Genomic DNA, 105,764 nt, shown 5'->3' on the forward strand with positions numbered 1-105,764 from the left:
TACCCCAATCACTACTCATTCTTAAATCAAATCAGCTGTTCAAGAAGTGACGTGTCAGTTAAACCAATCAGACTCAGCCACGAGATTCAAGGGCCAATCACAGCCTTACAACTCTGCTTTAAATCTGTTCTCTTCTTGTGCTGTCAGCTGTCGTTTCAGGCAAAGCGCTCGACCCTCCTCCCCCCCTGCCTCCTCCGGTAGTTGTGTTTCTCCGGCTGGCCGCTCCGTTACCTCTTCGGTCCGGTCTCTGGTCTCTTCACCGCCGCCACCAGTGTCTGGGCTCCATCGGGGGGTTATGTTCCTATTTCCTACCCGTTTAAGAAGATTATTTCGATGGAGTCCAATCTCCAAAAGACTTTGTCATTCAATATCATACAGTTGTACAATAAATATCTTTGCATATCTGCAAACGACGTCTCTCCTGATTGAATTGCAAATTGATCTTAATGCCTTAATTAAAGGTGCAATATGTAATATTGTATGTAATACTGGCAGCTAGCGGTTAAAATAGTTACTGCACTACCAATTTAAAATACTGGAGAGTCGTTTCCCCCGCCCCCTCCTGCCCAGACTCGAAGTTCACGGGGATTGCCAGGCTGAGACCGCAGCATTCACAACAATGTTGCTAGACGCTTTTCTCACATAGCCAGACATTACTCCACAGCACAGCGGAGTAGCTAACGGTAGATGCTAGTCTCACATAGCCAGACATTACTCCACAGCACAGCGGAGTAGCTAACGGTAGATGCTAGTCTCACATAGCCAGACATTACTCCACAGCACAGCGGAGTAGCTAACGGTAGATGCTAGTCTCACATAGCCAGACATTACTCCACAGCACAGCAGAGTAGCTAACGGTAGATGCTAGTCTCACATAGCCAGACATTACTCCACAGCACAGCGGAGTAGTTAACGGTAGATGCTAGTCTCACATAGCCAGACATTACTCCACAGCACAGCGGAGTAGCTAACGGTAGATGCTAGTCTCACATAGCCAGACATTACTCCACAGCACAGCGGAGTAGCTAACGTTAGATGCTAGTCTCACATAGCCAGACATTACTCCACAGCACAGCGGAGTAGCTAACGTTAGATGCTAGTCTCACATAGCCAGACATTACTCCACAGCACAGCGGAGTAGCTAACGTTAGATGCTGGCTATATTGACAGTCATAAAAGCCCGTGCTCACGCAGAGCTCTGTAACCAACTGACAGACACACTTTTTCGGCTTAAAATTACAGTATGAACCGCTAAAAACACAACAACCTCACTGTCCTCTCCACACGCCAGTCAGGCACACTTCCTCGGCTTAGAATTACAATACGAAACGCTAAAAATACCACTACCTTGCCGACGGAACACACTTCTTGGCTTAGAATTACGGCAACAATCGCTAAACACACTGCAAACTCACAGTCCTCTCTTTCCGATTTACAGCCCCCCTCTCATGGTTTAAAATAACTCACCGTTGTCGGCTCCAGCCGCTGAACTACACGTTGTAAACAGCCATGGGCTGCTCCCTCCGGTAACGTTAGCAGGGTTAGCATGGCGGCGTTAGCCAGGACCAGTCGGGATCACTTTACTGGCTATGTCTCAATCGTTTTTGCGAGTAACCAACTCGGGTACTCTAGCTATATAATTCAATGTGAGTACACAAATGTTGAAATGACAAAAAATGCCCATCCCTAGTAGCTGTGATAAATTAGCCTGAAGCTAATGCTTACCTGTTCAGGAGAAAATAAGCCAACTCTGCGTCCTTTTGGGCTCTAAGCTGTCTCCATCTTTCAAATACAACTCCAATATTTACCAGGGGGTTGTTACGTCTCTGGTCACGCAACTGTTAGAAACATGCTGTTTTCTTTTTTTATGTCATGTAGAATCTATCTCCGTTGATCCTGTTCGTTTGTTTGCTTCTTTCATGGCTGTACTACCGTTACAGCTGTAGCGCACTGGGTTTACGTTTTTACAGGTATATCTGGCAACCCGGCCTGGCTGTCAAACTGGGCCGTTGATAACAACACACAGATCAAAACATAAACATAAATTCCGTCACGGAATGTAAATTTCAAAAAGAAAAAATACTGACATTAGCATTGTTGTCAGAAAAGATAGTATTTCAGTTTAACATGTTTCCTAAATATCTGATGAGGCCCTGGTGTCATTTTTGGATTTATTACAGTACAAATATTACATATTGGACCTTTAAAAAAATGAGGGAAAATCCAATCTTTAAGGATATATATATATATATATATACTTCTACCACATTGGTATGCAGTATTCGCTCTACTACTGCTGTACTTTAACAGGGATGTATTTACTTGTAGTACCATAATGAAACATGTATCACCTATTTTGTACTACAATATTTAATGATTGTACGAACGATGACCCAGTGAAACTATGGGTAGCTTATGTGTGGGTGATATAAAGTAACGTTTCAATGGTATTTCACAATATATTTGTTATTTGAACCAGTGATTGTGCAAGTGCAAGATTTCTTTAAAGATATGAATGCCCAATGCAATGTTTTGAACATTGGACAGTCTGTGTTACAACTGTTTTGAGTTTTGTGTCTAGAGTTTTGAAAAATGACATCAAGGTTCTGAAATTAGTAGCAAAGTGATTGTAAAAAACTGTAAGCATCTTCAGCAGCAATCACGGCCGTGGTCATCTTCCTCCGGCTGCTTTTCTTCATCCCGGTTGGTGACAAGTTCACCATATCTCTCAGTCTCATTTACAGGTTGTGATAAAGTCTCCACACCTTGACGTTTAAGGAGTAAAAAACTATCCATAGCGTTAGACTCACTTCTCTAATCCCAACGGCTCCAAATATTGAGCTCTTCTTCTTCTTTGTGAATACGTTACTGCGGAAGTAGGCTAAGGTCAAAAGTTCAATGTGTGCTGCACCCTTTGGCCGAATACGATCACCTGTGTTTTTTAGCCTAAAAATAATTGGTTTGTTTTATTAATGTATTTATTCATTTTCCAAATATAAATTATACTATTTACACATTAACGATTTTTTATTTATATATAAATCAACCACAGCAATTTCTTGGGGGTGCTAAGGGGGTGCTATGGCAATCCTAGGGGTAGCTACAGCACCCACTAGCCCCTCCCTGGCGCCGCCGCTGCATCTCCTAATCAGGGGAGATGCTGGATGGGCACCAGGACGCGCTCCAGCACACTGGTAGCGCATCTCCTAATGACTGTGAGATCGAGGAGGGATAACAGAGACAGAGAAGTAGTGAAAAAGATCTGAGTTGGTGCGGGGCTGGACGCTGGTGAAGGACTACAGAAACACACACTCCGGGGGTCCAGGACGGTGCGAGGCTAGACAGGTTGGACGCAAATTTACGAATCCTACTATGGCCATGCCTAGACCCGCCCCTCAATAGCACTTATTGGCCAGGCATCCATGCTTAAAGGTCTCATGACATGGTGCTCTTTGGATGCTTTTATATAGACCTTAGTGGCTTAGCTTTCCTTAGGATGTGCCATTTCTGTGTTTGTAGCTATTGAGGAGGAGAGAGAAGGGGTGGAGGGTGGGGGTGTGGGTCTGGCAGATCGGCGCTCCAGCATTGCGCAGGTGCCCTGACCAGGAAGAGCGGACTGGATAGTATGGGTGCCGCTTGCCCCTTCCCCGTCTCCCACATGGTAAAGACCATAGTCCCTTTCTACAGACTGCTTTAAATTGGATCTTCTATTTTTTGTCCACTATAAGAATGTAGGCTCCATTTTCTGCTAGAAAAAAACTAAATGAAAACCATATAAAGATCATTTTGAAACTAAAACCAACGTTTCTGTGTGTGACTTTGTCACATAAACATTTGTCCCGTGTTCCAACAGGCATTTAACCCATGGCTAGTAGATGTGCAGTATGGATCATATAGCCCTGGGCTTAGGTTTACCCTGGGTTAACAGACTAACAGGCAAGTTATCTCAGGCTACGTTTACACGTGGCCGACTATTTTCATAAATGGACATTTCAACCTCTCCGTTTTCAAAAATAACATTGTGCACAGCTGTCAGTTTTCAGAAAAGTGTTTGTTTACATGTACCCGTGTATATATGCTGTCAATGCCGTCAAGAGCATGCCAAACCTGTAGGTGGCAGTGTAATGAGAAGCTCAAGCCCACGTTAGTCAATCTGAACCCCGAAAAATTTCCACTCTGGCTGGAGTTTTTAGAAAGAATCGTTTTCAGAGGCGAATTCTCCATTTGCGTGTAAACGAAGGGCACAAATGAAGGGAAATGTCTCAGTTTTTCAAAATAACCATGTATGTGTAAACAGGTTACCAGGGTCAACTATATGCACTGTGAAAAGGGCTTTTTTTTAAATGATGGATATTGTATTCAGTTTATTGCTTTTGTTTTTGCATTGATACATTTCTGAACAGAAGTACCATGGATGCGTGTAGAGGAACCATTGATTCCCATTGTCTCCTTCCCTCTGATAGATGTTTACACAGCAGCCCATCTGTTGACATCATTCTAACTCCCATAACCTCATAATACACTCAAATATAAATAGGCTTCCCCTTTAGCTTACACCTTCATTCATAATGTGCTGTACACATTGTCATACTCTAAAAAAAAAAATCAAATTGTCTCATTTATGCAAAAAACAATCCAACCAGGCCAATTCAATGAAAGGAGTGGCTGCTGAAAAATGTTGGCAGTAGGTGTTTGTAAGGCAGCAAAAAGAATAATAGCGTCATAAGATGAAGAGCAAGCTGTGTTGTGCTGGTGTTAAACTTTTCACATCTGGTCCTGGAGGAAACAACATCTGTCATTACTGACATCGACCCTACTGGATATCTAAAAGAGGGAAAAACTGTCCACAGTTAGTTTGAACTCTTTAGCCACTGGCCCACTTTTTCTACTCAGGTCTTATTACAGTTTTATCCTTGAAAAATCTCAGCGGGTAAACTGTTACCAGGTCATGTGTCAGAGAAATTGTTATGACAAATTCACAGTGACTCATTTTTATATCAAGAGTTATTTTCTCTCTACAATAGATCCAGGGAGTGTTCACTTTTAATCACTAGAGACTTGAGCGGCGCTCTGATATTGTCAACAAAGCCATTCTGATCAAACACCTTGAAGGTAGGTGGTACTGACACATCACTTTAATGGTTGATTTCCCTCTGCTCTGAATTAACATATCCATTACACTGTTCAAATCATTGTCATCCACTGTGCTAAAAACAACTGTGTCTTCTTGGTTTTAGCTACCATCCCTTTCGCTCTACACTGCATTAAGGAGCAGAAGGTGTGGTGGACATACAGTATGTAAACAAATGGACAGGGTTTTAGCATGGCAGATGTCTTTGGTGTTTGTGCATTGACATTGAATGGTCAAGTGCAATTTAAGCTTGGTTAAACAGGCCCTACCAGAGCCACTGGGTGAGGAGAGTCACAGATGGCTCACTAACTCTCAGACAGCTGCTGGACATTACATCAACCCAGAGAGTTCCCAGATCATAGCCTGCAAAGCCCTGCATTCTAACGCTGTCCCATAATAGGAAATGACAAAATAAAGCTATTGATGTAATGACCATGGCGCAATAGGATCTACCACTGTTCTCCATCTTCACTCATCAGAAAACCCAAATGGAATCTGCAGATTTGATTTTACAGTTTTCAGCGGTGATCCGAATGAAAATCTGTGGAATTTAGCTGACAGTTTTTCTTTTGTGTTAACATTCAGGTTTTTTTTTTTATTAGTTTAAAACCTGCGGAAAATTCTGTGGAAAACTGAAACTTGGCTCAAACTACTTGTCAACAGTGTTTCAGAGGCAGAAACACCAGACCTTCTTGATCCCCAGAGGATGAATCCTACTGACTTTGGTGAGGTCAGGTTAACTTTTTAATTGGTTTATGATCAAATATCTGCAAAACTAATGACATTCCCATCAGCCCTTAGATGTACTTTTTGTTTAGTGCTTATTAGCAAATGTTGCATGTTTTAGCATGCTAACCCTCTAAACTAATGATGGTGAATCTGGTAAACCTTATACCTGCTTAACACCAGCATGCTGTTGTTAGCATTTAGCTCATCACTGTGTATACAGCCTCAGCTGCTAACGTGGCTGTAAGCTCCTTAACTCTTGTTATAATAGCCAACTAGATGACAGTGGTTAGAGATTCACTGATGATACACCAGATCAACTGTCACCCCAGTCTTTTCTGTCGATCAATCACAGTCGGGGTGGACCCCACTCTGCGACACCCTACTAACGTTTCTTCATCCATCCTGAGATCTTCGTGGGAGCGTTATCTCGCACTCACTGAGAATCTCACATTGGGGAGTGTCAATTTAATTTACTGTCTCATAAAGCGGGGGCCCTTTGAGACTTAAACTGTTATTGCAGGCCATCCAGAGACCCAATAACAGCGGAGTGCTGGGATGGGGAGGGTACCTTCATCCTCTGCACACCTTCACTCCCTTTCAGCCACAGCACTTGATCCTTACCTCCATGCTGTCTGTCTTCACGGGTGAAACTCCACCGTAAACACCAGGCACTGCTTCATCTGATCCGTCTTTATTTCACAGAAAAGACAGGGGCAAGTTTCTCTCTTGTTTTTTTTTTCTTGTTTTTTACCTGCAGAGTTGGCATCTTCACTTTCTGTCTGTCATTTCAAGAAGTCTGGATAATTGAACGTTGGGTCGATCTGGTCGTTGTGCACTTTGGATTTGAATAATGCCACACTGGGACTTCTTCCTAATAGGCTGAAGATGTGTATGGAAATTGTTTCAGTCTTAAATGGCAAGAGGAACCAATTATGAGGCAGATAGGGGATGAATACTAGGTGGAATACCACACATTTGAGCTGATTAATTGAAACTTTGCAGAATTCTCTGCTGGGAAAATGCACTGCTCAGAGCAATAGTATACACCAGGCATCTGTCAAAAAAATTATTCTTTACAAAAATGCTGGTGTCTTTTCTCTGTCAGCCAATGTGTCTGTGTGTGTTTGTAAGCGAGTGAGTGGGAGAGAGTCTGGCAGTCCCACAAAAAGCACCAAATAACCAACCATTAATTTTTTATTCTTGTTAGTAATTATTTTGTTGTGGAAAACACAGCTCTTTCTATTTGTTAAACCAAATGAAACACAAGGAAAGCATTTGCACAAATATGCTTTATATGCACATTGTATACGCACAACCTGAGGACCTATACTGAATGCCATTTGTGCAGCAGTGATGTTTTACGTTTTAACTCCCACTTTCCTCGCTGAGCTCAGTGACGAGGACAGTCTAAGTGCTCCAGACCTCTCGGTCTTTTATAAGATTACAGGGTCCAAAATTAAATAGAGGCATGTGCAAAGGTTGGAAGGCCAGGGAGGAGTCAGCAGGGCCGAGGTAATGTCACTGTGTTTCTGATCTTTATTGGGAGCGACACAGAAATAACCTCCCTCCCTACCTAAAACACACACACACACACACACACACACACACACAAACATGCATTTCCCCTATATTGATTAGTTGGGGGGGGAGAAAGGGTTGAGGTCAGCAGGAATATGTCTGAAATTCGTTCTCTCTGTCTCTCACACTCCATTTATCTCTGTCTGATTCAATGCTCTCCTTCCCCCATCAGGGGGCCATGCTTCATCCATATATCTGCGACTCCCCTCCCCTGACCCGCTCTTACAATCTGCGGTTTCTTTTTGTCGGTCTCTTTGCCCTTCACTTGACATACATAAATCAATCACTCAATCCAATTTGGTTCAGAGCAAAGCCTGATGGATTTGCTTCTGAGCCAGCGTCCTAATAAAGTAACAGTATTCACAGTGTAATTACAATACAAATTAAACGATGTGCTTATAACCATGGATTTGATTTTGCTTCATTTTCAGTTTTCACACACATAGAAAAGGAACAACAAAACACATACAAACAAATAAATAGCAACCAGAAAGAGAAACATTTCCTAGCTCAAGCTCACTGTCAAATGGGGTAAACACAGTAGTTTTCATCCTGGAGACTGGGACCCCCAGAGGAGTGCTAAATTGTTTCAGATGGTTATTGAACAAAATAAAGCACATTTCTTTTTATTTCTTCTCTCAGATAAATGCTGATTGTTTTCACGTGTTTAAAATGCGCCATCCACAGTTAGCACAACAGGACTCCACCAAACAAGGAATGTTTTTTTCATTGCTTTGACACTTTAATGGATTCAGCTCATTCAAATTTAGTCACTCAACAACACTAGCATTATCTGTTTTTAAAAATTGATGCGCATAAACTCAAATCCAAACCTTAAAATTTCAAATGGGTGACAGTTTACAGTGATTCATTTGTCACAAATGCAAGTGATTCACACGTCTTGAGATCTGTGTACAGTAACAAAGATACTGAAAGCCTTTCAATTTCATGACCATCTATAAGAAAAACATCCTTTGGAATGATTTTATTTATTTTTTATATATGCATGAGTTGATCTGATCTCATACAGTATATAAACTGAAGATGTGCTGTTGTGTTTTGTAATAAAAACATGATCTGTGCACTTTTAATCCTATCAATAATAAAAACAAACCTAGGATGAATAGCCGTGGATACAAGAAGGGGCCCATACTGTAGAATGCCAGAGTACAGGGTCCATAATTCTGTACTACGCCCCTGCACAGAGTATTGATATGTCTAATAAAAAGAATTAATTAAAAAAGATCAACACTTCTGGGAGCAACGATAAATGAAACCAATCCAGATGGTGTAAAGCACATGGTGCATCTGTGTGCAGCTGTGTAGAGAATAGCTGGAGTATAGGATGTAACCATATATTTAAGGTTACATTTGTAAACAGGAGATGACACAATATGTAGAAAATGATCTTCTTACTATCTTCTGAGACAGACCCTAATCATCCACTAGCTGAACGATAGTACGGGTTGTAGGTACCAGCCTGTGATTTTGAACAGTGTTTAGAGTTATTTTGCAGTCTTGTAAATGCAACCTGTTTAAAAGGTATTACACATCAAAATGAAACTCCTGTAAGCAACAGCCTCCACAGACCATCTGGATTTTCAGCACCCCTCTGATTTAGGGCCAATCCCTGTACGGTAACATCAGGAAACTGATTCATTAAACAAGCCATGCCCGAATCTTAACGCTTTCCCTCACAGATAGACCTGATAGCTGATCAATAGTTGCCAGACTTCATCAATCAATGTCCCCGCGGCCAACCCGGCAACCTCTCTGGTTCACTTCAGACCCAGCTGCCTCTGCTGCAGGGCTGATTTGTCCTCCAGTGTCTCTGTCATTTGTCTTTAGATTTCCCTTCCATCTGATAGCCCCAGCGCTTTTCAAATGCCCTTTCCACACGTCCTTTCCCCCCTGTCAGTGATATATATGTGTATCTGGTCATCACTGAGGACACTACAAGTGCATGCTCATTTGTACAAAGTAATTTAGTCTCCTTTTAATTTTTTTTCTTTAAAGAAGTTAAACAATTTGCCACTGGGGGTGAGATGATCCCACACAAATACCGACTTGTTTAAGTATGCTTTACTCAATTGTTAAATTTAACTTCATTAAAAGAATGAGAGCGAGTAATTTAATTTGCGAATGTTTTGTTTTTACTGCCATGCAAAAAATGAAGAATTTTACACTTGATGCTTCATTAAACAACTTTTTATTACATGCAGCATAATTTGACTCAGTGCTTTAAACCTTGTAAGATGCACAGAGCAGCTCTGCCTCCTTCTTTTCCACTTATTGGACTGCAGCTGTTTTTTTTGCTTTTTCTATTCCCCATTTTACTCTCATTGCTTCCCTCTACGGGCAATACACATGTGCAGTGAACTGTGACGGGAAAAAATTTACCCTCATTCTCAAATACATGGCCCTTTACACACACAAGCATGAATGCATACTGTGAAGACCAAAAGTCATTATTATGCATGTACGGGCAGCGTCGTGCACACATCAATGTCATTACCAAGCATTTAAAAATTGCTTGTCATGGCTGGATTGAGAGCTAACATGGTCCAGAGTCCTTTTTTGAGCAGCGGCTATGAATTGTTGTAACACATTGATGTCTATCAAGGCCTAGGCTTTTATGACAAGTCATTTCCTACATTTACAGAGCCTAACTATCTCTTTCAGTCTATTTCCATTTCTGACATTTGGCAGACTTTCTCTGCCAGACCGACTCAAAATGTGCTCACTAAGACAACACCATCAGATCCAATGAAGATACATTTTGCTGCAATCCAATTGTCCCAGTAATTTGCTACTTATAAGTGCAACAAAAGCTACACTGCTCATTCATAAAATCTGTTTTTCTGTCTTTTTCTTCTTTTCCTTAAGTCATTGCAGTGAGTCACAGGCTTATGATCATAGGCCCCCAACCACTGATAATCTATATAAAAGATCCACACGTACACAAAGAAGATCAATAACTTATATCTGTGATAACTATGTTGGGGTCTGTTCTGAAAGGTTAATATCTTTATCTACACAGATAGTGTTGATTGGTGAATGACTGAATCCAGCATTCTGTGTACTTTTGGTAAAAACCAATACTTTATTGACTGTCAGTTTGTACACCCTCTGCTGACTAAAAACACAAACTGCAATCTGGCACAAACCAAGTACAAAAAGGCAAGAGAACAACACAAGGAGCCTGTTTGCTGCTGTCTAGCAAAGAAAAAAATGGGAATGTGTTAGACTAAATGAAAAATTTAAAAGTATGACAGTTTCATCACTTTGATGCCTCTCCTCCACACTAAAGCATTTCTGCACAGAGGCTTTAGGTTGACATTTTTACAGCATAGGCCTATCCCTATGTCTATAGAAGTGAAATGTGCAGTGTAAAGGATGGAAAGATGGGATGTTTCATTTCCAGTACACATTTAAATGTGCATAAATCATGACGTCCACTAGACTCACAGAGAGAATCTGTTACAAGAGAGACATAATGTATGGTGTGGATAATGAAGAATTCCTTGTAAAGTCATACATCTCTCTCTCGATATAGAATCTCATATAGATAAAAGGTACAAAATATATCGGGTCACATATTGTCTTCATTCATATATTTCACAGTATCAGTGTATGTCTTGCACTACAGTTTGGATGCTATTAAGCTCCTGCGCATGTAAAATAAAGCAGAGCCTCCCACAGTACAGAATGAAGTGACAAGCCTTGTTTTAGCCACTATTTTAGGATATGCAGTTAACAAGAGAAGAAGAAAGGAACAAAATGGTGGTGTGAAGATGATAAACAAACAAGCTTTATATTGCCAGTGTAAAGGTGCCGATTTTTATTTTATCCAAGAAACTCATGCTTCTGAAACAGATGTATCATTTTGGAGGAGTCAATGGGGAAGAGATGAGAGTGTGGTTTTCATTTGGCAGTGATAGGTCAGCAGGGGTCGCTATACTGCAGAGAAAGTTTAAGGGTCATGTCATCAAGCACCCAATAGATACAGATGGTAGATGGATAATTCTTTTGTAGACATCAATCTCAGCTTTTAATACAGTAATGGATGAAAATATGGATAAATGGCCACCCAAAGACAGAGCAACACATGAATTAGGAAATATATGTAATCGATTGGACCTAATTGACATCTGGAGACATAAACACACAAACCAAAACATATATACTTGGAATAATAAGGATAGATCTCAACAATCCCCTATAGACTTCTGGCTGGTCTCATCAGACATAGAGAATAAGGTGGACTCAGTGATGATAGAACCCGCAGTTTTTACAGCTCATAAGGCTGTAACAATTAATGTCAATACTGGGATGGTTAGACACAATCCTAACAAAGATTACTGGAAATTAAATAAATTACTTTTACAAAATAAAGAATTAAAAAAAGAAACCCAAACAATAATTGACAGATACTGGAGTCAAGCAAAATTACTCAATAATTTGGGAAACTGTTGGGAATTAATGAATTATGAAATTAGGAATTTGGCCTTATCTTTTGGGAAACGGATTGCTAAAGCAAAGAAAGAAAGAGAGTCCCAAATAATTACAAAAGCAATAACATTATCAGAGAAAAAAAGTTTATCCGGATAAGAAATGATTGAGCTATCATCTCTACAACTTGAATTGGACAAAATATACGAGGAGAAGCTTCTTTATCAGATCTAGGAGGAAATGGCTTGAACAAGGTGAAAAATGCACTAAATACTTTTTCAATTTGGAAAAGAGAAACTTTGAGTTGTCTTCCCTGTGTAAACTCAAAATTAATAATCTAATATGCAAAGATGTAAAGGGTATTTCACAATATGTAGCTGATTTCTATCAGAAGTTATATGCTACTGACTGTAAAAATGAAAGAGATATGGATATGTTTCTGGAAGATATGGAAAGGAACATTAAATGCGTTAATGACAGTTTTAAATCAGTTTGCTTCCAGAAGATTAGTTTAACAGAGGTACAAAAATGTATTGACTATCTCAAAGAAAATAAATCTCCTGGGAATGCTGGGTTGATAAGTGAATTTTATAAAGTATTTAATGAGATATTAGCACCTTTTTTAGTGGCTATGTTTGTAGAAGCCATATGAAAAGGAGAATTACCTCCAACTCTTAGAAAAGGTCTTATTAAATTGATTCCTAAACAAAATAAAGATAAACTGAGTATTGAGAATTGGAGACTAATTAGTCTGTTAAATAACAATGCTAAGATATTCACGTTGGTCTTTGCTAAAAGGTTGAAATCAGGATTGAATGATATTATTGATGAAGAACAATCTGGATTCATGCCAGGAAGAAATATTTATACTAACATATGATTAGAATTGGATATGATTGACTATGATGAATATATATTAGACAATAGCTTTATTTTATTAGTAGATTTTTACAAGGCATTTGATACCATAAGTCATAAATTTATGTTTAAAGTTATTAAGTGTCTTGGATTTGGTAACCAATTTTTGAAAGCTGTCAAAACGCTATATAAGGGTTGCAACAGTTCAATTAAGTTAGCTCACGGTACGATTCCTAGATTTGATATTGGTTGTGGCATAAGACAAGGTTGTCCACTTAGCCCCTTCTTATTCCTCCTTGTTACACAAATTATGGCTATACATCTTAAAAAAGGTAATTTCCAAGGTATAGTTTCCTCAGGTAGAGAATTTATAATTATCCCAACTAGCAGATGATACAACATTTTTTCTAGCTAATAGACATGAAGTGATAAAAGCAATTAGTTGTATTAAGGAATTCTCTGATGTGTCAGGTTTAAGAATGAATTTGAGTAAATCTGTTTTACTACCACTTAAGGAATGTGACCTATCCGAAGTAGAGGGAATCCCTGTGAAGAATACAATTACATACCTGGGTGTTTAAAGAATGAAAAACGTCGCAGTAACCTAAATTTCCATCATATAATTGAACAAATAATGAAAAAATTCAATATGTGGTTGATGAGAGATCTTTCTTTGAATGGTAGAGTTTTGTTATCTAAAGCTGAAGGAAGGAATATCCAGCTCTGTCTATGTATCATTATCATTGAACATCCCTTCTGAAATATCCAAAAAATTGGATAAAACCTTTTCAACTTTATTTGGAGAAACAGATGCCATTACTTGAGAAAAGACATCCTGTGCAACATTAGAAGAAATGGTGGTCTAGAAGTATTAAGTTTTGAAACCTTAAATAATACTTTCTACTAACTAACTAATTTGATGGAAGAAAAAGACTATATTTGGAATACTTTCCCTAAATATGTATTTGGTTTAGTTGGTGGAGTAAAATTTCTGTTAACATGTGATTACAAAATTGATAGATTACCTGTAAAGTTATCACATTTTCATAAGCAAGCTCTGCTGGCCTGGAAATTAATTTACAAGCATCATTTTACACCAACCAATTACTACATTTGGAATAACAAGGATATTCAATATAAAAATAAATCTCTGTATTATGGAAATTGGGTTGCTAATGGTATTGTATTGGTAAAACAACTCCTTAATGCTGACGGGCAGTTACTAAAGTATAATGAATTCCTCTCCAAATTCCGGTTAGCAGTCACGCCAAGAGAATATGCAATAGTTGTTGATGCTGTGCCGAGAAGCGTGCTGCAACTTCTTAGAGGTTTAGTAATGTCAGTGATCAATCCGTTTAGTAGTGGTGTATTCCTTTGGGGAGTTGACATTACCAAGAATAAATGTTCAAATAAACACATCAGGAAATGTATACAAGAGGTAACTCTGCCATCAGCAAGATTCTTTTGGGCTTCAATCTATGGAGAAATGAACTGGCAAAAAATCTAGTTAACTGGAGACAAGTTCTGTCTTAATAACAAAGTAAAAGAGGTTTCTGCATAAAATATATCCAGCAAAAAGGACATTAAAGAGACTCAAACTTTATATTGAATATTCTTGCACTTTCTGTGAACTAGAAGAAGAAACAATCTGTCATTTGTTCTTTCACTGTATGTAGAATAATAAGGCAATTATACGGTGGCCCTGAGAGGCCATAGCACGTTGTCTTATTGTTGTTTGCTGTGGCCTCTCAGGGCCATGTATCAGTGATACAGTTGACTTAATATATACTAAACTTTTCTTTTTTACTTTTTAATTTATTTTCTACATATATATGTATTTTATTTTTTTCTTTATATGCACCTCTGGTATTGACTTTTTGTATGTGTACATATGGCGATGTAGCCTATGTTCTTTACTAATAAAAAAATAATAATAATAATAAAAGCTACTTGCCTACATTATACATGTAGCTAAACTATGCGTCATATGTCTAATCAAGTCACATTTTATAGTTGTATAAAAAAACATACTGTGAATTACCTAAGCCTAATTGAAAAAATCGGCAATTTTAAAAAGGAATCCAAAGGAGCATACACTCCAGCTCAATAGATGGCAGAGTGCATCTGTTTGATGAGTGACAAAAACACACGAAGAAGACGCAGAAGCGGAAGAGACGTGGCACATAAACAGAGAGAGGAAGGAATCAGCTAGCTAACTTTACTGATGACAGCTTCTGCAGCCGCTTTCCACGTGAATTTGACAAGGAAGCTTAAATGACAGTCGTTCAACATAATCTGAAACGAACGGGACTTGATTAAAGTTTGTGTGACAGGTAACATGTCATTATTTATCATTTGCGTTGGCACTTCCTTAAATCTTCCAATTTGCTAGCTAGATTAGCTCGCTAACGTTAACGTTACCTCACCTGATAACTTCCAGCGAAGGTAGCAGCTAACGTTAACGTTAGCTCAGATAAATCTTGGGATTGAGCTGTCAAAGGTGTTGTCGCTAACAAGACGTGTTAGTCGGTGTTGAAACATGAAATGTGTACGATAACTTTTAAAAACCACAATATTCTATTTACAGACAGTTACAGCCGAATGTTAAATAAGTACAAATCGCACCAACAGACATCTCGGGTGGGTGCATAACTAGCTAATAAACAAATTATGTGTCATGTTACAGCCTGTCGCAATCGCTGGTGACAATGTAGCAAAGATTTGACTGTTAAAATTGGTGCTCTTATATCTACTAGGGGTAACATTACTAGCCTCGTTTGGGACTGCCCCATCCAATACTTGACATGGCAATTTAGGAAAAGACAACATATATACTATATCATGATGACAAAAATACCTGGAAATACTAACATAGGATAGGAGTAGGCATTATGGCTAAAATCCTCTTATCACCTTTTATATATGTCCGTGCTTATCACAGTCATCAGTCTTATCACGTCATTTTGTGTCGCAACATTGCAACACAATCAGGATTAGGTTAAGTTTTTGGAACGATCAATCAAAAAAGCAAAATAATTGGACAAGAATGGCTGTATTCGGCCAAACCACCAAATGAAATGCCTGTTAAATAAATTACTTCATCGCACAAACAAATACAGTTATTAATGGCATATATACCTTGTTGTATATGGTATGGCAAAGGGTCTTACGATTGACAAATTTACATGGTATATATTGTCATATTGCCCCACCCACTACTGACATATCGACATATGTCCAAGCCACAATTATGTAAAGTACAAAGTGCATGTTTACATTGTGATTTTTTTTATTGCCTTTCTGATTATTTCCCTATCCACATGGTCAATATTTATGATTATCTTCAACATTACTGTCAGAAGAGATGTAAAAACTCTTCTCATGACTTTTTATTCAGAATATGAGGAAAGTGAGGAAGCTTACAAGCAAAACTAAGCCAGTGTGTCTGGGGATATTCCAGGTTGTTGGAAAAAAGGGAAGAGATAAAGTCATGTCAGTATTTGCCTCTAGCCTGTATTAAAGACAACATTAGCCTCAGGATACATACATTCAGTGCAAACCTTTTAATGTCACTTGATTTTGCTTGTAAATGAAGACACATTCTTGTTGCTCCTAGCTTCTGCGCATACTAAACCGGAGGACGGTCTGAACTTTACATAATGATAAGAATATATAGGATCCTCAGTCAGAGGAATTTGTGTTGTATACATCCATAACAAACCTATATTTGTTTGTCTTTCGTCAATGCCGCGCAGGTGGCTATGGGTCTCTGCAAGTGTCCGAAGAGAAAGGTGACCAATTTATTCTGCTTCGAACATCGTGTAAATGTGTGCGAGCATTGCCTGGTCTCCAACCACAACAAGGTCAGTGAGAGAAAAAGTATCACATGATGTTTGTTTGTACTAAACTTGTAATGTCACATTAAAATTCTGTATGTCGACTTGCTGCCCTTCAGTGTATCGTGCAGTCATATTTGCAGTGGCTCCAGGACAGCGATTACAACCCCAACTGTACTCTGTGTAATAATCCTCTGAATGCTCAAGACACCGTCAGGCTGGTCTGCTATGGTAAGATGATCAAGTTTCGGTTTATTATATATATCCCGATTTGATTACATTTCTGATTTGATTCTATATAAATTAGGTTGGGGAAATTTCAATTACAATACCAGTTTTTCTTGGATATCAAAGAGATTCTCAGAGAACTTAATGCTGTAATTGTACAAGCAAGAAACAACCCTCAAATATTTTTTTTAGAATGCACCAGGTTAATGTTTACATTAGGAATCGACCTCCAAAGAGTTTGTTTAAAGTACGTTATACTCATTCATGTTGAAAAGGCATATACTAAATGTCTGGGTTTTCTGAATCCATATCAGATCACTCAAACAAAGATCGATTTTAATTGGATAATCAATTATTTTAACCCAGTCCTAATTGGGTTGCTTTAACGTGAAACTGTTTTTCCTTCCACAGATGTGTTTCACTGGTCCTGTCTTAATAACTTGGCCTCTCGGCTGCCCCTCCATACGGCTCCAGCGGGATACCAGTGTCCCACCTGTCAGGGTCCAGTGTTTCCCCCTTCAAACCTTGCCAGCCCAATTGCTGATGTGCTGAAAGAACAGCTGTCATCTGTTAACTGGGCTAGAGCTGGTTTAGGGCTGCCGCTGGTAAGGGCCCGTTGTTGTTCTATACCTTGTTTGGTGATCTCACAACCATAAGACAGGCTTCCTGAAAACAAATCAAGCAAGAAGAAAGTACACATTCAGATCTCTGCATTTTCTGGTTGTATTTAAAAAGCAAATCATACAGATGTAATGTTCTAAGATGTCTACAAAAATATCATCATCTTTGTCTGACAGATTGAAGAGCCCATTGGGGTGCTTGAGGAGACCACGGCTAATGATGTCACTGATTACACTAACTGGTCAACATTTGATGGTGAGCCTTAATATTTACTTTTCAGCACAGTACAACGTGCACATTTATTAGGGATTTGTTAGGGATGGTTATTACACTGTATTACTTCAGCGGTTTGTTTTTCCACAGCACAAGAACAAAGTAACATTTACCCCAGCCACTCTTACAACACCAGCCTCAGCCCAGCCCCAAATTCTGTCCCACCTCCAGCACAGGAAGACCTTGGAGGTCCTCGTAAAAATGTGGATCCAAATATGCAGGAGCACTCTGTGGTCAACTTTACTACTGCCACTACCTGTGACACAGTTACACTACACACAGGTGAAGCAATGGAGTGCCCTCTAAATCTACTCTCTCCTACTGCTTTTAAAGTACTGCTTGTCTTTCCCTGTGCCCTAATACAGCTAAAATGTTTTAAGATCACTTTTGTGCACATACTGAACATTCACCTTTCTATGTTGAAAGATGAACAATATCCTTTGTCGTTATCCTCCAGCATCGTCGCCAAGAAAGATCTACGACACACGGGACATCGATCACAGCTCTGCCACACGGATTGACTTTGACGATGACAAGTACCGGAGACGGCCAGCGTTAAGTTGGTTTGCTCAAATTCTCAAGTAAGAATCATAATCTGCTGTGAAACTAGAGCTCTCTGTTATTACTTTGTTACTATGAATACATTGCTAAAAATGTCATTGTCATCCCTGATCTTTGAGTTTTATTTTTTTTTTTTTTTAATCTTTTCAGAAATCGCACAGGTGGAAAGCGGACCTCTCTGTCCTGGAAACAGCGGGTCTTCATGCTCCTTGTGGTCGGAGTTCTGGGATTCTTTACGTTGATAATCATCATGGCTAAACTTGGACGTGCCTCTGCTGGCTCTGACCCAAATTTAGATCCTCTTCTTAACCCCAACATCCGCGTGGGGAAAAACTGAAAACAAACATCGTTTCCTTCTTTTCCTTTTGTGTTACACAATATAAGCCTGTGTAGAACAATCTGAAATGGGACTTTCTAATACATGGTTAGCCCAACAGAGGGAGCCGCTTACCCAACTTGAATGGAAAATAGAAAGAGACGCTGCACCTGTGTTAGAATGGAGGCAATCTCTGGCTCCATTCATTTGCATCAGGCAGTAGGGACATGTCAGGGCCCCTTCGAAGACCATAACAAATCTCACAACATTCAGAAGTTTCCTGTGGTTCAAGCAAAGCAACCGGCAAACTCCAAAGGTGACCAAGGCCCGGTGCATATAGACATTTCTACAATTCCAGCTAACATTTGTCAGTGATCTTTGTAAGTTCATTTTTTTTCAAGTTCAGTAGAAACTATTTAAACACTGTTGATGTTGAAAGAACATCTTTAGCTGGCAGAAAAGTCCGAATATATCTGGTCAGCAGCAAAACATTCAATAACGTCTACACGGTTATAATGAAGCGATTTCGCCTTGATTTGATTTGAGTGGCCTTGTGTGTTTCTCCTTTTAGAGAAGATGTGGTCCTCACAACTGGAATCAAATATACCCCACACATGATTAATACATAAGTATTTATGGGTGTTTGCATTACTTCTGAAATTGAGTGCATTGCTTTTAGATTTGTCATACATACTGTATGTAAATTTTTCTGTTTTTGACTGTCTATTAAATGGGGAATACTACAGAATTTCAGTATTATAATGTATATAATTTTTAAAGTCCATAAATCATGACTAGGGATGGCTACCGAATTCAATAGTTTTTAGGCACCGACCAAATTGCCTCTAAAGTATCGAGTATCGAAAAATGCCTTGTCGCTCGATACCCAATTTCAATACCTAATGAGTAAATCTCATCAGCGTCAGTGAGCCAATGAGCACGCAGGATGCTTCTACCGAGATCTAATGCTGGTGATTGGCAGTTTAGCGTTACACGTCATAGAACCGTGCAGGAAAAACTCTGTTACTCAGAGACAGGGCTCACGTAATAGGAGCTGAAAAATAAAGAGATTTGTGCCGTTGTGTGTAATGCAATTTTGGTATCACTGAAAGTATCGTTAATGGAACCGGTATTGAAGTCAAGGTATCAGTATCGGTACCGGTATCAAAGTTTTTTGACTGATACCCAACCCTAATCATGACCATTATCTACTGCTGTGCATAGGCTAAAAAGAGTGAAGACTTTCTGAAATGTCAGTTGTGTTGTGCAGCTTCAATGAAAATGAATGCCATAAAAAAATAATAAAATTACAAAATGCATTAGTGTTACACATTTCAGTGCAGAAGCTCAACCAAAAATGTTATTCCAGCGCCCAGTTTTCATGAAGCCGGTGATGGCCGTAAGCAGCATATTGATGCAATCACAGACCATTGATAAGAGTAAAGAAGATCCCACACAATAGATGCAATGTTATGCTCTTAGTGTACTGTGCTGTAAATTGCTGCACTCCTTTTTCAACATTTGCAGTAAACTGACAATATTCATGAATAATTACTGAAAAACAAAGAACTGGAGGAAAAGCAGTAATAACCACTCTCTTACTCGCGTTTATAGGACCTGACTATGGCAGGACACTGCATACATGTCTGTCTTCAAAATAATAAAAAATGTTTCCATTTAAAGATAGTGCAGTGTGTGCCTTATTTCAACAGGTAAAAGTAAAGGCTTCACTTCTCCGATGCATTAAGCTCAGACCACCTTTAAAAAAACTTGCATGAATCATCACCTGGTGGGATATGCTTCATAATGGCACAGCCCAACCTGCAGGTCAAACTCCATCAAAATGTATATTTTTAGTGTTCAGATTGCAAACATTGTTCAAAGATGCAGTGGTGAAATTCAGAAAGCAAAAGGGGAGAATAAGAAGTGTATTTTTAGTGAAGAAAGCAATACTAAAAATGTATTTTGTGCATTGTGTTGTATCCCAGTTTATTTGACAGAAAAATATCTCATGTCCAAATATTTTTTGAAGGAGAAGTTGGATGTTAGATATTCCCACCTTGTGCGAAACCTCGTGAACTTTAAAGAGGGAAGCCTTTAGATATAACCATAGACTGTTAATAGTTAGTCAATGGATATAACCTAATGAATGAACTCACTGTGGTGCGCAGCCATGACACTGCTCTACAAATAGTTTGCTCACCACTCCCCCTGGTGGTGCGTCCAGCTCAGGACCTCCCTAGTAATGTCGTGTGGAAGTCGGTGAGCTCAGTGATAGGACAGAGACAGGGTCAGGTCTGTGGACGGACTCTGCTCCTTCAGTGGCTTTGAATGGCTGCAATTCTATACTCCGCACCGTTCATTACTGTATAGAATTGTATATTTATGACGATTACATTGATTTCATTTTGTTTGCTTAGAATGGCTATATACTTTGTTTTATAAGGAAATTATGACATTGTCATATTCATTATATTAGAAATGCAATCTTGTTGAATGACATGCATGAGTTAGCTCTCTTTCTTTGTATTTTTATCCAGTCAGTTCAAACCTTACCCCAATGTTCCTTCGCTTTTTTTTCTCCTTTGCATTGTGTTTCTTCCTTGTTTATTATGTCTTTGTGACACATGCACAACTGGCATTTAAAACCTCACAGGTCAATGAATTAATAGCAGTATCCTTAAACCCTTTACTACTTCAGTCGATTTACAATTTAATTTCACATTCACTATGAGAGGTTTGTTTCATTATGGAAGTGCCTCACTATTTATTAGCATGGTATGGTTGTGTGCTGCTGTATGTGTGACGCACTACAGCTATGGGGTGGCTGCGTATTGCTCTGATGTGAAATCTTATATTTGTCACAAAACTGGCAATGTTCATTCACCTAATACAGAGTTGTTAACAAGTACATGTAGAGGCCATATTTCCTCCTCATAATTTTGGAGTTATTTTAATGAAAGTTATAACAATGATTTTCTTGCAAATAATTCCATAGGACACTGGCTGTGTTACAATACTGAGAGCGCAGCATTCATTATTGAGCCTATGATCCTGTATGATGCGACTTTGTCACATGCTGTCCTTGCAAATCCTCGTAATAACCCCCTTTACGTGTGAGTGTTAGTTGCCTCTTCTAACTTTCCATTGGTTTTGCCAAACAGTCACAGCAGTGTGGGTCTGCCATTGATTTTCGGTGGATGCGAGCCATGTTGCGATGATGCAGGGAAAGCTGCCGGCGGCAATGAAGCTACATGCTGTCAAATTACAATGAGGATGACAAATCTGGCACTTGCATGCACCACAAAGCTGTGGTTTGTATTGTCAGATATATTTCTTGACATAAAAAAAATGATTTAAGTTACAAGTGGTTTTATATAACATCACAATGCTACATGATGTGTAATTGCCTTTGCCACTCTATTGGAGTTCAATGTATTTCTCAATAACTCTGAGTTATTTGATTGCCAATTGCACTGACATAATAGGGACATCCTGATCAATAACTTAACACTCTGTAGTTAACGTGTGCAGATATTTCTGTTTCTCTGCTCTGTTCTCAATCATAGGTGGAAACATTGTCTTTGTGATGAACTCTTGATATGTTGAGTGATTTTTTTTCAAAATTCAAAGTTTTATGGTTCTGAGCTCGCCCTTTACACAGAAAGAATTATCATATTAGCAAGCACTAACATAATCTGACTATAGTGAGAAAGTATTTTGTGAATATTTAAAACTTAAGTAATACAAGATGAGGTGACATCTGACACTCACCCATTACCATGCCTCAAGTTACGCAGGCTCACTTCAACAGAAGGGTTTACCTCTGACATGTTTTCCTCTGTTTTGATGCGCCACACTGAATTCATTGCATTCATTACAAGTTGATTAATGAATGCTGGTACAGTCACTCAGTTCCCAGACATTAGACATTAGGACATCCATACATCATTATTTTCTCAGGGCATCTCCAAATAAAAATATCATTTAGATATGCTGAGATTCTCAGGAAAGCCAAACTATAAACTGTAACAGAATGCTTTTTTACATTAATTTTTGTCAGTTTAAGTCGATACTAAACAAAATCCTAAAATATTCTTCAGTCAATTTGATAAAAAAAAAAATGAAAAGAAAGCAACATGTTTTGGTTTTTAACAAAAAGAGTTATGACCAACAAGCACATGCGAATACGGGAAGAAAGTTTGTATTGACCTCTTCTCTTATATATGTACAGTACGTTACTGGTATCTTTAAAATGTTTCAAAGTGATTGTAACCACTCATATACAGAACAGTATAGTGGAGTTTAATAAAATTCACAGTAGCTACGTGCAACAACTGTCTCCTCTCTCATTGGATGGCACAGCAGTATATATTGATGTGTGAGTGTGTTTCACATGTTCTTCCCGGTTTAATTCGACGGCGCATCACTGGGAGAGTCATTGTGTTTCAGTGAACTCCACTGACTGTTTCATTCTTGTGGCTTCTTCGACAACGTAAGTACCGATATGGGCTGCATTGTAGATTAGACAAATATCTGAATTAACTTCAGTGTAACTGCTTTCTGAACAGGAATCAACTTGCATTAGAAACCTAGAACTTGTTTTGGAATTAAATGTTTCATAGCATTTTTTTTTGTAAATTTCCAAAGCTGCGTTTTGCACAAAGAAGTTTGCATTGTACTGTTAAATTGCCTTTTCACTGCATGCAGCACTGCATTAATTCTGTAAATTTAAAATACTTGATGACAGTTCAGATAAATCTGATAAGCGATCATGTTACTGCTACCAATGTTATTGATTGTTTTCCTAATTTACCAGCATAATAGTGTGATTTAAAGTATTAACATGTTTTTATTTTTGTTTGTAAATAGATAGAAAAATAATAGTTACGGCAGAGGGGATCAATATTGTGCCGGTTTCTGAGGACATACTTTCAGCTGCAGCGCCAGTTGATGGAGAAATATTTCAGACCTTTGCATCCTCATCAGGACACAAGAGGCGTCAAGGGTCAAAAGTCTAAAATGTGTGACCGTCAAGAAAAAGGCCACAAGCACGGAAAGACTTCTAACTCAAAATCTCAACCAATGAAGCACCATCACCAAAGTCAAGGCCATCGTCATCGTCAAAAGTTGCAACAGTCCGATGACAACGATAGCCATGAGTAAGTTTGGATTTTCTTTTACACTGTTTATTGTGCTCATGTATAGAGTCTATGCTGAAAATAGTCTAAGATATGTAAACCCTCTGTTTTTATTTTGTTTTAGTTTTCGTCATAAGAATGATTAAAATAGCAGAGAGCAATGTCCTTAGTTTAATTGTTATAGGAGTTTTGAGTCATACATTTGCTCTGCTATTACAAATATTATTATCTTTATCATTAGCTTGTCTCAGGCTTGTATTGTTTTTTTGTTTTTTTTAAAAAGCACCCATTCAACAGCAGAGGACAGCCTTTTCAGTGATCACCCCCCCGACCATCAACAACAGTGTGATAATGACAAGACTCATCACTCTCACCATTACCATCGCAAGCAAAACCATCACCATACTTGTCTTTCAGAAACTCCCCTAAGTTCCTCAACTGGTTCTTCTTCCTCCTCCTCCTCCTCCTCATCCTCTACTTCTTCTGCTTCATCAACACCCTCCTCCTCCTCTTCATCCTCCTCCTCCTCCTCCTCCTCCTCTTCCTTTTCGTCCTCCTCTTCAACATCTTCCTCTAGCCTGTCCTCTGAAGCCAGCAGTGAGTGTTTAGATAAATATCCACTTAAGAAGCCCCAGCATTCACTTTCCTGTAATGACATTTCCAGGAAGAACAAGTACTTTGAAGAAGAAGACGACACAGCCCCTTTAATAGATAAAAGAGGAAATCAAAACAGGCTCTCTGCCAAACAGAAGAAGGAGAAAGGGAAGTCCTCTCACAGTGGCTCCACTCAGGGCACCCTGAAGAAAACACAGAGGACTACAAAAGGTTCCAAGAATGATGGTTTCCGCAAAGCCAAATCAATGGAGGCTCTCACTAGACCCAAAGAAAAAGAATGGCATGGAAATGGAGATGGAAATGAACAAGAGAAGAGAAAAGGCGAAGCCAGGAAGAATTTAACGAAAGAAAAAATGAAGTTCTCGGCCTTCCTTAATGAGATCACTCGCCAGGTGCTCAGCCCGATGAGACTCACCACTCTTGGGGTTACAGATGCTCAAAGACCCTGCAGTCCAGGGCAGGGCTCTGTTAGATCCAGTAAGGCAGACAGCAGCACTGAGAAACACAAACAGCAGCAGAACCAGCATGCCAGTGCAGACTCAATTAGCTCCAGCAAGCACTCCCATAGCAGTAAGCACTCTTCTCACTCTAAAACCATCCACCACCATCAGCGTCACCATTCTGCAGACTCAGCCCATAACATGAACCACAGGCCCAGAAGCTGGTCTCAGACTTCTCAGCATCGTTCCCCTTCTCATAAGCACAACCGCCACCATCACCAAGGAGACCATCACACTTCTAGTCATCATCACCATGGTGACTGCAACAACCCATATTATCGCCATCATCGCAGAGACTACCACAGCACAGCAAGTCATCACCATCACCACAGTCCCGTCCATCATCATGGAGCTCACAATAGCCACACTCATCACCATGGTGACCACCACAACACTTCTCCCCAAAACAAAGACCATGACAACACCTCCCATCACCATCACTATGGAAACCGACATCATGGAGACCAGAGCCCAAATCATGATGGAGAGCACCACAGTGCAGCTCATTATCATCACCATGGCAACCATCATAGCTCTCCTCATGCTCATCATCATGAAGGTCACCACTCCCCAAGACATCACCATGGAGACCATCACAGTTCAGGTCACCACCCCCATAGCAACCACCAAAACATTGAATGTCCTACTACACCAGGTCACCATGGAAACAAGAGCCTAACCAATGACCTTGGAGTCCACTACAGCCCAACAATTCATCATCACCATGGTGACCACCACAGTGAACCTCATCGGCATCACCATGGAGACCATCACAGTCCAGACCATCATCACCATGGCAACCACCACAGTCCAGACCATCCGCATCACCATGGACACCACCACAGTCCAGACCATTCACATCACCATGAAGACCACCACAGTCCAGACCATTCGCATCACCATGGAGACCACCACAGTCCAGACCATTCGCATCACCATGGAGACCACCACAGTCCAGACCACTTGCATCAACATGGAGACCACCACAGTCCAGGCCATTCACATCACCATGGCAACCACCACAGCCCCGACCATCAGCATCACCATGGAGACCACCACAGTCCAGACCATTCGCATCACCATGGAGACCACCACAGTAAACCTCATCTTCATCACCATGGAGACCACCACAGTCTGGACCATTCACATCACCATGGCGACCACCACAGTAAACCTCATCTTCATCACCATGGAGACCACCACAGTCCGGACCATTCACATCACCATGGAGACCACCACAGTGAACCTCATCTTCATCACCATGGAGACCACCACAGTTCAGAACATTCACATCACCATGGAGACCACCACAGTTCAGAACATTCACATCACCATGGAGACCACCACAGTCCGGACCATCAGCATCACCATGGAGACCACCACAGTGAACCTCATCTTCATCACCATGGAGACCACCACAGTCCCGACCATTTGCATCACCATGGAGACCACCATAGAACAGGTCATCACTCTGAATCACATCTCAACCAGCCCTGCTCCAAAAACATTGATCTTGACCATGATGACCTTGATGACCACCATCCTCATTTAAAGGGCCATTCTGCTGGCAGTCCCCCTTTACACAGGAAGCTGGAGTCACCCAGGAACACCAGCAGTCCCTCCTGTCAGGACGAGGAACAGACAAGCTTCACTGGCCCATCATCACATAAAGTATGGCATTTCTCTTGGGGTTAAGCCTGTACTCATTCATAAAATCCCATATTACAGTATGTTCATGAAGTCATTATTGGAAAGCCAATAGTTGCCCGTGTTATACGTGCTTGATTAACTGGTTATATAATAACGTTCCTCTAATTTGCTTGCCTATTGATTTGGGCACCAGTGTGCGTGTCACGGTGGACACTAGATTAGTTATTACAGAACAATAGATTTCTTAATTTATCATCAAGGCCACACACAATCTGTGGATGCAGAATTCAGCATTTTCTGCAGATTTTAAACAAATTAAATAAAACTCAGAATGTTATCACATCTCCACTTCAAGCAGAAAAACAGTCTGCTAAATTCTGCAGACTTTCATTCTGGATTACCGCTGAAAACTTAAAAAAAAAAAAACATATTATAAATAAAAGTCTGCAGGTTCCTTTTGCATCTGCTTATCATGCACAAACTAATGGTAATCAAATTGACATTTCAAATTGATGTTCTTTATTCTTCTTTACATTTTTTTCACTTTATTATTTAGGCATCATCAATATTTCTTGTAAAAGTAATTTTATTTTCTTTCATACAGGAAAAGGCACATGAACTGGGCATGTAAGTGTGATGTTATTCTTTTGGGTTTGTTGCCTAGTAAAAGTCACAGTCCAAGTGATAACCATGACTGTGAAATTGTACATAGATTAATTGGTTGCACACTTAAATGATTTATGGATGTTAATATCATAGAAACGTCTAACCTGTGTAATTTTAAACCCAATGTATTAAATGACAGTAATACAAGAATAGATTAGGAATTATTAAATGAATTCATCAAATGTCTTTTTCTATTGTATTTCTCTTTTGTGTATCCAACCTAATAGGATACTGCAGGAGCATAATGAAGGTCTGCATCAAAGTTTGCTGAAGACAGCAGTGAGGATGGAGTGTTTAGGAGAGGAATTCATGAACAGCCAAAAACTTCTGGAAACAGAGCTTCAGAGGACACGTATGGAGCTTAGCAACCTCACCGAGAGGTTTAGGAGGTAACAAATGCACAGAAAACACTTGGAGTTTATCTCTTCTCACTTCTAATACACAGATCATTGAAGTCATCTCGATTTATTTTCTTCATGAGACAGGTCATTTGTAAAATAGACAAAATCTTTTATCATTTTTAAGACTATGCTATTGTTATGAATATGCTCAAAGACTGTAGGCCAAACACTTGTCTCAGAAAATGAAGCTGCATATAAAAATATGACATCAAATTATTGTTTATGTTTTATTAGGGGAATAGCAATTTGCGCTCTTAAATAGCAAGTTTAGGGTCACACATGTTATACTTAATAGGCTGCTAAATCAAATAATTCCTAAACCAATCACCCACAATTATAAAGTTGGGCTTATGTAACATTCTTTTTTAATGTGCAGTTTGTCAGGAAATGTAACACAATGGTGATATGTGGATACCTGTGTTTGTCAGATAAAAAAAGCAATTGAATGAAATGCACTGCAACTGGGATGTGTTGTTGTACCTGAATGTATTTATCTATGAAATGGAAATATATAAAACTACAGAGATCTGAAAGTGTAATCAATCTAATCAATGTGAACAAGCTCAATCTGCTGGCCCTGATCTGTTATCCTCAAAAAGAAGCTTTGAAATGAGATTTGTTCTGTTTCTGTTTTTACTATATGTCTCATCTCTTGGACCTACAATAGTAGTTTCAACTAATGCATTTCAATCTGTATGAATGCTGCAATATTTATCTATTGTTGATTCTCTCTATTTGTCTATGCCTTATTTCAGACTACACGACCACTGCTCCTCCACGCAACAGACTAATAATCTCCTAGAGCAAAAGCTTCATTCAGTGGTGAGATTGGAAGCATTCCTTTGTGCTTGATCCTAAATTATTAGAAACATGAAAATGGTTACAGAAACATGCTTTGATACATGTAGTGTAGGAGCAGATTTCTGAATAATTAAGGTTGACTGAGCTGTAAAAGTCATTGAAACTCTTGGAAAGGGATATGTGATGTAAATTCCCCTCTTACTGAAAGTGACAACTGTGCTTTCTGTACTTCCTGTGCCAGTGTCAGAGTATGGAAGGAGAACGTGAGAGGTTGAACTGGCGTATTTCAGCGCTGACGGAGCAGCTCGCTGATGCAAAATTTGCCAACAAAGTGGAAACATTTAACGTAAGATCTTTACCTCCCTTCTTTACCTCCCTCTTAAGGTTGGCCAATTTCAATTAGTACAAATTCCTTGTTTGTCTACGCAAACCTGGCCAATAAAGCTGATTCTGAAATTCTAGGCTGGCAGTGGCTTAACAAATGCATTCAGAGGCAGGGGAGGGAAACCGGAGAAGGGCACAGCTTTTATTATTATTGCGTCATTTAATCAATAAACTGATCAATTTGTAACTTCTACTTACTGTAGGTACACAAAACTGAGCTCCATTTTCAGTCAGATGGTGGCATGAATCAGGTGGTTCTTCCCATCACTCCCCCTCCGGCTCAGTTCATGGACAGCCATAACTACGAAAATGCCAAAGCCGGCGGGCAGGAGCAACCTCTGGGGTCAGTTCCAGAAGAGGAGGAATCGGACTGGTCAGAGATGGGAGACGAGACCCCACGATTTATACTGACAGGGTCAAACAGAGGTCCAGTATGGAGACACAGGGAAGTGGACGGGGACAAAGACAGCGAGGGTGAGGAAATTGTCAGAGGACACTCTCCACGCCCAGTGCAGATACCTCATGTCCAGTTCACCATCCACAATGAGAAGCGGTCTGACAGCATGACAGGTGAGGGCACTTACAGGATCCCCACAAGTCTAAACCTGGGCTCTGCCATCCTGATCCGGTCAGCTAGCCTGGAGGAAATCCCTCTGGCACGCCATCACATGCACAAGGAGCTCAGAGGCACGGAGGCCATGATGGACCTCCACCACCAAGGGCACGAAGCAAGCGAGGATTTAGATAATGAGATCATTCATCAATGGAGAACAAGCAACGCCAGAGACGTGGCTATTGGGAGGCCGATAGAAGGCAGGACGTCAGAGGCAGAAAGCAGCCTGGCCGGCCTGCAGTCCGCCGAGCGGATGCCCAACCACTTGACATATGGACCGCAGCCCGGGGAAGGCCAGGGCAGGGCCGAGGCGCGTGGCTGGACAGGAGGGATTCCAGATGAGGTGTTGAAAGGGGAGCGAACCAAGCTGTGACAGAAACGAGTGCACAGTTCACTGTGTCGGAAGTCATAATTTACTTTGTTCTTTATGTACAAGGAAACGTTTTTTTTTGTGGCTCAGTGGTTCAGTCCCTTTATTTAACGTGTGGTTTATGGAGATTTCGAATTCAAACTGTGAGACTTACTGGATTCACTTTGATAGCCTGTCTCTAATTAACCCTTATCGGATAGCACATTGGGCTCCCTGATTTGTTTCTTAATAGGCCTACAAATCTAATAATTGTATTATTATTATTATCGTACATTACCGTTTTAACCAAACCAATTAAACATGAGATCAACACAACCAACATTTGCCAAGTGGAATTGGAGGCAGATTACTAATACATGTATTTAAACACTAACTGTATATTTCTGTACATTGAAATATCCTCTACAGCTTAGATTTGGTTATTTAATGGAACAATGTAAATGTATATTTCCGTTGTATAAATGCAATTATAGGCATTTCCTTTCCTGTTCTTTCATCTCTGTGGTTCAGTCAGGAACACTCTCGTCATAGATTTAACCATTTATTGCAACAAATGGAAATACAGTTATACTTGGTGATGAAGGCTCTGTTCTGATGATACTCCCTGGATCAGCCAAGCCGCATGCTAAGATGACACAGGGAGCACGATGCTGAGAACCCCCCCCTGTACACAAGAGTAGGCCCAATCCAAGACATAGTTATGATGACACCCAAAACCGGGAAGGTGGGGGCTGGGGTGGTGGAGGCAAGCTTTGCCAGCAGCAGCGGTGTGAGGCAGCATTGGAGTAGCAGGAAGCAGGGAGTAATAGGGAGACATTTAAATGGACCGCCTGATGTGAAAATAGCTGTGATTGGTTGTGACTGGCTGGAATGATAATTCAATTAGTGGGCCTATGACTTCCATGTCCTGCATGAACTAACGCAATGCTTAATAATACAAAACGTAGGCTAGTTGTTGTGTTATCAGTTTTCTTTATTGCATGAAACATTATGTATTCATATAAGATGTACTTATTGAGTAGGTAGCCAATTATGCATTGTTGAATGCTATATACTACGTTACATAAACTAAAAACATTACTACAACTTACTAGGCATGTATTATAGAACATAATGTAGCCGGTATACAGTTATGAAATACCTTTAAATGTGTGTATAAGCCAAAATAATTATCCTGTGATTGTGCAAAACATTTATTTCCTCTGCTTGCTATAATTACCCTGCCAAGCGAAAAGCATGCAATTGAACTAGTTTCACAAGCTTGTGTAAACATCATCCATGTAACTCTGTCCATGTTACATCTAATAAACCAAAAGAAACCCTAATTTCAACTGTGTTCATTTGTTTTATTGCTTATCAACTTTCCTTAAAAAGTAATAGATATAGATGAAGATCGATATAGGGAGGATTTGCTATACATTTAGTCACATAGGAAAAGTTCTGGAAAGTTACTGACAGACGGCTTGCCCAGGGACATTGTTAGAAAGAGGGGGAGATACATTGCTGATCTAAACTTGCCAGGTGTTCTGTGAGTTTATTTTTTATGACAAGGCTATATAAAAATAGTTGACTTGACTAGACACTAGTGTTCAGCATGCAGAACTGAAAGTACATTGTTAGCTACATTAGCATTGTGGCTCTATGGATGGCGGTGTCAGTCTGACAGTCGGTCAGTCAGTTTGGGACACCACTTGGATCCAGATTAAAATATCTCAACAACTATTGGGTGATGGATAACCATGAAATTTGTTACATATTCATGTTACCAGTGGTGGAAGAAGTATTAAGATCCTTTACTTAAGTAAAAGTAAGAAATACCACGGTGTAAAAAATACTTTGTTACAAGTCCTGCATTGAAAATGTTACCTAAGTAAAAGTATGTACGTACCATCAGGAAAATATACTTAATGTTTTAAAAGTAAAAGTACTCAATGCAGAAAAATAACTCACATTTTAGAAACTGGAAACGTTCCAGTCAATCAATGAAGTGTTTAATAAGCTAATCATTTCAGCTGGACTTGTAGGCCGTTATATTGTTGGGTAGTTTAATTTATAATAAAACATTGTATTTTATAAACAACATATATTTTGTGTGCAAAAATCTTAATGTATTAAGTAACTAGTAACTAAAGCTGTCAGATTAATGTAGTGGAGTAAAAAGTGCAATACTGTATGTCTCTCTGGAGTAGGAGTAGAAAGCATCATGCAAAGAAAAGACTCAAGTAAAGTACAAGTACCTCAAAATTGTACTGTAAGTACAGTACTTGAGTAAATGTACTTAGTTACATTCCACCACTGCATGTTACTCTCAGGAGGAATTGTATTAACTTTGGTGATCCACTAACTTCTCATTTACAGTAGCACCATCATCAGGTAAAATATTGGGTTGTTGTTTAGGACCAAACACCTGCAAAACTAACATCAGACTCAGCTGTACTTTGTGTTTACTGGTATGATAACACTTTAAATTAGGATTGTAAACATGGTAAGTATGTAACCTGCTTAACATCAGCATGTCACTGTAGCACTGTCAGTGGGAGCGTCCAAGTTCCCAGGGTCCTACGTTCCCCGGCTCAATATCTTCATTAAGGCAACATTTCAAACTGTTATATGTTCTCAGCAATGATTTTTTTCTCTGTAGGTCAAATGTTCAATGTATGTTTTACTGGGTCAATTTGTTGAAATCACCTTCCTACAGCTAAAAGCCTACTGATGTTATACTAAACTCCTCATATTTGCGAACAGTTTTTTTTTTTTTTTTTTTTTAGACATTGATATTTCCTCAGAGGCACAACATATTTTTACCATTCAAACTGTATTTGGAATGTCCATGTCACTTCGTTCTTTTCCAATCTGCACTTACCAATCTCCTACAATGTTAGTTTATATCAAGAGTATAGGGCCCTGGGAACATAGGGATGACCACCATTTGAATAATGATGCGACTTCTTAGCTTAGGGAAAAAACAGTGAAATAACCACAGTCGTTTAAATGTGCTATACAAATAAAATGTCTTGACTAGTCAATGACTATGAATGGGATTTGAAATGAAAGAAGTGATTTGAATCAGCATGGTTTCCACCTCTACTCGCAGTGCTCAGAGTGCTTTGGGAGCTAAAGTAAGCTGCCCTGTTGTGACCCTGGCCTGGATGAGCAGGATGAATATGGAATTATGGATTTGGACCTGTTTGTGGCTTGTATAAAAAGCCAAGGTACCAGGGTTGCAAAAAGCCCCCCTTCCAGCTGTCTTGATTGTTAATCTCAAATTTATTTTAATTTATGTGTGGATTCCAAGTTGTGTTGTGAGGACAAGTGTTACACAGTTATCCATCTCTCTGTCAGGTTCAATTTGTCATTCATGTCCCTCTGTATGAGTGATGGGTGCTCAGCAGACAATGGCCTGGATTCACAGAGCAGTTTAATAGGATAGGTAAGGCATTAGTGGTAAGTAGCTCCCTGCATCCAGGTTTGCCAAATCCAGTGTGCCAAATCCACTGTGTGGCACACTGGACGGTACATAGTGGTCAGTGGAGATAACTGGACTTTTTTCAGCACTTTTTGGCGAGACAAATAAGGTGAACTTTAATACACTAACATCTGTTTAACTGGAGATGCACCACTTGTGAAGCTGTAAAACCTTTTTCCCCAGGATGATGCACTTACCTTTCTTGACTTCTTTCATTTTTGGATAAAAGTTTGCTCTCAGAAAGCTATTATGAATGTGTTGTTAATTGTACTTGCTCTATTTTTTTTCTCATTTCAAAAAAATTAGAAACGTGTCTGACCTGTCCTTCTTCCTCGCAGACAGGGCACAGCATCGGCCCCCGTTCCTCATCGCTCTCCTTCCCCTATTCCCCCGCTAAGACTCGGATTCCCTCGTTGCAACCATGGTGGTGATGAAGATGAAGTTCCCCTTTCAGAAAAGGGTGAAGCTAGCCCAGGGACTGTGGCTCCTCTCCTGGTGTGCCACAGTTGCCGGGGCTATCACCTTCACCCTGGGCTGCATCCTCAAGACGGAGCTCCGCAGGAGGGCAGAGGTACTCAAGTTTTGCATAAGACTTTAAAACTTAGTTCATAATTCCAAAGCTTTGTTGTTTTCGACTATTTTTAATGTATAAGTTATCAACAAATTACAACATCAATAGTGTAATTACTTATAATTTAACTGCAAAAGTGAATGACATGTGATGATGTTTCAGTGTAACTACATAGTAATGTGAGTCGAACTGTGTTCATACTGGGGAGAAAAATAATACGCCTAGTTGCCTTTGGTCTGATTATACTCATGAAAGAGAAAACAGATAACACACTACTTAACTCTAAGTACCAGTAAAGATCTACATTAAGGGGCGGCATATTTGGAAGTTGTACCAATGATACAGTAATAATAATAATGTACTGATTTAGATGTGCCTGATTACTTTTAAACTGTCTGTCGGCACTATCTTTTTGGGAGAAAATTAAATTTGATACTGTCAAATAAATGTCCTTGTTGGAGACCCACCAGAGGTAAAACCTGTGACCCACTTTGGATCCTTACTCATCATTTAATAAACCAGGCAATGTCAGTCTTAATCACCCTAATCCCTGCTCCTGATGGCCGTCATTACAACTATGCATTAATAACAAACCTGCACAGTTTTTATCTTATTTGAACGTATTTTATTCCCACATTTAAATAGTTTGCACAATTCAATTATCTGCAGGCACAAAAACACAATCTTTGCACAACTATGGTATTACAGCTTTCACTGTGTTATTACCGCTATATCAGGTATTCAGCTATAAAAGTACAAAAATGGTCCTTTTTGACCTGTTTTGATTGTTTCATCCCTTGACAGCTGAGGTTATGACAGTATTCTGTTTGCATGGCTATAAAAAAAGTGTAAATGGACATACAAATGAAAAAATAAAAGACACATAACCTACTATAAGGACAATCTCTCCACACCAAGAAGGGCTTTTTAACAATGCAAGCTTAATCAACTATTGTCTTCTTCAAAATTACATTTGACTAAAATCAACCACTTTAGTCACTTTGTACGAGGATTTCTGGACTTGTGCAAAGATCCTCTGCAACAAAACACTGGAATGTAGTTTAACAAAGACTTTAGCACACAATTCAGCGTCTCATATATACTGTATATTATAACCTCACTGTGTTTTCATAACTTTTGGTTTATGTATTTGTTCACATTAGAGAAAGAGAGCGTTTTTGAACAATGTAGTTATGAATCCTTCTAGCAAAATTTGGACTGAGTGAGTGAATGACCTGCAACTGCAGTTACTGTGCTGTAGGTGCCCTTGAGCCAAACAGCTGTGCTTGAAGTGAGCTGCTCAGTGCTCATTAAACTCTAATTCAACTGAGATGAATATATGTGACTGACTGTAATGCTGCTGATGAAATATATTATGCATGCATTTAGGAGATCTCCCCTTTAAAAAATGAAGGTTGAACTCTCAACCATTTTGAAAATTTGAGAGTTCATCAACACACATGTTGTGTGGTCAAACATTGTTGAAACCCACAGAACTTTAACAAAGTCATGCTGAATTAGTCGGATATAATAAAGTGAGGCACAACACAGCTATAATTTACACCTATACATTTATAATTGCAGCCAGGTCTGGGTATTTGATTCATTACCTGCAACATATAGCTTCAGTAGGAACAATTTGCTGATTAAAAACTGGTAGAACTTTAATTATTTGTGAGTGTTTGGAAATTGATGACCAACATATATTTCCAGGTGAATTGTCTGGTAATTTGAGGAAAATAGCCACATTACTTCTGTCAAGTACTAAAGTTTGTAAAACAGCATATTTTCACACGTTTGTTGAAAAATTATGCATAATATTAACAAGGTATGTTGATTCCCTTGCATCCTTACAGCAAACAAATATCATCTTTATTGAGGACATTATTGTGTGACTTACTTACAGGTAATGGATAACTCGGACATACATGTTGTGCCCAATACCCTCATGATTGTTGGTCTGGCCTCCTTGGGTATCAACTACTTTTCTTCAAAGATCTGTCAGGATGCTTTGGATGCCGGACGATTTCCTCGCTGGAAGAAAATGTTAAAGCCCTATTTCGCTGTCTCTTGCTTCTTCACTGTGCTCATGCTGCTCGCTGTCATCATGAGCTTTGCAATGAAGGGCAGTCTGGAGTCCTCTCTGAAGGTTGGCCTGAGGAACGGCATCCGCTTCTACAAGGACACAGACACCCCGGGCCGCTGCTTCCAGAAACAGAACATCGATCGCCTGCAGATGGACTTCCAGTGTTGTGGAAATAATGACTTCAGGGACTGGTTTGAGGTCCAGTGGATAAGCAACCGCTACCTTGATTTCAGCTCTAAGGAAGTCAAAGAGTAAGTTATGCACAATATTATAGAGTGTAGTGGGGTGAGTTTCCTATCTCTGGATATTTGTGAAAAAACATTTGGTTATTATACTGTATCTGTATGTAATCTGAAACATATCTTTCCCTTGTATCATTAGCCGCATCAAGAGCAACGTGGATGGCCGTTACTTGTTAGATGGAGTCCCATTCAGTTGCTGCAACCCCAGCTCTCCACGTCCATGCATCCAGTTTCACCTCACCAACAACTCAGCTCACTATAACTATGACTACCAAACCGAGGAGCTCAACATCTACCTCCGAGGCTGCAGAGAGGCCCTGGTCCACTACTACATGGGCCTGATGAACGCCATTGGGGCTGGAGTACTGTCAGTCTTCCTCTTACAGGTATGTTGTGAAAAGAATTACAGTTAAACTTATTGGGTTTTTAAGCAGAGTTGCTGGTTTTAAAGTGAGCTTTTATGTTGGAGGATAGTTGAGGAATAGCATTAGCTTTTTAGGGATTTGTTATGCTGCCATGGTGTTATAAAACCACACTATTTAACATTGTGTCATGTCTTTACAAGCAAGGGAAAGAATGTGCTGCAACAACCCACCATTCTGCATGTACAGTATACACAAGGCTAGATGCAATTTTATAACTCAAAGATTTTATTTATGAGAATCCTGACTTGATTGAGAGTGAACTTCAATTAATTCCTCATTCATTCATTGGGTCTGATGTGCACAATTTATACAATTTCCATCAATCACCTCTTCCGTTTAGTAGTGTTTGTGGATCCTTGATGATGCTCTTCTGCTCTACATCTAACCTGCTCCCACATCTCTCCACCTTCCTCCCTCCCAGGCCTCTGTGCTGGTGAGCTTGCGGTTCCTGCAGACCTCCATGGAGGCAGTGGCAGGGAATGAAAACACAGAGATTGAGACAGAAGGATACTTGCTGGAGAAACCATTGAAAGAGACCATCATGGAATATGTCGAACCTGTGATGAAGTTCTTCCTGCTTACAAACCAGGTCGAAGAGGGTACTCCTGGAGCCCCAGCTTCAACTTAAACCACAAATAATGTACACTCATGTAAATACTTTTTACACAGAGAAGGCAACTAATGAATGATAATTAATTATTTAAATTTTAAAAATATTAATCACACATTTCTATGAATTTCACAGATTTAGGGATAGTATTTTTCATTGTCAGATGACCATCACAGGTAAAGTAAATGTGTATTATAATACTGTACTTTCCCATTCAAATTTGATACGCCGTTATACCCCGTCTGTAAACCACATACTCAATAACATAAAAAAGATGATTTTTACTGTTTTTGTCAATACCCCTCTTTTTTTTTTATTATTTCTCATTCCTTTTTTCTTTTTCTTTTTTTCTTTATTGTTATATTTGTTAACAGTTTCACAAATTCACAAATTCACTTCACTGCTTTGGAACATGACATGCATTGCTAATTAATTCTCAAGAGTCTGTGTCAAAAGCAGTAACAACAATCACCAATCCGTCATTTGGAAAACAGTAATTCACGAGGCAATGTACAAAAATAATTTTTGATCTTACAAAACAAGGATGTAAAGTTGATTGTAGAGAGACACGAGGCACAATGCTCTGCTGTGCAACAGGACTATTACATAATATAACAGATAAATTATTAAAGTTTGAGGTTACTAATTGCCTTATGGGGTGGATTCACGTATTGCTTCTTTTTTTTTCTAATGACATGCAGACATTATAACATTTCAGATATCATACTCCATAAAAAGTGCTCCAAGTTGCTAATATCTCCCTGCCTCTCTTCTCCCTGTCAGTGAAAGGAATAGGATTATGAAGATTGATATAATCAAAGTCAGTAATGCAGTGAAAGCCATCAAGTGTGTCCTCTGTTCTGACACCTTTGTTAAATCTTTTAATCCCATTTGTTAATACTCAACCTGCTGCCCTTGCATTTAGACACCTGCGTCAGGTGAATGTAAGATGCAGAGTGAACTATGCCAAGGCTTTTTTCTGCTAATGGAAATGTACTGAAAATATATAATATTAGTGATATAACTTCAAACTTGGATGAAGAGTTTGTGTTCTTTACCAATGTCCCTGAGCAGTTCCTTAAATATGCAAGATAAATATTCTACAATCTCTTTGTTACCTAAAACTAAATATTGGTTAATCTCTGCAATCTATTTGTAATATCCACCCATGTGAATAGCTTTATTAAAGGTTGTTTTAAAAACATGACCGTCTTGAATTATTTTCTGGGGATAGGCAGACCTCTTCTGATTTAAAACAAATAGTACACCATAGGTCTAGAATCTGCAATACAGATGTCAGAGCCTTACCATATATTCTTATAGCAAAATCTTCAATTTGTACATCTTCATAGTATCTTGATTTTCTGGTTTTTAACTGGAATTGCTGTTATTTGTGCATTGTCCTGCATTTTATTTTATTTTATTTTTTAAATGTACTGTTTATGCACACCACTAAATGTCCATTATTAGTAGTAGTTATAAACTTGTCGATGGCTATATTAAATAATACAATAAAACAAGTTGAGTAATGCTTAACCATATGGCAGTCAGAGGCATTACATTAATATTACTTTTGTTGTAAAGGTTAGTGTACAGTTTTTGTTGAGACTGTGTCACAGAGGAGTTCATTGTCAATTTTGAGGCTGTAGCTTACAACAACAAAACAACTTTTGCATAATGTTGTAATCGATTGCATGAGAGTTGTATGGCCTTTCTGTCCACCTGGAGGACAAACCAATCAAAAGAATATGATACAACTGTCCACTGGCTTCAAACATTATCATAAAAGCATGAGTCAATGGACTGAAGTTACAGTATTAGTAAAGGTATACTGGAGGACATTTATTCCTCCACCGTGTCTGTTTACTGAAAATTTGATATTCAAATTCATGGTATAACTGGCTGCAAACTATTGTTGGCTATTAGCATAGACAGTATATAAACGGGATATTACCAGAGGCTATTACCCAGGCAACACATGCATAAAATGATCTGCCTGCGTAGCTGCAGACGCGATGACGTTTAGATCACGTGGAGGGACGACGATGCGCGCTTATATGCGACCGACATTAGAATCATTGTCGAGATCACGCCGTTTTGAATCTTGTGTAAAAGCGTTCATTATGCACACAGTCTGTCGGTCATATTTTTTTCAAGTTATCTCCCGACGAACACTTTGGAACACTTTATCTTAGCTATTTTAATGGCTACTTCATTCATGTGTATATCTTAGTTAAAGTGGTGTTTCAATTATTCCAGAGTGACTGTCACAGCCAGTAAAGAGCGGTTCAGAATAAGCGAATCTATTATAGTCACACAATGACTGTTGCAGCTGCCCGTAAGAAAAATTACGAATCCCATTATGGCCACGCCAAGACCCGCCCTACAAAGCAGCTCGATTGGTTGGGGTTAGGCATTTCTTCGAGTGGTTAAGGTTAGGATAGCCGATTGGTCAGAGGATAGGACCTGAACAAATGGGGTTACGTTACCTTGCGTTCTCATGGACGCCTGGCCAATAAATGCTATTGAAGGGCGGGTCTTGGCTTGGCCATAGTGGGATTCGTTGCCCGGAAAGCTAGTTTTAGACAACTGGCTAGCTGCAGAGCCATGTCTTTCTCTATAACTCTGGCTAGCCTTAGCCAGGGCGGAGAATAACCTATATATATATGTCAATGAGAATAACAGCGAATCGTAGATTTGCTAGCTACTGTAACGTTATTTACAAAATTAGCTTTCCAATCCAGTGTGTAATAAGCAAGTGGAGGGAAATTCACCAAAACTGGCAGGTAGGTGGATAACAGAGACATTTTGTTCCTTCATTCGTTATTAACAGTAACGTAACGTTATGTCAGAATGTTGTGCAAAACAAAGTGGAGCTAACGTTAGCTCTAAAGTGACAAAATCACCATCAACTGATGACTGAAGATCACTGTTAACGTTATATCAAAAGTATCGCAGTAACGTTCATGTTTAGCGACAATCTCAATAACGTTAAAGTTACACAGTAGCTAGCTTCCCTTGCCCTAACGAAATTAGTTTAAAGTTAGTGGCGTTGAATAACGTTAGCTAGTTCCCTGGGATATTTCATCTATTGTTTGGGTTTGTTTATGCATTTAACGTTAGGACATGGGTAACGTTAAGTTAGCCTCTCTGTATTTAACGTTAGGCTATTAACGGTTAACGTTATATAAATGCTCGATGTCCTGTTGAAGAACATATAAACGGTGCTGAATAACTGACATGTTAAGGCCAAACGACAAGTCTAGTTCAACAGGGTGAGGTCAACAGTTAGCTAGTCGAATGGGATGTTCTGACGATACAGGGTCTTTTCCAGTCTAATACTACCACATGGTGGCGCTGGTGCATGATGAGACCTGGGCTACATTAGCATGATTACTTGTTTATGAAACATGACTAAAGGGTTAGCTAGTGGTTGAGGTTAATGGATGAAGTGACACGTCAGTGAGGAGCCCCCAAACCCCCAATATTGCTACTGTCTGTCAAGTCATCTATGAAGCAGTTACTAGGTCTTTATTTTAAGGTATGAGACTAATGTTACTCCTTTAATAGTTAGCCACTCTGGTTAGCCAGCTGTACATGGATAACTTTGATTTTAGGAAATAGAAATGGAAAGCGTTGTGTTGACACACTTTTGCATTCCATCCCATCCCACATGTAGATCACAGGAATCCCTCCTGGTCTTATGTCCCACATCAGACAGCTAAGCTTGGGAAGCATGGGTAATGCATTCTGTATAGCTAGATAGGAGGGAGCTGCAGACGTGCTGCCCACGTTGGCATTTGTGCATCTCATACTTTGAGATACTTGGTGTTACATCCGCACATCTGAAAACTACCACAAATGTGGAGTTTCCATGTGAATATATACATCAGCGTTCATTTTTTTTCACTCATCTCCTATGGACTACTTTTCCAGTTTAGGTTTACAGACTTTTTTAGGTTGTTTCTATAATATATGTTGTAATGCACATGAGTTTGTGTTTGGTCATTGTGTTTCAGAGTAGAGATGGAAGGAGATGACAGCAATTTTCCTCCAGATTCATCGGATGATCACTCGCAAAGAGGAAGCGTTGCTTCTTCCGCAACACTTTCCCGTGGTACGGTGCAGCAAATATTAATGTAGCTAATGGAGGATGAAATCGGTTCTAGCATGTATTATTTTTATTTGTAGCAAATTAACTTTAAAGAAAGATAAAATTTGGATGTGGTGTTGTTTCTCTTTGGCTTACTTGTCTTTGCAATTTATTTAATTACTTTTAATCATTTGTGTTTGTTCACACAGCTCAAGATGTGCTTATATACCTCTGTGGTGACAGCGCAGTGCACTTATCAGTAGAAGGGCTTGGCAGTGTCTCTGTGCAGGAGTTGGGCCGCAGTGTTCGTGAGGCTCTCCATATTCCTGAGTCTGCACAGGATGCTTTTGCCTTCTGGCTTTCTTCTCCACTGCTCGGTAAGAACTTTTTCCCCACACTTTTCAAACTCATAAATGCTGCGACTCTTCATCTGGCAATATGTGTATATGTGTGCTTCTTTCTATAAAATAATCAAAAATATTACTCGTAAAATATTAAAGACTATATTATATTTATATCGCCCTGAACAAGCCTAAATGATATAACCATTAAACAGTACACTCCTTGAATGAGGAATTAAATGGTATAAGCAGGTTTAATACAGTATGTATAATTCATGTTTTTAAAGCTATAGTGCTTAGTTTCTGTCGCCCCCATGAGGAATTCTAAGTAATGACAACAAAACTGTTGGCGCGTCCACATGATCCAAGCCTTCCATGACCGCACCCCCCATCCTCCACACAGTTGCTAGTAACCAAGGAGGACACGGAGATTATAAAAACATGGACTTTAACTGTTACGGCTGTTAACAACTGTAACTGTTACAGTAATTATTTAGTTTTAAAAATTATGTCAGTCAATTTTTATGTCAAAAATTAATTGTGTTTACTTTGTGGTTTCGCCGATGGCCATTTACTCTGATTGTACCTCACTTTGACTTTTTCCAGTTTTACAAAAGCAAACGGAGCAGGAAAACGGACGCATTTTACTGTGTAACATTTGCCTCCACCTTACTCCTCAGAATTGCAGTTAAAGCTAAGGCATCAACCATACAAACTGTGTAGGCAGTGGCAGGACTTGCTCTATCGCTTCACTGAGGCCTCAGAGGAAGACATCTCACAAGGTGAGGTCTTTATGTCGCTGTGTTTACATGCATTATGTAACTGCATTATTGTCAGCTTTCTGCAGTAAGCACTTTGTTTTTTTGGAAGTCGTCTGAACAAGAAACCAAGTAAGGTAAACATTAGAGGACTTTGTTTATAAAGTCAGATTTTTGCTGGAGAAACTTGATTTTTATTTGGCCATGTATGTGTACGTAACCTGGTTTTTGACGGAGTTCTTGCAAAAGCACTTGCAAGACACAGCCAGTTTCTTTTTCAGCAGCTGTTCTCTGTAGATTTGTAGCTTACTTACACATTGTTGGTGCTTCCAGGTTTGTTTGGAATGAATAAATAAAAGGAAAGAGAGAGAATGAGGGGGAGTTGGCATGATAAGCAATAAACACCTGTGTCTGAACAAGCAAAAATAAAGGCTGGAGCATGTCAAAAATCAAACAACATGAAGAGAAACCAATCAGAGAAAGAGAACAAGAGATTACACTTGCTGCATTTTAGTGAATATTTCCTCGTAAAATTATGTAACTGAACAGTTACCACATTAGTTTAGACAACATGAGCTATTAATACTGTATAGAGTAGATTATCTTGGCTCTTCAGACCTTTCTACCCTTAAATCTTTCACATCATACAAATTATTTTGAAGCATTTTTAGGATGAGGGATGTTTAGTGAACCTGACTATTGTAGCATTGTCCACAATACATTGACAAATCCTGTTCACATGGGAAAACATAAAGGTTAGATGTTTTTTCTTGTACAATGGTTGCGCTGTTTAAAATAAATTACTAGCCTACCATACAGTGATGGCTATCTCACATTTCATATTGTCACCAAGTAATAAGTTATTTTTCTTTAATTTTAAAGTTAGGTGAAAATATTGTCAAAAAAGTAGTCAAAAATTCTTTTGACTACTGTTTTGATTAACAATTAATTGTAACTTTGCCCAACATGACCTAGATCCAGTTTCTTGAATGTGAAGATGTTTAGTTTTTTGTCATGTGAGATGTTAAATGGATTTTGGATTGATGGTTTGACTTAACAAGCGACTGGGGATTCTGCTGCGAGGTGCATTGCAAAAAACTAAACACAACTGGGACCGCTTACCACTATTCAAACTGTATCACGAATGTATTGCATAATTACTATAATGCTGTTATGTATTTAGTAGATAGGGCTTCCACATGCACCATAGTGTTTGTTTCAACACCCTCACTCCTCCACTCTGGGCGGTGTTGCTGAATCTCATCCAGTGATAATCGGACGAACAGAATGGTCGCCTGAACCCTAATGCATCACTGTCCTCTGTTTTTTCCTCAGATGAACCATGTCTCCAGTACCGTCGGAACGTGTTTTATCCTAAAGCGAAAGAGCTGCAGGTACCATTAACCCTAATTCTCTGCAATAACATTTAATAATCTTAGAGATGACTACATTAATAAGACATTATTATCCATCCCTGTCCAGTCCATGTTTAGTTAATCTGGATCGACGACAGTTTATTTACTGAATAATCGCCGCGACATCTGCAAAACTCTGTGCGTTTCGGGAAACCACAACAAACTTCGAGCTAGCAAGCTACATGCTGAAAAGGACAAGTTTTGAGGACAATTTGGATTGTGCAACAAGGCAAGCCTACTTGGGTCTTTCGGGAAATGATTGTAAAGATGTACAAAGAACGGCGTTCACCGCATTTACTATCAAACTGGGACGTTTTGGGACTGATTGGCGGGGATTGCTATGGACAGAATACACACGATGATACTCTAGTAAGAGCATATGATGTTTAACCATGTATCCAGCTAATGTAAATAGCTCACGTTACTGTATTGTGTGAACAGTTAACTTCATTTAATATTTTCTGTGGCGTTTTCTTTTGCGGGGTGCAAATGTTTTGCAGAGCCACCGTCGCTGCGTCCGGAGCTTAGCGCCCAAGACGATTGTGATTTGTTTCAAGAAATGCAAACAACCCAGAAGGTGTTTTTCTCCAATACAGGAGTGTATGTGTGGAGGGGCCAGACCTTACTCCGCAGCGCTGTGGAGTAAGGTCTGGCAATGCGAGACTAATGTTTAGTTCATCTGACTCAAAAAAAACAAAAAACAAAAAAGCTGAGTGAGCTTTAATGATTTACTGGTAGATTTCTAAAGTTTTCTTTTCTACTCAAAGATGTTGTCCTCAGACTAACTGAGCTAGTTTTCCTGCTACCTGTTGGTTACTTGTCATGGTGTTATTCCTAAACAGATAGATGATGAGGGAGTGCTGAGGCTCCTGTATGAGGAGGCCAGGGACAGAGTTCTCACTGGTCGATACCCCTGCGACCCCGAGCACTGGACGGCTCTCGGAGCCTTGTCTCTTGCTCTTGATGAGGGAACTGCTTTGGACGGGCAACAATTTACTACTACTGTGAGGTATGTTAGAATGGTTGGTTATAGAATTTTTTTTTTTTTACCATATTCTGGACATGGGTTTTAAATGCTTTTCCATTTTTTGATTTCTATAGATGATCGCGTTGTTGACCCTTTAGTTTCTCTGAAAGGAATATTTTCATTGTTTGACATTTTTCGCTTGGATACCACTCAATGTTTTTTTTAACCTTTGGTCCGAGCCAGGCTAGCTGTTTCCCCCTGCTTTCAGTCTTTATGCTAAGACTTTATGCTTCCTATATAACCGACAGACATGAGAGTGGTATCTTCTCGTCTAAGAAAGCTAACAGGTGTATTTCCCAAAATATCCTTTTAACAATTTAGCCTATTTGAAGTAAATGACGGATTATATCTAATGTTCGCATTGAAATATATTATTGAAATTGAAACTCATTTTGAAGAACAGGAATTTATTTAACTGTATAACTGTGGTGTAACCATATGCACATACACTGATGTTAACATTTTCTGGTAAGATAATCTACACACAAAGCATTCTTTTTAACACATGATCCTACTTGACTTTCTGTTCCTGGCTCCAGCACTTGCTTAAATGGACATTTTGTGAAGTTCACAGTTGGTTATAGTTTGCCTCTTTAGAAAATGAAGAAGTATGCACTGGCCCAGCTGTTTATTTTCGCTTCAGCTTAATGTACTAAAAGAGATCGGCACTGTAAAAACCAAACTCATGTCCCTCAACCCACATATTCTAAAGAGCAGCTGGTAGATTGTGCAGTTTCAAGTACTTTAGTACAATCACCGACAACATGTTGCAATTTGATGAAAATCCACAGGCATTGTGAGAAAAGGTCAACAGTGCTTTTTTTTTTTTTTTTTTTTTTTTGAGTGGGCCTTGATTTGTAATATGTTTTTAACACACATAAACACTCATATTGTGCCACAGCAGACCTTTTTAGTTACTTGTTGGTTTTTAAGTGCCAAGTACAAGAATGCACAAAATTACATTTTTGATTGGAGTGGGATGGATACTTCAGAATTATAGTATTATAGGTTTCAGTCACTTTCTATATTTTTTTCTGACCATTAAACTGTGCAAGATGTTCCAAGCTTTCCAAACAATAGAATAAAAGAGAGAAGACACTGAGTTTGTCTCTTACACCTAAATTACATGATTTCTAACAATACAGTTGAATTAAAACCTCAAATTATGATGTGATTGGACTATTGTGGAGGAGAGAAACCCAACTGTAAGCTCGACATCGTCTTGATATGTACTGATGGAATCATGCTTTGTATTATAATTACTGGTTGCAGATTATGTTATATTATATTTTCTTATATTTTATATTATAACATAATCTGCAACCAGTAATTATAATACAATGCATGATTCCATCAGTACATATCAAGACGATGTCGAGCTTACAGTTGGGTTTCTCTCCTCCACAATAGTCCAATCACATCATAATTTGAGGTTTTAATTCAACTGTATTGTTAAAAATCATGTATTTTAGGTGTAAGAGACAAACTCAGTGTCTTCTCTCTTTTATTCTATATATATATATATATATATATATATATATATAGAGACCAGGTTCTTTTCAGAGGATCTCAAGGTAGTCATCAGTTGACGTCTTTTATGACGCTGAAGAACAAGAGCTGTCCCACTTAAGGAGATATATTGTATGTCAGGACGTGAGTGGTAGTAATTGAGAAGAGGTCAAAACTCCAGCATCACTCTACACTGTAAAGAACTTCATTGTGAGACCAACAAGATTCATGTGCCATCATAAAACATATTACAAAGGGCACTTAAATGGGATGAGCATGCAAAGAAAAAAAAGTCAATCGAGTGATTTGAGGAAAAAGAATCTGTAACATTGAATTTTACAACACCTGCAGGAGTGAAGAAAACCGATCATTTAAGGAGAAATGTATAACGGGCACAGCACATTAGCACATGAAAGTATTGATGCAATTGGTTGTCGCAGCATCCTGTTAATCATAAAGACAGAGCAACCGAAGCAAGGGACAACATGAGATTATATCGTAAATGCTAATAAATTAATTGTGAATTTAATATTATTTCCAGCCCGGATTTGCACAGGTAAGATGCACTCAATACATAATACAGACGTCTCTCATCTGCTTTCCACAGAGAGAAGAAGCTGTCTTCGTTTCTGCCGGTACATGTTGTCATGGGGAGTGGAGGTTTGTTCTCCACTCTGAGAGGGAAGTCGAGCCGTCAGACAGGGCTGGAGCAGAACCTCTTGGAGGAATACAGAAAGATCAGCACATTTGCTGGAAACTCTCCGGAGCCCACACAGCTCCTACACCAGTACCTCAACACATGTCACACTCTGCCTTATTATGGGTAAGAATTTCTGAGTTTTACCTCACATAATTCACATACCTCAAATCAAGTTATACATATTAGGTTTTAATTAACATTTACTACATTAACAGGTGCGCCTTCTTTGTTGGGGAGATTGACAAACCAGCGCAAGGGATTCTCCAGAGGGCCAAACGCAAAACTGTCAACGTTGGGATCTGCCTGGAGGGAGTTTATGTGATGGATGTCAAAGAGAAGGTGAGCACTGCATTGTCTTTGGTTAACAGATCGTTAAAACTAGCCTGGTCTTACCAGACTCTCGTACATTTCATTTGTACAGAGAGTCTGGCCACTCTCCATTGACAAGTGTTAACTTCCTTGAAGGCGGGTACTCCTTTGAAGTTTAAAACTATTGCATCTGCCCAGAGCCACTCTGGATCTGCAATAACCAATCGCTAACGTTTGGTCGTGACGTCTGCTTAGCATCGCTAGCGTTCGCCTTAGCTAACTCATATATTCGTGGGGTCCAAAAACCGGGGAATACAGTAAACTTGTGGGGTCTGCACAGCCTTGTGGGGCCCAAAATGCCGGACCCCACAAGGTTAAAGGGCTGTTTGAGGGTTAAGACTTGGTTTTAGGATTAGGGTTAGAATTTGGTTAGGGTTAGGGTGAGTGTCAGGGTTAAGGTTAGGCATTCAGTTGTGATGGTTAAGGTTAGGGTAAGGGGCTAGGGAATGCATTATGTCAATGACGGGTCCCCACAAAGATAGTGAAACAAATGTTTGTGTTTGTGTGTGAGATCATCATGCACACTGCAGGAACTTTTGAAAGCAGTTTTCATTACATGTCATTTAGCTGATGCTTTTATCCAAAGCGACTTCCATTTAAGTGCTTTCAACCTTGAAGCTGCAAACTCCAGACAACAAATAGTAAGTGCAAGTACATTAGCTTTAAATAAGCAAAACTACAAAGAGCCATAAGAAAGTGCAGCTTTAAGAAATATATATAATTATTATTATTTTTGTCTTCCGTGTTTATCCGAAGTGTAGTCGGAAGAGATGTGTTTTTAGCCTTTGGTGAAAGATGCGTAGGCTTTCGGGCCATCCTGATCAATAGGGAGCTCATTCCACCATTTGGGAGCCAGGACAGAAAACCGTCAGGATTTCGTTGAGTGATTGGCTGTCCCTCGCTGTGAGGGGGCAGCAAGCATGTTGCCTGATGCAGAGCGGAGTGGGCGGGTTGGGGTGAAGGGTCTGACCATGTCCTGGATGTAAGCTTGGACTGACAGAGATGGCAAAAGTACTCACTTCTCGTACTCAAGTAGAAGTACAGATACTTGTGTTAAAAAATACTTTGGTAAAAGCAGAAGTACTGATTTAACTTCCTTACTCAAGTAAAAGTAACAAAGTACAGGCTTGGATATTTACTTAAAGTATAAAAGTAAAAGTAGCCTTGCGAATGACCATTTTTTATGCAAAGCTACCTGGACCACATAAATGTTACTAGAGTGCAAGGTGAGAAACTTCAGTAGACATGGAAAAAGGCTCTTTATATGCCATTACCTACATTTTAAATGGATGTCTGCCAATAGACCTAAAACATCACATATATGATTATTGTGACAGAGACTGGGACTCTAGGTTAATAGGATTCTGACTGAGTAGCAAGATATGAATTCAATTGTGATTCTGTGAGAATTCCCAGATCCAGTTTCTCTTTTTTTAATATTTCACTTAACATTTAAAGGAATCTACATGTACCGGTATGTGCGTGTGCTCAAATATGGCTTCTGGAAAGAAAATAAAGGATTAAATATGAATTACTAAACAGACAATTAATTAAAAAGAGTTACGCAGCACATTGGCCAGGAATCATTCTTGATGCCTAAACATCTCTCTCAGATAAGGCCAAAGATGATTGTGAATGTCTTGCTGCTTGTCTGCTGAATCTCTGAGATCTCTCATGTCGCCATCCATACTACTAGTGCTAACGTTACCACCATCATGCTGCAATGATTTGCCGCAAATGAATGCCGCCGAATCTGTTGAGTCGTCTTGTAGTGGTGCGTCAAGTATATTCCCATCCAATTAGATTGAATTCGGTATTGATGACGCGAAAAATAATATCGGTAACTCCAGTGAAATTATTTGAAACTTGTTAGTGAGGACTGGATTAGGATTGTATTTAAAGCTGACCATTCTGGTTTCCAACTTCGTCCCAGGTGTGTCCGTTAAAACACGGACGGAGACAACTTCTCTCTTTTGATGCTTTAATAAGATCAAGCAACGTGCAATCTAGCTAACAGGTGAACACAAACAAATCACTAACTTACTTTACATTTGCAAGAAATATAGACCAATACAACAAAAGGCTTACATTAACTGACAACATAAGTTATACGACTTACAGTTCTCAAGGACGCACACACACGATCGAACCGATTATCCTCCGGACAGCATATAGTGTCTTTTTCTTTTCTCTCATTTGTTTCTCTGTGTGGCACTCACAGTCACTCCTGATAGACGACCTTATGTACAAAACGCAACGTAACGAGACAATTTTCTAAAATGTAAGGAGTATAAAGTACCGATATTCGTGTTAAAATGTAAGGAGTAAAAGTAAAAAGTTGCAACAAAAATAAATAGTAAAGTAAAAATATCTGAAAAATCTACTTGAGTACGGTAACAAAGTATTTGTAATTCGTTACTTCCCATCTCTGGAGGCTGATCCGTTCGTGGCCCTGTATGCAAGTACTAGTGTCTTGAAGTGTATGCGGGCAGCAATCCATCATTCATTTCTTTCTCTTCAGGACAACTAACCTGATTTCTCTGGTTGAACCCATTTTCTTGCAGCATGTGCTGCTTGGCCTGCAATTCAATGAGCTTTCCTGGGACCACAGCTACCCTGAGGAGCAGGGGGACTCGCATATTCTGTGGCTCGAGTTTGATGGAGATGAAGACGGCACTCCTGTTAACAAGTTGCTAAAGATCTACTCAAAACAGGTAGGCAAATTAGATCTTGGAATTAGATTTCATATTCACTAATCCTCTGACGAGATTATATTTAACACCTGTATCTACAGCGTCACCAACCAGCATGTGTACTGTGAACTGTTGAGCATGTTGGGTTGGTTGGCTTTTTGGGTCGCACCTGTCGTGGTTGACAACTCGGCCATCTCTGCTGTAGCTTGAACATCAATTTAAGAGCGTCTTGCTGCTGTGACAGATGTAGTCATTTCATGTGTGTCTCACTTCAAATGTTTTCAACAAGAAGAGAGGGTATACAGCCATCTCTAGGGAGCGCACAGCACCTGGTGTTTATGAGAGCTTCAGGATCGGGTGCATCTGTTTTGCCCATTCGTTCTTAGAGGAGCACAACACTCAATGCTCTAAATACTCCTGTTGAAACCTAAGAGATTTCAAATATTTTTTTGTAGACATGTGTATCATCCTTGTTTAATGACGATGAAGAGATTTTGAGAGAGGGTTACATAATGGTCGAGGCAGTAATACATAATCACACCAGGCCCTAATCCAAGGCTGGCAACGTGACCCTGTTATGTGCCTGTGGTTCACTAATGGACCATCGAAAAGTAAAGTGCAGCTGTATATCATGCATACGTTTAAAGCTCAGACTTAATCATTTGTTTTCTTTTTTTCCTTTTGTCAACCAGGCAGAGCTAATGAGCGGCTTCATTGAGTTCTGTGTGGAGCTGAAGTCTGCGTCTGAGGGAGGGGCTGCCGCCGAAATGGACGGTGAGGTGAGTCTGTCTCAGCAGCCTGCTGGGCCAGACGGCAGCAGCAAGAACGGACGCGGAGGACGGCGCGGGGTGCTGCACAGGCAAAGCAGCGTTCTGTGCAATCGGGTCCATTCACTTAACACTATCAGCTACGTGGACAATGGTGAGTCTAATGGTTACGTTTAGTAGTCCAAGCCTACTGACAATACAATCTCTCTAGAGTGAGAAACTTCCAAGACAATCTCCCCGTAGTAACTTCAATCTGAGTCATTTTTTTCAATATTTTTCCGTTTTGTTGTCTTTCAGGAAAAGAAATCAAACGCTTGAAGCCGAAAAGAGCTGCGTCCTTCTTCACCCGCCAGGTGTCTACGTACTCTGCTGTGCAAGTGACGGAGAGTCTGGAGCAGAGTTAAACCCACTGATCATGCCTCTAATAGACCAAACCTGAACATTTAAAGAAAAGACTTGAAACGATCTTGAGACATTCAACTGATAATATATGAACATGCAAAGGACCAAGCGAGGGATCTAAGTGTGAGTGACAATATTTATCTTTTGAAGTTGTGTATATTAAGACAGTACAGTAATGTGATAAACAAAATGATCTATTAACCCCTATGTTTTCAAGATTTCAATGAAGTGGCTATTCATTAGATAGCCTTACATAAAAAAAAAAAAGCATTCTCCGAGCATCATCTGATGGACATCTTTCATGAAACAAGCCTTAGAGAAATCCTCAGACAACCACTCCAATTGATGACTGTATGATGACCGTTCTGACCTTTCTGCAGCGCTCAGGAGCTGTGTTTACTGGTATTTACTTAAAAATGTTAAACCTCATTAGAGTAGAACCACTGCATTACCTCTTTTTACCCTTATTGGCGGGTTGAACATCAAGAAGAATACATCCCCATATGACATTAAACATTTTGTAAGAGTGACCACAAACCACTCTTTACGGTCATGACAAACACTTTCAGGGGACGATCTGAGGGCGTGTTCTCACTATTCTGCTTTTTCAAACTGCCAGTGCCTTGTTCTCATCAAAGGGGGAACACACTTTAGAGGAGTACTGGTAGAAACGTTTAGCGGTTGGTGTTAACTGATCATAAGGAGTCCGTATGGGAGCACATTGTCCGTGTTTTGGAGGTTTCTTGTAAGTACACGCTTTTAAGAGATACTTAATATTTGCTGGTATTTGGATAATGGTGGAAAGAAAGCCCAGGTGGGACATCGGACATTGCCGATGTTTATTTGTAAAAGCGGGATAGCGTGAATGTAGTCTAAACACTTGTAGAAGCTAAAATGACACATTCACAGTATTGGGTTGTCATTGGGGAGCATGACTTGATTTGCACCAATAAAAGAATCAAATTTGAGTCAAAATCATTCAAACCACACATTAAAGGTACACTCTGGTGGAATTTCTCCCATCTAGCGGTGAAATAGTATTTTGCATTCAGGCGAATAGTGCCCTCTAGCACCTCGCTTTTTCAAATGCGCGTTGCAACTACGGTAGCCGTTATGTACCAAGAAGCTATGACAACATGTCTTCCAATTTTCGCTTTTTTTTTGGCGACGAGGATTCCTTCTCCCGTGGCTCGGCATAAGCATGATCCTCCATTATGAACTAAAGTGCAGTGCAGGCTTTCAAATTTGCCGGGACAGTGACAAGCGCCTCTCACTGATCTCCTTCTCCGTTTCAGCTGGTTTCGGTCCTGTGCCGCTGGCTCTGAACGAAAACACGTTGTGGATTAGCTAGACGGGTACGCTAGTGCTTTATGTCCCTCTCAGCAATTATAGTTTTTCAAAATGGCGGAACAACATGGGAGCCTCCTTGGACTTGCCCGTCCAATGTAAATACGGATAAGAAATTCTTTGCGTATGAAGATAAGTCAGATCGTTGGCAGAGGTCATTTTACACCAATGAGGACATATTTATGAATGAAGACATTGATTTTAGCTAATAACATATTTAAAACACTACACAGTGTACCTTTAAGTTAGTAAAATGAAGAACAAAACTTAACCTAACAAAGGCTCTCGTTTAGCAATTAAAGAAACATTCCTCGCTCTTATTCTTGTCACTGAAAGGTTAGCATGTCACATTCAAGGTCTCACTTCTAATCGGCACCATCAGTACAAGCGACATCCATGCACAGGTCTTGACTTGACTATAACTTGTTTGGTCAGACCGGATTAGCAAAACTGATGCAATACTGTACTTCTGTGACTTCTGAGAGACAAAAAAAGAAGAAGAAAGCTTCCTGTTTAGCTGTTATTAGCACTAGTTTTACATATTGGACTCTGAAATTCAAACTGCAACCTACATGTCCAAGTTTAGGTTAACCATTTGAAATGATTTTGTCCTTGCCAACATTGCAACAATCATGGTTGACACTGTTTAAAAGAGGAACGGGGAACACCATCTTTGTATAAAAATGTTGGTGCCTGTTTTCAGCATTTTTTATGGGCTATTTAGTTTAAAAGTAGGACGGTTTTCTCAAGCCGTTAAGGAACATAACTGCTTCAGTTTATCTGAAAAATTTAATATCACCAAACTGAGGTATGTTTTCACTGGAGAGGACTATGTGCTCTGTGCATATGGCACAGACTAACTGACCAAGAACTTGTGACTGTGCTGTTGAAATCTCAATGTGTACACCAAAGCAAGCCTATCTAAGTTAAGGTTGCATACTGTGCTGCAGCACAGTATGCAACCTTAACGCTCCAGAGACTGACTTCAGGCCCCGTTTACATGTACATGGTTATTTTGAAAAACTGAGACATTTCCCTTCGTTTGTACCCTTCGTTTACACGCAAACGGAGAATTCGCCTCTGAAAACGAGTCTTTCTAAAACCCTCCGGCCAGAGTGGAGACGTTTGCATGTAAACTGAGACAAACGGAGGTTTAGGCAGCCGAGAAAGTGAGGAAGAGAAGATATCGTGGGCTTGAGCTTCTCGTTACACTGCCACCTACAGGTTTGGCATGCTCTTGACGGCATATATACATATACACGGGTACGTGTAAACAAGCACTTTTCTGAAAACTGACAGCTGTGCACAATGTTATTTTTGAAAAACTGAGAGGTTGAAATGTCCATTTATGAAAATAGCCGGCCACGTGTAAACGTAGCATCAGTCTCCACCACATGGCAGAGTCCTCCAGGTGTCTCTTTGAACCTCACTGTATTTAACGAACAGCTCACCTCACTAATGGCCATTTTTTAAAACCTGCCTTTCACTTGAACGTATGTTCCTGATTTGAGATGCGGTGGCCTCATGTATTCTTCCTTATTCTCCTGAGCAAACGGCAGACTGTTCTTACTTTTCTATGCTTTGATTTGTAATATGTCAGCTACCGTCTGTAACCTGACTGCAGCAGTCCAATATATTGTTGCTGTCTTACACTATGCATGTCACATTGTAGAATAGGCATTCCACATCAGACTACACATCACGTCTGCACTATTAATACTAATACACTGTTTTTGTATTGTTTATTAGCTTTTATGAGAGAATATTTGTATTTCATTTTCATATCCTTGTTAGTGTTTGTACCTAAGAATGAAATTAAGAAATAGGTCATTTAAAGCATTATCTTCTCAAGCAATCACTCTGCAGAAGCATTAAGTGCCTTTTTGTTTGTACTGAGTTTGCATCTGAATGACTGTTTTGGTGCCTGGAAACCAGGAATTGACACTTCTTGTTATTGCTATGGTTTAAAAAAAGACTAATTGTGTTTTGTAATATATTTTCCACATTTTCAGCTAAACCATGCATTTATCTTTCCTAGTTGATGTGAGTATATTGATATACTGGATAACTACACTGGGCTGCTGTTGAACAGTATATTGTGGTTCCTCTAAATGGAGTGGTCAGTCTGCCTTCATTAAAATATGTCTGGCATGCTTCTTTTTTTTTTCTTTTTTTTAAATAAACAGATGCAAAGTGGGCCCATTTCTCTGAAAAGATCTGTATGAAAGTGTTTAGTACTTCACCTACCTACAGCCTAAATGAAGCCATACTTCTTTTCATCAGCTGTTACCTTGTAATTTTTATTAGGGCACAATGTTTTATATCTCTACATTTTGACCTGTTCCGCAGTAACTGCTGGAAACTGCTGTTGATGTAATTCCATCAAAGTCATGCTCTCGTAATGTTTGAGGCACTGAAGACAGATTAACCTAGCTTTAAAACCAGTTTCTGTTGCATAGTATTTTCCTTCAAAAACCTTAAGTATGTGAAGGTTGCTGGGATTCTCCCAAAAAAAAATATACTTGAATAATCTGGATAAATAAATAAGCAGTTTACCTGCTTTATAAAATGATTTTGCCTCTCAATAGGAAAATAAACAAGGATTCCCCCAACTTGTTGATGCTTTCCATGGGATTTGAGAGTTTAAATTGTGATTTGGATCAATTAGTTCCGTGTTCGATACACGTGCTTTGTGATTAACTCACCAACCAAACCTATGTATCAAGACAAGATCGTAATATTGAGCCAGTCAGTGAAAGGAGACATTTTCACCCTTTAGCCAACCTCTTTCTCCTGCAGCTCTTTGTTTGGCCATGTGTTCTGCTCAGATACTCACAGTTGTATATGTAGATTATTTTTTGCAATGAAAGAAACAACTCCCTGCTTTGACCTCTTGTAACATATCGACTTTTGAGGAGGGGTGAAAAAGCATTCTAGTGTTAATTTTTGATATTGATAATATAATATGCAGAGATGTAAGAGTGATATAACACTGTTGCAGTTGCTTTATGATCACTCCTATGCAAATGATTTTATATGCTCCTGAAAACTCGTATTATAAATAACTAATTTGCAAAAATGCCAGAAGCAGTTCACAGGATATGCTTCCATTGTTAAAGTATTGTCCATGATGCAATATATCTAATAGTCGTTTTGTCAGGTTTTGAATCTTTGACCAATTAAATGAAATGAAATGGGTTTTTTTTGAAGATGAAGCCCATCAGCTGTTTTTTTTTCCTTTTAAGACATAAATATGTAATTAATGTGCATGCAAATTAAATAAGATGTTTTATTATTTTTACTTCGTGGCACATCATGCACACACGATAAATTAAGGTTTTGGCATGGCATGCGCAGTAGTGCACTTCCGGACAGTCAGACCGAAGTACATTCCTAACATAAGGTGAGTAGTCAGTCCTCTTGACTAATCTACTCTTTGACGACGTAACACCGGATAGGCTACAAACTATAAACCCGGAAACGCTGACGTTTTCAAGTTTTCAAGCTAACGTTAGCTGTGTGTTATCTGGAGAAATATATATATATATATTTTGAAGCAAACTCTTACTAAGAGCAGACCGCTAATCTTAACACGAATTTCAGTCACTTTGGAGCAAGAGGTTAACGTTTTCAGGCAGTGGTTGTCAGGTTTCTGCTGCCAGCTGGACGCCCGTCATCTTTGTTTATCGTCATTTTATTTGTACATTTCTCAGCTGGCCGTTTTACAGTATGGACGGTGAGGAGGACTCCGGCAGGCCGCGGAGGGTGCACGGCATGCTGAAGCTCTACTACGGGATAAACAAGGAAGGAAAGGCCGCGGAGCAGGCGGAGTCCCTGGATCCCTGCGACATCAACGGGGCGCATTTTGACCCAGAGCTTTTCCTAAACAAGGTGAGGACCACTGCTGTCATGTGAAGTGTTTCCACTGTGACGCAATTTACATTATAGCCTGCACTCTGCACAGTATGCTATTAATGCTGTGTCAATATCAGTGTTACTCGAAGCCAGGGGCGATTCTAGGATCAGACCTTTAGGGGGGCTCAGCCCCTAATAAGAATGTGACACGGATACATTGCCTTGCAAAAGTGTTAAATCAGTAATTTAGTTAGCCGATCATCTCTGAGATGGCTACTGAACAACAACATCAGCTAACTTTTTTTGACACTATGACGGAACTAAACCTGACACTTTATAAGTCACAGTAATAACGACCAATTTGGAACAATGTTCTAACATTTAGCAGTTTTAGTTGCTTACGTTTCAATTTGGGTTCTAATCTGTGCCATGAAATGACCAACTTGTTCTCTGGGGACAACCATCTCCTGCTCTCCCTCTGACGGATTGGCACAATCACCTCCGATTGGCCAAAACTACGTTTCTGTTGACCCTGTTCTTGACTGGGTTACAGGTGCATAGCGTTGGCTACAGCAACACAGGATATTAAACCTGGTTCAAGCCCTTTGAACCTGTAATTAATTGTTTAGGGGGGCTTGGCTTGGGCCCCCCTAAAAAGGGTTCCAAAATTGCCCATGCTTGAAGAAGCTGCTAATGTAACTTTATACGTTAGGCCTAGTAACTTTTATATGCAGGTGTTAAATAAGAGAATATAACCACATTATACAGCAAATCATTATACAACAAATCTCCAGTAAACATACAGTAATTTACTACAGTACCATTCTATACACATATTGCACCCTTTTGATGTGGGGGAGTGCTGTCCAATAAATGTATTTAGTGGATCAATAACTTAATACTGCTTTGGTTAAAGCAGTTGTGAATAAGGCTTATATGTGAATAACACTGCCTGGAGTACTGTTTTTAAGTATTTCTGTGACTGTTGTGTGTTTTTGTGTCCAAATGCAGCTTAGAAGGGAGTGCTCTCTTGCAGAGTTGATGGATCAGGAGACCTGCATGGTCAAGCAGATCCGCTCTTTGGACAGTGACATGCAGACGCTGGTGTACGAAAACTACAACAAGTTCATATCTGCTACAGGTGAGAGAGTGTCTCGCTCACTGTTGAGTTACTGTTGAAATGTAGTCAGATTTTGTTGAATTGTGCTTATGTGGTTGGTTAAACCATCTTTTTTTCCCAGACACAATAAGGAAGATGAAGAATGACTTCAAAAAGATGGAGGATGAAATGGATTGCCTCTCTGCTAACATGTCTGCAATCACTGAGTTCAGTGCTCGTATCAGTGGTACTCTTCAAGACCAGCACGCACAGATTACAAAACTCTCAGGTGAGACCCAAACTGGCAGTTTGTTTTCTTGAGTCAGTAGTGGAGACTTCATGGTGGTTATTTTCACATTTTTGTCTTGTTGTGTTCCACGCCAGGGGTTCACACTCTGTTAAGGAAGCTGCAGTTTCTCTTTGAACTGCCTGCTAGATTAAATAAGTGTCTGGAGCTGCAGGCCTATGCTCAGGCAGTGAGATCCCATCGCCGTGCCCGCTGTGTGCTGCAGCAGTACAGCCACCTGCCCTCCTTCAAGGGCATTCAGGACGACTGCCATGCCATCATGGACAAGCTGGCACAGGAACTTCGACAGAAGTTCAGGTGGGAATCTCTCAACCCACGCTCAGATTAGAGAGGCCACTGTGAGGGAACATAACACTTGAGAGTCATGTTTACTGCTAACAAGAACGGTGACTGACAAGTGCACCCAGATTTTTATGAACCAAAGAAATAAGTTAGGATTCAATAAATTGAAAATGACAAGTCCTCATTTTGTTCTTTCAGACTTTTGCCATTATTTTACCCTGATTTCACTTAAAGTAATATTGCACATTTTCTACATTGTATATTGCAGATATTCATGCTCAAGTCAATTAAGAATACATAATACAGATGTTTTGTCATTATTGAATGTTATTCTTGCCTGTACAAAATCTATTTGTATTTCAGTTTGAATTTTTAAAATGTTTAAAAAAAAAATAGATTTATTTTTGTCTAATTGTTACATTTCCTGTCCATCAACTATTTCTTTCTGTTTTGTTGTTGTCTTAAAGGGATGGTGGGTCAAGCGCTAAAGATTTATCAGAGTGTGTGGAGCTGCTGCTTCAGTTGGATGAGCCAGCGGAGGAGCTCTGTGATAAATTCCTGAGCCATGCACAGTCTCGACTTGAGTCGGACCTCCAGGGTCTGGAAGCAGAGATAAGACCGTACCCATCCGCCTCGGCCGTGAAAGATGCTTCTGCACCCAGGTTGTCATCCACTGCAGCCGCTGGATCTCCGACTGATAACTCCCCTAAAATGAGCACTATACCTTCTCCCACCTCAAACACTGACATCCTGGAATTCATTGACCGAGGCTGCAATGAATTTGTCAGCAGCTTGTGTTTAGTAATTGCATCCTATCAAGAACTATTTATCAACCATGCTCAGACAGGTGAGCTTGCATCCAAAAATATTCCTCAGATGGCAAACGGTAAGTTGCAGGCCTTTGTGGGTGATCTGGCTGCTCGGTATTTCTCGCTGGTTGAGCGGAGGATACAAGAGGAGAAAGGGGTCGGAGATAACTCCCTCCTGGTCCGCGCGCTTGACCGCTTCCACCGCAGACTTCAGGCTGTGGCCAAACTGCTGCCGGGCTCTCCTGTGCCAAACCAGGGGACTGAGATTGTGATACGGGCAGCTACAGAGCGAGTCAAGCAGTACCTCTCTGCCCTGCAGAGCTTCTACATGGACAGCTTGACAGACGTGAGGCAGGCCCTGGCGACACCTCGGCTCTCTGTGGTCAGTGCTTCAGGGGGTGGAGGCGGAGCTCTTCTAGGGGGTCCGGCTTCCAGCAGAGATGCTTCGAACAGCCTGCCAGAGCTGCTCTCCTCTCTGTCAGCCTCTATTCTCAATCAGATTAAGTCAGTGTTGGCATCAGTGCATCTCTTCACAGCTAAAGACATTGCATTCTCCAACAAGCCGTACTTCAAGGTATATAGTTTTTCTGTTTATTTGCCAGTTAACACCATGCCCCAGAAAATCCAGTCTCTAGTGAGAGTGACCGCTGTTTCTGTCTGTCTTCTCCTCGTAGGGTGATTTCTGCAGCCAGGGTGTACGTGAGAGCCTGGTGGTGAGCTTTATAAAGTTTGTGTGCCAGTCTTCTCGCCAGTTTTGTGAGAGCGCAGGAGACAAGGGAGGTTCGACTCCTCCGGCCCTTCTGTTGCTGCTGTCTCGCCTCTGCTTGGACTATGAAACCTCTACTATCTCTTACATACTCACTCTCACAGATGAACAGTTTCTTGTGCAGGTAAAGGCTTGTCACCTTATAAATGTAGCGGCATGCAAAAAGACCATATTACACTGTAAAATGACGGTATTTAACTTCAGATAGATGCTTGAATGTTGCATTTTAGTGCATCAGTCCTGATAAATTACTAACTAATCTGTAATGTTTTTGAATGTATTTTTTAAACAACTTAAAATTGACATATACTCCCAAAAGCTAACTTGTTTCACTGCCATCTAAATACAGGTCTTCTTCTTTTTGTACGTTCTCAGCACCACAGTCCCGTAACACCCGTCACAACTTTATGTACAGAAGCCAGAGAGGCAGCACAGAAACTGCTGAACCATTATGTAAAGGTAGGTTTCCACCTACAACATTCTCTGAGTGAGGAAAGTCATCGCTGCAGGAAAATAATAATGCAATCTTTTCTCACAAATTTGTATGTTTCGTTGTTTTTGCAGGTTCAGGGCCTGATTATCTCCCAAATGTTGCGAAAGAGCGTCGAAACACGAGATTGGGTTAACACCATCGAGCCGCGAAACGTTCGCGCTGTGATGAAGAGAGTAGTAGAGGACACCACCTCGATTGACGTGCAGGTCACAGTCTACAATATCGACATCTGCGTCATGTCCTCAAGTCCACTCATTATGCTTTCATCCCCACGTATGAGCAGGCTGTCTTATGAACCATCTCTGCTCTGCCATAGGTTGGTCTTTTGTATGAAGAAGGTGTGAGGAAAGCACACAGCAGTGACTCCAGCAAAAGGACTTTCTCTGTCTACAGCAGCTCAAGGCAGCAAGCCCGCTATGCTGCCAGCTACACTCCAAGGTAAACAAGTTGCACATAGACTGGTGACGTGATGGAACAAAGTGCAGTCCTCCAGAGGTTTTTTGTTTTTTTCCTTTGGCAGCATTCTCATATATTCACAACATATCACACTCTGTCAGGGAGAGGATGAACGAATGAAGTCTTGCACTTCATGTAGGGAGTTTTTGTCTGATATGCAAGTATAATTTAGAATGGAAAATAAATAAATGTAAGCCATATCATGAAAGCTCTTGCCTAAATCTAAAGCCAAGATCCATCACTACTCACCTTTTTGTAACTAATTATACATCTCTACAATTAATTATTGTGCATTGTTCTGTCTTTTTTTAATGAGTAGATTGGTAAGATATTGTGTGTGGCAGACATACAGAGAGACACAGGCAGCTAATCTGTATTATCTCCTTCACTTTCCCTTGTTACTGAGATGTCTTTAATCATCAGAATGAGTTCATTGTTCTAATTGTGGATTTACTTGAGTGGTTTGTCTTGTGTCTGCCTGCAGTGCGCCCATGGATACTAATCTACTGAGCAACATACACAAGCTGTTTTCTGAAAGGATTGACATCTTCAGCTCAGTGGAGTTCAACAAGGTGAGGGCAGGTCTTCGTTCAGCTGTAGTGTTGTCTTTAGTGAAAAACATCTCTCACACCCCTCATCCACTGTCCCAGGTCTCCGTGATAACAGGAATTATCAAAATCAGTTTAAAGACGTTCCTGGAGTGTGTCCGTCTGCGCACCTTTGGCCGTTACGGGCTGCAGCAGATCCAAGTTGACTGCCACTACCTGCAGATGTACCTGTGGCGGTTCGTCTCCGATGAGAACCTTGTACACTTCCTGCTGGATGAGATCGTGGGGAGCTCCGCCCACCGCTGCCTGGATCCCGCCCCGATGGAGCAGAGTGTGATCGAAGTCATCTGTGAACGGGGTTGAAGCTCAAAGTGCAGCACAACATTGAATTGTGCATCTAAATGTAATCCTCTCTTTTACATAATTACTGTTGAATGTTAGAATGTAATGCTCCAGATTCAAATTACACTGAACAAATGGCATAGGCATGGCACTTTTAATACTGTAAGAATATTAATAAATCTATCAACACTAAAGAAAATCAAACATTTGGCTATGTTGTTGAGAACATTGACTGACAGTGAATTTGGGACAGATTAACATTACATTCCATGCACATGAGCCTCTAGTACTTGGTTTTAATATTACAATAGCCATTTACAAACCATAGAATATGAGTAGAGATAACCCCTTTCATGTTCACTATCGGCAAAGATAGAAAAAAATTAATTATCCATGATACAAGCAAAACCTTTTAGCACATGTTCCCCTTGAAGGTAATGTGTTTAATGTGAATACGGAATATGAATGATGAAAGAGTAAAAGTTGTGTCCAGCATTTACATTCTTTTAGGGCTCTTTCGCTTAATAATTTGCAATCTGAATGTCTTCGGATTATGTAACCTGTGTCTAACACTAAAGTAACTACAGCAGATTAATTGTGTATCTTGAAGGTTAGTTGATTCTGTGTATATCTTCCACAGATAAACACTGTCTAGGAATGGTTGTGTGTACGTCTACAATAAAAGTGCATTAATGTAAGATTCAAATTGTGTTTTTCCTTTACAAAACCAGTTGAAACAGGCACATTAAAATATATATATATATTGTAAGTACACTAATATTTGCAGTTGCTCCCTCAGTGTTGACTGACAGATTTTAGAAGTGGTTTAACTCAACAATGTAACAAGATATTAATGTAATTCAGGTGTATTTCACAACGACTTCAGCCATTCCAATCCTCACTGTTGTATGCACTGTCGCCACCTTACGAGCTCATTTCATTGGTTAAGCCCTTTTCTCTCCACCCTCTTCTGATGACAGCGGAGCGATCTGATTGGCTGAGAGACACTTTCGTGCTTTTCAACGTGTTTCAGGGGTGTTTCCATCTGCAACTGCTGGATGGATGCATATTAGAATATCATTACAGTCCCATCTACGCCTCCATGCTTTACACCGGTAAGACACTGCGTTTACTGTGCTATAATACAAACAGCCTGTTGATTTTTACATACGCATTATTTTCTTTCTGCAAAGCCGTTGTTTCTCTCGCGCTCAGATCATTTTAGTATCGGCAGGTAATGGGACACCAACTCAACGCCCTTTTGTCTCACGTTTCATAATAGAAATGTAGCTGCATGGACACACCGGTACTAACCTGAACTTTGCCTCGGTGGTTATGACAGCAGTCGCAATAATATAGTAATAACATCTAATTTAAAGTATGTTCCAGAATGGGAAAAACTGCTTAATTTGTCCATTTGTGATCAACTGTATTTAGAATTCCCTTGAAGGCAGCAAGTGTCTGCTCAAAGGCGCCCTGTGTGAAAAGAATGAGGGAAGAATTGTGAAGACGTATTTAGACTTTTAGTAAGTAAAAGTACATAAACACCAAATTTCAAAAAAGTATGACAAGCAATTGCAGCAAATGTAGCCTACTTAAAGTATCAAAAGTGAAGAAAAAAAAAACTGAAAGAGGCAGAATGGCCCCATAAGCGTGTATTTATTAATGCATTAAACGGTAGGCAGCATTTGGATGTAGCTAGCTGCTTGAGTTAAGCTACTTTGAATTATTTTATAACCTATAACACTTTCTTGTTCGTACAGTTTTGTAACTTCATGTAAATCCCGGCATAGCTTTGCACTCCAAACTGAAGAAGTCTAATTAGCCAGAGTGATTAAGAACAACTGTGTGATTTGTAAAAATGCATCATATTATACTGTGTGCAGTGTATCACATGTTTTGTATGTTAAATCAAAGTCACTGGTAACTGTAGCTGTTAGATAAACGCAGTGGAGTTAAAAAGTACATAGTAGCAGTACAAATACCTCCAGGTTGTACTTAAGTACAGAACGTGAGTAGATGTGCTCAGTTACCACTGCTATTATCAAGGATGTTTAGCTTATGGTACAAATAAAAGTTCACCATCATCAGCAGGCTCTGTTACTAATTTTTACTAATTGCCATTACCATCTAATTACTATTTGTTTGTTCCTCAGATGTCTTTGTCTTTTTGACTGAAATGTATATTTTCACAGGAGACCAATAATGAAGGCAAACAGTCAAGCACTCAAAAACAGATCCTCACATGACACCGAGAGGGAATTTGGAGGAACCCTGGGTGAGTCACAGCAGGACAGACCGCCTTACCCAGGCGCCATCATGATACAACCACCTATATTTAGTTTAAGATGTTTTTTCCCTTTATATAACCATGAACTCCACACTGTATAGACATTTTGCTATTACATTTGTTGCAGCTAAGCAGAAACAAACCCCATCATTTTCTTCATTCTATTCATGCAATCTTGTCACTTGTTCACACTTCTGTTTACAAATTGTGAATGCTGAATTACATTTGTATTACATAACTATGTGCTGCTCACAGGAAATTCCGCTGGATGCATGTATTTTCGCTGATGTTCGTTATCTTCTTTGTGTTGAAATTTTAAACTCTGGTGGATTCATGAGGACTATGGTTGACTGCTCCTCAGATCTCTGCAGGGTAAATTGAGAGAGCTAGCTAGCCTATCTGTCAAATCTTAGTTTTCTCTCGCACAACTATATTACAGTGGCTCCGTGCGGAGCTTAGCGTCGCCCATGACGATTGTGATTGGTTTAAAGAAATGCCAATAAACCAGAGCACGTTTTTCTCCCATCCCAGAATGCTGTGTGGACTAGCCAGACCCTCCTCTGCTCCACAGCGTGTGGATGGTCTGGCAAAGCGAGACTACACCCACGCTGTCTAGCTAATCTATTTATTTTCTTTTTGCTACTACGCAGTTTTTCAACATGTTTAATTATTCACAGTTATCACACATTTGCTGCATAATCTAGTACATTAGATAGTTTCACTGTGCTCCATTATTAAGTTTTCCCTGTGATGCTGCTTGACTTTTTTGTATCTTCATTGCTTTTGACTACAGCTCTGTAATGTCAGCCATGTCGTCATCTCACTTTTATCTGTAATATCTCTCAGGTGCCTTATGCATACCCATCTTTCTTCCGCTGACGGTGCTGTTCCTGATCTCTGTGAGTCGATCCCCTGAGGCCAGTGTGCTCCAGTTGCCCCCTCCCCTCCCCTCTACTGAGCAGCTGTGGGACCCTCTGGCCCTCGTGCTTCTGCTGGGCTGGATCGCTCTGCATGCCCTCCTCTATGTGATGCCATTAGGAAAGGTATGACACGTTCATTTCAGCCTGGCACAAGGATAAACTTACATTAAAACCCGCTGTGGTGATGAAAACCAATAAGATGCGTCTGAAAAAATGTTTTAGGGCATATGGTGACTTTGATTATACAACCAACCATAGAAGCACCTGTTGTGTGTTAAAGTAACCCATGTGTACTCAATGATGAACGTTGATTTATAAGTGCATGGTGTATGGTTCGGTGATAACTAGCGAACAATAAATGAATGATTCCAAGCAAATGAACAGCAAATTAATAGTCTGGCATACAACCCCCATGTCAAACAGCAAATTGTTGTTTTAACACTTCGGTTTTTCTACAGATTAACATGATAATTAGTGAGCTTGAGGGGCTTGTAGGTCGATTTTGTTACCTTTGAGCAAAGCCAGGCTAGCTATGTCCCTTGTTTCTATTATTTATGCTAATCTAAGCTATCTGGCTGCTGGCTGGAGCTTCATATTTAACAAACATGTAGGAGTGATATTGATCTTCGTGACTCTGCAAGTAAGCAAATAAGCGTATTTCCCAAAATGTCAAACAATTCTTTTAAAGACACACTCATGTTTAGCTGTGGCATGCTAAAATGTGTTGTTACAGGAGAACAAGTTAAAAAAAGAGAACAAGTGTCATAAAGTCAACAAACTTTTAGCAATGTTAGTAAGACAATATGGATTTAAATGTTTTAGGCTATACCAGACCAAGAGAGAAGAGACATGACAGTGTATTACATGCATTATATAACTATATGTACGTGAATTGAACAATTTTGATTAGTTGACTTTCAACCCAAATATGCGCTGCTAGCAGAGTTATAAGATAAGACTTTATTGATCCCCTTAGGGAAACATTTTATATGCTTTGACTGAGCTTATGTTAGTCTGTTGTTACAGAATGTGTTTAATGTGTTCAGATTCAAAATGAGTGTATTTCCCTGCAGGTGTCTGAAGGATTAGTGCTGAGGGATGGAACACGTCTCAAGTATCCCATAAATGGTATTCATATTACTGATCATTAAAAACATGACAGATTGCAACACATATGTTTTGTTTTTATGATTATTTATTTATTGAGGATTTAATATGCATATATTAAAGGCTCAGTTTGAATCTCTTAGTCATATTTTAAGTGTGATTTTTCTTCATTGTTGTTGACCAACGACTAGTTTTGTTTGTACTTTGAGTAATGGAGGATAATTGTGCTCCATAGCATTTATGTCTAAATATTCTAGTACTATAAAGTGATAGTATGACAGCTGTAATATTTCAAAGTTATGCTAAAGTTATATACAAGTTTTGAGTGCAAATGCTTTCTTTCCCATCTGTAATGATTCACTGCAGTGAAATGCACCTGCTGTGACATTTATTTTAAGAAGAAAAAAAAAAAGTCATGTATCTTTTGGTTTAACCTCCACACTTTCTGACTGATCTGACCTTCAGCTAAAGTTTGCTTAAGTTACCCAATCTGAAGTTCCATCTCTTCCAAATTTAACCTTTTTTAATACCAGCCTGTGTCCGTCTGCTTGTCTCTTTCCCTGGAGCAACAACATTAAGCTTTGTTTGTTTCTCTCCCTCAGGTTTTCACAGCCTGTGCATCAGCGGTGTGTTGCTGATGTTGTTAGTGGGGCTCGGGGCTCCTCTGGGGTGTCTGTTTGAGCTGCTGGTGCCTCTGGCAGTGTGTGCAATAGCAGTGTCATTCCTGTTCTCCGTCTACCTCTACATCCGCTCCTTTTGGGTTCCTTCTCATGCTCTCGCTTTGGGGGGCAACACAGGTGAGATTCATCATCACGTTCAAAATACTATTTTAAAACAGTAACTGGTGAAGTACTGTGCATTTGTAGGCAACTTGTATTGTTTGGTGGAGGAGTTTTAGTATTCCTGTGGGTAATTATCTAACAGCCAAGCTCTTCAGGAGCCTGCAGGCATCAAGTGAACACTCTTTCGAGTAAGCCGACCCTGCTACACTGGCTACGCTATGTGCTCAGCTGCATCTGCAGGCAGACACCTGAGAGCATCGAGTATTGTGATTCAGCTTCTGCTCGCCGATGGTTACGTTGATCCCAGTTTGAGAAAAGACAAAAGGAGCAAGGCTACAACAACATGTCTCCAGTGCCATGATATAAAGTCAAACGTATTGGGGATTCAGTTAACGTGAAATGAATGTAGTTAACATGTAAAATAGGCACACGCATGTATGATTAACACTAGTCTCTGCTGCTGCAAAATAGCCTCGGCAAGGAAATTGTTTTAGTGGAACATGTACGTTCAAAAGTTGTTATAGTTGTGCACCATAACTCATTTTGGACAGATAGTTAGCTGTCTGGATTTACCGTGCAGAGATCTGAGGAGCAGTTAAATCCACCCGAGTTTAGAATGCCAACATAAAGAAAACGGAAGGTGAGGGACATCCGGCCAAAAATGTGGGCATCCGGCAGCTTCCGATGGCACCGGAACTATCCTGTAAATGAAACGTCATCAGTATAGACTAGAGACAGAACACAGAACGTAGGTTACAAAAAGCAACAACAAAAATTGAAGCCCGTGGCTAAAGAGATGGATGGAAAACTAGATGCAAGGTATCTCTTTTAGCCTTGCTAGCTGCAAAAAACCCTGCAAAACTAACAACATTCTCAACTGCCTCAGCTGTACTCAGTGCCAAATAGCCAAATTAGATAGCATGATAATGCACTAAACTACCGGTGGTGAACATGTTAAACATATAAAAAAAAAACATTTATTAGCATGTTAGTATTCGTTGTGACCATGTTAACATGCTGGCGTTAGCATTTAGCTCAAAGCCCCACTGTGCCTAAGTGCAGCCTCACAGAGCTGGTAGCATGGCCGTATAGACTCTTTTCATTTTTGTCAAATGAAACAAAATAGAAACACAGTAGCTTCAGTTGACCTGAAGCTCTCAGTCCACCATTACTGTTCCTCTGTCTACGTGTACAGTATCTATAAGCAGCCCAAAGCAAACAAAAGCAAAAAGCAACACATTCATGCTTCTTTTTTGGGTGTTAAAAGGCATACTGAAAATTGCTGACAATAACTGAAAGAAAGCCGAGACGGGCAGATGGAATGTGGCTACACACAGAAACACTTCTGATGCACTGGATTGAACATCACAGATCAACATAGGCAGACATTTTACCTGGACCTTTAAACTCACACATCTACTAAATGGAATGCAGCCATCAATTAATATTGGTGCTTACAGCTGTGCTTTTCCTACTGCGATGTATCAAAATGGCTGCTGTGAAAAATGCACATCAAAATGACAGTGGATTCATCAATTTAATAGTCCTAAAAAGCTTTTGACTGCAAACAGGTTTCAGCTAATTGCTTATTAATTGACTGCTAATAGATTATTGAAAAGGTTGCTGATGAAGTCAATAACATGACAGACTTAGATAACCTGTATATACTGTACTTGCAGACACTGAAAGCAAATTTTTTGTAATAATGTTGATTATTTTAATGCATTCATCCCTCTGTCCTGTCTAGGAAATCCCCTGTATGACTTCTTCATCGGTCGGGAGCTAAACCCCCGGATTGGAAAGTTTGACCTTAAATATTTCTGTGAGCTCAGACCGGGTCTGATTGGCTGGGTGAGTTAACCTGCAGGAGTAAACGATCAATTCACTTTCAAAACCATCCATTTTTAAAACTTCAACATCCAGACATTGATTAAAATGTGTTACATTTCTGTTATGGTATATATTGTTATATTGTTATATACAAATATACTGTATTTTGTGGTAAAATAATTGGGAAACTGCCTCTGACCAAGTGCAAAGAGCTTACATACAAAGAGCAAGTAATGCAGTTAAACAATATAATTTAATTTAAAGGAAAAGTTGTGACATGTGGAGCGTACTGCTTGTACATGTACATGTTTGTGATCTTTCACTTTATTTATAAGTCTGAATAATTTAAAGTGCTTATATTATGCTCATTATCAGGTTCATAATTGTATTTAGAGGTTATATCAAAATAGGTTTACCTGGTTTAATTTTCAACAAACACCATATATTTGTTGTACTGCACATTGCTGCAGCTCCTCTTTTCACCCTGTGTGTTGAGCTCTCTGTTTTAGCTACAGAGTGAGGCATCTCACTTCTGTACCTTCTTTGTTGGGAGTCGCACATGCACAGTAACTAAGTAAGGACTACTAGCCAGTCAGAAGCAGAGTATGAGGGTGTGCCACGCTAGCAGCTAGGCGAGCATTATAACGTGTGTTACAAAGTGACACACGTTCGTCACAGAAGTAAAGGCTGGACTACAATAGAGCTGTTTGAAGCAGTTTGTGAACAGTGTTTTCTGTTGGAGATGTTAAGTTCCTTTGGGCTTTTTCACTTTGTAAACCTATAACATGCACAAAAAAGATATATAACACAATAAAGGAAAGGGAAAAAGCGTAATATGAGCACTTTAAGATGCACCCATTTAATATTATTTAACACTGATGGTGATCTCTGTTAGAGAGCCCCAAAATACCAACAGATGGCGATGTTGCTCTCCCCTGATCTTCCATAACCATTTGTTGTTTGAGAGTTTGACACATTCAGAATCAGAAAACCTTTTCTCCCTGGTGACCTGACACAGTGAGATATTTGATGGTCATCTGTGTCTGAGTCATCAGACCAAATGAGATAAGATATAGAAATTCCAGTGAGAGTTTTAAATAATACAACAAGGTTCTCTTTGTTTTCACCAGTCACAAAAACAACATAGAGACGATAGTAGATACAGGCGAGTCATACTGGAAATGTCAATATAATGAGTGCCTTATTTAAATTTTTTTCTCTGTACCTATAGTATTAACAGTAAAATCTTTGCACATCTCAATGTTCAAAAGCCAGGTGCGTAGGAGAGGACAGAAACAGCTCCCACCGACTGGCTACAGACAGTGTGTGGGAGATGAATGCTTCCTGTTGAATGTTTAAACTATGTACTTTTAACTTTTAACATCTTGCAATTGCTGATAATGACATTTAAAGGGCTCAGTCTCCTTAATAATTAAATGTTTATTTGGATATACATAAAGTTTATAGTCTTTAGGAGCTCAGTTAAGGTTCCATTCCTCTTTATAAATAGAGTATTACATGTTAACTCTCCCCACATTTAGATTTGTTATCTAGGCATGTGTGATATTAGACCCCCTTCAGTAGCACGGATGGAAAGATTAGTCATTACATTCCGCATACGGTATGGTGGTCAAAAGCTCATAGAGAGAACAACTTGTCATTATTTAAATGAAATGTAAAACATATTTTACAATACTGTAAAGTAAACAGAATCCAATTTAACTGCTATTATTAGTGAGCTCTCCATGACAGTGAGTTGAGTAGTGATTCCATCATATTGCATCATAAAAGATAGACAATTTATGGTAGAGCTGTTGTATTGGATTGCATTAGATTATATACTGTAGATGTACCTAACACTGACTTTGATTTTGTCCGCGGTGGTTTCCGTTTCTGTGTCAGTCTCATTGATTATTGGGTGTTTGAGTTCACCTGACAGTGACTTTTTGTAGTTCGATCTAATTAATCACATATAGAATTCGTCAGCCAATACTTGGGAGCAGCAGGTGAAAAATGTCGCCTAACTTAGTGATGTTAATCGGTATTCACTTGACCTGTTTGTTTACCTCAGGTGGTCATAAACCTTGGCATGCTGATGAAGGAGGTGGAGCTTCGAGGTTCCCCCTCGCTCGCCATGATGCTGGTCAACATTTTCCAGCTGCTGTATGTGGCAGATGCTCTGTGGAATGAGGTGAGGGCTCAACAGAGTCAGAGATAAAGAATATGCTAAGGACTGTAGATCATAATGTCATACATCATAATTAAGTCCTGCAAACGTACACCTAGAATACTACTTAGAGATCTTTGTAGATATTATTATTTAATTTTTTCCCCCACTTAATCACATGCACTGTTGTGTTATAACAGGAGGCTGTTCTGACAACCATGGACATTGTGCATGATGGTTTTGGCTTCATGCTGGTCTTTGGGGACCTGGCCTGGGTTCCCTTCACATACGGCCTGCAGGCTGCCTTCTTGGTTGTGCACCCACAGGCCCTAAGTTCACTCGGAGCAGCAACCATAATAGCACTGAATGGTAATCATGTGCAAGCTCTTGTTCCTCAGGCTGTAATATGTTGTGTGTCATGGTTAAAGATGGCGATGTTAAGATTTTTCTCTTTGCCATCAGGTATCGGATATTATGTTTTCAGAAAATCCAACTCACAGAAGAACCAGTTCAGAAGAGACCCTACACACCCAAGTGTTGCAAGTCAGTCCTTTTTAGTGTGTGTTCTCTTAATCAAGACAAGTACTCTAACTTCTCTTTGACATCTTATATCTAATTATGTATCTCAACTCCTGCTGTATATATCAGAATGAAGTGCGTGTTGATCTCTGAAGTGGCTTGCACTTTCTGCACTCAGAAATATCTCTGTTTTTTCCCTTGCAGGACTAGAGACCATCGCCACAGCAACAGGGAAACGGCTGCTTGTGTCTGGCTGGTGGGGTCTTGTTCGTCATCCCAACTACTTTGGTGATCTCCTCATGGCCCTGGCGTGGTCTCTGCCGTGTGGTAAGACAGCTTAAAAGCCTTGTTTCGCTCGTTTTGCATGCAGGCCACACTGATGTAACACAGTCACTTTGAGTGAGAGTCTTCGTTAGAACATGTGGATGAACTCATAGACAAGAGTGTCCGGCGGAGCATTTAATTATATCCAGCCATATTTATCATTAGAAACAAAAATAGATGTGTTGGTGTTTTTAATGGCATGATCTAAAACACATGAAAACACAATTTAAAAAAATGTATAGCTCTGTTTGGATCCTACTGTCACAACTCTGCATCTGTACAGTGGGTGGACAAAATAACAGAAACAACTTAGAATACAATCCAGTAGCCCTGCAGTAAAGCTAAGTGAAGCTGAAAATTTTCACTTTTTCAGATGTGTTGATTCATCTAAACGATCATTTTAAAGGCTTTACATACAGCACATATTCATTTGATTTCATCTTTTTGTCAATTTCTTTACTAATACAGCTTTCCCAATGAACCTTGTTAGGGCTGAATGCCTTTAGTAATCAATACTTTTGCTGATACATTGCCTACTTATACTTTGTGTACAAATCCCTTCTCAAATGATACAGTACATGTTGTGCAGCTTATCAAAAACCTTTGATTTAACCCTGCAATAATGGATTTTATAAGCCACTTGGGGGCAGCAGAAATTGAAGATCATAACGATCTGTAGGTTTGTCCCTTCCATATACAATATTGATTTTACAGCTGCCTTAAATCAGGAACTGCGTGACCAAAATAAGGCAAACTAAATTAAAAATCTAACTAGGCCTTCAATGCTTACTTTCAGTAACTGACAGTTTCTGATTCTCTGTGCTATCTAGGCATTTTGGTTACTAAAAGTATTGTATTTCCTTCCTTTAGATAGATACATTAGATAGCTATACGGTGTTTGCCACTGATGCGGAAGCCATAAAGGCTGCAACAATGTGTTCTCTTTGTTCCTCCGTCAGCTGCCTTGTGTTCCCTTTAGAAATTCACTTCCTAAAATGGTGGCTGTTAGACACATTCTGCTCATTGCTATTCAAACTTTATGTGACTCAGTTGTGTAGCTGCCTTAGTAATCGAGATGTACTGTAATGTCTGCCTTAATTGCTGCTGCAAAAGTCACAAACTGTTAAATTATGCACACAAAACAAAGAAATCACGACAACACATTCCAGACTGTCAAAGAAGAACAGTGGTCACATTCAGACCCCGACTGAAAGACTAAAAGATATTTTCTGAAAAGCACTCCAAAGCCCGCACTTAAAAAAATTACCATTAAGGCGGATCAACACTTGGAACATTATAAGCATAATTAAAGTGGTAATCACTTCAGGGTTCTTGTAAAGTACAGATTTAAAAGGAAAAATGTACAGCTATTTGCAGAGGAGGATGAACACTTGATTACAGCTTGTTTGATGTCATTCACATCATGAACAATGATATCAATTAAAGAAATAAAAAGAAGGTGTCTGTTTTTCTGTGCTTTGATGATCATAATAATAATAATAATAATGTCTTTTGTGACAAGTGCTTCACACAATAAACATTTGTAAAAACCAGTAGGATCTAAAACAGAAAATAAACAAGCAAAAAAGCTGCTTTCTAAAAGACTGCAGAATGTAAGTTAATAGGAAGGGCGTTCCACAGAGTCGGAGCTACCACTTCAAAGGAACGGTCACCTTTAGTTTTCAAACGAGTGCGTGGGGCCACCAGTAATCTCTGGTTAGAAGACCTGAGGGACCTGTTAGTAGTGTACGGATGGAGCAGGTCAGAGATATAAAGAGGTGCCTGACCATGCAATGCTTTATATGTAGGAACAAGAACTTTGAATTGGTTCCTGAACTTGATCGGAAGCCAATGTAACAAGGATAGAACAGGAGTGATGTGCAACATCCTGCTGGACCTGGTCAACAGCCTTGCAGCAGAGTTCTAGACCAGTTGTAGATGGTCCTGGGACGACTTGCTTATGTTACTGTAAATATGTTAGTTTTCTTTGACACAATGTTGTTTCCTCCTGCTTACAGTCTATGTATGCTTGTCTTTTCTTTAGGATTCTCACATATTCTGCCTTACTTCTATGTCATATATTTCACCGTCTTGCTGATTCACCGAGAGGCCCGTGACGAGAGACAGTGTAGGGCCAAATACGGACTGGCGTGGGACACCTACTGTCGCCGAGTCCCCTACAGGATCTTCCCTTATATCTACTGAACAGGAAAGCAGATGGGTGGAAAGGGACCTAAACTGTCTCACAATATCCTTGGGACTCTTCAAGTACAAACTTGGCAATAACTTGAAAAGAAATCCATTTTCAGTTAAACAGACCACAAATAATATCCGGTGCTGTTACTGGGAATCTACTGGGAGCTCCCAATTGTAATCAGCCTTGATTTGTCAGGCTGCGGTTCACTTACAAAATGGTGTATAATGGATCAATATTTCTAATTCATTGAATTTTGACTTTGAAACCTCACAGGAGTCTAATATAGGTACAGTCAGTCTTCAGACACTTGTCTCTTGTTCAGCTAAAAACATTCCATCATAAAAGGCTAAAGCTGTAGTACGTCTGAAAACAGCCTTGGCCTTGTGATTCTTTATCTCATAAAAATGAGAATGAATATTTTTACCATGCTTGTATTTTTACAATTTCTGCTTTTTTAAGTGTGTGTATCTGTGAAATACATTTAAAATAAACAAAACATAAAAAAATAGACAGACAGTGAATCTCACAATATTGTGTTGATATGGGGGAGCTCAAATGTTTGTATGAAAATTTAAATCTGTGCCTTTTTTATTAAGCCTGTGAAGATGGCAGCTAATAGATGTGTCAGTTTTAATAACCTTATCATTGTCCTGTTAAAATGGATTCTCTTTCCAGCTTTCAGGCCTCAATAGCACAAGTTCTCTGAGTCTCTGAGCTATTCTCTCATGGCTTCAGCTTGAATACGCTCCTGTTCCAAAATACTTTTTAGGGACTAAAAGTACATGGGCTGTAAATGTCAGTCTGACTCAGGGGCTCCTGAAAAATAGCCAAAATCATCATTCCAGCATTGCTCTTTCTTGAAGCGTTGAATCAGCATGTTGATTCACTGTGGCAGGTGTTGGTATTGTTAATGGACTGGTGCATCACCTTGAAGAAAGTTTTTTTGAATGGGTGCTTACTAAGTAGTACATCTTCCATGATGTGATGTTATTATGGCCATGCAACTTGGTTCACGTGGCATTTTAAATGGAGTTTGGCTGTTTATTGCCCTTTTTAAACATATTTAGGCCTCTATTCTATTAACAGGCAATGAAAGAAACAATTACATTTCCAATTATAAATCACTTTGCATTTACACTGCAAATAATATTTCTCTCACATTGCAGAGAGGTGTGCACATACAGATGACAGAGCTCTCTCCTGATGCACACCTTCATTTGTTTTTTACCTTTTAAGCCTATTTACAGTACAGCTGCCCCTGGCCTTGCCTACACAGCACTCAAGCTATTCTGTGTTGTTTTTCATACGCTAAGTGCTAATTAGAAATGTGCTTGTACTGTATAATGCCATGGTTGTCTACATGGTGGCTAGATTCATGCTGAATAATACATCATATGTGTATACTATTTGTTTTTATTTTCCTGATTCTGGTCATTTTATTGCTCTTGTACCACTATATTATTGTATTAAGAACATTGTTATTCTTATAAGAGATTATTTGAATGTTAAATTAGTTAAAACTAAAGTTTCATACTAAACTGAACTTCATTCTATATTTTATATATCTATATACTGTATGTGGTACCTTGCAATGTAATCCAAATACATTTAATTTAAATCTTTAGTGCGTAACTTTTTGATATTAATGAACGTCTGTTGCATTCATGCCATTGCCAAATATGTTGCTACAAAGCTAATTCAGCTAAATGGTACATAAATCAGCTCCACACAACTCTCTCTGTATTTCTCTGAAGAGTCCACCATGTTTCACATCTGTTACAGAGTTAAAAAAAATGGCCAAAGGAGAGCAGAGGTCCTGACACTGGCTGAGTGTAGGGTGTGGGGGGTGCCGTCGCACCTAGTCCAGGGCCAGCCATTTGTGAACAGTACAACAATGCTTTATTATAAATACGTTTTAATGGGTTTAGGTTAGAATTATTGTCCATCGGCATAGGTAAAAAAAAAAAAGGAGAAGAAAAATAAAGTTGTATCTACCTTAAAGGTGCTGTACTCAAAGTGGAATTGCCTCCAAGCGGCTTTCAAAGAGAGTTCCCCAATACGTGAAATATCTACGTCTTTACTTAATAACGTGCACACGCTGACGGACCGGTTATCAAAACAAAGAACAGAGAAACTCGGATTACAACACACACAGAGTTTGACTTTATTCTCTGCTCAGGACACCATTACTCTACTATATCTTTTTTTTTTTAAGATTATTTTTTTGGGGCATTTTTGGCCTTTATTTTTGACAGGACAGCTGAAGACATGAAAGGGGAGGGAGAGGGAGAATCACATGCAGCAAAGGGCCGCAGGTCGAAGACGAACCCGGGCCCCCTGCGTCGAGGAGTAAACCTCTATATATGGGCGCCCGTTCTACCAACTGAGCTCTCTGGGCACCCTACTCTACTATATCTTTACATAGCAAATATTTGTTTGCTGCTATATTAATGATCTGAATGTAAAGTACAGCCCCTTTAATCGCCTGCACGCTAAGGGTCCCAAATCAAACACTCATCAGGTGCATGCTGCACATTAAGGAACTTTTACCCTCAGTGAGGTGATGAGGCTTTTCTGTTTGTGACTGTTAATATCTGTCCCAGTTGTGATGAAGGGTCTCTTTCAGCTCACAGTGTTTGAGCTCAGTGTGACAGAGAGACTGAGTGGAGAAGTTTTTTACTTGCTGTTGCCCAAAGTTCTAAAGATCTTTCAAGCGTTGCGATCAATATTACAGTAGTCTGTCGTTAGGGGTAAAATTAGACACTCTCATGATCATTACTAAGAGCAAAAGGAGAAATAAAAGCCTCAGGGCCTCATTCATTAAAAAAAGTATACTGGGATTTGATCTTGAAGTTAAATCTTAAAATTAGTTGTCAGCAGATCTGTCTGATTAAAAAGACCATTACACCTGTGCTTAAATTAGCCTTAAAAGTGCCTCAGGAATTTGACCATGTATCAACAACCTTCATGTCCTACCTGTAGTCTGATCAAAAACATCAGCATGGCTACAGACGAATGGGGTTTTATTCATTTATTTAAAAAAAAACAGCACTGATTTGGTTTTCATTTTTAGCAATAACACATTTTGAAGGACATATTTTCTCATTTGTTTAAGAGAGTAATTTGAACATACTTGAAAAAAAAAATGAAATGTCATGATTTTTATAAACAAGGCAATTAATTGAAACTGATCATCGATTTTAGTTACAGATGAAAGCGATGGATATTTTTATAGATGTGATAGCAGCTGACGGAGTGATTCACGATCCAAATAAAACCAAAAGTGCGAACAGGTTTGACACATTCTTGGACACTAACAGCTACTGTTATGAAAGCCCATCCGCTCCTTCATTCTTAGGATGAACAAAAAAAAGCAAACGCAACATCTTAATTTTGTAACGACAAAATGAAAATAAACGGAATATAACTATAACAACTTTTAAGTTGCTATTCTTTCACTTTTCAGTTTCTCTAGTCTTCTTGTTACTGTCATTGTCCTAATATACAGTATGTCCCTCTGGTCTTCCTATGTATGTATTTCTATACAGCCACGATATGCAACATCCCTGAGTGTCTTGCATAATAATGAATGAGTGAATGTGTCTGCATGCATGCACCTCTGCGTGTGCGTGCACTTGCCAACTGCGTATGCCAATCGTGACGTTTCAGGCCTATCAGTTGTAGCCAGTTTCCATGGTAACATCGCTCTGAGAGCACAGACGTAGGAGAGAGGGGAGCAGAGTTGGGACAATTATGGTGGTGGAGGGTGCTGAAAAAGGAAGAGCCCGCAAAGATGAGTGTGAAACAGTGTGAACCGTGGGATGAGACAAAACGAGAAACAGATGCATGTGTTGGGAGTGAGCGAGCAGTCCTGTGTGTGCGTGTTGCTGTGTGTATCCTAGGATAAGCAGGTGTCATGCCTAGAAGGGTTGGAGTTGTCATGACTACATACATACACCTGTTATATGTGTACCAGGATGGAATATGACTTAAAAAAAAATGCATTGTGCAGAAAAGCAGTGCTGCCAGGCATGTGTACCACCTTTTTTCTGTGTTTTGAGTGAGAGCCTCACAGTGAGTCAACAGGAATCTCTAATACAATTTAGTTTCCATGGTGACAGCGGACAGGGCATGATGTGTTCTTTTCAAACAGAGGGAAAACGCCAGCTTGAAGCATCGTTGTTGCTCTGTTTTCTCTCTGAATCATTATTTAGACAAGTGATAACCTGGCAAACCTTACAGACCCCACTAATGACTCCCCAAGGCTGCTTTAGAGACACACTCAGCATTTTCTGCTGTCTCTTTTTTTCTTCTTGAAAACAGGAGAACATTTTTTTTGCCGAGCCTTAAAAATGTCAGAAAATGTTTAATGTAATACAGCTGTTGCAGTGATATTTTCATCAGTAATTGCTTGCCCTGGAGATGTAACGTGTGTCACCTTTGTTTTGTTATGCAATCCAAGAGGCATCCATGTGCTCTATAATTGGATGTGTTAGTATTCTGGAGGTGCAGACATTAATGAAAGGCTATCATCCTCTCTTTGCCGCCTCTCCAGTTGAAGCTCTTTTCACATCAGCAAAGCATTTTCAGGGAATTCAGTTATTTTGGTGCGTTTTAGGAGCTTGTGTGAATGTCTCTGAAACCACTTCTAAATGCAGCTGTTTTTCCACAGCTTTCGATGTGGCGGTTCGTCTCCTATACTCCGTCTAATGCATTACTCAGTATCCTCTCTTATAAATTCACCATTCCTCAGTACATCTCTGGTGTTGGCAGTGCATCATGTCTGCAAATCTACTCACAGGTGGCTAAAATACTGACCCTCAACATACAGGAAGTAAGAAACTTGGAGATGATCTTTTTTGGCATTACTGTTTTATTAGAATATGGCATGAGAATTGCAGTTTATTAACTGTACATCATTGTGTAACCTAATAAATATAAAGTAATCCACCAAATTTACTGTAGCGTACATTGATGATAAATGTATAAAAGACAGATACAAATAGATATACTCAAATACAGTTTTCTAAAATGCTTTGTTTAGAGCAACTACATAATGACATTCAACCAAGCTGTATTTCTCCTCCTTTCCTCGTCATCCTGTGCTTTAATAGTGATTGTCCACACTCAACACACTCGCATTGTTGGCAGAGTTCTGAGGTCTCAGTGTCCTGTGATTACTTTTATGGGAAGATCATTTGGCACAGCATGTATTGTATTGTCTACTGTCTGTCTTTAAGAACACAGACTATTAAAGTTGCTTCAGTCAAGTAAATGTTGCAATTTGGTTGAATTTCAAAACACAAGCGGTTTGAGTTGCTCCCTTCAATTGATGCCAAAGTGACATGAAACAGACTGTGATTGACACAAGAAGTGTGTGTGTGTGTTTGTTTGTGTGTGTGTGTGTGTGTGTGTGTGTGTGTGTGTGTTTGTGCGTGTTTTTTTTTATTGGTGTACTTTACATATGCAAGTGTGATTGTATGAATCAGTCACTACATATGAATTTTGAACATTATTTTGATTGGGAATAAAACTCTTATTTAAAAGATAAGACTAGTGATATTCTATATTTTTCTTGTTTTCAACAAACACCGTCCTGCTGCTGTAAATACTCATGAGCGCGGAAACATGTATCTATCCACGGCTGAAAATAGTCCCCAAGAAATGCTCTATTTAATCTTCTTTGAGTGACATTTCTGAAAAACTACAGTGCCCAGCTGTTTGAGGAAATTATTTAACCTTTAGATTACACAATATATTTGTAACCGGTTTTTTAAGCTTTAGTAGAAACAAATTGGAGCTGAGTGCCACAGACTATAGGGAAGTCCAAAATATTAACACATTGTTGGTTTTAGTCATTTCATGGGATTTATTGACACTAACTAAAAATAGAATAATGCCAGCCTGTTGCTATTTGATTCACATTGGTATCCATAGTTGCTTCCAATTGAAATGTAGTTAAAGCTAGTCATTAATATGCCAACATACACAAAATGTACAGCTATATTATTTGTGTAGTAATAGCAATAATCTTAAGTATTCTGTGTTCTCTATTTAAGTTTCCAGAAGTTATTTTGCCTGTTTAAGAATGAAAAAGATATCCTTAATACCAGTGACACAACTAGTGTTAAATCTTTTTAGAGAGTACTTCAGTAGGCTTCAATAAGACCTTATTGTCCTATGTGAGTCCCACACTTTATACCAGATGTGTCATCACTACCATTTACTACATGTAAAGTCGGTGTATGACAAACATCACAGTTTGTTCTCAGGCTCCAGAGTTTTCTGTTACTCTACCGATGTTAAAATCACACATTTGAACCATCACTTATCTACTTATAGATCAAACTAATGAACACATGATAGTAAAGGCAGCACCAGCTGAGGACAGGCTTCGCTGTTACAGATCTTGGTCATCAGCAACATTAACGTTTTACGTCTGTCCCTTCTGAAACTGTATGATAGTAGACGTATTGAGATGACTTTCATATTTTTACACTTCTGAAATAATGGAAACGTTGTCAGAGTCATTATTGTCTCATCTGCCACTTGTGTCCCACTCACTAATACATACACTGAATATCATATCACATTGATAGTTTGCTGTTTTTAATTGCTTTTTGTACATGAAATTTCTATATTCTACCTTGGATCGGAGAAAAGGTTCTGTGCTAAAATGACTATAGTATAGATGCAGATGAGTAAGAGTAAACTGGAAATAGGAATAAGGCGCTCCCTGCACACTAAAAATCAACAGAACTAATAATACATTTTTTCTATTTTTATCAAGAAAAAAGCATTGTACCAAAATTAAATGTGTTACCGTAAGTGAAGATAAAGACATGACAGTGCCTTTGCATGTACATGAAGATACTGCCTCGTCACTTTTCTCTAACTGACTTTTAATTTGGCACAATGTTTTTCAGATAAAAACTTTTGGCATTAAATGTCTGAGCATGACGCTCTTTGGAAAGCATGAACCTAGCAGGAAATACGCCCTTACAGCTATGGACATACTTATTTTGAACACACAATACAAGCACTGACCCTTGCAGTCAAACTTATGATTAATTCCTTGTTTTTGTTACAGTGTGGAATTTGACTTTTGGCAGAGGCTGGCGTCAAGGAGATGTTGTGTTGGTCTATGCGTTGTCTCTGTCCTGGTTAAAAGTGCACACACCAAACTGTTATTCCCCTGCCAGGCCTTCTGCATTTCTTACAGTGTAAAGTCCTCCTGTACAATTTAACCTGTTTCTTCCAGTTGTATGTAACTGTACCACAATCAGCAGTGGTTTGATATTTGAGGTGTCTATCATCCTAAATACATGGAATGATACCAAAATAATCCTCAAAGTCAAACAATACAGACATATTTTGTTGTTTTCCAGTCACTAAGTGTTTGGAGCTTCACAGTGAGTTGAGCGACTGGATCAGTAAGAGCAGCATGGGAAAGCTCCAGCCCTTCAGAAATATATTGTTAATTTAATGGGTCAAAGGCAACACACCTGCTGCGTCCTCTTTCTGTTTCGTTTCAATCCTTCAAAACTGTGTCCAGTTGTCCGACAGCAGTCTCTAGGTCGAAGCGATATAATCAAGTGGAGGCCTTTACATTCACATTATCACACAGATTGGTCTTCTTGTTTTGTCCAGGGTTAGGTTTTTGAGAACCCAAGCCATTGATGGGAAGGATACATAAGGAGAGAAAGAGTTGATGTCCCCATTTATTCCACATACTTCCTTTTATTCCTCCAGACAGCCTGTCTGTTAGAAGCTCACCAAGGCATAGACCATACTTCGGCAGGAAATAGACCATGGCAACAGATGGAAAAATAGGCAGAAAATATGAATTGTGCTGCTATTTTGCTACTAAATTAATACAACATTGCAACAAATCTGAAAGGCATCACTGAAACCTAGCCAATCAACAGTGTATTGAAAATATTGTGGTTCTGTACTGACCTGTAGAGATAATAGAAGAAAGAGAGCAGATAAAAGCCCAGCTTACACCAGGACTCCTTCTGGCAGTAATTAAGAATGTCGGCGTTCATCACACTGACGGGATCATACATGACCTCTGACCCGTCAGCTGGCCGATGAAGAAACCTGAAAATACAGAGAGGTTTGGCTCACGCTCGCGCTGGATCAACACAAGCTTGTCAGACATTTGGTTTGGGACTGTACCTCCACAGATGGTAGAAGAGCAGCGGGATATTTAGGCCAAGTGTGACCCACTCTCCAGCACACATGAACATCAGGCAGAAGAGCCCGTGGATGGAGTACTCCGGTACCACCAACTAACCAGAACAGACACAGGAAATTAGGTAATAGTTCTGCAAATAATCACAGAAATCTGTATTCACACTTCAATAACTGCTGGGAAAACACTGAAACACTCATGGGTCGCATGTTGTGATATAACTACAATCTACGAAACTAAAATCACACTGCGAGGCAAACACTTTCACACAGAAGGTGTTCATGTTACTCATGAGCCACTGCTGTTACGAGTGCAAATATAGTTTCATACACATGTAGACTGGTTTTTAGGTGTTAGTAGAAATTATGTAGTTTGACATAGATGGGTCAGGTTGCTCAGCTTGCTTCCAGACCTCTGAATCAACAAACTGTGAGCACAACAGTGATATATCATCGCCTGTTAAGTTGATGTAGCAAACAGTCACTTGCTGTATTTGCACATCCAGCTGATACAGAGTAACATCAGAATTCATTTTTAGTCAGCCATCTGGCCACCTGATGGGTGTAAGTCAGATATTCACTCTTCTTTTAGCTCTGGTTTTGGTCTCCACCTAGTCTACTCTTGAGTGGAATATGGTTGATGCTAGAATGGATGGTCCAAAGGCTTGACCTGCCTCTGATTGGCTACTTGTTGCCTCCGTTGGTTGGGTTGGTTAGGTTAGGCATAAAAAGTTAAATTGGTTAAGGTTAGAGTAAGAATATCAGGGTAAGCCAATCAGATTAGGGAAGGTTTTGGCTTCACCCGTCCGTCTGGACCGTCCATCTTAGCATCTGGCTATTTAGCGGCTAAATGCTCCACTATGTTCCAGAGTTGCTTACTTTGTCTGTCTGCTGTTTGGTGCTTAAACATATACATTGTTGATTATAGCTGCTTTAGAGAACGTTTTTTTTAAATTAGCATAATTTCTTTGTTGACTCTGCAATCTTTAACTGCTCCAATCAACCGTTAACAGCTTCTCTTTGACTGACAATATTGTTGATGGGAGAGCTATGTCACCACTTATTGGTTGGGGCAAAATAACCTTCCGGGCTGGGTTGGCATAAACACAATGTCAGACTGAATAATGAAGTGAAAACAAAAAGGCCAAATAGTAAATTAGTCTGATTACCAGGTTATATTGATCACCTTTCTATTTGTAAATTGATTAGGAAACAGTTTTTTTTACTGCATCATGCTCCACATTTTAGCTAAATAAATTTCCTGTTAAAGATGTAATTTCTCTGTATGTTGTATCCCTCTGCAACACTTAAAGGTGTTTGAAATTATACACTTAAAGGTGGAAATTATTATATATACATATTATTATTGTATAATATATATGTATATATATTATACAGCAAAGATATTAAACAAATATGTGCCATCCAATGTCTTTCTCAACTAGTGGTAGAATGAGTATGTATCAGTAACACTTTTATTCCTTGAGTGCACCACTGTGGAAAATAATGAATCAATAAATCAATCAGTCAATAGCAAACATCTGTAAATCAGTGGCTAAATACAGGAAAACATCTAATAACCATTTTCCCTCCTAGATAATAAAATAATCTTTTCACAGATGTAAAATACAGTACATTATGGTCCTAATGTTGATCCCTTGTAAGATAACATTGTGCTTTGCACCTTCCTTGATACATTAAAGATCCTGTTATATTATATGTATTTATTGATATAATAGCTTGAGTTTATTTAAAGTCCTATGTTGTTCCTAATGCAGTTAAACATTTTCCAAAACATGCATGTTCAAAAGGGCCTTAACAGCATGTCACGTTTAGTTTAGGGATATTCAGCTCTCTTTCTGAAAGCCTTGAAGTGTGAGAAAAAAAACAACATCACAACACCTCCTGCTCTTGACGGTATAACTGTTCTCCATCTCTGTGTTTTTGCAGAGCGGTGATGGTGGGTTGTGGGGATGGGCTACATGTGAAATGAATCTGTGTGCGTCACGGTCCTCACAATAGAAAGCCGAGTAATCATGGTTGTCTGAAGCCCCTCAGTCACCCACCGGCAGCAGGTAAAACAAACTATTACTCACTTTGCGGAGAAGGTTGCAGATTCTTTCAATGTTTAGAATCCTTTCCCTCTGTGGACAACAAGAAAGACTGATTAACAGTGTGCGTTTTTCTATCTATGAAAAGAAATCTTAAGGCCGAGATAATACATGCTTTCAAGCTTCAGAGAATTCTGTTTGCAGCTGACAAATTTTGACACATTTCAGTTCTGCATCAATAAAATGCAAAAACCACACATGGTGAGTGATTTGAGTGATTAAATTGAAATATTTTGGCTAAAGTAAAAGATGCATCTGTATAAGGCCATACAACTCCATCTGATCCACGAAAAAAATAGACTTATCACTACATTTAATGAATAATAATTGACTGACTAACCAACTTTATTTTCTATCTCAAACTCTAAAGTTTGAGATTTATTTATTATATAGTTTATATAATATAGATTATATAGATTATATAGTTAAAATATATATTATACATGCAACCAAACTATAGCCTGGCTCCGCCCTCCTACGTACTTCCACTCAATTTTCACTTTCCTCTGTACAAATGAAATGTACGAGTGTCTGGTAGGACCAGGCTAACCAAACTATTGGTCAGTATCATAGACCTTACAGTCTATGGTCAGTACATAAAGACATCAGCCACATTTGAAGCAATAAGCACAGTGATGTTTGGTGCAGGTTTGGGTTTTAGAGTTGAGTCTCCTGTGAGTGATGACAGAGGACTTAATGATCAGTTTTAGAAATGAAAGCCATCCATCTTCTACAAGCCAGCAGCCAATGGCCTCTCATTGATTAGCAAGCCAGGCATATGAGATGTGTTGCTGTTGTTCCTCCACCTTGATTAATGTTTCCATCACCAGGCCAATGCTCCCCACACACTAAAAGAACAAAACTGTTCAATGTATCATAACATATCGTTGTGTGTGGGGACTCTTCCATTTTCAACATCGGTAGGGCCAGGCATAAGAGACCAGGTAAACAAACGTCCCAATAGACAGACAGATTGTTCATTTATTTTGCTTCATTTATTTAGTGAAACACAAATAATTCGAGTCGATAAGCAGCATGGATATGCTATATATGTTTAGCATGTGTAAACCTCACTGGTGTTTGTTTCCTCTGTATTTAATGAAGCCTCAGCTGTAAAGGCTCTCATTTTGTGACATATTGAGGCATCTGTCTTAGTTACAGGAGGATGGCTTCCAGTATTGAGGCCCCTGTCATGTCCTTTCCCTTTAGCGTGAGCACAAGCTGCACCTTTTATGAATCTGTAAACATAAATCAAAACTCCCCCGGCGACCTGAAAGTGGAATTTGCCCTGAATCTACAACATCCAGCCTCCAAGCCAGACACTGGCTCTACAGCATCACTGTCTATTTGCAGCTGTTGGTTAATTTGGTCTATGACATTTCCTTTTGTTTGCCTTGCTTTGTGCACTGCATCCTTCCACGACACTGAGCTTAAAAATGTAAAGAGCCCAGTGCTCGCCTTGCCAGCTAAAACTACTGTACATTTTACGGTTTAATTGCACTTATAAATTGTTGTCCTGCAGTAACTCTGCTAAGATTTTTACAGCCTGGAGCCTCCCTGAGATGCCCTAATTAGTGTCAGGTCATCCACTTCACTATGAATTTTGAATTGTTCCAACAAGGGAAACACGACTGAAGATCAAATGCAGTAGGGATATTTCACAATATACAGAACAAATACAAGAAATGCAGAGCAAACAGTGAATATCAAATAGTATAATGATTACTTATCAAGTAGCAGGTAAGTATAAAATAATTAGTTTCATTGGCAAACAGCCATGTCATTTTACTACAGCCACTAACATTAAAAAAGGCATGAATGAAAGAAATGTCATTTCCTTCATTCAATGTCATGCTATTTCATGGAGAGAGCTGCAGCCATTTGACATGGCACTGCTCTTTTTTAAGGTATTTCAAGCGGAAATAATTCTACATTTCAGTCACTTTTGATCAACCAGCCAATGACTGTGTTTTTTTTTTTACAATGGCTGTGCAGATAAACCTGATTCGGAAACATATGTCTCTTCCATTATGTTCTTTTCTAATTTCTCTCTCACTGACAAATATTTACAGATTTTGTCCTTTTTTTGCCAACAACAGCAGATGAGTGAATATACCTTGCTTTCAGCTAACATCCCAGATAATCGCTGTTTATTTTCCAAGGCTGTTGCCATGTGTGTGCTCTTCAGTTTGTGCAGTTTATTGACTTTGAGAGACACTGGCAGCATCGCAGCCTAGCAGATCATGTTCTTTCTGAACACATCTGGCATGTTGACAAGTATAGGTTGTTAGTTATAGATTAAAAAAAAAAAAAACCTGTCCAATGAAATTCAGTCCAATACAGTAGCCTTGATACAAATCCTGCTGCTTGTAATGTTCAGTATGTGTTAACTCTCCTGAGGGGTGCAAATAACACATCCACTTTGATTACTGATTATTCACATCAGTATTATTTCAGAGCTACCGTTTCTGGGTGCATTATATTTTAATTGTGTTATTGTGTCCAGCCCTCCTGTAGCTGGCGGGCCTCCACACTCCCACAGTCTGCTTTCACAGTTTCCTCTCCCACTCCTCATCACTCTCACTTTGCAGTTCAGATGCAGGTTCACATGATTGCTGGAACATTAGCTAACTTGTGAAAAAGACATTCACAGCTGCTGCTAACTTGCTAAATGAATAATGGCAATCATTAATGACTCATGATGTTTTTTTTATTTTATTTTTTTGCAAAAGATTCAGACAGACACTTTCAAATGTGACTTTTGAGTGAATAAGTTGGTTCTTATACAGTTAGGGTAAACCTCGTATCTGCCCTTTTTTTTGTGGCGACAGCACAGTATCTCATTGTATAAACGCCGACTTCATTTGCATCAATCTCTTTAATTAATTAGGCCAACAAGCTGCCATATTTATGGAAAGTTGATTGCTTCAAACTGCATACAAATGAGTGTTCGATGTAAACACTGTCTGGGTGCTACTGTTGCAATCACCTGGCGAGCTTGGATAAGTATGAACTGTTTTAAAAGGAGTACACCTATTTGATGTTGGCTGCATGCAACTGAATAAAACATTTGAAAATGTTCATTCTAAAAGCACAAAAACCTTCATTTACATGAAATGATGGCTTGCTTTTCCCCGTATGATTACATGGCAGTGTGCTGTGGGTTTCTCATGAAAGGCTATTCTTTATAAACTCAGTTTGTTCATGAGGAGTGAACTGAAATTTGTTATATTGACTGATAACTTTAGGCTCATATGCAACATTTATGAAGTGAAACCGTCAATTTGTTCTCAGTATTTATGCGTAGATCACTGAAGGTCCTTTTTGGACGTGAAGAGAAGGGCTTTACACGAGGGTTTGAGCATTCTTGAAAGAAGAGAAACAGCAGGGTTCTTACCGCTCTGGTGGGATTGCTCTGATCAATGGGGTTTTTGAAGTCTGTGCGAAGCTCATCAAATGCAATGATCTGAAAAATAACAGACATGTGAGATTGTTTTCAATTAGCCTTGTTACCTTTAGAGCATTAATGAATGCACACACTGTAACTGTTTATGGAATAAAGACATAGTTGCTATCCTTTCAACACCACACTCTTTGAAGTTGTCTCAAGTCTCAGCCTGTTGTACAATACTGTTGTAACTATGGAACTGTTTACTGTTCTGCACACCCGCTACCCGAGTTTGAGTTTGGATCTGACCCTGTTTTTTCCCCCTGTTTTTCATCTCCTCTTAAATGACACACCAGCCTCTTTTAATTAATCCTGAAAATAAAGTTCACATTAGAAACTATAGAATATCAATTGAGACATAGGCAGCTGTCAACTGAACTCCTTTTGTAATGACAATTAACATGTATTTATTCCTAATCTGGCAGGATTAAAACAATCACTTCACATTTAAGGTTGTGTGTGGCAAAAGTTAGTTATATTTTAAATGCAAAACTTAAATATCTCAACAAAGCATACATTTTAAGAGGATTATGGTCTACTGGAGGCCTGTATAAAATCACAATTTAGTTTCTTTGTCCTTTTTAGAAAAAATTCGAAATATATCAGACTGAGGTCACTGTAGAGAAAATAATGTCATTGTTCGCTTAAACTATGCTGTACACTCTCTAACTGCTCCCTGGGAGGTGAGTATTATGGGAGAACATTTTTCTCACCAGCCCCCTGATTAATAGCTCTATAAAAAAAAAAAAAAAAAAAAATCTCGGTGTAAAGGCCACCTGCTATGTGCTTATCATCAGTTCAGCTTATTAACAGTGAAGCTTATCTCTGACAGTCCATTGAAAAGCAATAAAAAGCAGACATTATTTGTTGCGTCGTCAACAATGACTAATAATATGAAAACAGATCTCTTTGAAATAGAAACAGTCCTGGTGGTAATTTCCCCGTACCAGGGCTATACGGCTCTCCCCTCGTCTTCCTTCACACTTAGCTCTGTTGTAAACAGATGCAGTTTCCATGGCGACATGGTGAGCCCCTCAGTGGGCTCTGTGGTTACTATAGCAGTGAACAAACGTTGTGATTGGTTGAGAGTCACAGAGAATGGGGGTGCTGTACCCGTGGGTAGAGGCAGACTGGGGGAAGGGGTGAACATAATCATAGTTTGATACGCGTTTGCATCTCATGGTTGAATGCTTAGCCAGACACACGCTTCTCCCTGTCTCTTTCACATACACAGACACACTGACTGACTCATATGTAGTCTCACCCACTTAGTCAATTGGTACGTTAGTCATTTCAAGTCTTATGTTCATAATGATGTGTATTGTATTTTCCCTGCCTCCATGAATCGAATGTTAAAGGTGAGAGATCAAAGCTTTAGTGTTTGTTGAGTCTGCACTTGTGTAAACCAGCAAGCCGAGTGCGCCGGTGTCTGGCGACATCTGTGCAAATTCCACTCAAAATGCCGCAGGCAGACAGATTCACAACAACCTGGCAGTGAGATTTATGATCATTGTGTTTTGCCGCCTCCCTGTACTCATATCGTGCAGTTTGCTGAAGCCCGATCACCTTGTTTGAGGAACTGTTTATTGCCAGTTCTCTGGGATCAGAGGTTGATTTACTGTGGAGGAATGGAGCTGCTTGGAATCTGTCTTTTTTTTGCTATATGTGTCAAGGCCAGATGAGTTACTCTAGTGATAAACCAGCATGTAAACAAGTCATTTAGACACTATATGGAAATAAGATGAAAAAACACAAATAAATTACAGTAATAAGTTAACATTGTGGGTTTTTCAGGCTCATGCATCTCTTGCAACTCTGTGGTCTGTTTCAACCATATAGGTTTTAACTAATTATGTCTTTGCATCTAGCTGTTAGAAATTAAAGGGAACAAAGTGTCATTTTGTGACTTTTAAGAGGCAATTCAAAATGTCAGTCACATGTAGGTAGCCTGCAATTACACTGAGATTCAGCTGACACATTTATGCATGCCATTACTTCAAGAGTACCTGAGAGAGGTGTGTGTGTGTGTGTGTGTGTGTGTGTGTGTGTGTGTGTGTGTGTGTGTGTATGCCGTGTTCATGTCAGTGTTGTAGAGCTGTGTGTAGGTGGATGTGTTTGTCTGCCTGCGTGGGACGGAGGGTGTCAGTGTGTGTGCAGTGGCTCCAAGTGTCCACAGTGCTACTCACCTGCCATATGACAAAAAAGATGAGAGCAGCGCACAGCACCAAGGTGAGCATGTAGCAGAAGGCCGCAAAGGTGAATGCCACGGCAGAGCCCGCCAGCCTGACGACGAGGTGGGTCGAGAGAGAGAGGGGGGATTTCTCCCCTGCTCCCTTTCTCTATCTGGCGATTGCCCTCCCTCCTTTTTAGTGGAGGTTATTGTCTGTTTCCCCCTCCGATGCGAGGAGGAGTCTGTGTTGTCCAGGTAGGTAGAACACTCAGTTTTAATAACAATCAATAACCAGCTTGGCTTCCCGATCTTCCACTCATGTCTTTGTCTCTTTTTGTGTGACAGCAGCACAACCACTGTGTTGCTTTGATTTAGGAAGCACTTATTTGTCTGTTCACAAGCACAGTTGTCTGTCGTTGGCCTAATGCTCTTTTTTAGTCTCTGACAGGCAAGATGTCTGTCTCCTCCTCCTCCTCCTCCATGTAGTTTCTTTTTAGACCAAGCCTACACATTTTTTTTTTTTCTTACAGCAACGCAAGCCTCAAAGTGTCTGACTGACACGCTGACAGCAGAAGCACAGGATTCTTGTCGATACTAAGCGCAGCTCTGCGTTTTAAAAACACTGAGGATTATGGACTAAGATGGTTATGGCTTGTGATAGTTCAGTAGTTTGTCGTATGGCTTTCAGTTCATCTGTTGCTCTAAATCAAGAACACCATTAATGACGCATATATCTAAATCACATTTAACGCACTTGTAAACAACCGTAGTTTGCAGATTATCTGTGTGTTATAATTTACAGAGACAGTCTCTTGGTTTATTACTACATTTTGGGGAAATGATTAATCCCCACATCAATCTGATTGTTTGCTAAATACACAAGGTATTGCTTTGCACATAGAGACAGTTAGTTATATTTTGACAAAGCAAATTACATGTGATTTTGCAATAAAATAATATAGTATAAAATAATAAGTATAAACCAATGAGGCAGCAAATATTGGAATCAGGTTTCAAATGAAACAGCTATTTAACATTACAATGCCAATATCACACATCCAAGAGGACTTACAAATACAAGATCAGAGTACAATAAATAAGATAGTTTGAGTTAGCATTTATAAATATCTTGACCGATCTTAATATCGAGGAGAGAATACCTGTGTCTGGTTGGAGACTTGTCTGCCACTGAACAGTCCAATCTGTCCTCGTCTCTGTCAATTTGGGTCGGCACCATGTCACAATTCTCTGCTCTGCATCTTTCTCTCAGACGCATCCCTCAGATTTCTCCAAAATCATTGAGATTTGTCTTTGCTGACGTGCAGGGTAATAAATTCTTGGGGGAAAGGGGGGGAATTTAACCAGGAACCTGCAGAATCTACATGTTGAGTCGCATTTACTGTGACTTAGAAATCTCTTCTCTTCTTAAGCAAAAATCTCCACAGCCCTCAGAAGTCATAAGTTAATTAGTCCACCTTTCTATTATCGCTCCCTTTCTCATTTGCCTTTCTTTCTTTCTTTCTAAAGTCCTCTTTCTTCTGATCTTTTTGAAAACAGACCTGAATGTGTTTCCTGAGTCTACTGTCTTTGTCTCTACCTCTATTTCTTAGACTGCGAGAGAAATATTTCTATCACGCTTGATACGGTCAACCAATAGCATCGCTCTGTCTTCCTCCCTCTCTTAGTTGCTCTCTCTCTCTCTCTCTCTCTCTCTCTCTCTCTCTCTCTCTCCTCCTCCTCCTCCTCTCTCTGTCTGTCAGTCTCCCTCTCTCTTGCATTTGACCATTTCCATAATCCCTCGTTCCCCAGGGAGTGATGAGGGGGTAGGGCAGGCTGCAAATGTTTTCTCTTTTGTCTGCAGCTCTCTCTCTTTCCATTTCTCTTCATCCCTCTTTCACCAGAGCCTTCACTCATCCGTCACTTCATGTAATGTACTGCAAGTCTGTTTCTTAGAGGGTGTTGCTCTCAATCACCTGTAATTTCTTTAAATTCTCCGCTCTATTAGCAATTCACTCAACATCTATTAAATTGCTCAATTTTACCATGTACATTATTTCTTTGACAAAAAAGTCTGTAAGGATCATCTACATCACAAAAACAACACACAGCATTTGTGAAAGTACTTCATCACTGTCTTATTATAGTCCTTGTTCTCTGCTGTTAATTAAATGTAACAGTCAGGACAGGGGCGATGTGATGATGTAATGCAGTAGTTCCCAACCTTTTTATGTCTGACACACCCACAGCTGAGCTGAGATGACCACCCATTATGTTCAAAATATCTTCTTATGAATGGATTATAATCTGCAGAAGTGGGAATCGATCATGTGCTGGATCCAGACAGGGAGAAGCATTTGATCAGCTTTGTAGGAGACAGGAAACAGACCATCTCTAGATCCTGACAGCTCCGGGATTTCTCCTCCTTCAGTAGTACAAAATACTAGCTTGTTAGCCAACCAGATGCGGACACTTGGATTCATACTGTCATAACCCAGATTGGCCAAATTATAGCATGTCTTCAATCACTGATTAGTATAGCAACCCCTATAGAGCAACAACCTATTGTCTCCTTTTTGGCTACTTGGGGGCACATTATCACATTTTTGCCTCAGGGCCGGCATTATGTTTTCAGGTTGTTTGTCCATCCGTCTGTACGTCCCATTCTTGTGAACGCGATATCTCAGGAACCCCTGAAGGGAATTTATTCAAATTTGGCACAAACATCCACTTGGACTCAATGATGCACAGATTACATTTTGAAAAAATAAAGAGCTTCCAAGACTTACACAGAAGGCCAATTTTACACAAGGGATACATTAAAGAGATGGTTTTCTTTTCAGGTTTGGCTCTTTGCACCCCGGGACTTAGTCGGCTAATTGGACAGCTGTACAGCTAACCAAGCTAACTAGCCAACGGCAGCTAACTACAGTTAGCGGTCATGTCCAAAACATATTAAATCACCTCGGTACTGCATTCATTGTTGTCAAACTGGTCTTAGAACTTTTATGACTTTTATCTTATTGACAAGTCCAAATTGTTTCACTTTACTTGAGGTCAAGGAAAAATATTCATGACACAATTATAACAGAGAGCCGAAATGGCCGGTGGACCTCCTGGGACCTTCGGATATATGAATGCGAGTCAATGGAGAGATAATAATTATTTTTTGATCCCGTTTGAATTGAGCCATGGATTACAAATATGATCGTCAATTTAAAAGATAATTTTTCAACTGAAGAAAGTCTCAGTTGGCCGTAAGTTTGTCATATGACCACTTAGTTTTGTGTGAAACCGCTCAGTGAACTACATCTCTCGTCTCACACAATTTACTTCACCTAGCTTGCTAGATGCTCAACTTGCTCACTAGCTAGCTAGCTTAGCTCTGTTCCACAACACATATAACGTTATCTTACCTGATGTGTTTTATCCAGTGAAGTGTTTTCAGCAGATAAGCAAAAGAACAAGCAAGATCCTCTGCTCATTAGAGTAACGTTACATCCCCGGTACGATACACAGCGACATCGTAGCTTCAGCGGGACGTCATCCATGCAACGTTTAAGTGTGTAGTCTTTGTACTTACGTATTTTCACAGTCTTATACTTCAACAGTTTAACAACAAACCAAGACTTTCTTCGGTTGAAAAATTATCTTCTTAATTTAACGAAAATCATATTTGTAATCCATAGCTCAATTCAAATGGGATATAAAAATGATTATTATCTCTCCATTGACTCTCCTTCATATTTTTTCGTTAAAGATAGGTCCCATTGGCCCATTGGAAGTAGAAGGGCGTGACTTTGGTTCTCTATGGTCTTATGACAGCCAATGTTAGAAACAACCACTTAATGTTAACACATAAAGTCAAATAGTTTGATAATTAGGCATATAGTTTGATAATTAGGCATATATATATATATATAATTTACCGAATGACACTTAATGACAACAGTCTTGAACATTCAAAAAGACCCCTTCATGTTCATGACAGGAGCCATGTCATAGTTATGATGGTGTCATGTCAGTCTTATGCAAACCCCTTCAAATAAAGTGTTACCCAATATGTATTGACACATTAAAGTATAAAAAATGAAAGAATGTTATGCTGCATGTGTCTCACTGGATACATTGCTGATCTACACCGGATTATGACTGTGTACACATGGTGCCTGGTTCCATACCTCTGAATCGCTGCCCACATTTTAAAATGAAAAGACCTGGCAATTTATTTGGATTATCATGCTTGTATATACAGCACATTCTGTAGCACTAGATATGGCTGATGGCTTGTCATATAAATATGGTGTGAAAAATGCGATTTGGGTTACAGCACACAGCAGTGAATAGGTGGTATTCAGCAATCTGGGTTAGTATGTTAGCTTTTGACTGGTTAAGCAGAGGTTGCTGGTCTATTTTGGTTTACTGTGTTGTCAGTGGTCGGGGATTCCCTGCAGTCTGGTCAAACTGCGTCGAGATGTCATAATAATGACTTTCTCACTTGTATCATTCCTAAAGCAATTTGGATTGTTAAACCGGTTAAACCATAAAATAACAGGTAATGAGAAACACACAAGTTTGGTTGGAGTAATCCACCTGAAGCATCTACACAGTTTCCTCTCTGTGTCACAGTGAAACACCTAACATAGTGTGCTTATCAGTTTCTTAGGTTAGTAATACAGTTGTAACTGCAGTTAGATGCCACATGTGCTGAAGGCTGCCAGACAGCCTTGGGCTGAAAACTTTTGGCTCCTTCTTGAGCCAGTAGTTTAGAAATCAGCACCACATGAGTGTGTCTGGACCAAAACCATCATAAGAAGTCCAAAAAAGGTTGGTCCTCTGGCCTCAGAGTGAACATGTTCTCTCTCATTAAAACTACCTTACTTGATGTACAGCCATGTAATATTATTAACTACAGTAAAGCACCTAAAATGCATTTTGCAAGTGTTTGCTACTTTGGCAAGTTATTGGACTCTGGCTTAGACGTTGGTTTGGCTGAGGGATACCAAAGGACCCTACACAATTGTTAGTCCCATCATGGCTATTGTTATCAGTATGAAACACACTTTTGTGTGTAGAAAGATAAGCCTTCTCCGCTCTACATTATTTACACTGCCTATAAAAAGTAGTCAGCTCCACTTGGACTTTTTCATGTTTTATTGTTGGAAATGTAAACGATTAAAGGATGAATGTGTTCTGGTCAAACACATATGGACTTTAAAATGGGTTAAGGTTATTCAGTAGTTAGAGATTGAAGAAATGTAAGGATACTATGTTTTGAAAAATAAGGTTAAAAAATGAGGTTGTGAGAATACAGAATTTGCTGCTTTGTTGTGAAAAATTGAGATATATATTTTTTATATTTATATTTATTTGTAATAGAGTATGTTTTGTGTTTATAGGCATTTATATTTCTTTATATAGTTTCTGTATTTTGTAATAAAGATGATGGTGATTTTGTTTTGTATGCTTAGTATCTATCGTGATCTATTGGTCACATAATTGATCAATGGAAAGTGTAAACAACATCACACACCACTGATAAAGGCGAGATAGCTGAAAAGTGTACATTGATCATTGATTTGATGGATGGAACACCCTGAGTGCAATGCATCATGTATTTCATGCAATAAAAAGAGTTTACCAACCCTCTTATTAAACCTAGCAGGATGGTTTGTCACTTGTCACACAGAGTATGTAGATCTGTTGTTGCCTTATTGCTGGCTTTAGACTGCCCACAAGTGGTGATTATGAGTGACTGCAGCTCCTGAAGTACTTCCACATTCCTGTTGTCACACTGCAAAGGCATGACATAAAACTTTGTGAGTGAAAACCCAAAATACTTCAGCTAGATGCCGAGATAATTTGCGGAACACTATATGTTGCAATGTGAGCTGATTGAAACAAGTGTTAAAATAGAGGTACACATTGTTAATGATGATTTCATTTTCCATATTTCAATGATAGAAAATACTCTTTTAAATGGTTATATAATGTATTCTTTTTTATTTGATGCAGCTGGTAACTGCAGGAGACAGATACATAGAGAGGAATTAAAATGTTTTGAAATACATGTGAGTAAGTACAAAATTAAATGTTGCTGTCCTTCTTTATGATTATGTAAATACAGTCACTGATAACAGCTTTCAGCCTTTAAGCCAATTATGCAGAACTCAAAATCATGATAATGTTAATGACAAAGAGGGATTATTTATTATTTACATTACTTTTGCATTAGTCTGGCACATTCACTGCTGCATCCCTGAAAACCTGCTGTGTTTTTTTTTTTTTAAATCAGTTTACAGTTGAACATTTTCCATGTCAGTTGTGATGGTAATTCATTTGAGCTCACCAAGGTTAAATCTGTATATGAGATCCCAGGAACATTTTAATTGGTGTATTAGTTCAAATGAAGACTGACAGGTTTTAAATTGTCCACAAGATGGCAACAAACGAGTAGCAGAGGCAGCAACAGATGGTGACATTAGGTGTCTAACTGCACTATTGATTTACAAATGACTCGCTTTTAAAGCAGAATCCTAAATTCCTCCTATGGTTTTATTTTCTGCACATAGGCTTTGGCATCCAACACATTTGCTGGAGAGAACATTCCTTATTGAACTGCAACTGCAAAACTACTGTTGTGTGTACAATTAAAAAAAAAGAGGTCAAGTCATTCAATCTGCTCCTAGATTTAAAGATTCCCAGCAGGACTATTATTGCAAGCTGGACTGAAACTCATTAACCCCAGTTACAGTAGCACAGTGGGGATTAAGGCACAGCCTGGTCACAGCTGCATCAGTGCACTGAACAGCTAACAGTGGCAGTGTTTGGCGGGATATTGCAGCACTTGCTTGACCAGCCTAAGGGTACAGAGGGGTGTTGAAGTCATCAGCTATGCTATCAATACACTAAAAAAACAAGACCAATCAAATTATCAATTTAATGTCCCCTGACCTGCTGCCCCCTGGGCCTAAATTAAAAGGACACAGTGTGGCATAGAAGTATTAAAACCTAATGTATACATTTCAGTTTAGAGCACTTCACTGACACAATGTCAAACAGCTTCATGTTAAGAGGCTGTTAGATACTGGGGTTAATTGTGCACAGATGCTGCCAGTCAAGAACCTCCTGGAGCTTGTTGTCTAACAGGATTCAGTTTGTCCTGACAAGCCCACTGTATCACTGTTATACAGCAGCATTATGGTGCTTTTTTCTAACTGCCCTATATGCCGTACAAATATCTGAAAAAGAAATTAAGTGAACAGCTCACATGTTGGCAGGTGATGCCCCATTTGGTTTGTTGAGGAACAAATAAGACACAAACATGTATGAGTGTGTAACAGTTTTAATTGTGACCTCATAAAACTACATGTTTTTATTTACCTTGATTCTGGAAGGTAACAGAGACTACACACAGAGTGATGTAAAGCAACAATACAACAAGTGGTTCACTGAACATTTTAATGAATTAATGCTAAGTTAAAAATAAATATCCAAGTGTCTGCCAAAAAGAAAGCTCAGCAGGACTGTAACCGTAAAAATGTCCTCTAACATCCATGGATACACAGTAGCGGAACAGTTACCATGGCAACAAAAACAAATCCGGTAAGGTTGCTTTTCAGACAGAAATCAAATGTTTTGTGCCCTTTAAATAGCGTTTAGATACTGCTGAAAGAAATCTGCATGTTTTCAGAGAGGTTGTTTTGCAGAAGGTATCATTAGTCACTCTGTGATAATTCAGTTTGGAACAAAGCATGAAACATGAGCACAAAGCAAAATTCACTTCACATTTCACATTGTTTTTATTTCGCTCATGGTTTTCGACACATTTTAAAAATCGAGCAATAAATTATTTGCTATATCACATTACATATCCATGATCGGAAAGTAGCCGGATGAAGACACCTTATTTTACCACCTGGCAAAGAAAAGCACAACTTCTTTGCAGATAATGCAGCTAGCTACTGATTATTTATACATGGATTACGAGAACCATCCAGAATGCCATAAACACACGCACTGCAGCCTTCAAATTAGGACTGCAGTCTGGAAACACAATTATAAAGCAGCAGCCTACAATGTGAGAAGAGCAGAAAAGGAGGCAAAAGGGGACTTCGGGAAGAAAGTGGAACTACAATTCCAAGAGGGCAACCCCAGAACCATGTAGCAAGGTCTAAGAACTATGAGAGATTACAAGCCCACCCTCCTCCTTGTCAATTGCTAATACATCTATAGGTGAGCTAAACAAATATTAGGCTCGCTTTGAGGCCATCAGCAGCCAACAAGCAAAAACAGTTGAAGCAGAGGTTAAGGGAATGGGTGGGTGCACCTCTTAAAGGTTTTGAACCCTGGTAACGACATAAAACCACCTACATGCAAAACCTGGCCTTTAGATTCTTTGTTTTTTTTAAGATTATTTTTTGGGGCTTTTCCCTTTATTAAGTAGCTAGTGACAGTGGATAGACATGAAAGAGAGAGATGGGGGATGACACACAGCAAAGAGCAGCAGGTCGGATTCTATCCCACGCCGCTGTAGGGACACACTTTGGGGAGATTCTTTCCATATTCCTTACCAAAGTTTTGTAAAAGACCAAACTGTATGTCTCAGTAAGAGATAGAAAATCATTATTTTTAACAATATTGTTTCGTACACTTTGATGCAATGAGCAACCTCACAAAATGCATCAAAGTGCTGGAGTCCATGGCCAGAGGGCAGCAATGGAGTGGAAAATACAAAAGATCAAGTAGCTGCTTTACAAAACATAACTCACAAAAGGTTTGGCTTTCTGCTGCAGAAATATGAATTTCTAATATATTTCATCAGAAAACTGGGGTCAACAGTCCAACAGCTATTGGAAGCTTGTGCTGTCACCAAAACCTGAAAAGATCCCATAAGACTAATATTGGCAAGGGAGATAATTATAAGTGACAAGCTAATTAGTCCCCTGATGACAGCTAAGCTAGTTCCACTTGCCATGAGATGCAGTTAAGGGCTCAGAATAAGACAGGTCTGGGCTTAACAGCACCAATAACAACAATAATAATAATACGTTTATTTACATAGCACTTGGTTTTTAAAAAGTGTGCATAGATCTTGAGTTTAATGAGAGAGAGTTCCAAAGTTTAGGAGCTGAAACGTCAAAAGCTCACTCTTCTTTTGTCTTGAGCCTGGAGTGAGGAACGACTAACAATCCCTGATCAGAGGACCTTAGAGACCGGATGCTGATGTAGGGCTGCAGCATCTCTTTAATGTACAGTAGCTCAAGTGCCTGACAATGTGAGGCTCTGAACGTGATCACGAGAATCTCAAACTTGATTCTAAATTTGGTGGAAAGCCAGTGTAAAGAAATCAAAATGATACCTTTTGGAGGACTTGGTCAAAAGCTTGGCAGCAGATTTTTGGACCACTTGTAAGCGATTTAGGGATGTTTTACCCAGGCAGGTTAAAAGAGAATTGCAGTAATCAAGGGGTCACGCGAGGAAATAAAACGCATGCATAATCATTTCCAACTCAGCTGGAGACACAATGAGCCTGAGTTTAGCAATGTTCCTCAGCTGGTAGAAAAAGGAGTGAACCAAACATCTAACATGCTGGTCAAGACTCAAAACCTGATCCATAGGGTCCACACCTACATTACGCCGGGTAACTGGCCTTCAACTTTCCATTTCAGTCACAGAAACAACCGATGTTCAGTTTTTGTTGACACTGCCATAGATGTTTATTTAAAATTACAGTATATTTTGAGGTAATTGATTGTTAGTGATGGTGTTGAATTAGACTGCTTTATATTAAGAGGGGTTTCTTATATTCTGCCCCCCCCCCATGTATGCAAGTATAGAAGACAAATGAATTAGAGCTGCCTCTCAAAATAATGTATTTCACTACAACAATACCTTAACTATGACCTCATTGAATTTACACATTTCTGACAACATCACCAAATACTGACCATTATAAACTAAATAAAGTGGCCATGGAGTGGATATCTTACGTACTGTACACTGGTTTCTTATTTTCTTGCAGTGTTAAAGGAGGTCTGAGGTGCTGTCCATGGTGCTGAATGACTGTGACTGAAGTATGAAGGCTAGATCGTGACATTGTTGGAGCTGACTGGCCCGTGACAGACATATCTGTTAATTTGAACACATTGGAGAATGTGATAGTTTGTGTGAGTGTGTCTGGGGAAGGAGCCCTCAGTATCATGGGTTGAGCAGCACTTCCTCCTCCCATAAACTATAGGCTTACACAAATATATTTAATCTAATTTGTACAATTAGATTTTGATGTGTTTGAGAATGTCTCTCTGTTTATTCAAATGTGTAGTAGACTTTATGTTAATTAAACCTATTAGCTGCGGCCCATACATTTAAAGCACAAATGAGGAGGCCGATCACTTGACATTCATGAGGGTGAGTTATGTTTAGAAGAAAAGATCAGCACAAAATCAAGAGGAGAAACTACTTGAGTTATTGTATAAGTAGCTATCTGTTGCTAAAATGTGTTGGAATGAACACAGTATAAGCATCTCCACGGGTAACAGTACAAACCTTTCCACATGTTTCACCGTGTGATTGTAAACCTCTTTACAGGAACAGAAGATCCCCCCACATCCCCCCCACATCCCCCCCCTGCCCCCCACCGACAATTTCAGTCCTCCAGATCTCAGTCTAATCTCTTTTATTTCTCTCCAAGGTTTGCCGTGATCATCGCATCAGGTGGGTAATCTACAGCCTTCATTCCACGATTATAACAGGCAATCTCACACCAATAACAACTAAATTAATTTCATCCAAATGAAAGCTATATTTTTAGCTTCGCAAGCAGTGCAGCTCCAGGGATGACAATGTCAGTCAGTGTTTCAGGTAGAAGAGGTTCAACACTTCCAGAGTCAACAAGTAGTGGATGCTGTTGGAGGCAGACAGTCATGGTACCCAGAGGAGTATCAGGTCGAAATCTCCACTTTTCTAATATTTCAGTTAATGACTTAACATGTACTTTGAAAGGACTGTGAGTACAATTTCCTACATGTCAGCATGCTAACTGAACATGCATGTTGACATACTACCTGTAGGCATGTTTAGCATTCTAAACATTAGGATTCAGCTAAAATCACAAAGTAGCCAAAAAACAGCATAAATTCATTAATTCTTTGCCAATTCTGACAATATCAATATTTTTTGATGAATTAAAATGGTAATCAAGAGATTTAGAATTGCACTTCCATAAAGCTAGGGGACTCATAGATTGAAAAAAAGAATAGTCAACATTTGTGCAGCAGAGGCTGAGAAACCCTTGCTCCTAACTCCAAAAACACTGGATCCTACAATTCCCATAATGCAACTCAATCGCATCTTTATAGACCTTCCCGGACTTAAATACACTCATCTTTTAAATTCCATGCCTATGAATTATAATGCAGGTTTTCTGTCAAATATTTAAAGTCAAACACAAAATAACTCAGATGACATCACAATGACATCATCGGGGTTCTTTTTTCAGACTTTAGAAAGCCCCTCCAGAGCTATAGAAGATATTACACATCTGATAACTGTTTTCATAGCTGAGTCCTAATGACAAGTAGACTGACCTTTACGTTTAAAATGTGTATATGTTTCTCTGGCATCACCCTAAGACCAAACTTTACATAGTATTGAACCCCACCTGTGCAGAAATCTAGTTTGCAGGTGTGTAAGGAGGAGTAGTATGGATGGGGCTGCTTAAGACTTTTAGCTTCCTCCTCATTTTCTCTCTCTCTCTCTCTCTCTCTCTCTCTCTCTCTCTCTCTCTCTCTCTCTCTCTCTCTCTCTCTCTCTCTCTCCAAGTTTAGTTTGTTTTGTTTCCCCCAATAATAGATTATGTTCATAACTTCAGGTTTATAGTTATGTCTGTCATGATTTCGGGGTCCAATTCAGAATATGTGTTTATTCTCTACTACATTTCTGTGTATAATCATCCAGACAACAACAAAAACCAACAACCTCCTACAGACCTACAGGCAGCAACATCTGGGAGTTTTTACCTCGAACATCAGCTCTTTAGCTTTTAGCTTACAGCAGGTTTATCTGTTCTGACGGCTGATAACGATAATGAGAAAATAATGAATATTTAGGAGTGAAATGGTCATTCATCCTGGACTCCTGATGCGCAGTCAGGAGGACACAGCCGTGCGTGTAGCGCTGTTTCTGAACGTCTCCTCCCCTGTTTCTGCAGTGTTACTGCTTTTCTTCTCGCTCATCGTTTCTTGTGCCAATGCTGCCCTCCGCAAGAGTAAGAGAAGACCTCCATTTGCATAACACCACACTCCTCTTTCTTGTCTGTCACCATCCCTCTGCTTGATATCCATCTTGTCCTGATCCGTGTACTGTGTGGTTTGCGTCCTCTCAAGCCTTCACCATTCATTCACGCCTACTCTCATGTGCAGTCCTGTTTGGTTCTTTGCGTTCTCCAGCTCAGACAGAAAAGCAAGCGATTTTTTTTTCTCTAACTCAGTTTATTTTTCGGAGAACAAAAACACCCTTAATGCCTTTTATAAATTGTCAGTTTGGAAGAATTTCTGACTGATACACGCGGGACGAGTGAGGACAGAGTCAGTAATTTCATTTATTTATTTTTTACGCATCAACACTCGCACGTAGGCTGGAGAGGATAAAGCTGAAACGCATTGTGGTTTTTGAAAATTACTTAGCTTTGCGGACGGTGACGCCGCGGTGGCGCGAGGGGGATTTAATAAGAGGAACTAATCCAACAGTGTTAAGTTTGCTGAGGTAGGGTACCTGTAAGGACAAAATTTGCAAAGAAGCACCGTGGAAAGATACGCTTCATTTCCAAGACACCAGCGCAACAAGCCAACACCATTACACCAGCCTGCTGTGTGAATGGCACACGGGGTGTCTTCTTCTGTTGAGCTGGTGCAGGGTAGCCACGCTGTGCTCAGGGTCCAGCTGAGATTCAGGGCTTTCTGTGAGTATCTGTGGGACTGCTGTGCGCACCAAATGGACCGGTCATGCACAGCGTACTGATGGCATAATCGGCTTTTTTTTCTGCATATGTAATGTCCAAAAATGTAGTTGTCTTAGAACCCATTTATAATTCAACATTTTGAATTGTCTCCAGTCTGCAACAGTGATGTTGTCTTTGTATTTCTACTCCAGTTGCTAAATGTACTGGTCCACATTTCCGGCTTTTAATAAGCTTCTTAAAACTCTCTAATGTGGAATCCTTTCCGGCTAGTTTTCATGGTGATTATGAAACTCTCTCTACAATTTGTTAATTTAAGATAACCTGTCTTTTCACAGAGTGATATGAAAGATAAGTTCATCTCCTGAGGCCACAACTTCCACACTGAGCTGACTCACTGACAACTGCACGCAGGTGAGTAATGCAGTTTCTAGTTTCTCAAAAATAGGAAACATTAAGTATATTCCTGTGTGAGCATCTTGGTTTTTCTCCACTATGCTCGGCTCTAAAGCTCATAGCTGCATGCAAACCAATGGTATATGGTGATTTCTGTTTATTGATTATGGTTTTTGCTCAACACCAGGTCTCAAGGAATTCATGGTGTCTGCTAACAGTTTGAGGCCTCTGCTTACCAAACAGGAACACGTTTGAGGATTGAATCATAATCTTTTATTTGGGTCAGAGGCATTTTATTTCTTTAGATTTGGATAATTTTGGAATTATTAAAGGTTAAATGAGAAACTTGCTGGGCTTGTCCGTGGTATACTTGTTCAACGGATGTTAATCAAGAAATGAATGTTAAATATCAGCAATGAAAAGGAGTGTAGTTTAGTACTGGTTGAGATCCAACACGGGGGTTGCATCCTTAGAATCTATAAAATGTCTTTGGTAAAACTCAAGATTATTGAGATTATACGTGAGATTGAGATTATACGTTGACCAAAAAATCCTACATTCTTCATAGAAACAAGACAGAGTATATCTCTACGCTTTTGTAACTTGTTGGCTTGTTTGCTACCTGGTGATTTCGGAGAGGAATGCATGTCACTGAACTGTGTATGGCACCACTAGAACAGATGAAAATATGTACACCTTTTGTCTCTATAGTATTATAAAAAAACGTTTTATTCCTGCATTCCCACCAGTTGGAGAGCTTGCTTTTTACCATAGAAACATCACCCACTCAAAATTTGTGCAGGATTGTGTGCCAGACGAAAGCAGTATTATATTATATTATATTATATTATAGAAAGGAATCAATGATATCACACCACAGTGCTGTGGAATATTTAATTCTCTTTAAATTACATGGCGTACACACTCTTGCACTTGGCTCTAATATTATGGATTTCTGATTGATCATAAAGCTTTGAAAGCTTTAAACTCCCATAATCATGATATTTCTGAAATATCTGTGTTGAATAAGGATGAAACATCTTTCGAAAACCAGAGGGTCATATTTCCTGCGTGGATGTGTTGCTTCTGCTTGTTGCAGGAGTCGCTGTCCATGGTGCTGATCCTGGTGATGTTTTGCTCACACTGATAGGCATGTGTTGAGTTGTTGCATAACGCTTTTGCTGCCCCAATCACAATCTGTTTGTCATTTATTTATAAGCCAACAAAAAAATTACTACTTAATTTATACAGCTGCTTCACCCTGAAATGTAGCCTTGATGGGAAATGTGCACTCCTGTTATGCAGGTCAGAGTGGAGATCGCAGCTTTTATCTGCTGCATGTCAATGAGAGCATGTGTAGGTATGGGTAGCATTGTCAAATCTCTTCTGCTGTAGGTATGCAACCTATTTTTGACATGGAGATGGTCTTGAAATTTTAATTAGGAAGCACCAGATGACATTTCTTGGCTCCCCCCCTCTCTGTTCACATTGATGCAGATGTTAACTCTCTGGACAGCATTGATGCTTTGCTCTCTAATGCTGCTGCCAAGAAAAAAAATAGATTTTAAGATGCCCCTTGACATAGTTTAAACGGCTTATGTTAAATGATACATTTGTAGCATTAAACAATAGAGTTGAGAGGCATACGTCACGTCCATGAGAGACCAGGATTGTTTTTCCTTTGAATAATCCTATAATATCTGTATCATTAGGTCTGGGATGCCTAAGAACAACTGCTCTTTTCTTGTTATACTGTCAGTGAAGGTTATTTTTGGAATCCCCTCGAACTTGACTATGCATGGTGGACTGAATCACTTTTTCCCTCAATACAACAGGTGCAGAGGGTAACATTTTTACTGCTGCTTAGCACAGAGTGAACACATTATATGTGTGGGAGTTTGACTAGGTAGTTCAATACCAATGACTCAATGATTAGTAGGTGCCAATATTTCTGGCTTTCCAAACTCGGACCAACGAAAGTGTTGGATCCCACGTCGTTTGCATATAAAAGAGTATGACTGTGAGTACTTCTGCGATGTTATACTTGTAAAGCTTGTAGAGGTTATTTCAAGAATAGGACCCTGAATGATGAACATCTGACGTAGTGAATGTAACAATCTCATCCTCCGCGCAAATGTCTTATTTTGTTGTCTTTCAGAGGTTTGGATAGACCTTTACATGTGACGTGGATTGAACTCCGGCACCAGAAGACTCCGAGCATTATCACGCTGCCATGTTTCTGTACAAGCGTATCTTCACTCCGCCTTGCACACCATGTATGTTCATCTCCTTTCTGCTGGTTCTGCTCCCAGGAGTCACTCATTTCTCCCAGGGAAGCGCCAGCCATGACGATTTTGGCAGCACACCAGCCAACTGCTCTGGTGAAGATAACTGCTCCGATGGCGTGGTGCTGCCCATGTGGAACCCCCAAAACCCTGCAGTTGGTGACAAGGTGGCACGCGCTATTGTTTACTTTGCAGCTCTTATATACATGTTCCTGGGCATGTCCATTATCGCAGACCGCTTCATGTCTTCTATTGAAGTCATCACCTCTCAGGAAAGGGAGATCACCATCAAGAAGCCCAACGGTGAAACGACGACAACTACTGTACGCGTCTGGAATGAGACGGTATCCAACCTGACTCTCATGGCGCTGGGCTCATCTGCACCAGAGATCCTGCTGTCTGTCATTGAAGTGGTCGGCCATGATTTTGAGGCTGGATCTCTGGGTCCCAGCACCATTGTGGGCAGCGCTGCATTCAACATGTTCATTATCATCGCTATCTGTGTCTATGTGGTGCCAGAAAATGAAACCCGCAAGGTAAAGCACCTGCGGGTGTTTTTTGTCAC

The 105,764-nt window shown here is 39.5% G+C and overlaps 7 protein-coding genes across 12 annotated transcripts in view; 6 read left to right on the forward strand and 1 right to left on the reverse strand.

Moving 5' to 3' along the window:
• Positions 1–14,877: 14,877 nt before the first annotated feature.
• On the forward strand, positions 14,878–19,336 carry zfpl1 (zinc finger protein-like 1). Its single transcript, XM_028595822.1, has 8 exons — positions 14,878–15,081; positions 16,504–16,611; positions 16,704–16,815; positions 17,224–17,417; positions 17,610–17,688; positions 17,797–17,988; positions 18,164–18,287; positions 18,418–19,336. Exons 2-8 carry the CDS (start codon positions 16,510–16,512, stop codon positions 18,602–18,604), a joined length of 990 nt encoding a protein of 329 aa, XP_028451623.1. The 5' UTR covers positions 14,878–15,081; positions 16,504–16,509; the 3' UTR covers positions 18,605–19,336.
• A 14,275-nt stretch (positions 19,337–33,611) lies between these two features.
• Positions 33,612–37,142, forward strand: rom1a (retinal outer segment membrane protein 1a). The gene is made up of 4 exons (XM_028595883.1): positions 33,612–33,761; positions 35,668–36,098; positions 36,229–36,475; positions 36,936–37,142. The coding sequence occupies exons 1-4, from the start codon at positions 33,612–33,614 to the stop codon at positions 37,140–37,142; spliced, it is 1,035 nt and encodes a 344-aa protein (XP_028451684.1).
• A 2,543-nt stretch (positions 37,143–39,685) lies between these two features.
• On the forward strand, positions 39,686–53,622 carry frmd8 (FERM domain containing 8). The gene is made up of 11 exons (XM_028595810.1): positions 39,686–39,910; positions 41,144–41,241; positions 41,427–41,594; positions 42,239–42,340; positions 43,652–43,710; positions 44,574–44,740; positions 46,875–47,090; positions 47,183–47,306; positions 49,901–50,050; positions 50,722–50,950; positions 51,094–53,622. Exons 2-11 carry the CDS (start codon positions 41,151–41,153, stop codon positions 51,198–51,200), a joined length of 1,413 nt encoding a protein of 470 aa, XP_028451611.1. The 5' UTR covers positions 39,686–39,910; positions 41,144–41,150; the 3' UTR covers positions 51,201–53,622.
• A 2,243-nt stretch (positions 53,623–55,865) lies between these two features.
• vps51 (VPS51 subunit of GARP complex) lies at positions 55,866–62,208 on the forward strand. Its single transcript, XM_028595795.1, has 12 exons — positions 55,866–55,948; positions 56,259–56,436; positions 57,412–57,541; positions 57,642–57,788; positions 57,884–58,103; positions 58,556–59,471; positions 59,572–59,787; positions 60,039–60,122; positions 60,228–60,362; positions 60,473–60,594; positions 61,097–61,184; positions 61,263–62,208. Exons 1-12 carry the CDS (start codon positions 55,890–55,892, stop codon positions 61,521–61,523), a joined length of 2,556 nt encoding a protein of 851 aa, XP_028451596.1. The 5' UTR covers positions 55,866–55,889; the 3' UTR covers positions 61,524–62,208.
• A 328-nt stretch (positions 62,209–62,536) lies between these two features.
• Positions 62,537–75,072, forward strand: tm7sf2 (transmembrane 7 superfamily member 2). Of its 2 annotated transcripts, XM_028595813.1 has the most exons (12): positions 62,551–62,617; positions 62,940–63,028; positions 63,698–63,780; positions 64,639–64,835; positions 65,786–65,840; positions 66,422–66,616; positions 68,349–68,452; positions 70,503–70,622; positions 70,799–70,967; positions 71,061–71,141; positions 71,322–71,444; positions 73,486–75,072. In XM_028595813.1, the coding sequence occupies exons 3-12, from the start codon at positions 63,708–63,710 to the stop codon at positions 73,644–73,646; spliced, it is 1,278 nt and encodes a 425-aa protein (XP_028451614.1). In that variant the 5' UTR covers positions 62,551–62,617; positions 62,940–63,028; positions 63,698–63,707; the 3' UTR covers positions 73,647–75,072. The 2 variants fall into 2 exon arrangements, with proteins under 2 accessions (XP_028451613.1, XP_028451614.1); XM_028595812.1 differs by lacking the exon at positions 62,940–63,028 and having other exon boundaries at positions 62,537–62,617.
• Positions 75,073–80,673: 5,601 nt separating this feature from the next.
• cnih2 (cornichon family AMPA receptor auxiliary protein 2) lies at positions 80,674–90,839 on the reverse strand. The gene is made up of 7 exons (XM_028595893.1): positions 90,724–90,839; positions 89,580–89,676; positions 87,343–87,411; positions 83,931–83,978; positions 81,820–81,932; positions 81,598–81,741; positions 80,674–81,430 (listed from the first exon to the last, which is right to left on the reverse strand). The coding sequence occupies exons 1-7, from the start codon at positions 90,837–90,839 to the stop codon at positions 81,403–81,405; spliced, it is 615 nt and encodes a 204-aa protein (XP_028451694.1). The 3' UTR covers positions 80,674–81,402.
• A 14,452-nt stretch (positions 90,840–105,291) lies between these two features.
• slc8a4a (solute carrier family 8 member 4a) overlaps positions 105,292–105,764 on the forward strand; it is a 16,336-nt gene continuing 15,863 nt past the window's right edge. For 4 of the 5 annotated variants that reach the window (XM_028595801.1, XM_028595798.1, XM_028595800.1 and 1 more), the window contains exon 1: positions 105,292–105,764. This exon is cut by the window's right edge and continues 721 nt beyond it. In XM_028595801.1, coding sequence (XP_028451602.1) covers positions 105,331–105,764 — 434 coding nt within the window. In that variant the 5' untranslated portion in view covers positions 105,292–105,330. The other variant, XM_028595797.1, reaches the window with a different exon arrangement.

Source organism: Perca flavescens, chromosome 13, assembly GCF_004354835.1.
Source record: "Perca flavescens isolate YP-PL-M2 chromosome 13, PFLA_1.0, whole genome shotgun sequence".
NCBI lineage: Eukaryota > Metazoa > Chordata > Actinopteri > Perciformes > Percidae > Perca > Perca flavescens.

What these genes read in the sequence shown, in the direction of transcription:
- zfpl1 (XM_028595822.1), top strand. Translation starts at nt 16,510, where the DNA reads ATGGGTCTCTGCAAGTGTCCGAAGAGAAAGGTGACCAATTTATTCTGC. An exon ending in TGGTCTCCAACCACAACAAG is followed by an intron (nt 16,612 to 16,703) that starts GTCAGTGAGAGA and finishes GCTGCCCTTCAG; the next exon opens with TGTATCGTGCAGTCATATTT. An exon ending in TGGTTTGCTCAAATTCTCAA is followed by an intron (nt 18,288 to 18,417) that starts GTAAGAATCATA and finishes TAATCTTTTCAG; the next exon opens with AAATCGCACAGGTGGAAAGC.
- rom1a (XM_028595883.1), top strand. Translation starts at nt 33,612, where the DNA reads ATGGTGGTGATGAAGATGAAGTTCCCCTTTCAGAAAAGGGTGAAGCTA. An exon ending in AGCTCCGCAGGAGGGCAGAG is followed by an intron (nt 33,762 to 35,667) that starts GTACTCAAGTTT and finishes ACTTACTTACAG; the next exon opens with GTAATGGATAACTCGGACAT. An exon ending in AGCTCTAAGGAAGTCAAAGA is followed by an intron (nt 36,099 to 36,228) that starts GTAAGTTATGCA and finishes TTGTATCATTAG; the next exon opens with CCGCATCAAGAGCAACGTGG.
- frmd8 (XM_028595810.1), top strand. Translation starts at nt 41,151, where the DNA reads ATGGAAGGAGATGACAGCAATTTTCCTCCAGATTCATCGGATGATCAC. An exon ending in TAAAGATCTACTCAAAACAG is followed by an intron (nt 50,051 to 50,721) that starts GTAGGCAAATTA and finishes TTTGTCAACCAG; the next exon opens with GCAGAGCTAATGAGCGGCTT. An exon ending in TATCAGCTACGTGGACAATG is followed by an intron (nt 50,951 to 51,093) that starts GTGAGTCTAATG and finishes GTTGTCTTTCAG; the next exon opens with GAAAAGAAATCAAACGCTTG.
- vps51 (XM_028595795.1), top strand. Translation starts at nt 55,890, where the DNA reads ATGGCATGCGCAGTAGTGCACTTCCGGACAGTCAGACCGAAGTACATT. An exon ending in ACAGATTACAAAACTCTCAG is followed by an intron (nt 57,789 to 57,883) that starts GTGAGACCCAAA and finishes GTTCCACGCCAG; the next exon opens with GGGTTCACACTCTGTTAAGG. An exon ending in TGCTGAACCATTATGTAAAG is followed by an intron (nt 60,123 to 60,227) that starts GTAGGTTTCCAC and finishes TTGTTTTTGCAG; the next exon opens with GTTCAGGGCCTGATTATCTC.
- tm7sf2 (XM_028595812.1), top strand. Translation starts at nt 62,565, where the DNA reads ATGCATATTAGAATATCATTACAGTCCCATCTACGCCTCCATGCTTTA. An exon ending in TCTCAAGTATCCCATAAATG is followed by an intron (nt 65,841 to 66,421) that starts GTATTCATATTA and finishes TCTCTCCCTCAG; the next exon opens with GTTTTCACAGCCTGTGCATC. An exon ending in GGCGTGGTCTCTGCCGTGTG is followed by an intron (nt 71,445 to 73,485) that starts GTAAGACAGCTT and finishes TCTTTTCTTTAG; the next exon opens with GATTCTCACATATTCTGCCT.
- cnih2 (XM_028595893.1), bottom strand. Translation starts at nt 90,839, where the DNA reads ATGCGTCTGAGAGAAAGATGCAGAGCAGAGAATTGTGACATGGTGCCG. An exon ending in AAGTCTCCAACCAGACACAG is followed by an intron (nt 89,677 to 90,723) that starts GTATTCTCTCCT and finishes CCTCGTCGTCAG; the next exon opens with GCTGGCGGGCTCTGCCGTGG. An exon ending in TCTTTTTTGTCATATGGCAG is followed by an intron (nt 87,412 to 89,579) that starts GTGAGTAGCACT and finishes GTTATTTTTCAG; the next exon opens with ATCATTGCATTTGATGAGCT.